The sequence below is a fragment of the Ptychodera flava genome, chromosome 9, assembly GCF_041260155.1.
Source record: "Ptychodera flava strain L36383 chromosome 9, AS_Pfla_20210202, whole genome shotgun sequence".
NCBI classification, from domain to species: Eukaryota; Metazoa; Hemichordata; class Enteropneusta; family Ptychoderidae; genus Ptychodera; species Ptychodera flava.
In genome coordinates, this window is record NC_091936.1 from 45414284 (window position 1) to 45558462 (window position 144179).

The 144179-nt window shown below is 37.2% G+C and overlaps 1 protein-coding gene across 1 annotated transcript; it reads left to right on the top strand.

The window, feature by feature from the left end:
• The first annotated feature begins 19937 nt into the window (after positions 1–19937).
• Positions 19938–84712, top strand: LOC139141335 (uncharacterized). Its single transcript, XM_070710967.1, has 5 exons — positions 19938–19975; positions 21338–21449; positions 24655–24727; positions 25364–25466; positions 84501–84712. Exons 2-5 carry the CDS (start codon positions 21379–21381, stop codon positions 84710–84712), a joined length of 459 nt encoding a protein of 152 aa, XP_070567068.1. The 5' UTR covers positions 19938–19975; positions 21338–21378.
• Positions 84713–144179: the final 59467 nt, after the last annotated feature.

The window sequence follows — 144179 nt, forward strand, 5'->3', positions numbered from 1 at the left end:
CACAGCTATCAGATGAGTAGTTTTGGAAATACACATTTTTTGACCGAAATTGGCAAAAATTGCCCCAAAAATACAAAATTACAGATTACAGATTTCATCAGAAATTCAATACATATTACTTAGCTCATCTGTAGAAACCTATATACCACATTTCAAAGCCATCAGACCAGTAATTTTTGAGAACACATTTTTTGACCAAAAATGGCAAAAATTGCCCCAAAATTACAAAATTGCAGATTTCATCATAATTTCAATAAATATTATTAAGGTGATCTGTAGCAACCTGTCTACCAAATTGCAAAGCTATCAGATGAGCAGTTTTGGAAATACACATTTTTTGACCAAAAGTGACAAAAATAGCCCCAAAAATACAAAATCGCAGATTTCATCATCATTTCAATAAATATCATTTAGTTCATCTGTAGGAACCTGTACACCAAGTTTCAAAGCTATCAGATGAGTACTTTTGGAAGTACACATTTTTTGACCAAAAATGGCAAAAATTGCCCCAAAAATACAAAACTACAGAAATTCAATATACAATATATATTAGCTCGTTTCTGTTCCATGGACTCCAATTTAGTTACCAACACAACCCCTGGATTCTTACCGTATGATTTCTTACGAGTAACATTAAGGCAGTTGGTATCAGTTTCCTGTAGTTTCAATCCGTCTCGAAATAAGGCTTTCACTTTCTCAGCGATATTTTCGTCGACACGTTGTTCTAAGCCACGGACTACAATCACGCACCTGTTGGTATTCTCACCACTGCCTGTATGATTTTCAAGGCTGTCAACTCGTTTCACAAGTCGTTCGAAGTCACCTCTCAGCTTTGATACTTCCATCGTAATTTCATCTCGGATCTCTCTTATAGCAGTATCGATAGACTTCGTAATCTTTGCTTCAGAAGATTTCATTTTTTGTGTCAGGTTTGTTTGTACACGTTGAATCTGGGCACTCAGGTCAGCCAGAGTAATGTCTTGCTCATGACCGGTGTCATGGCGGGTGTCATTTCTTCCATTAGCGGTGTCTTGACTGTTTGACCAAGCGCGAGTCTGTCTTTTCTCAGTATTTCTGCTGGCCATACTTGGCAATTGTGTAATACAGGTATGGTAGTTCCGTTCAGTGGAAAATTTTGTTATACGTCTAGGGTTTAGAGTTTGTACATGAGTGCTGTAACTTGCAGAGAATTGTAACCACGATTGAACGCCGGTTGCATAAGATTCAATTGTCCGGGTGCCCAGTGCAGCTTGCTTGAAGGTGGCGGCCGCCCTATTCAGTTGAACATGATGTTGGAGGGTAGTTGGCACCCGGTGTCGTGTTGGCCGCGGGAGCTGCCAAGCGGAAGGGTGTGATCTGGAAATGAGAAAGAGAATCAGCATAATGTTATGTTTTCCTGGTATGTGGTCAGCATGGAACATGACTTGGAGCGGCCTTTATTGAGAACATAGACCGTGGTCATGTTGTTGCAGTTGAACACCAAGTGTCTGCGGGTCCCAATCATATACTGAGTGTAATGTATGCCAGATAAAACGAACAGCATTTGCCTGGGTGAGCAATACCTGTCGTCTAGGCAGGTCGTTATTTTCCACATAGTACCCACCACTCTGATCATTCTCCTGTGATCCTATATTCCCTATAGTGACGGTTCATTCATGTGGATCTAGGCAAATGTCCCCTATGATCCTATATTCCTTGTAGTGACGGTTCATTCATGTGGACCTAGGCAAATGTCCCCTATGATCCTATATTCCTTGTAGTGACGGTTCATTCATATGGACCTGAGGCAAATGTCCACTATGTTTCTATTTTCCCTGTAGTGACGGTTCTGTGTTGACCAAGGCAAATGTGGGCATTGAAGGACTCAAGAAAGATGTACTATATATATCTGTACGGATGATGATCAGTAAATGCTCAATTGTAATTGAAATATTGAAGACAATCAAGACAAATATTACTTTTCTGTATGATATTTGAAATGCTTAATCTCTCACAAGTTATTATGGAAGGGAGGGACAGTAGAGAGTAAAACCATGATAAGGTTTTCAAGTTTTAAGTTTTATCTTTTTAAAATTTCATCATTTCATGCTACTTTATCTACACTTTAATGTGTTTACAGTATATTTTGTACCAAATGATTGAGTTTGATAACAAGGGCATTACCATAACATGCAGGTGATAGCTTGTAAGAGAATGCAGCATTGAGATGGAATGCATTTCAGGGACAAATATTCAGACTGAATTTTTTAATTTAAAATTCTTTTTCTAATATACCCCTGCAGGTGGGTGCTTATTTTAAAGCCCTTGGAGTAAGAAAAATTTTGTCTGTCTTAGATATTTGAAAATCAAAAATTTTGTATTTCCCTGTAGAGTTAACACAGCAATGGTGACCATTTTGAATTTCTGCAATTATTGGTGAATGTTAGATAATTTGTTTCTCTAGTTCTGAACTTTGGGGAGTTTCAAGTCTTTCAATTTCACGGCGCATACTACCTTAAAGGTACTTATTGCATGTTTGGATCTCCCAACTCAACTTACAGACAATCAATGTTCAACAAATCTGAAATTTTGGCAAACCATAAGTCATTCATGGATAATTTTAATATTACAACAAAGGATGACCATAATAAGTTGCCTAGCTTATACTGGATACCAAAGCTCCAAAAAACACCTTACAAAGCTAGGTTTATCGCAGGATCTTCAAAATGTTCAACAACAGAGTTATCGAAGATGCTGACTTCTGTTCTTTGAACTGTTAAACGAGGACTTCAGGCATACTGTGATGTTGTCTTTTCTCGAAGTGGTATAAATCAAATGTGGATATTAAAAAATTCAAAGGAATCTTGGAAAATTTGAAATCAAGATCGATTTTTCCACATTTTATAATACAATACCACATGATAAATTGAAAGAACGCTTGAAAAACATCATCAACCAAGCATTTTTTTTACAAAAACGAATCACGCCATTACAAATGTGTAGTATTAGGGTACAATTCTACATATTTTGTTAAAAATGTTACTAATGCTAAAGTGTTTTATATACGGCTAGTTTTCAATCGGGTTCGAACCCACAACATACGGCATCAGTCGCCTAAGCGGAGAGGCCACAGAGAGAACCGCTCGGCTAAATCTCCACTCCCAAAAAAGAGTGGTTCAATAGCCAGCTGAGTTGTTACATTTTTCTGACTGAGACCCCTCCACACATTGTAGAGTTCGTGAAGCACTCACGCACGCATGCCCACTATCACATATCGCACATACAAACTTTATCGACGCGAAGAAACGAATTCATCGCTTTAACTGGGCGAACGATAACCAATTCTATCCACCAGCAGAGTTACCAACCCAGGGTAGAAAATACGGCTAGTTTTCAATTGGGTTTGAACCCCCAACATATGGCATCAATCTCCTAGTGGACTGAGGCCACAGAGAGAACCGCTAGGCTAAATCTCCACTCCCAAAAAAGAGTGGTTCAATAGCCGGCTAAGTTGTTACATTTTTCTGACGGAGACTGCTCCACACGTTGTAGAGTTCGTGAAGCACTCACGCACGCATGCTCACTATCACACATCGCACATACAAACTTTATCGAGGCGAAGAAACGAATTCATCGCTTTAACTGGGTGAACGATATCCTCTGGGACAATTCTATCCACCAGCAGAGTTACCAACCCAGGGTAGAAAATACGGCTAGTTTTCAATCGGGTTCGAACCCACAACATACGGCGGGCGGGAGCAAACAGGTAGGTAATTATATGACAGAAATTAAAGTTTAAACATCAATTGTGTCACAAATTACCAACCTGTAAGGCCAAGAGAATATAAACCCTCTAATTCCGAGGCCATGTCACGTAAATAAAAACTGATGAAGGAATTAGCTGACCTCCAAGTTGCTGCACGAATGACTTCGTCTGCAGGCACTCCAGCTGATAAAGCCCATGATGTTGACAGGGCTCTATAATCTCATGAGCGGTCACATTCGAAAGTCATAAATTAGTAGAACTTTCCGAATATGCCCAGCGTACAGCTGCAGCTATCCACTTTGATATGTCAGCAGCTGAGCAATCTGTTTGAGGAGTCAGGGGAATAGGTAGAAACAGTCTAGTTCTGCTCGAAAATGCTCAGTCCGTTTTAAGTACCAGCAGAGGGCACGGACTGGGCACAAAACTCTCTCCTGTGGTTCAGGGCCTGTGAGTGTGTCAAGTGCTTTGATGATAGCAGGCTGTGCTACTGAATCCAGTGCTTGGTTCTTGCCCAAGAAACCTGGTCTAGTGCACAAAACAGCTTCCGTTTTGCTAATAGCCAGCAAGCCCTCATCCACATCAAAAGTATGAATTTCACTTCAGCGTCTGCCAGACGCCAGGGCTATAAGAAACACAGTCTTATACGTGAGAGCCTTATATAAGGCTAGTAGTATGTAGCAGTTCAAACAGGGGCTCCTACAGAGCCCGCAACACAAGTGACAAACTCCACTGAGGGACCAATTTTCTTCTCGCTGGTCTCTCAATCATGAAGTTTCTGATCATAGCGGAGAGAGAACTATTATGACCAAAGTCCTCACCTCCTAAGCCTTTAATGGTAGCTGAAATGGCAGTACGATAAACAGCAATCGTACAGGGAGAAAATTCTTTGTCTCTAAAGAGGAAAAGAAAAAACTCCGCTAACTGTTCTACAGAGGCTTTGATTGGAGTAATCTTCTGTTCACCACACCAACCACAGAACTTCCGCCATTTGTCTTCATAGGTTGCCAGAGTACTGGCTCGCTGTGGTCTGGTGATAATGGTGGCAGTTGCCTTAGAAAAGCCTCTCTCAATGAGGGCTTGCTCGACAACTTGAACGCGTGAAGGTGAAACACGCTTGGTTCCGGGTGAGTTAGAAGTGTCCCCTGGGATAACAGATCTTCTCTTTGAGGCAGTTTCAAAGGGAAATCTATTATCAGATCATATAGTATCGGAAACAAAGGCCTTTGCGGCCACAATGGGGCTATTAGAGTTATAACTGTCCTCTCCTCTGCTAACTTCTTGAGTACTAGTGGTAGAAGTGGTAGAGGGGGAAACGCGTATTATTATTATTATTATTATTATTATCTTTATTAATCTCGTTGGGAAATTGGATTGCTCGCCACAAAAATAAAACAGAAGCAAGTCACCACAAATGAAAACTACTTAAAAAACATAGCACTAAAAATACATACAGTAAGAAAGACAGGTAGACATAAAAGCATGCACATATATACATCTCTGTATGTTAAGAAGATGTGCGAATGGTCATGTGCGCGGTCCTTAGTTTCTATGAAAAAATTCTGAATTATAGACCGAAATTGCTCTCGGAACAAAAGACATTTTGTAACGCTTTGTATTTGTTCATGGTATTCTCAGTCGTCCACTCCTGTCGATACGTTCATTGTCAAAGTCATTGTACAAGGGATGAGTCGTGTCAGATAATATATATATGTCTCACTTTATCAGTAAGTCGTCTGCTATACAGGTCTTGAATGGATGCCTGGTTTTCCCCTATAATTCTACTGGCTTTCTTAACGATTTTCTCCAACCTGCCCTTGTCATGAACAGAAATCACATCACCCCAGCAGACAATGCCAAAGGAGAGAATACTCAAAACTGAAGCATTGTAAAACATGGAAAGGAGTTTTCGATTATCAAATAATCTTAATTTACGAAGGCAGTACATGCGACTATTAGTTTTCTTTATGATAAAATCAACGTTATCACAAAACTTCAGTTTGTCATCTAGTTTTGTACCAAGATATGTATATGTACTAGTTCTCTCAACCTCGGCCCTGTCTTAAAAATGGGGTCAGGTTTTTTCGCATTTCTCCTAAAGTCAATGTGCATTTCCTTGGTCTTCTTTACATTAAGATGCAGGTAATTTTCTTTACAATACTGTACAAAGCGATCAATTTCATCAATATACTGAGAATGATTGTCCTGGCTAATTTTGCCTACCAAACTTGTGTCATCTGCAAACTTGACAAGTGGACAGGTCTCAGTGCAACTACGACAGTCTGCCGTGTACAAGGTAAAAAGAAATGGGGCTAGGACAGTACCTTGGGGTGCACCTGTGTTAGAACTAATGATGTTTGATTTGATGTCTCCTAATCGAACATATTGTGACCTGTTTGTTAGATAATTAAAGATCCAGGCTATCATGTTTGTGGGGACCTTCATTCTCAGTAATTTTTGAACTAACAGATGTGGCTGAATGGTATTGAATGCACTTGAGAAATCAAAGAACATAACACAAACAGATTTACCGGCATGATCAAGGTGTGAAAAAATATTGTGAAGAACCAATAAAATTGCATCATCAGTACTCCTGTTCTGCCTGTACGCAAATTGATATGGATCAATAAAATCTTTAACAAAAGTATTAAGTTGGCTAAGTACAATGTGCTCGCAAACTTTCATAAGCGCTGACGTCAGAGCAACAGGACGAAGGTCATTCATAGTTGAAACAACCGATTTCTTAGGCACTGGAATTATACATGACCGTTTCCATATTTCAGGAAGAGAATTACTTTTGAAACAAATATTGAAAATGATGGAAAATATGTTGGCAAGTTGATTTGCACATATTTTAAGTACTCGTGGAGATATTCTATCGGGACCGGATGCTTTTGTGGGGTTTACATTATTGAATAATTTGTTCACCTCCTCCTCATTCGTCGAGAAGAACTGACCATCATCATTGCACCCAAGGTGGTTTCGTATTTCTATGTGTTCACTGGAAAAATCATGACAGTCGAACCTATTATAGAATAAATTGAGTTTGCTTGCATAAGTATTGTTATTCTGTGGACATAGATTGGTACTGTTGTTCGCTTTGTTATTTCCACGTGTATGCTGTTATGTTCTCCCAAGACATTGATAGGGCGTCCGTCTAACATTGGAGTTCCCCAAATTGCAAATATCTGGTTCACGATGGTCTGAGGTAGTGCCCACTCTGTCGGTTGCACTAAGTGGTTCCGCGATAGGGCATTCGCTATGTGGTTTCGTTTGCCCGGCAGATGCCGGGCTTGGAGAAGAACATTGTGGTCTTTGCACCACATCAATAGATTCCACACCAGGAAACAAAGAGTGGGAGATCTCGCCCCCCCCCCCCATTTTGTTTATATACGCAACTACCGTGGAATTGTCTGTATTGACATCGAAAACCATGTCATGCGACGGTGTCAGAGACGATTTCTCCACACTTGGTATGAAACTGAGGCGGAGAAGAGTGTTCCAGGTCAACAAGAGATGCTCCAAGAGAATTTCTTTGGCCTTGTTGCGAAGAAGCCAGTCGTCTAAGTAAGGGTGTATTTTGACTGACTGCCTGTGTTCTAAGGAAAGCAACCACCGCAAGTACTACTCTGGTGAAAACGCGTGGTGCCGTTGCCAACCCGAAGGGTAGAGCCGTGTACTTGTAAACTAGTCCGTTTACTATGAAACGGAAGTTCGGGCGAAACTCCTCGTGGATTGCAATATGAAAATATGCATCCTTCAGATCGATCGAAATTAGCCAATCGTCTGGTTCTATAGCAGCTAGGATCGACCAATTTGTCTCCATCCGAAAGGAATCTACCTTTAAGAAACGATTGAGGTATGTAAGGTTTAGGATTGGCCTCCACCCTCCTGTCTTTTTTGGCACAAGAAACAGGTGGTTGTAAAACCCTGGTCCCTCCAGAGATGGGTTTACATGTCTTACTACATTTTTGGACACCAACCCTTGAACTGCTTCGGTGAGTTGAGGGGTCTGTGTTGTGTTGACGGGGCGAAACTGTACTGGCGTACAAGCCAGGGGAGGCGGATGAGTGAACTCTGGCTTGTAACCCTCCTTTACTATATTCAATACCCAAAGGTCGTCTGTTATGGCATCCAACTTTGGGCCAAATTGACAGAGCCGCCCTCCCACTGGAATGTCCGGTGATGGTAAGGACGGGAGGGGATGGAGCCCGTCAGGACTGCTGGCTTGGGTGACCCATTCCCCCAGGGGTAGAAGAGGGGAAAGGTTTCTTAGCCTTACCCCGATTTGATTTGTTAAAAGGCCGAGCACGCGATTTCTGTGACTGAGGAAGTGCTTTGGCCCCTGTGGCTCCACCCTTAAATTTGTTAGTGGGTTTCGACACGTTAGTAGCTTTTGACCCATTCACTCGCTTTTTATTCCTTTCAAATAACCAAGCAAACAAGTCCTTTGGGGAAAAAAGTGCCCATCGAGCCTTCCCTTATAACTCATCAGAGAGCTGAACGGATTGGCGACTCAAAAATGCATCGCGTTCAATAAGATGTAAGGCCACATGATTTCAGACAGCAAACTCAGAGAGATGATTCACTGAATTAGCCAGTGCCCCAAGAGACTACTTAGCTTTATCAGGGAGTTGCAAAGCTTGCAATTCACGCACCATTAACCTCCAAAGCCAGTCAATATATGATGCTGCACGGATGGTCATATTAACTGTGTCACCCAGCTGGCGAAACATAGGCATATCAATCGGAATGGTCTTAAAAGACGATGACTGATTATCCATAGTAGAGGCGTCTTTATCCAAATGCGGGAGTCCCCCGGAAAAAAGAGAGACATGAGTCTTATAATATTTATTTTTTAAACTAGACCTTGCCCATGGATACTTGCCAATTGGCAAAGGGTTAGAATCTTGCACTTCTCCTGTTACTTCTCTCCTAACTTTTTTGAGGTTTGAAGTGATAACTCGAGAAATGGGTAACGACCTGTGAGCAACCTGCTTCTCTGGGCCATTAGACAGTTCCGAAGCAGTGACTGACTCAATCTGGGCAGGTGCCTTAGGCTTAGGACAGTCACTACCAAAAGCTTCATATACCCAGGAAATGCACTGTGCAAAATTTGATTCCCTAGGTTTAGCTTGTGAGCTGCCACGCTTACCTGGTCCTCTGGCAAATCAGAATCATGCTCCAGTGCCTTAGCTATAGTCTCGCTAATGACTGATTGCGTGGTAATATTATCCGACTGATAACCCTCCAACTCACTCAACAATTGTCCCCGAGGTTATCGTTCGCCTGGTTAAAGCGATGTATTCGTTGCTTCGCTTCGATAAAGTTTGTATGTGCGATGTGTGAAAATGAGCATGCGTGAGTGAGTGCTTCACGAACTCTACAATGTGTGGAGCGGTCTCAGTCAGAAAAATGTAACAACTTAGCCGGCTATTGAACCACTCTTTTTGAAAGTGGGGATTTAGCTGAGCGGTTCTCTCTGTGGCCTCTCGCTAGGCGACTGATGCTGTATGTTGTGGGTTCGAACCAGATTGAAAACTAGCCGTATCCACTGAAGGGGCATGTAGCTGGATTATCTGGATTGTGATCTCCCTCTCCCTTTGAAAGTGAATGGACTGGCCCTGAAGACTCACCCTCACTTTCTACCGGGGAAACATATCTGAGGGTCCCTTGAGAGCGAACTCTCAGAATTAGCATGGGGACGAGACAAGGAAGGGCCCGGCTGTAATTCGATTGACGCGTTCTTACTGCCGGAGGCCACGAAGTGCTGAGTCATCGTCTGGGCGCCATCTTGTTTTTTCCCTTTCCTTATGTCGCGCGACAGGGAAAAATCACTAGTGCTACAATGAAGTCTCTTGCCCCCGATGCAGAGTGGTACGTGCATCACACGATGCTCCCACTCGGCCAGAATCCCGGGGGCTATGCCGAGAAGCAGCGAGAAGGCATTCTCTCAGCAAAATGAGGCTGCGTAGCAGTACCGCCCATTATCCAGCATTAATCAGCATTTGCTGACGAACAGATAGTGACTCCGCTATGGCGTGCAACACCCTGCTCAAGTCGTGGTCCAGTTCAAAACGCCTAGACGTTGAATATCGACGTCTGGACCCCGGGAAATCATCATCGGAATCAGAATAATCAGAATGATATAACCCTGATCGATGATAGTAACCGGCCTCTCTCTCTCTGGTGAACGGAAATCATGTCTAAAACGCTTAGGTTCGCGTCTTAACTTTGATCTCCGGTGCTCAACCTTTGGGTCGAAGGTCGGACGGTCTGGAGAGCTCAATCGAGCCCCATAATCGTCATACCGATAAGGCGATTGATCACGCTCCCTGTAAGTTCTACAAGGGGAGCGAGGACGTCTACCCTCAAGTCGCTGAGGCGAAAATCATTACGATGTAAGCCTCGGCGTGGGTGAGAGATATAATTCGGACTAGAACGTCGCTTCGGCGATCTTTCGTGGCCTAAGTCCTGCCTAACTTCAATGTTAGGTTTGCCTACACTTGTTACCATGACCTCTCGGGTTTCCTTGGTACTAATGTCGGACATATCAATCGTTCTCCCCAAACCTGAACCACTTTCCTTATCCGCCTGACCAATCGTCGAGTTTTTCCAATTCCGGGAAGCCGACTGCCGGTCGGAGGGATCAATATTTTCGTTGGTCAGAGTCATAGGAACTTCTCTGTCATCTGAACCAACGATTCTGCGTTCCGAACTTGCTAGCGTAGATGGAGAATTAACCGATCATTGGCTAGCGAACGCTGTGGGAGAAGAAATATTGTCCCGATCAAAATCAGACCAATTATGACATATGTCACAAGTATTGGACCGATTACAAGCGCGGCAAAGATGGCACTTGTCGTGCAGATCTAGGTTCGACATTTCATGTCCGCAAACACCCTCGCGTCGGACTTGCAAACTCATGACATAAATAACGAGAAAGCTCGCCGACGAAACGAAAAGAAAAAAACGAGAATGGCGATTGGGAAAAAATGAAACGCCTGTAAAACCAAAAAGGCGGGAAAGGCACCAATCGCCGGAAATACAATCAAGAACAAAGTCTTCAAAGAAGAACAAAGGCGATGTAAAGAACACAAAAAACGGCACAACAATACTGAAGATACACTTAGATATCTAGTGAGTTCCCGAAAAAAACATTGAAAAGCGATCAAGGGTGGATAAAATCCAAGCAGTGACGAAAGCTTCTTCAATACACGTCCAAGTGTAATGAGGGCAGAGAAAAAAACTGGTGTATCGTGGGTAATTATTCATAGACCAAGGGGGGGTTGAGGCGAGATTTAAAGATTTTATCTGCGGTTAGAGAGCAGTTAGGGAAGAAGTCCTATAAGTACAAACAGGTAGGTAATTGGTGACAGAAAGACATTATCAGTATGCTTGATTTCCTCATTCACAACATATTTGATGTTTAAACTTAAACTAATTTCTGTCTTATAATTACCTACCTGTTTGTACTTATAGGACTTCTTCCCTAACTGCTTTCTAACCGCAGATAAGGTCTTTAAATCTCACCTCAAACCCCCCTTGGTCTATGAATAATTACCCACGATACACCAGTTTTAATCTGCAGCATATTGTGAACTCACTAGCACACTGCATGTATCAACCTTTCCTGAAGGTGAAAGCCACCCAGAAAATAGGGGTAATAAATCAAAAATTACCATGAGAAGATAATAACCAATGAAGATTACACCCACGGCAAATAAATATACACAAAACTGTGGGGAGGAAGGGCGGGAGCAAACAGGTAGGTAATTATATGACAGAAATTAGTTAAAGTTTAAACATCAATTCTGTCACCAATTACCTACCTGTTTGTACTTATAGGACAAACAACAGAATACCACAGACCTCAGGAGGCTGGGACAATTTATTTGCCTGAAACTACCTGCTGACTGACCGACAGCAGGCCAAGAGAATATAAACCCTCTAATTCAGAGGCCATGTCATGAGAATAACAAGCGACCTAGCGGCCGATATAGCTCTGCTGTGTTTATGTAGAGAATAACTATTTTTGACACATGTTGATGAGGAAGGTGGAAATCTTTGATAACTCAATGCAGTGGCCAGAAAGAAGTGGCTAAATAGCTGCAAAAATACACAATAGAAGATTTCATTGTACTTTGAATATATCACATTGGTTCATCCCTAAGAACATGTCAACCAAAGCTATCTGATGAGTAGTTTTTTGGAGAATAAAATATTCTGACCAAAAATGGCAACAATTGCCCCAAAAAATAAAACTTGCAGATTTCATCATAATTTCAAAAGATCACATTTAGTTCATCTATAGAAACCTGTATACCAAATTTCAAAGCTGTTGAACAGTACTTTTTGAGAAACACATTTTTTAACCAAAAAAGGAAAAAATTGACCCAAAAATTCAAAATTGCAGATTTCATCATAATTTCAATAAATATTATTTAGTTCATCTATAGAAACCTCTATACCAAATTTCACAGCTATCAGATGAGTAGTTTTGGAAATACACATTTTTTGACCGAAATTGGCAAAAATTGCCCCAAAAATACAAAATTACAGATTTCATCAGAAATTCAATACATATTACTTAGCTCATCTGTAGAAACCTATATACCACATTTCAAAGCCATCAGACCAGTAATTTTTGAGAAACACATTTTTTGACCAAAAATGGCAAAAATTGCCCCAAAATTACAAAATTGCAGATTTCATCATAATTTCAATAAATATTATTAAGGTGATCTGTAGCAACCTGTCTACCAAATTGCAAAGCTATCAGATGAGCAGTTTTGGAAATACACATTTTTTGACCAAAAGTGACAAAAATTGCCCCAAAAATACAAAATCGCAGATTTCATCATCATTTCAATAAATATCATTTAGTTCATCTGTAGGAACCTGTACACCAAGTTTCAAAGCTATCAGATGAGTACTTTTGGAAGTACACATTTTTTGACCAAAAATGGCAAAAATTGCCCCAAAAATACAAAACTACAGAAATTCAATATATATTACTTAGTTCATCTATAGAAACCTGTATGCCAAATTTCAAAACTATCAGACCAGTACTTTTTGAGAAATACATTTTTTGACCAAAAATTGCAAAAATTGCCTTAAAAATGCAAATTTGCATATTTCTGCACAATTTGAACAAATGTGAAATAGATCATCCCTAGGGACATATGTACCAAATATCAAAGCTATCTGACTGGTAGTTTTGAAGAAGATTTTTAAAGATTTTTTTTACCAAAAATGACAAAAATTGCCTTAAAAATACAAATATGCAAATTTCACCACAATTTGAACAAATCTGTCTGAAGTCACCCTAAGTAAACTGCATATCAAATTTCAAAGCAATCAGACAAGCGGTTTCAGAGAAGAAGATTTTTTTACCAAAAACACCAAAAAATGCCCCAAAAATACAAATATGCAAATTTCACTACGATTTGAACAAACTTAAGTGAGGTCACCCTAAGTGAGCTGCATATAAAATTTCAAAGCAATTGGACTTGCGGTTTCAGAGGAGAAGACAATTGTTGACGGACAACAACGGACGACGACAGACGACGACAACGACTGACAACGACAGAAAATCAACCAATTTGATAAGCTCTGCGTCGCTGACAGCATAGCTAAAAACTGCAGTTCATATGGTGATTTTGTAGAGAGGCATGGCAATCTCTCTTACAAACTGTCAAATCAAGGTTACACCAGAGCAAGACTTGTCTCTACATTCAAACGCTTTTTTGGCAGGTACGTATCGCAAGCTGGTAGATAAATACAATATCTCTCTTCGACAAATGATTGCTGATGGCATCGGTGACAAGGGGCCTTAGATAGTGACCACTACCTATCTGACTTACAGATTGATATATGGCCGGTGCCACATGTCGGGCATTATGCGCTTACTATTTTCGAAACACCTGACATCACTTCTTGGTCTTCTGGCCAGAGGTCCATATCGTTCTTTCATGAATTTGACTTTGTTTGTGTACCGTCTATTTACTGTCTGTTTTGTGCTGTTTTTTGTCTATGTTTACAACTACTGTCTTACGAATTCTGACGTAATGTCTTCGGAGTATGGATTGGTATGATTGCGATTATTTCATTGACATCTGATAAACACAGTAATTAATTTTAACTCTGCTATGTAAGGGAAGGCAATTACATATTGTGAATTTGACAATGTACTGAATATATCAGTGTGGGAGTCTTTGTAGCCAGGGTCTCTAAGTTATCAGTGCAGTACTAGTCCCCATGGACACCGTCCGGGGGGACTTATAGGTTTGGTCATGTCTGTGCGTCTGTCTGTTCACGCAGATATCTCAGAGATGCCTGGAGCGATTCAAACTTAGTACAAGGATTACATCATATGTCATACATCATATGCAATATGGCTGCCGTACGGTCATTTTGTTGCAATTTTTTGATGTACAGAGCCATAACTCAGGCACATCTTAACTGATTTTCTTGAAAGTTGGTACAAGGGCATTGATCTATGTCATGCAAATCCACATTGATTTGTTTTGTGATACGATCCAATATGGCCGCATGGCGACCATTTTGTTACGATTTTTTCATGTATGGAGCCTTAACTCAGGCACATCTCAACCGATTATATTCAAAGTTGGTACAAGGACATTGACCTATATCATACATATGCACACCAATTTGTTTCATGATATGATCCAATATGGCCGCATGGCAGCCATATTGTTATAATGTTTTCATGTACAGAACCATAACTCAGGCGTGGCTCAACCAATTTTATTCAAAGTTGGTACAAGGACATTGACCTATGTCATGCATATCCACTTTGATTTGTTTTGTGATACGATCCAATATCGCTGCCATGCGGCCAATTTGTTACGGTTTTTTCATGTACAGAGCCATAACTCGGGCACATCTCAACCAATTTTATCCAAAGTTGGTACAAGGACATTAACCTATATTATACACATGCATGTCAATTTGTTTCACATGATCCAATATGGCCACATGGTCGCCATTTTGTTACAATTTTTTCATGTACTGAGCCATAACTCAGGCACGTCTCAACCGATTTTATTAAAAGCAAGGACATTAACCTATGTCATGCATATCCACATTGATTTGTTTTGTGATACAATCCAATATGGCCACCGTGCTTCCAGGCCATTTTGTTTTGATTTTTAATGTACGGAGCCATAACTCAGTTGGTTTCACAATCCGATGCAATATTGCTGCCTTTAATATGGCCATTTTGTTATGATTTTGTCATGTCCTGAGCCATAATTTGGATATGTATCAACTGATTTTTTTCAAAGTTGGTACAAGGACATTGACCTATCATGTCATAAATATGCATGTCTGTTGGTTTCACAGTCCAATGCAATATAATGGCTGTCTCATTTACGATTTTTTCATGTGCAGAGCTATAACTCAGACATATTTCCACTATTATCATTCAAAGTTGGCACAAGGACATTGACCTATGTCATATATATGCACATCAATTTGTTTAACGGCATGTAGCAGTATCATGTCAATTATTGAATTTTCATAATTAGTCTGATTTCTCAAGAAATACTGCATCAAATTTTTGAAACTTGGTACAGATGTTAAGCTCACATTACTTTAACAATGAAAAAGACATTTATCAGTGTCGAGTTAATTGATTTGTAATTGCATATGTAATGAACTTTCCTAATTAGAGTGATATATCCACAAATACTGCATTAAATTTGAAGAAACTTGGTACAGATGGTGATCTCATAGTGTTGTAAATACAAATCAATGACACTTAGTGGTATCATTAATATATATAAATTAATTGTTAGTTTCCATTTACATAATGGATTTTTGTTTTTAGGGTGAATGTCCAAAATACTGCATCAAACTTTATGAAATATGGTACCCAGGGGTTTCACTAAGTTTTGAAACAGGGGGCCAAATGAAAATTACAGGCGGCCAAGCCGTACCAACATCCAAGCATGAGGATGTTTGGATATGGCAGCCCCCCCCCCCCCGACACGGTTCCAAATTAGCTATAATAACTCGACAAAGCGGTACATCAATCACTTATGATAACTTTATTTAAAAAAAGTATTTGCATTTTTCAAACTATCAGAGACAACAGTATAGATAGCCTGAATCAAGGTGCCGCTACTTTCAAATCATGAATGACTGTTGTAAAAAAGTGTTCGTTTTACGTTGAAAGCATGGGTCCCTTCGGAAACCACACTCAAAAATGCATAGGAGATCATCTTTGACGCAAAGAGCATAGAAAATATGAATTCAGAGATGTATTTGGAGCCATCGATGTTAGTTTTTTGAAAGAATTATTGTGGCTTTTGGTGCGCGAAATCCGTCTCGAACTTGGCGATACATGTGTACAGTGGCTGGTTATTCAATTTCCCTACTTCCTGCATTGCCGTGTACGCGTGTACGGTGTATGAAACCACAAACAACTGTGCTACAGCACGGTCTCTCCGGACCGTGGCTACAGCCTACCGCTCAACGTCACAGTCTGCTAAAGTTTACACCTTGAATTTATTCTGTTTTGAAGCAAGTCAAACGTTTGGCTCTCAGTCATTAAAATCCAAGAACGAACGCGAACGTTGACTACATCGACAAGCAAGCGGTTGTTTAACACAATCCACGGCCACGGATAGCTGTGGGCGATTGCTGATGCATTCAGAAGAAACCTTTCCTGAGAGATATTCATAAAATGCCGCATAAGTATCAAAATGATCTGAGAAATTGCCATCGACTGTACCCTTCTTAATCAACCAACCCGTCTAACTGTTTCCATTTCGACCGAACTGAGTAACTTCAACTACGTACGGCCGACATTATGTTGCGTTACTGCACATGCTCAATGACCCCTAACCTCCAACCACCCTGTGTACGTTGTACAGATGGGTTCCGTGCTGTATAACTGTACCAGTATCGCACGATACACGAATGCGAACCAACGACCACAAAATTTTCACTGAAAACCTCGCAAAAGCGTTGAAAACAAGTAATTCAGCATGAACGATATAGATCGTTGTAAACTTTTACCGATATGCTGTTTGTTACCAGCTATTCATTCCTGTAAGCGGCACAACAATTACATGATTTTCAGTTAAATTACAGGCGGCCGTGATCGCCTTACAGCCGGCCATATGGCCGGTGGCCGGCTTTTAACGAAACCCCTGGGTACCGGTGATAATCTGTCAGTGTTAGGATAGGATGCAAAAATGTTTGGCAGCATCCTGTCGATTAAGTATTAATTGATTCATTTTAATGACCTTTTGTAATTAGTATGGCGGCTCACATTGGTTTTATGTTTTCACCACCATGGAACTCATTTTTGGCCATTAAGCCCCATCTGTATCACAGTATTTTTAATCACAGACCTAATTGATGAACAGGACTCTTTCCCCTTAGGTGACTTGTAATTAAAGTACCCTTTAACAAGTGGGGACTGTGTCATTGTCAATGATTTGTTTTGCTTTCTTTTAGCAATATGATTTGTGAATATTCCTTATTTATAGGAGACAATGAGACTCCACATGCAGTTGTATTGTTTAATGTCTAGTACAGTAAGTTATTATCATTACGGTAACAGTGGACAGGTGCAGCCAACGAACAATGCACTTTTAAAGGGGTCTTTATTTCGACACGATCTATTGTGCATGACAAGTAATGTGAACTGACTAATCTTAAGTCATGAGGGTATTATTAATTAGCTGTTCATAATTTGCCCTCCCACTGAAAATTTTTAACTTACCCTCCCGCACTCAAACTTCATTTTTACCCACTCCCCACTTATTTTTGCCTGTTTCCCCTTACCAGTGTCAATTTTTGAAGCTCCCCTGCTCTGTGGCGAAAAAACGTGCAAATTTCCCTGCCCTAGAAAAATTCCCCTCAATATTTGTTATTCCATTTCCCCTGCAGACATGAAGCTACCCTACCCTGAGATGAAAAAACCTGTCGATTTTCCCCTGCCCTGTGAAAAAATTTCCCCTGAAAATTAACATTCCCATGCAGACACATACTGCAATGGCCTTCTACCGGAAACACCATGGCTCAACTTCCCCTGTCCCTGTTTTAAAAGTACATGTAGCTTCCCCTCTCTCCTCGTATTTCGCCAAGCCCTGTCACCGGGACAATCAACCAATATCTGCCCTGCCCGACAAAAAAACTAAAATTTGCTCCCCTGCCACCTAAAAATATGTCCCCTGCCCAACCAAAGTTTAACTTTCCCCTGCCCTCAAAAATTGCTCCTGGAATAGCTTTTTCAATGAATAGCTCCGTTGGCTGCACCTGAGTGGAATCTTCTTTTGTGGCACTTTGCTGCACCAAACAGTGATATGCTGACATTTGCATTGCAAATACACTGCATATCATTTCCATAATGTAAGCTTTTGTGAAATTAAATGATATGCTGTACAAGCATGTGAAAATATTTCATTGGCCTCGGATGTTAAAGATGTCCCACAAACTGAAATTATTACCTATGCCTGTAAATGTTTTTGTATTTTGCCATGTATTTCCATCACCATGAAATATTTATCATGACACTGAATGCAGTAAAAGGATGCAAATTTCTTGGAAAGTGACAGAGAATCAATCTTTACATTAAATTCAAAAATTTTGAATATGGCAAGCATGTGCTTATAGTTAAAATTGTGTTACAGCGGAGGTGACTGGAAACTGGAGACCCAATTTGCAAATTACCCAGCGGTATTGCTAGCCATATAGTGAATTCACTTATCAGCGAGTGACTTTGTTAACTTGCCAGCGATATTGTTTTTCATTTCAGTCAAGTGCAGACACTTTGTGCAAGCAGGGGGTATGTTGCCATAAAGCTTATGTGGGTTTGTATAATTCAATGCAGGGGTGGCTGTTGTTGCTTCATGGGATTCAAAATGTTTAATAAAGATAATAATAATATCTGGAATAATATCATACAGTGGAGCCAAAGTAAACCACTCAATAAGGATATTTCATCAAGCCACATTTGGTCTCATTGACTGCTCTCTGAATTTCAACAAAATCTCCATCATGTTCATGAACTGCAAGTGTTGAGTTATGAATGAGTGGTTTCTTCCAAACAGAACAGCCAATGATTGGATATGACTTTTTGGCGGCAAAACTTTAGAGGCCGATGATCAGTCAAAACAATGTGTCCTGCGCAGACAGTGTGTCTTGGGAAATTGAAAACAACTGCACTGTAGACAGTCTGTCTGGGGAAATTAAAAACAGCTGCACTGATCTTCATATAACTAACAAGACACAAGTGATAAGGTCAAAATATGTACAAGAAAATTTGTTTGGTCTGCAGAGGATAAATTACAGTGACACCATTTTTTTCCTTTGATTATGGTATAGGTAGGACAAATAAGTTGTCTGAATAAGACTAGTGCATGGACCAGTGCGTGGTAATGTTATCTCAATCTTCACCACAGAGTGCCAATCATAAACTCTCATTTATAACCCTTGGAAGAGCTGGTTTTTCATTTGTACAAACAGAATATCTGACTGCATCAAGTTGGCTTAATCAACAGTAAAGTGGCCTCCAAAGTTGCAGTGTCTCTACAGTTCAAAGTTACATGTATTAGTCGAAATGATCACTTCTCCTGGACCTCATTTTAATAACTCGTTTTGGTTGTTTGGGTGTAAACTGAAACCACGAATGAGGCCAGACAAAGAGTCTCCACATGACTACACCCCACTCAGAAGGGAACCAGCTGCACTTTTTGGATGAAACCACTCATTTACAACACGTGAAATCGACACAAACAAAAAGAATTTTATTGAAATTCAGAGAGTAGTAAATGAGACCACAAGTGTAGATTGAAAAATTCTCTTATTTTAGTAGTGTAGTGTATTATATCCCCATTATATCAACACAAATGTCATAATTATCTTTATTCATTTTGAATCCCATGAAGCAACAAGCAGCTTAGTAACCCCTATACTGAATTATACAAACCCAGATAAGTTTTGTGGCAACATACCCCCTGCTTGCACAAAGTGTCTGCAGCTGACTGAAATGAAAAACGATATCGCTGACAAGTTACCAAAGTCGCTCGCTCATTACCAAGTGAATTCACTATATGGCCAGCAATACAGCTGGGTAATTTGCAAATTAGGTGTCCCATTTCCAGTCGCCTCCGGTGTAAAATGATACAATTATCACCCTTCCTTTTTCATAGCAGGAAAACCAAGGACTGGCCAGTAAACATGTTGAGGAGATTGGTATGTATTCTAGTGGGGTTGGATTTCTCTTAAAGCCGCACATTTCAATCCCAGGTTCTCGCATTAGTGGAGTTCTCCTCCCAGTCAAACACATGGCCAGTATGATGTTTGATTTCTATTACATTAATTACACAAACTGATTTCAATCTTTTGTCACCTTTTGCTAATCCTACAAATAGAGCTTATATAACCGTTTGATTGACGGTCGGTTCAAATTGCCAACGGTCATTTATTCCCCAGCACCACACTCGAATTTCCTTAAAAAACGTCTTCCAGTCACGTTAGAATTTGAATATAACCACAGGGTTCGATCGGCAGCAGCTTCGTGCTGACCGCTTGGCAGTCTGTCAGCGTTTTTGCGGTCCGAAAAAACTAAAAAGTGGCATTTTCTGGAGCGTGTGCCCTCATGTTGCCTGTTTGGTGTCCACTTACACAATGAACACCGCCATAGGTTGGCACCCTTTTAAAGGGAGGCTCCGCCTTTAAACAAATGAGTATGCCCTTTACAACAGAGAAGAGTGACAATTGTTAGAGGGCATAGGTTATCAGTAGTTGGTTTACGTACCATTGATATTTTTGTACATCCATGGTAGTACTTACCCAGTGGGGTTATTTTGCATATAAATATTATATCTTCTAAGAGTTGGGTAATGCCAAGGTGTGATTATGTTGAAATACAAGTTCCCTTCCAGCTTTATATGAAAATGTCAAAACATCCAGGTCTTCTAATGATAGGGCATTTGTGTCATACCCAACCAAAATACCTAAATGATTAGAAAGTAATGTGAGGAATGAATTATTGAATTACTGATGTTTAACGTTGAATGTACATCAAAATATGCACCCCTAAAAGCATGGCTTATGTCAAAGTCATCAATATGCATAGAATAGTCATCAATATGCATAGAATACAGGTAGCACCCAGGGAACGTTACAAGTATATTGATGATTGGAAATCCATTTATTTGTTATTCCATTCATAGTGACATTACTATCCCATCAGAGTACATTTAGTAAAATTTTAGTGATCTGAAAATTTACGAGAAACAGGATAGTTGTCCAGTGATCATGTGCAACCCTGACCATGCCCTGATTTATCTTTACTGATTTTTACATGCCTTTTCTGAAATTTCCCTTCTGTGAAAGCTGTACTGTGTGAATACAGCAAACTTGTGATATTCAATCAATGTGGTTCTGGATACATGCAATACTTACAGTCATTTTTCCCAGAAAATATAGTTAGAATGGAAGGACACAGATAAATTTCTCAGTTCTGTGACAAAGTTTTATTTTTGTGTGAATTTATATAATTTTTGCAGACATTTTTATGAAAAATAATTAAAAATATTTCTTCTCTGTTAGTACAAAAAGGAAAATCAGTCACTGTTTCCAAGGTCATTCGCATGAGAGAAAATATATTGGATCATCTGCAGAAGTACTGGTTTCAAGCAATTTTGAGTAATTTTAGCATGCTGTAAGTAACATATAGGCCTACTCTGACTTTACAGAATGAAGTGCATGCATAAAAAAGTAAATAAAGCAATTGGTATTTTCATCACTTTTCCCCCTTTTTTATCTTAAGACGATGTAATTTGTAGCATTAACTGTGAATTGGGATTGTAAACTATGTAAACTTAGAATCTAGCTGCTTGACACACAATACACAGTCAAGAGCACAATCAGAGATTACTTAAAAAACAAGATTTATCAGTAGTATCTGCTCGTGTACTACCTAGAAATAAGACACTGCTATTGGACCCACAATTCACATGCTGGTTTTACGTATGTATTCAGAAGGTGCTCAGGTGTTGTACTTTAATGCAGATAACAGATGCCCGTTGCTAATTTTTTGCATTAACGATGCGACTCGGATTCAAAGATCAATTTTAGCAATTTTTTTTTATTGCAAATTTTGAACCACTGACACTTGGCCTTTCTTTTGGGGAAAAGTGTTTGGTCACATCGTACCGGGAAATGCCTGAAATATTACTAAAATGGCAAACTATCAGCTACACCGCGTGCCATTATTTCGCTTTTGTCTTAACGGTCGCGGATTACCAACCACGATATCTTTGATAAACATGCAGAGATTATGAAAAGGCTTGGCGGTTTAGTGCGCATGCGCTATCTTCAACGTTATGCTCAGCGTTTTGAACTCCGCATGTATCGGTACGGCAAACACGTCGAGCAGACCAAAGCCGGCGCTTGCGCTCAGTACCGTCGAAAAAGCAAGCGAGGTCCACAAAAGCGGACTTGAAAAAGACGGCTCATGCTCCCTGCAATAACCGATCAAGAATGCAGTGAAGAGTCAGATTTGGTCGAGGACGCAGACGTTAACGGAGACGTGCTCAGTTCAACAACTATGAAAGTATTTGACACACTGCTTTTCGAACATATTAGGCTACGCTGATTACACACCCGAGTCCAAAAATTAGCCTGAGCGAGATGAAACTTCTGTTAGTTGCAATAATTTTATCACTCTTGCTGTACATGCTTGGTGTTAGTACCGTGTTCTTTTATATTTTTAAACTCTAAGTTTCATCTTTCTATCGTGCAGCCTTTTCGTGTCTGCTGAGAAACCTTAATTGAACAACACCGTATCCGACAACACGCGACATTTATGTCAAGGAGTTTCCCAAGCGAGTGCAGGAGTTCATACACACATGATGCAGATTCACAAGAGCAAGTTCACCGATCTGCTAATTTTTCGAAACGAAATGCAAATATTGTTTTATTTCATGCCTTTTCTTTCTTTAAATATAACCCAAAAATTAAATTACGTCAAACGTGGATTGCGAGGTTCTCAAATGATTCTTGTGTCCGTGTTGTCTAAACTTATTACCAACAGACTCCACAGCTGCTAGCTGGACCTCAACACTGAACGTAAAACAAACCCGGCTCAACTTCTAGAAGTGCTGAAACTAGCAATTTTTGCTATATGAGGTCAGTCATCAAAAGTTTGATTAAAAGTAAAAATCTCCGAAATAATTATTTGTGCGCTGGTATTGCGCAAGTCGAGTGACTCCACTGTAGACTAGTCGACACTCTCGGAACACGCTGTCGATGACAGCCTGCACTGTTCTACGCTACGGCGTGATTATTATTAGTTTGATAAAATCTGTACAATAACACATATAAATAAAGTTTGAAAAAATTAACACGAGTCAATCTCTCCCGTCGTAACGAAGGGCGACAAGTTTGCATTGCGGTGCAAAAGCTAAGAAAATACAACAGACATTTTATGTTGTCAAGAGTCACATGTGTTCGTCTCATCTTGAGGTAGGAAAACTAGCAACTGACGTCCCGTTCGCACAGTGTCGGCGCTAACATGAACTTGACAATCATTTTTCACAAAGAACATGCATAAATTGCCGATCGCGAGACAGGAAGTAGACAACTTGAGTCAAGAACAAGTGAATGCCCGACACGATCGCGAGACAACAGCACACAGGTCTCGATCGGATAGACTTTTTTACACAAGTTTTGACGTCTCAGTTCGTCTTGACTGTGAACACTAGTAACCAGATTGAAACCGTTGAGACAACAGTATACAGTTAATCTACTAGTTAAACGTTCCAAAAATGGATTAAATCGCTAATTACCCCTCTGTGTTTGTTGTGTAAATACCACCCACTGCTGGCACTAAGCATTTGCCAGTTCAGTGTATAATTTCTTTCTATTTTCACACGATCTGCAATCCTAAACATATTCTAAATTCCCAAAACTTACTCTAAATATTTCAACTTAGTCCTGGTGTAAGAAAATTCGCAGAAAATAGTGCGCGAGCGACTTCTTGGCACATGTTGACGCTAGGTCGCTCACGATGTGTGACGCATAGGTCGTTTACACAAATCGTCGATTTTCTCAGTTATGTTTTTGGCAGTGCGTACATTATTCAAATAAGTATAAGTCGGCGGCGCCTGGACAGATTAGCCTGAATTTTCACCTGTGGATAGTGAATGAATATATCTGAAAGACTGTGTCTCAGATTTCCGATAAAAGGCCTGGAAGTGAAGATATCCTGACAAACGTGAACAAAGGCCGATAATTTATGCAAAAATCGTCAAGTTGACACTTTGAAGGCGCATTGTGCGAAAACAAAAGAGAATTTCAAAAATCCGGGACACGGTTTTTTGCCCAGTATACCCAGCCGTCGATTGCCGTAAACAGATCACCAAGGCCGATTGGAGATTTGTACTTACACTTTTTTGAGTAAAAAAACTAAAAAAACACGTGTTTTTGAGTAAAACAGCCGTATGCACACTGTTTTTGAAAAACTAACAAATTTTCTGAACTCTTCGGTGACCGAGCAGATAAAAAAGGTACCACATGTCGGGTGTGTGACCACTTCTTCTTTGTGAAAATGAGGATTGAAAATAAGTGACAATGAACCTGAGTCGCTACCTTAAAAACGGTCATGTGCAGTATCTGGTACTAACATAGTATTCAGCCGTCTGATAGTTGTATCAAATTATATTCATAAAAATGTAACGTGCAGAAACTTTACAAAATGTTAACAAATAATGAAGAAGTTACAAGTTCAGAAATTTGAATTTGACAGCAATCGGAAACAGTGAATGCTGAAACAACAATGTGTCTGACAATGCAAGATAATCCACTTCAGGAATCATCATGGCGACATCCAAATTAAATTTATATAATTTCTGTTTGTCTTTCAGGGTTGCATTGGAGGTCGATATCCTTGCCTATAATTTGTTGGGTATGATAGATCCAGAGAATCAACATCCTCAGGTGAGATTAACTGTTGATATTTGTTCAATTTTTCAAAATTATTGTAATTTCATGAAGTTAAGTTAGGGTTTGCTGTGGTTTGGTTAGAATAATGGATCCAAGCAAATGGGGAGAAAAGGCAGTGACTTAATCTATGTTGTTGTATATGACAATTTCTTGTCATGACACACAGCATGTAAAAGAGCTGTATAATCCTATTTTGTGAAGTATTCTGTTCCTTCCAGATTCTGTAAGAAACTATCAGTGAGTATATCAACTGGTAATAAATTTGGCAGGTTACATTTCATTTCTAAGAAACTGTTAACACTTAGCTGCCACAGCATAGTCAAATGGATAACGATTTTGTCTGTAAGTGTTACCGATAAAGTTCAATCAACATGAAGAAGCATATTCTTCAATATCAATCACATGATCTTGACATGTGTTCCACGACACTGGTGATATGCAAACCAACATCATCATCTGCACATGCAGTGCATGTAGTATGTACACATTATCCGTCAGCTTGAAATTTGAATACGCACATGACTGGATATGACATCATTTTAAGAAAAGAATTGATAAAATACTATCATTAATCATTAACACCTCTGTTATATTCTCACTCTCATCAATTGTGTCTTGCTTTCAACACAGATGTTGGTATTGGCACCGAATACACACTCTGCCAAGGAGATTGCAGCAGTCTTCCGATCTCATGGACGTATGGTCGCTCTGACTATACAGGAGGAATCGAAATGTACGTCAAGTTTTGTTATTGTAATTTCTCAATTTATGAAATTGATGTTTAAACTTTTAAAACTAATTTTCGTCATATAATTACCTACCTGTTTGTACTTATAGGACTTCTTCCCTAACTGCTCTCTAACTGCAGATAAGATCTTTAAATCTCGCCTCAAACCCCCTTGGTCTATGAATAATCGCAATCATACCAATCCATAATCCAATAACACTAGGTCAAAATTTGTAAGACAATAGTTGTAAACATAGACACAAAACAGCACAGAACAGACAGTAAATAGACGGTACAAACAAAGTCAAATTCATGAAAGAAAGATATATGGACCTCTGGCCAAAAGACCAAGAAGTGATGTCAGGTGTTTCGAAAATAGTAAGCGCATCCTGCCCCACATGTGGCACCCGCCATATATCAATCTGTAAGTCAGATAGGTAGTGGTCACTAACTAAGGCCAATGTCACCGATGCCATCAGTGATCATTTGTCGAAGAGAGATATTGTATTTATCTACCAGCTTGCGATACCTGCCAAAAAAGCGTTTGAATGTAGAGACAAGTCTTGCTCTGGTGTAACCTTGATTTAACAGTTTGAAAGAGAGATGGCCATGTCTCTCTACAAAATCACCATATGAACTGCATGCTCTTGCATATCGTATAAGCTGGGAAATGTATACCCCATAAGCAGGTGAGAGTGGAATATTACTGATGAGGTGTGGAAAATTAATTATACTAAAGTTGAAATCATCTCTCTTGTCATATAGCCTAGTAGAAAGGTGACCATTGGAGTCAAATTCAAGTAAAATGTCCAGATATGAAGCAGAAGAGGCCGTTTCTGTAGTTTCTTTAATCTCCAATTCTGGAGATTAAAGAAACTGAGATTGAATTCCAATTCAATTACCCACGATACACCAGTTTTAATCTGCAGGATATTGTGAACTCACTAGCAGACAGCATGTATCAACCTTTCCTGAGGGTGAAAGCCACCCAGAAAATAGGGGTAATAAATCAAAAATTACCATGAGAAAATAATAACCAATGGAAATTACACCCACGGCAAATAAATACACACAAAACTGTGGGGAGGAAGGGCAGGAGCAAACAGGTAGGTAATTATATGACAGAAATTAGTTTAAGTTTAAACATCAATTCTGTCACCAATTACCTACCTGTTTGTACTTATAGGACAAAAAACAGAATACCACAGGCCTTAGGAGGCTGGGACAAATTATTTGCCTGAAACTACCTGTTGACTGACCGACAGCGGGCCCAGAGAATATAAACCCTCTAATTCCGAGGCCATGTCATGTAAATAACAAGTCATTGACAATGACATAGTCCCCACTTGTAATAGGAGTATTAGTCTTGATGGGGCAGGGAAATGTGGTCATTAAGAAGTATCACTGGAGTGTATATGTTCAGATCTATGGACACATAGGTCTATGTCATTGCTCCCAATTTGAAACAAGAGGCATGTCTAAGTTATGGTTCTAAATCGGGAAAAAAGATCAGACCTCTAGCAGTATTGGCCAGCCAAGAAATACATATGTGCATAATAAATGAGGTACAAGATGTGACATCTTAAGGTCTAACATCCTATCAAAATTGAAGCGCATAGAACTTGTGGTTACTGAGTTATGCATATATATGTATAATCAAGGTCAAAGGTCATCAAGGTAACGTGACATTTTGAAAAAAAATTGTATTGCTAATTAATCCCTATATGCCGAAATTCAGACCTCCAGCTCTATTGGCTTGCCCAGAATTAGATATGGGCATAATTGACAAGGTAAACAATGTGTTGTCATAAGGTCTCCAATCCTACTAAATATAAAGGACATAGCACTTGTGGTTACTTATTTATTGACATAATCGTGTATTTTAGGTAAAAGATTATCGAGGTCACATGACATTTTATCATTTCTATCCTACAGTCTATCCCTATATACCAAAAATCATACATTTAGCTCAAAATTAGATATGCACATAATTTATGAGGTACAATATGTGGCATCATAAGGTGTCCATTCATACAAAATATGAGGGTTGTATCACTTGTGGTTCCTGAGTTATTGACAAATATGTAAATTTGAGGGCAAAGGTCATCGAGGTTACGTGACATTTTGTCAAAAAAATTGTCTTGATAAGTTATCCCTATATACCAAAACTCAGACCTCTTGCTCTATTGGCTCACTCAAAATAAGATATGCGCATAATTAATAAGGTACAATATGTGGCGTCATAAGGTGTCCTATCATACCAAATATGAAGGGTGTAGCACTTGTGGTTACTGAGCTATGGACAAATATGTATATTTAATGTCAAAGGACATTGAGGTCACATGACATTTTGTCAAAAAAATTGTATTGCTAAGTTAGCCCTATATACCAAAAATCAGACCTCTAGGTCTATTGGCTCGCTCAAAATTAGATATGCGCATAATTAATGAGGTACAATATGTGGCATCATAAGGTGTCCCCTCATACCAAATTAGAAGGGTGTAGCACTTGTGGTTACTGAGTTATGGACAAATATGTATATTTGAGGTCAAAGGTCATTGAGGTCACGTCACATTTCGTCAAAAAAATTGTATCGCTAAGTTATCCATATGTACAAAAAATCAGACCTCTAGCTCTATTGGCTCGCTCAAAATTAGATATGTGCATAATTAATGAGGAACAATATGTGGCGTCATAGGGTGTGCTATCATACCATATGTGAAAGGTTTAGCACTTGTGGTTACTGAGTTATGGAAAATATGTATATTTGAGGTCAAAGGTCACCAAGGTCACGTGACATTTTGCCAAAGTGTCTGAGATATCTGCGTGAACGGATGGACTCATGGATAGACTCTCGGACGGACATGACCCAATCTATAATCCTATTTATCTGTGGGGACTAAAAACTATGTCACTGTATCCTTTTTGCAATATGAATAAGGGCAGGACCATTTGATATCCTGGGGGGGCTTGGAAGATTGGTGGAGAGCCATTATTTTTTTTCCCACCTGCTTCACCATGAATTATTTTTTTCTACAGGGCATATGCTGGCAACTTTTTTTTTCACTTTCCTTCTTCGAGATATATTTTTTTTTTACCAAATTTCGGTGCAATGTTTGTTTGCTAGGTTTTTCACACCCAGTAACAAGATGCTGTTCTATCGCACACAGACTATATTCAAGAAACTAAATAAAGATATGTTAATACATGTACATTTTTGATTCAGTTTACAAAAATATCAGGTTATAGATCTTATTTATACCATGGGTAACACACTGAAAATACAAATCAAACAACCTGATTACTGAGTTCTACATTAAGCATTAACAAACTTACAGTGAAAACTTCTCTGAGAACATCACTGGTGTCATCAGAAGAGATGATGGTATCCTACATATATAACACTGTTCTCCCCAGGATATTTTGATAAGAGAGTGAAAATGTGGTGCGAAGCACCACAAGCGACCGCATAAGCGGTCGCGGGGGGAGGTCAGGAGGGGAGTGCCCCCCCTGCTGCCGTTGTAGCTTTTGAAAAACAGAGATTAAAATGGTGTTATTTGATGGCACTTGAGTATTTTTTCCGATTTTTTTTTCGTATAAAAAACTCAAAGGAAAAGTGATCTGAGACAATGTTCGATAACTTTTATTCCAGTTCACTGATTTCAATGAAGATTACATTTTTTGAAAACGAAACATTTATTCATCGATGTCAAAATTATCACCATAACACTCACGTATTCTCATCCTGATACATGTCCGGCCAAGCCTAAAAATAGGTCGTTTTGCTTTGGAAAGGAATAAACAAGCGAAATTCTAACCTCCTCAAAAACTTCAGTGTACTCTGCTGTCCTAAGGTTACCCTCAAGCTCCTTGGCATGTTTACTCAGCTAAGTCGGTTACCTAATGCACGGTCCCTATGGAGGGACCGTGGATAACGTAAGGCCTGAGCCATGCAAATATGGCTGCCATCGATATGAGTTGCAAATGGGCCTTAGTATATAATGATCTCGGATGACAGCGAGATTTGCTAGATCGATGAGAATTACGTTTGCAGCCTGCAGGATTGACGCTCATGCTTGCATTTTGCTTGTAAATCACCGTCAACTTTTTATCTCGTACATTTTATTGTTTTATTTTTCAAAAAAATAAATCTTTTTCTTTTCTGGCAAGGGGGCGCTCGGAATTTACAAGAGGGTGCCACGCCCCTGTTACCTTATTCAGGGAGAACACTGCATATATTCGTAAAATCATGTACATTTATGGCATTTACTTGTGCTTGAAAAAAATATGTCATTGTCTGACAAGTGTCCTGGTTTGGTATATATTCGTAAAATCATGTAGATTTATGGCATTTACTTGTGCTTGAAAAAAATATGTCATTGTCTGACAAGTGTCCTGGTTTGAGTGATATTTAATAGCAAGTTGAACAGTCCACTTGACTGACTGAGTCCACTTGACCCAGTTCATGGCAGGCTGTCTTTCTTCTTGTGGTATTTTGACAAAATCCATACATTCAGATTTACACATTTCTGGAAAACACTGGTAAGCAATTTCAATTTTAGCATACTTCCTCTAATCAGAAGGTCATGTATACTGTACAATTGTTCATATTCAGTGATTTAGAATATAAAGGAGATGACTGAGAGAAAAGCCGTCTGAAATAGTGTGAAAATCTTCCTCAATGAGACCACTGCAGACGAGTTCTTGTTTTCAGTTGCTGAAAGCTACAGTGATAGTAGCTGTAACTTTTGACAATTTTTCAGTGTTTTTGTTTGTGTATTTATTTCAGTTTCTCGTTTAATAAATTCTAAGTTATTGTTCCTCAAGCTTGAAATGGTTTGTGCTTTATAAAACTCCAGAGCTACTGCTTGATTTTTATTGATGCTGCAGTGTGCATCAAACAATTGCCAAGATTTCTTTTTCCCGAGTCGCAATGGTCCATAATTGTTTTTCCATCAGCCACTTAAGGCCAGATTTTTTTTTTCGAGCAACTCCACCTGGCATCTTTTTTTTCCCCAAATCTTCCAAGCCCCCCCCCCCCAGGATATCAAATGGTCCACCCCCAAGATGAGAAACTAAATGTTTATTAGTCCCAAAGGACACCGTACACGGACATTTATAGGTTTGGTCATGTCCGTGCGTGTGTGCGTCCGTGCATCCGTCCGTCTGTTCACGCAGATATCTCAGACATGCCCAGGTCAATTTCTTTCAAACTTTGCACAAGGATAGTACCCTACCCCATACAGATGCACGTCGATTTGTTTCACAATGCGATCAAATTTGGCCGTGTTAAAGGACTTTTTAGTTTTCACCTCCTTAGACTCCCATGTATAAGGCAGTCTCCATAGACTCCCATGTATAAGGCAGTCCATAGACTCCCATTTATAAGGCCAAGAAAAATAAAAATTTAGTTTCTCATCGTATTCATATTGCAAAAAGGATGTAGTGACACAGTTTTTAGTCCCTACAGATGAAGTACAGGGGGCTTATAGATTGGGTCATGTCCATTCGTGAGTCCATCCGTGAGTCCAACCGTTCACGCAGATATCTCAGATATTTTGACAAATGTCACATGACCTTTGAGACCTTTGACCTCAAATATATATATTTGTCCATAATTCAGTAACCACAAGTGCTACACCCTTCATATACGGTATGATGGGACAGCTTATGACGCCACATATTGTATCTCATTAATTATGCACATATCTAATTTTGAGCGAGCCAATAGAGCTAGAGGTCTGATTTTTGGTATATAGGGATAACTTAGCAACGCTATTTTTTTTTCAAAATGTCACGTGACCTCGGTGACCTTTGACCTCAAAAATACATATTTGTCCATAACTCAGTAACCACAAGTGCTACACCCTTCATGTATGGTATGATGGGACAGCTTATGACGCCACATATTGAACCTCATTAATTATGCGCATATCTAATTTTGAGCGAGCCAATAGAGCTAGAGGTTTGATTTTTGTTATGTAGGGATAACTTAGCAATACAATTTTTTTGACAAAATGTCATGTGACCTCGGTGATGATGGGAGACCTTATGATGCTTCATACTGTACCTCATTAATTATGTGTATATCTAATTCTGAGCAAACTCATAGAGCTGGATGTCTAATTTTTGGTATATACCGGTAGGGATAACTATAGGATATAAATTTTTTGACCAAATGTCATGTGACCGCTATGACCTTTGACCTGAAATATACCTTTATGTCGATAAATACGTTACCGCAAGTGCTATGTCCTTTATATTTAGTAGGGTGGGAGACCTTATGACAACACACGCTTTAATTCATTAATTATGCACACATCTAATTCTGGGCAAGGGAATAGAGCTAGAGGTCTGATTTTTGGCATATAGGGATTAATTAGCAATACAATTTTTTTTCAAAATGTCACGTGACCTTATGACCATTTGACCTTGATTATACATATATATGCATAACTCAGTAACCACAAGTTCTATACCCTCCAATTCTGATAGGATATTAGACCTTAAGATTTCACATCTTGTACCTCATTATTATGTGCATATGTATTTCTTGGCTGGCCAATACAGTTAGAGGTCTGATCTTTTTTCCCGATTTAGAACCATAACTTAGACATGCCTCATGTGTTTCAAATTGGGAACAACGACATAGACCTATGTGCCCATAGATCTGAACATATACACTCCAGTGATACTTCCTAATGACCACATTTCCCTGCCCCATCAAGACTAATACTCCTATTACAAGTGGGGACTATGTCATTGTCAATGACTTGTTTTTCTTGGCCTTATACATGGGAGTCTATGGACTGCCTTATACATGGGAGTCTATGGACTGCCTTATACATGGGAGTCTATGGAGGTGAAAACTAAAAAGTCCTCTAACATGGCCAAATTTGATTGCATTGTGAAACAAATCGACGTGCATCATGACGTAGGGTACTATCCTTGTACCAAGTTTGAACAAAATCGCTCCAGGCGTCTCTGAGATATCTGCGTGAACGGATGGACTCACAGACGGACGCACGCACGCACGGACATGACCAAACCTATTAGTCCCCCCGGACGGTGTCCATGGGGACTAAAAACTGATGAAGGAATTAGCTGACCGCCAAGTTCCTGCACGAATGACTTCGTCTGCAGGCACTCCAGCTGATAAAACCCATGATGTTGACAGGGCTCTAACCTCATGAGCGGTCACATTTGAAAGTCGTAAATTAGTAGAAGAACTTTCTGAATATGCCCAGTGTACAGCCGCAACTATCCACTTCGATATGTCGGCAGCTGAGCAATCTGTTCAGGAGACAGAGGAATAGGTAGAAACAGTCCAGTTCTACCTGCTCGAAAATGCTCAGTCGGTTTTTAGTACCAGCGGAGGGCACGGACTGGTCATAAAACTCTCTCCTTTGGTTCAGGGCCTGTGAGTGTGTCAAGTGCTTTGATGATAGCAGGCTGTGCTACTGAATCCAGTGCTTGGTTCTTGGCCAAGAAACCTGGTCTAGTGCGCAAAACAGCTTCCATTTTGCTAATAGCCAGCAAGCCCTCGTCCACACCAAAAGCATGAATTTCACTTCTGCATCTACCAGACGCCAGGGCTATGAGAAACACAGTCTTATACATAAGAGCCTTAAGGCTAGTAGTATGTAGCGGTTCAAACGGGGGCTCCTGCAGAGCCCGCAACACCAGTGACAAACTCCACTGAGGGACCAATATTCTTCTTGCTGGTCTCTCAATCATGAAGTTTCAGATCATAGCGGAGAGAGAACTATTATGACCAAAGTCCTCACCTCCTAAGCCTTTAATGGTAGCTGAAATGGCAGTACGATAAACAGCAATTGTAAGGGGAGAAAATTCTTTGTCTCTATTAAGATGAAAAGTAAAACTCCGCTAACTGTTCTACAGAGGCTTTGATTGGAGTAATCTTCTGTTCACCACACCAATCACAGAACTTCTGCCATTTGTCTTCATAGGTAATTGCCAGAGTACTGGCTCGCTGTGGTCTGGCGATAATGGTGGCAGTTGCCTTAGAAAAGCCTCTCTCAATGAGGGCTTGCTCGACAACTTGAACACGTGAAGGTGGAACACGCTTGGTTCCGGGTGAGTTAGAAGTGTCCCTGGGGATGACAGATCCTCTCTTTGAGGCAGTTTAAAAGGGAAATCTATTATCAGATCTAAAAGTATCGGAAACTAAGGCCTTTGCCAGGTATGTAAGGGTCCCAAATTCGACAAAGTGAGCGTCGAACTGAGCGTGGCAAAAGACAAAGTGAGCGTCAAACTGAGCATGGAAAATGACAAAGTGAGCGTCAAACTGAGCGTGGAAAATGACAAAGTGAGCGTCGAACTGAGCGTTGGAAATGGCAAAGTGAGCGTCGAACTGAGCGTCGAACTGAGCGTTGGAAACTGACAAAGTGAGTGTCAAACAGCGTTTGATACAAAGTAAGCGTCAAACTGGGCGAAAAAAAGAAGGACTGAGTGCTAAAATGTAGCGAATATGCCAAATATAGCTTGCATGGGTGCTCAGTTAGCGCGTACGGGATAGTACACGATTTGCCAGTTGGCTAATAAAAACGTGTTTACAATGATGCGCGCAATATTGGTGTCATAATTACAGTTAATTGCAGTTTACTCTTCGTAGTCAAAAAGAATAAGAGATAGGAGTCAAGGTCCTGCAGTCGACGGACCTCGATGGAGCAATGTCAATCACTATAGTGTGCATGTATGTGAGTTGACAAATGGCAGGCAGAGCGAGGTCAAATATACGTCATTCCCTATGGGTTGACCGAGACTGAAAAGTTTTGAGCCAATCATAAGCTTACACCTGAAGCCGAAAAAATTACTGTAACTTTCACTTAATGGGTGAAAGATGTTCTTTCACATTGCTTTAATTCTGAAACATTTGTCATGATAAGACATTGTTCGAATTCGGCAATCGTGATGTCAAATGGATAGAAAATCACGGTCATCACATGCACAGAATCCCACGTCCAAAAAACGATCATCGCATAGAGTGTCACGTTCAGCAAACGATTTCTAGACAATGTGTTTATTCAGGCAACGTCTAAATTGACCTTTCAACATCAAGAGTCTTTGGATAACAAGTCTGATTTATGTAGAATCATTATTGAACGTACGCGAACTGTATGTCAGTCAAGTTTAGCCACGCTGACAGGACTTCAAACAAATCAAGTTCATGGAATTTTCAGTGCTGCAGCGGGCTCAACCCTCTGAGCATAGGGAACCCAGAAGTCTGGTTGTTGTTGTTGTTGTTTGTATTGTTGTTTATGTTTATTAGTCGTGTTGTTGTTGTTGACCAATAAAATTCAATGAACATAACTGTTGTGTTGTTGTTAATGTTTCAAGCGTAACGTAGATGTCATAAGAAACGCTACAAGGATACTTGGCCCGATACAACTACCGGCCATCTGCTAACGCGTACACTCTCTTCATACACTTAAACAGTGTATAATTCTAAAAAATGACAGGAAAATTCATGAAAATTGGTAAAATTTGTTGGGAAAAATCGCCGTCATGGATATACAAAAATGGTACCGGTGAGCGGCGTCGCTTGACAAAACGTCGGCATTTTATGGCGATCAGCGCAGAAATGATCTGAGAAATTTTACTGTGCAGCTACAGTAGTCCACAGACACATTCATTCAAAATCATCAAAATGCAGAGTGATTTTTATCTGGAGAAGCGTGGTCCGTAGCGGCACATATCCCGGGCCCCGTCGCGACTATGGTAATATCGATGCGTGCAGAGCCGTAAACTACGTCGATATGTCGGTCAATTTATATTTTCCTTGATTATTTCATAGTGATCGCGCCAACTACATTTGCAATATCTCTATCACTCTGTAAAAAACTACAATGCTATCAACACAAGACATAACATTGGTGTCGTGTGATAAACACATAAATATTTCTAGTTTATTCCTTGCTTACATTCATCGTTCTGTTTGCTCAAAGATCAAAGAATACCTACCATACTGTAATCTTGAATGCAGAGCTTCGGACTTCAAAACATTATACCAGCAGCGTAATTTATTGACACGAACTTTATAGCAGAATGCTTTCTTTATTGAACGTGTTTATGAAGTGATGATAAACTTGATCGTAAACTTGCTCCAAGTCTGTAGGCGTATAAATATCAAAATGGCATAAATTTAAGGAATAAACTTCGCCTACCCGTTTGTTCGCATGTCGGGTTGGTGATAGGCTGTTACGTAGTTGTGGGTGAACGATGTGGCTAAAACGTCGCAACCCATCGTAGCAGTTATCCAATTCTAACTTGTAATTTCAGGGCCTTCTTTATTCAGTACAAGGGACATTCATGCTGCTATCAAATATAGATAAAAATAGACACGACAAATTGTCCCCAGACGCGATGTCGATATTTGCTATCATGGAATGTCTCTACCGATGTATGACCAGAGTTTTACTTCCCGATCTCGCACAAATTGAACAAAATTTGGATGTCGTAATTAACTTGAACTTTACATCTGATAAATTGTCAACTATTTTTTTGACATCGATTACACCTAAGACATGTTAGGGGGTGTTCGTGAAATGCACCTTTTGTTCGGTATTTAGTTTGCAATATTTTACAGACGGAAGAGAACTGAACATACGCAACAGTGACAACGTACTAGTTTATTTCACCAAGACGTAGATGTACACGCTCTCTCTCTCTCTCTCTCTCTCCTCTCTCTCTCTCTCTTTCTCTCTCCTCTCAAAAAAATACTGCAAACTGAAGCCGTTCATGCCATTTACCGCTGTGCCTGCGGTATTTCCGCGATCGTTAGGAGTAGAAGAGGTGTGAATGATTCACTTCCAGTCTGTGGTAAATGACTTTTCATGAATATTCAGTCTCTGAGCAGCGGTAATCCTGGCGGTAAGCGAGGCAGAGGTATAAAAATGATAATTGTCATGGCCTTGAAGCGAAATCTGTTCGGAAAGATTATCTACCTGAAACAGGGCAACAGTAACAGGGAATGTCAACTCATACCAAATCATCAGGCGGGATTGACGACTCATTGGGTAACGCCATAGTGAATGTAAACATCGACCTGGCGGGACGCGAACTCACAGCTGATGGCAAAATTAATTATACCACATCCTATCGTTGGAGGCGCCATCATGTTCACTTTGACGCTCACTTTGACGCTCAGTTTGACATTTTCCACAAAGTGCTCGATCGCTCAGTTTGACGCTCAGTTTGACGCTCAGTTTGCCATTTTCCACAAAGTGCTCGATCGAGCACTTCGACGCTCACTTTGTCAATTTTTGGGGTCTTACATACCTCCCTTTGCAGCCACAATGGAGCTATTAGAGTTATAATTGTCCTCTCCTCTGCTAACTTCTTGAGTTCTAGTGGTAGAAGTGGTAGAGGGGCAACGCGTATGCTGTTATGTTCTCCCAAGACATTGATAGGGCGTCCACTCCTACTGCTCTGTGATCCTGTATCGGTGACACAAAGAGCGGGAGCTTGCGATTTCTGAATGTCGCAAATAGGTCTAACTTTGGAGTTCCCCAAATTGCAAATATAAGACTGGTTCACAATGGTCTGAGGTAGTGCCCACTCTGTCGGTTGCACTAAGCGGTTCCGCGATAGGGCATCCGCTATGTGGTTTCATTTGCCCGGTAGATGCCGGGCTTGGAGACGGACATTTTGGTCTTTGCACCACATCAATAGATTCCACACCAGGAAACAAAGAGTGGGAGATCTCGTCCCCCCCCCCCATTTTGTTTATATACACAACTACCGTGGAATTGTCTGTATTGACGAGGACACTCTGGTTGGCCACTGAAACTTCGAAGCGCTGAAGAGCTAAGAAATTGGCTTGCAGCTCCAACCAGTTTATGTGCCTCCTGCCCTCGGCCACTGTCCACTGACCTGCTGCATACAGATCGTCCAGATGCGCACCCCATCCTGTGGTAGACGCATCTGTAAAAAGGAACTTGTCGGGTCTGACAGTTTTCATCGAAACACACCGCTGTAAATTTTCCGTGTCCTCCCACCATAATAGGTGGTAACGCAGGGCAGGTCTGATAGGAATCGGATATGTTATGGCATGCCGATTTGGCCGCCACATTGACAGGAGGTACAGCTGAATTAGGCGTAAACGAAGTCAAGCCCATGGGACAATGTCTATCATGGACACGATCGTCCCGATTATGCCTAATATATATACTCTGGCAGGGACTGACGGCTGTGGATGAATACCGCGTATTAGAGACAGGAGTCTGTCTATGCGATCTCGAGTTGGTGATACTAATTATGCCTCTGTCTGAGTGCAGTCTCATTCCCATGAAAACCATGTCCTGCGATGGTGTCAGAGACGATTTCTCCACATTTGGTATGAAACTGAGGCGGAGAAGAGTGTTCCAGGTCAACAAGAGATGCTCCAAGAGAATTTCTTTGGCCTTGTTGCGAAGAAGCCAGTCGTCTAAGTAAGGGTGTATTTTGACTGACTGCCTGTGTAGGGAAGCAACCAACGCAAGTACTACTCTGGTGAAAACGTGTGGTGCCGTTGCCAACCAGAAGGGTAGAGCCGTGTACTCGTAACTTAGTCCATTTACTATAAAACGGAAGTGCCGGCGAGCACGCGATTTCTGTGTCTGAGGGCGTGCTTTGGCCCCTGTGGCTCCACCCTTAAATTTGTTTGTGGGTTACGACACGTTAGTAGCTTTTGAACCACTCTCTGTTTATTCCTTTCAAATAACCAAGCATTATTTTGGCACTCTTGGGTAGCCTGCTTGGCTATGCAGGTCTGGTAAAGTGCCAGCAAACAAGTTCTTTGGGGAAAAAGGTGCTAATCGAGCCTTCCCTTTTAACTCATCATACAACTGAACGGAGTGGCGACTCAAAAATGCATCGCGTTCAATAAGATGTTAAGGCCACATGATTTCGGACAGCAAACTCAGAGAGATGATTCACTGAATTAGCGAGTGCCCTAGAGACTGCTTAACTTTATCAGGGAGTTGCAAAGCTTGCAATTCACGCACAGCCAAAAGCCAGTCAATATATGATGCTGCACGGATGGTCATATTAACTGTGTCACCCAGCTGGTGAAACATAGGCATATCAATCGAAATGGTCTTAAAAGACGATGACTGATTATCCACAGTAGAGACATCTTTATCCAAATGCGGGGGTTCCCAGGAAAAAAGAGAGGCATGAGTCTTATAATATTTTTTTTTAAACTAGACCTTGCCCATGGATACTTGCCAATTGCCAAAGGGTTAGAATCTTGCACTTCTCCTGTTACTTCTCTCCTCACTTTTTCAAGGTTTGAAGTGATAACTCGAGAAAAGGGTAATGACCTGTGAGCAACCTGCTTCTCTGGGCCATTAGACAGTTCCGAAGCAGTGACTGACTCAATGTGGGCAGGTGCCTGAGGCTTAGGACTGAGTCACTACCAAAAGCTTCATATACCCAGGAAATGCACTGTGCAAAATTTGATTCCCTAGGTTTAGCTTGTGATTCTGCCACGCTAATCTGGTCCTCTGGCAAATCGGAATCATGTTCCGGTGCCTTAGCTATAGTCTCGCTATTGAAGGGGCATGTAGCTGGATTATCTCTGGATTGTGATCTCCCTCCCCCTTTGAAAGAGAATGGACTGGCCCTGAAGACTCACCCTCACTTTCTACCGGGGAAACATATCTCTTATGAGGGTCCCTTGAGAGCAAATTCTCAGAATTAGCATTGGGACGAGACAAGGAAGGGCGCGGCTGTAATTCGATCGACGCGTTCTTACTGCCGGATGCCATGAAGTGCTGAGTCATCATCTTGGCGCCATCTTGTTTTTTACCCTTCCTTATGTCGCGCGACAGGGAAAAATCACTAGCGCTACATGTCTCTTGCCCCCGATGCAGAGTGGTACGTGCATCACACGACGCTCCCACTCGGCCAGAATCCTGGGGGCTATGCCGAGAAGGCATTCTCTCAGCAAAATGAGGCTGCGTAGCGGTACCGCCCAATCCAGCATTAATCAGCATTTGCTGCTGAACTGATAGTGACCCCGCTATGGCGTGAAATGCCCCACTCAAGTCGTGGTCCCGTTCAAAACGCCTAGACATTGAATATCGACGTCTGGACCTCGGGAAATCATCATCGGAATCAGAATAATCAGAATGATATAACCCTGATCGATGATAGTAACCGTCCTCTCTCTCTGGTGAATGGAAATCGTGTCTAAAACGCTTAGGTTTGCGTCTTAACTTTGATCTCCGGTGCTCAACCTTTGGGTCGAAGGTCGGACGGTCTTGAGAGCTCAATCGAGCTCCATAATAGTCATACCGATAGGGCGATTGATCACGCTCCCTGTAAGTTCTGCAAGGTGAGCAAGGCCGTCTACCCTCAAGACGCTGAGGTGGTAACTCATTACGACGTAAGCCTTGGCTGGAGCGAGAGATATTATTCGGACTAGAATGTCAGTTCGGCGATCTTTCGCGGCGTAAGTCCTGCCTAACTTCAACGTTAGGTTGGCCTACACTAGTTATCGTGACCTCTCAGGTTTCGTTGGTACTAATGTCGGACATATCAATCGTTCTCCCCAAACCTGAACCACTTACCTTATCCGCCTGACCAATCGTACGAGCCTTACCAATTCCGGGAAGCCGACTGCCGGTCGGAGGGATCAATATTTTCGTTGGTCAGAGTTATAGGAACTTCACCGTCATCTGAACCAACGATTTTGCGTTCCGAACCTGCTAGCGTAGATGGAGAATTAACCGATCATTGGCTAGCGAACGCAGTGGGAGAAGAAATATTGTCCCAATCAAAATCAGACCAATTATGACAATTATATCACACGTATTGGACCGATTACAAGCGCGGCAAAGATGGCACTTGTCGTGTAGATCAAGGTTCGACATTTCATGTACGTAAACACCCTCGCGTCGGACTTGCAAACTCATGACGTAAATAACGAGAAAGCTGGCCGACGAAATGAAAAGAAAAAAACGAGAATGGCGATTGGGAAAAACGAAACGCCTAATAAACCTAAAAGGCGGGAAAGGCACCAATCGCCGGAAATACAATCAAGAACAAAGTCTTCAAAGAAGAACAAAGGCAATGTAAAGAACACAAAAAATGGCACAACAATAGTGAAGATACACTTAGCTGTCTAGTGAGTTCCCGAAAAAAACATCGAAAAGTGATCAAGAGTGGATAAAATCCAAGCGGTGACTAAAGCTTCTTCAATACGGTACACGTCCAAGTTTAATGAGCGCAGAGAAAAAACTGGTGCATCGTGGGTAATTATTCATAGACCAAGGGGGGTTTGATGCAAGATTTAAAGATCTTTTCTGCGGTTAGAGAGCAGTTAGAGAAGAAGTCCTTTAAGTACAAACAGGTAGGTAATTGGTGACAGAAAGACATTATCAGTATGCTTGATTTCCTCATTGACAACATATTTGTAGAATTTGGAGGACACATTTTCCAACAGTGTATAGGAATTCCTATGGGCACTAACTGTGCTCCCTTGCTTGCCGACTTATTTCTGTTCTCATACGAGGCAGAATTTATGTGGAACCTAATCAAACGGAAAAAGGTCTCTGTAGCTAGAACTTTTAACCTAATACATAGACGATGTTATTTCAATGAATAACTCTGAATTCAGTAAATATCTCGCTATGATTTATCCTCCAGAATTGGAGGTTAAAGAAACTACAGAAACGGCCTCTTCTGTTTCATATCGGGGCATTTTACTTGAATTTGACTCTAATGGTCACTTTTCTACTAGGCTATATGACAAGAGAGATGATTTCAACTTTAGTATAATCAATATTCAACACCTCATAAGTAATATTCCACTCTCAACAGCTTAGTTATCTGACATTAACTCAGCCACTAGACCAAGGGGGGTTTGAGGCGAGATTTAAAGATCTTTTCTGCGGTTAGAGAGCAGTTAGGGAAGAAGTTCTATAAGTACAAACAGGTGGGTAATTGGTGACAGAAAGAGTGTTGATAAGAATTGTTGTTGAAATACTGGTAGTATAAATTCTTGAAAATGTATCAACTTTGATCTTCAAAGATGCCTGGCTAATAGTTAGCGCTTTGATACCAAAAAAGTTCAAATACCTTCCCTTACCAAATTTTGTGTCCAGAAAGTGCCCAGAAAGCGCCCAGTAATTGCCCAGAAAGCGCCTGGTTCAGTGTCCAGAAAGCGCCCGGTGCAATCTATCATGATATGTAACTCAATAGTCGGGAAAGCGCTTGTTTATGGCACAAACCGGGCGCCCGGTTTCTGCCTGGTTTCTAGAAGTGTCCGGAAAGCGCCCATTTTTATAATACAAACCAAGCAAAATCGGGATGCCCAGTTTCTCCCCGGTTTGCGTCCGGAAAGTACCCGTTTATGGCACAAACCGGGCGCCCGGTTGTGCCCGGTTTCTAGAAGTGTCCGGAAAGCGCCCGTTGATGGTACACAAACCAGGCAAAAAACTGGCGCCCGGTTTCTGCCCGGTTTCTAAAAGTGTCTGGAAAGCGCACGTTGATGGTACTGTTATGTAGGTCATTTCCCCCCCACACTCATCATGACCTGAGTTCAATTAGTCTAGAACATTCTCAAGGTCACTGCCCTTAATGACCTCACAACCTTGAATTCAATTAGTCATGTTTGGAATGTTCTAGAAATTTAGTTAGTTGTGTAAGAGAGATAATTTTAGAACAGTAATTAGCATGTCAATAAAAGTTCTAGATTGTTCTTATATGCTAAGTTATGTAAGCACATGTGTATAAATACTGGGACAGCAGGCTTGCAGTCAGACTTTTGGGATCGTGTCTCTTGTGTGTTACTAAACTCCAGCAGTAGTCATTCTCAAGACTTTTCAAGACCTTCACTGCCAACGCTGGATTTATACTGCCGGCTTTATGCAGCTTCACGCCTGCAAGCCGAAGGACTGTTCATTCATCCAACTGACTGTTACAACTCTGAGACTGGAGCTCTGCCGTCCCAGCTGAGATAAGTAGTCTGTACACTCTTAAAGCTTGTACTCTATCCCTGACTTAGCAATTAGTTTTATTTTCGTAATAAATCTTGTTTAAACGTTAACTGCTGAGTTCACCCTTTTGTTCGTTTTCTCTGCATGTAACAAAATTGGGGGCTTGTCCGGGATACGAATATTTTGAGCCGTTTGACAACATTTTGACAGCCTTTTCAAAACTACTGTATACTGTGAACTCAGCGAAATTCAATCATGACGGAATTGAAGCCAGACGAATTTATGGATGACCTTGTTCAGGACACATTTAATTCCCTCAGAAAAGACAACCTCATAGCACTGGCAAATTTCCATAAAGTAGATGTCAAAAGTTCTCTGCGCAAGCATGAAATACAGTTCAAGATTGCAAAACATTTAGTTAATTCTGGCCATTTTGAGGAGTCTGCCTTAAAAGATTATGAGCCTTCCTTCGAACTCAAAAAATTAGAATTAGAAATACAGGCAGATTTGGAACTTAAGAAATTGGAATTAGAAAAGGAAAAATTGCAAATGGAAGAAAGGGAAAGGCAGGAAAAATTACAAATGAAAGACAAAGAATTACAAATGGAAGAAAGACAGAGAGAAGAGGAGAGAGAATTGGAAGAACATCGACTACAGTTAGAAATGAGACGTTTAGAGCTTGGACAGTCAGGAAAATTCTTCCCTTCAGACAAGTTTGACATCACTAAGCATTTCAGGTTAGTTCCCCCTTTCCAAGAAAAGGATGTTCAGGGCTTGACAATTCCTATCGCCCGACGCCCGGGACAAGTGAAATTTACGTTCGGGCAAGTCAAAAATAAAATCTGGTTGCCCGCCGGACAAGTTGTTTCAAGTTGTTTATACAACTTCTGGGGCAATTAACGCGAATCTAAGTTGCCGTTTGTGCACGTGTCGTCCGATTTGCGTTGTCGTTCTCACAAAATAAATGTCAATCACTGACTTTTTTTAGATACAATTGTGACGTTCTTCTGAGATTCACTGCCGACTCACACAGTTTTGCAATTTTTCGATGATCGACATGAAATTGTTTCATCGTCCAATTAAAAAAGTCGCTTAAAATTTGGTGTAAACAGCATTTGTTTGTTGTATGCTGACTGCTCCGCCCCAACAAATTAGGTAAAAAATTGCAAAACCCAATCATATTGCTTATCGGCGATCGACCGTGCAGTACTTCAAAATCATTTATGCAGCCTCGCGAGGTAGACGAACATTGTTGGCAGATAGTTTGAGGAGTGATCGCTGTAAATATGAGTATTTTACGGTAATATTTCCACTAACGCAAACAAGGCATTGTGCATTTTCGCGAGCCAGAGCGTAATTTCCGCTCAGCAGACCTACGCAAAAATCAAGCAAAGCTGTTGCCGTAAAGAGGCGCGGACTTTACGACGATGGGCATTGTGTAACTCTAAGAAACGACGTTGTGATTTACGACGGTGCCACGAGGGCCAGCATGAGTGGGATCGTCTGAGAATTGACGACGCGACTCGATGTGATGGGTAGAACGATGTTTCTGACAAAAGATCTAAACATAAGCGTTATGATGAGGAAAAACGCCGTAGATGTTATCTCCTGAAATGGAAAGCACAGTGGCCTTGGCTGAAATATGACGGTTCCGAACTGTTCTGTACGTCGTGTCTCAAATACCCCACCATTGCCAAACCAGGCGAAATGCTTTTCTTGACGGATGCGACATGTTTCGCGTTGAATCGATAAGGTCTCATGAGTTATGAGATCGTGACGGGGAAAATGATTGTGGAAATTTTGTGGGTCCCACTTAGCCCAATACGGTTTCACTTGCCAACACTCTGATCGCATGCACTCGCAACGCGTAAACCGAATGACGACGACCAGTGACAGAAACTGACCAATCTTTTTACGACGGCATTTATGCTTGCCAAACACGGGAAGCCGATGTATTATGTACCTTCAATGTTAGCTCTGCGTACAAGTCTGTGTGTTCCTGGCGTTATACAGCCTCTTGTGGTGGAGGCTATATAACGCCGGGAACACACAGACCGTACGCAGGGCTACTTCAATGACTCAATGTGAACTTTTGAGAAAAATCGGCGTCAATATCGGCGAAAATTACCAAAATAAGAAAGCCCTGAAAGCCGCTACGGAATTCGTCGCAAGTATTTTGGTCCTGATTATTACAAATGGAGGACAAGTAAAATTTTTGTGAGGACAAGTGAAATTGAAAATCGACTTGTCCGACGGACAAGTGAACTGGAAAAAAAATTGTCAAGCCCTGATGTTGATAAATATTTCCTTCATTTTGAGAAAATTGCTCAGAGTCTGAATTGGCCTAAGGAGTCCTGGTCTATGCTTTTGCAGAGTGCTTTGGTGGGTAAAGCCAGAGAAATTTACATTCAGTTGTCAGTAGAGCAGGCTTCAGATTATGATTCTGTGAAGGAATTAATTCTCAAGGGCTATGAGTTGGTGCCTGAAGCTTACCGTCAGAAATTTAGGGATTGTGAGAAGGTGAAGGATCAAACTTATGTTGAATTTGCTCGAACAAAAGAACAACTGTTTGATCGTTGGTGTTCTTCGGAAAAGGTCAGTCAGAATTATGACAAATTACGACAGCTTGTTTTGATTGAGGAATTTAAGAGGTGCATTCGGTGTGACATCAAGACGTTTATCAATGAACAAAAGGCAGATACATTGGAGGTTGCTGCATGTTTGGCCGATGATTATGACCCACAAATCTTCATTTCTCAGCAAACCATCCCAGTCCTTTTCATATCGTAACACCTCCTTTCCATCCAAGAATTTTTCAAAGGACAGTAGAAAATCAAATGACAACAGTTCACAAAATTCAAGTAACACTCCCACATCATCAGATCCCAAGTCTCAATCTCCTTCTGACAAACAGTTTGGTACACTTTCTTGTAATTATTGTAAGAAAGACGGCCATATAATGTCAGATTGTTTCAAATTGAAAAGAAAACGTGAAGGTCAAAGTGGTCAAAGTGGATCTAAGCCCACCGGCTTTATTTCTTCATTAACTCAATTAGAGTCTAATAATGTGTGCAACACATTTTCTGAGGTTAAACCCCTCTCATCCCCAATTAATGAGGTCAAGGTCAATTCTTCTCAAGATAGCATTATGGGTATTTTCGAACCATTTATTCATGATGGTTTTATATCACTTTCTAGTGATTTTTCTTCTGCTACCCCTGTCAAAATTTTAAGAGATACCAGGGCTTCCCAGTCTCTTTTGTTGGCAGATACCCTGCTGTTTTCTGAAAAGTCATTTTCAGGTTCTAAAGTTCTTATTAAGGGGGTAGATTGTAATGACTACATTGCTGTTCCCCTCCATAATGTCTATTTGTCTTCGGACTTTGTTTCTGGACCTGTGACTTTAGGTATTAGGCCCTTTTTGCCTTTCGAAGGGATTCACCTTCTTCTTTGAAACGACCTTGCTGGGGACAAGGTCATTACTAATCCACTTGTGACTGATAATCCTAGTTTAGATCAGGATCCAGAGCCAATTGAACAAGAGATACCTGATTATTTCCTTCATGTGCTATTACTCGAGCCATGTCAAAGAAAACTTCTGAGAATCAAAATACTCTCAAAAATAATGTCACAGATGTTGACTTAAATGACACCTTTCTCAGTCAGGTGTTTGACACGGATCATTCCGTTATCCCTCGTGGATTTGAAACTTCCAGTAAAACTTCTGCTGACCAAAGTCAGACATTTTCTAGATCAAATCTCATTGCAGAACAACACAAAGACCCAGATATTTTGTCTTTGTTTGACAGGGTAGATGATGAAGGTAAAAAAGATAACTCTGTTTCTTATTATACAAAATCTGGTATTCTCATGCGTAAATGGAGACCTCCAGATGTTTTTGTTGATGACGATTGGGCTATAAAACATCAAATTGTGGTTCCAAAGCCCTATCGTGCTGAAATATTGCGCCTGGCCCATGAAACGCCCTGGGCTGGTCATTTGGGAGTAAGGAAAACTTATCATAAAATTCTCAGTCACTTTTATTGGCCTAATCTCAGGCAGGATGTAACACATTTCTGTAAAACTTGTCACACATGTTAAATGGTAGGAAAGCCGAATCAGACCATTCCAAAGGCCCCTTTATACAGCCAATTCCTGCATTTCAAGAACCATTTAGTAGGATACTAATTGACTGTGTTGGGCCCCTACCAAAAACAAGATCAGGAAATGAGTACATGTTGACAATTATGTGTACATCAACTCGGTTCCCCGAAGCCATACCACTGAGAAATATAAAGACAAAGACTATAGTGAGAGCTTTAGTCAAATTTTTCACTTTATTTGGCCTCCCCAAATGTGTCCAGTCCGATCAAGGCTCCAACTTTATGTCTGGTATTTTCAACAAGTAATGGATCAGCTAGGAATTAAACAGTATAGGTCATCCGCCTATCATCCAGAAAGTCAGGGTGCTCTTGAGCGATTTCATCAAACTTTGAAAAACATGGTTAGGACCTACTGTTTTCACACAGAGAAGCAGTGGGATGAAGGAATTCATTGTCTGCTCTTTGCTGTTAGAGAGTCAATTCAAGAGTCCTTTGGTTTTAGCCCATTTGAGCTTGTATTTGGACATACAGTCCATGGCCCACTTAAGCTCGTTAAAGAGAAATTCCTATCAGACGATGATGATTGTCTGAATATTTTGCAATATGTGTCAGATTTTCGTACAAAACTCTCTAAAGCATGTGAATTAGCCAGAGAAAATCTTGAGTCATCCCAGCAGTCAATGAAAACCAAATATGATAAAAACACCTCAAAACGGAAGTTTGAACCAGGTCAAAAAGTTCTTGTTCTACTTCCAATTTCTGGCAAACCACTCCATGCTCATTACTTTGGGCCATACCTAATTGATAAGAAATTGAGTGATTTAAATTACATCATAATAACACCTGACAGGCGAAAACAAAAACAGCTATTACTATGTTCAGACAGGGAAAAATTGAAACGCTTCTGCAACACTATTTGTGATTTGTCAACACAGGGGATTAATAGATTGAGTCCGCTTGCGTCCACATGCACAAAATTAAGCCATTGTTTTGATGTTTAAGACGTCTTAATGTGCCCTCTCGAGTTCAAAAGGTGTGTATGGCCAAGCATTGCTTGTAACAAGATGGCTGAAATGGACGACATCGTACTGGCTGTAAAGAATGTGAAAGAGGCTCCCCACCTAACTATCCAAAATGTTTTTGTGTCGAGTTTGTGTTTTATTCCTTTCTAAAATGTGTTCCTACATTCTTATCCGATTGTTTGTGTTAATAAAAATGTTTGTTTCGCCTCGCCATAAGCTTTCCCCACACAAACAAAACATTACCGTACACACTAATCCAAACTTCCCAACAAATATCCGAGGCGAAACAAACAGTTTTATTAACACAAACAATCGGATAAGAATGTAGGAACACATTTTTGAAACGAATCAAACACAAACTTAATGACTCAATCGAATATTTTTGTTCCCAATGAATAAATAATAGACAATCTCAATTTTCGGTTTATGGCATTTTTTGTCGACCGATAAAAGTCTTTTCATCTTCAAATATTCCATTCTAATTTCACCTACGGTATATAATATCCTAACCTCCTGTGACTTTCCTTCTAAACGTTGATTTGCCTTGTGCACCAAAAGAGATGCTGTATTTTATGCCAAACGATGAAAAAATATGTGAAGAAATAACCATGTATCAGTCAGTACGGCATGCGAAACCCGGACGGCCATACCGATTGGGGACAGAGCAGAGTAGATCGAAACGCAAAAGGGGTGTTATTATAGGAAAGGCGGTGACTTATTTTAAAGCTGAATAAAATGCTGTCTCTGGTTGTGTAAGTCTGTTGATCGAAATATATATTTTGTTCCCAGTTGATTAATCATCATGGGGGATGGCAGTCTCGATCTCCCCTTTATGGTTCGATATTTACTGACTCGTTCCCTCTCATTTTTGTCAATCGATGAAAGCATTTTCGTCTTCCATATTCAATATTACTTTGACCGATGTTACATCCTGACCTATACTGTCATTAGTTTTGACCAACATACAAAGACGTTGCCCATGCGTCCGGTTGATGAGATATTTTGCAAAACGGTGAAGAAATTGGGGCCCGGGAGACATCGATGTCAGTCTTTCCGGACTGTTTACATGTAGCTTAGGGGATATCAAAGGAGATGAATCAGTTAGTTGAATAAAACATAACTTTTCGGACTTATTTTATGTCAATTTTGTCAATGTCGGACTTTTGATTCGATTGAGAAACCAGAATCACCTACAGAGATGTCTATATTAAACACGGACGCACAATTGGGAATAGTTTGTTGTGCTACTGTCGGTGTCAGTCGTGGTGTCTCTCCCATAAAATTTCGAAGCCATAGGTCTACACTTGTTGTTTCGATTCACAGGTAGCGGTACACCGATGGCCAGATATTGTACCGTTCTTAAAACTAGTCCAAGCAATTTTACGACACTGCACTTTTTGCCATCGTGTCTCCCCATGAACGTCCTTGAACCTATGGACGTGACCATTGTTTTACTGCGCCCATTAGAGTGTAAACCCCTGCTCGTTCCCAGCAGAATTCTTTTTAAAGTTCTGTACATCAGTGTACACTGTGTGTATAAGCCCTAAACTTATTGAAAGGTATTAAAGAATAAAGGGTCGTTACAGTTGCTAAAATTGCGAGAAAAACGGCACTTTTTACTCAAATAGAATAGTCCTATCCACAAGCGCTATTGTTTTAAATCACGTCCAGGCTGTGCTGTTGATTTTCATTCTTTCGTGCAATTTCATTCGTTTGGAGCACATATCCTTTCATTTGACCGCTCTGTGGGACTCTTCTGGATATGTGTTTTGGATGAAAAGAACTCTACAGTGAAAGACATAAACTTCGACGGTCATAGGTATAAAATATCGGTTCGATGTGCGAAGATATGCAGATTACAAGTTATTTTAGAAGTTCTCAAAACCAGTAAAAATAATTCTGCGCGCCACTTATTGATAGTTTCTTCTTGTGAACATCCTTGAATCCGTGACCACGACCATTGTTTTCGAAGTGTTCGACGGTCGATGATCGGTAGATTAATGAAGATATATGTTACTGAACTATCGTGTGATTGTTTAATAGCATGGTTAGGTAATAGACTGTGTAGTCTGTAGAGGCGATACGGCGAAATTCCACGGCCCAAGGGAGCGTACATCGCATGGTTTCTTACAACGAAAGAGCCGTCGGTTTCCATAGCTACTACGTGAAATCCGGCCTCACCGATGTCCCGGGCCGATGTCCCTGTCCTGATTCGGAGAACAACTTTCAAGCTGCGTGTTGAGGTTCAGATGTCCGATTTTTTCATATCTAAAAGGCTTATTGATTTACATAGAACGCCCGTCTTGTTTTTAGCTTTAACTTAGCACATGATGGCAATTGAAAACCAAATAGCCAGTGGGAAAAAATTAGACGACTCGCTCTCACCAGCGGTCGAGGTCGCAATGAAAAAAAATCGAAGTCTCTGAAATCGGTATCATTGCTCCGCCATGTTTATTGTTGGTTGTACGGCCAGTTTAAAGTCACAGACTTTCTTCAAGGTAAAATTCATATAATTGCCATACCGCGAAGTTCCCTGTGCATTTCAATATGTCTATTTGGAAGCAAAAGCGCCACGGACATTCGATCGATGGTGATGAACTTTCTCCAGGCCGTGACATGTCACCAGTTACGAACTTTACCGGTTTTCGATACGAAAGATGCAACATACAGCGTTGTTCACGTTGTTTTGAGTTTGATATAGAATATAACAGGAAAACACTAACGATTAGAGTGACGATAGAGACCATGCCCGATACGGAAAAATTGACATCAACTACTTGCATTGAGCAGTGACCTGAAACTTCAGACTGATATATAAATGTCGACAATATTAAACATTGAAATGCCGGAGAAGAGAGGGAGAGAGAAAGAGGTTTACGCTGTCGCGAACTGATTATACTCTTTCGGATTTGACTTCGGTTTAGACGATACACGGACATCGAAAATGTACACCTACTTTCCAGAAATTCGACTAATCTTATAATAAAGAGTAGAACAAATCCAAAAGTGTTGGTTGAAGTAAATCTTCAGATGTTGGTTTTCTAAAGTTAGATAATACTTACAGAAATATGGTCGTCATAGTCTTCTCTCAAAAACTATTATCTTCAACACCACGTTTCTTATGATGGGCGATGTCATTTTTTATTATTTTTACAAACTTTCAATGCATCAAACGCCATAAGACTATCTCATCTGCCTGTCAAGGAGTTACAATATATTTCCTAGGGCTGGCACACGATGTCAACTTACGTGTCGTCCGTCAAGAGGCCGGTGGCAGTGTCACAGATTGTTCCGTCTGTAATCGCGGCCACTTTGATTTTGATGTGACACCAACATGCGTTTGAGGTTTTTTTGTTACCTAATTTGTCGACCTCACAAAATTTCACAGTCCATGCTTTGAAGCACGTCTTGCGTAAATTTCATCCTCGTCGTTCCAAATTAAATTCGACCACTAAATTATTTTGGGCAGTTTTAATTTCCTGTTAATTCAACGTTTTTCAAATCGTAATTATTTTTTCTGGTCGAATTGATAGGGTTTTTGGTAGCAAGCTTATCTCTTCGTCGGACCAGTATACCGCGAGATGTAGTACTGTGTTCGGCAGCCATGGCGAAAGTGAATATTGTATGTTGGTTGTTGTTTGTTTTATGTTACAAATACCTGTCGCGTGAGGGCGTTTGAAACGCTTCTGAAGCGGCTCAGTCTGTCCACACAGCGATTTGCGGATAGAGTTAATCCCTACAACGGCTCTGGTCGGGCCGACTAAACCGTCTCAAATCTGAAACGCTTCAGAAACACTTCGGAGTGTCCACACATAACTTTCTGTGTCAGTATTGGCCCAGAACTGTTTCAGAGGCGTTTCAATGGCCTGTGTATGAACGGCATGTATGTCACATAAATATGCTTAAGCCATATTTGGATAGGGATAATCCTACTAAAACAAAGCCTGTCAGTGCAGTCAGTTCAAACCATTATGAAGATATACTGAAACTGACTTGAGTGAAAATACTCTAAACTCAAAGCTGGGCTCGGTCAAGCTTCAGAACTCAGAAATCCTGGAGAAGCTGGAGTCTACAAAGTTGGCACACCTCCAGCCAGAACAACAACAACAGGTGAAAGAACTGCTCCACGAATATAAACACCTGTTTCAAGATGTTCCAACGAGGACAAACGTCATCTTTCATGACGTTGATGTTGGGGACAGTAAGCCTGTAAAACAACATCCATACAGACTGAATCCAACAAAAGCGAAATATCTCCAGGAAGAAGTCAAATACCTGCTGGACAATGACTTTATTGAACCCAGTAAAAGTAACTGGAGTTCGCCGTGCATACTTGTTCCCAAATCAGATCACAGTTATCGTATGTGCACGGACTTTAGGAAAGTCAACACTTTAAAAAAGACAGACACTTTCCCAATCCCGAGGATTGATGACTGCATCGACCGAGTGGGAAAAGCCAAGTATGTGACAAAATTTGACCTACTGAAGGGATTTTGGCAAGTCCCTCTGACGGATCGTGCTCGTGAAATATCCGCCTTTGTTACACCAGACGGATTGTTCCAGTACAAGGTGATGCCATTCGGAATGAAGAACTCTCCGGCAACGTTCCAATGGATGATCAACGACGTCATATCCGGGCTAGACGGATGTGCAGCTTACGTTGACGACGTCGTCCTGTATAGTGACACCTGGGAGGAACACATCAAGCTCATGCGGAAGTTCTTTGAGAGACTGAGCAAAGCAATGTTGACTGTCAACCTTGCCAAATCTGAGTTTGGTTGGGTGAGGGTGACTTACCTCGGACATACTTTAGGACAGGGTGAGGTAAAACCTGTTGATGCCAAAATCAGTGCCATTTCAAGTTTTCCCATACCAAACTGCAAACGACAACTGATGCGCTTTCTCGGTATGGCTGGTTACTGCAGAAAATTCTGTCCAACTTTCTCCACAATTACTGAGCCTTTGACTAACTTACAGAAAGTAAAGTTTGTTTGGTCAGAGCAATTCCAACAGGCATTTGATACACTTAAAGCCATACTGCAAAGTGCTCCAGTGTTGTCTGCACCAGATTTCACTTTGCCATTCAAATTAGCTGTGGATGCTAGTGATACGGCTGCTGGTGCTGTTTTATTGCAAGAGGATAGTCATGGTATAGATCATCCTGTTTGCTATTTTTCACGCAAATTTAACAAATCCCAGAGAAACTACTCTACAATTGAAAAAGAGTGTTTATCTTCGATATTAGCTTTACAGCATTTTGAAGTTTATGTTACTTCTTCAAACCAGCCAATAGTGGTTTATATTGATCACAACCTTCTTGTTTTTCTGCAGAAATTTAAAGGCAAAAATCAGAGATTGCTAAGATGGAGTTTAATGTTACAGGAGTTTAATCTTGACATTAGACATATCAAAGGCAGAGACAATTTAATTGCAGACTGTCTCTCTCGTATTTAGAGCTTATTGTTGTTCACACTTTTAAGATTACATTTGTAAAAGAAAGATTTTCCTTTGAAAAAGTTCCTTTTTTTTTTAAGAGGGGGTGTGTTATGTAGGTCATTTCCCCCCACACTCATCATGACCTGAGTTCAATTAGTCTAGAACATTCTCAAGGTCACTGCCCTTAATGACCTCACAACCTTGAATTCAATTAGTCATGTTTGGAATGTTCTAGAAATTTAGTTAGTTGTGTAAGAGAGATAATTTTAGAACAGTAATTAGCATGTCAATAAAAGTTCTAGATTGTTCTTATATGCTAAGTTATGTAAGCACATGTGTATAAATACTGGGACAGCAGGCTTGCAGTCAGACTTTTGGGATCGTGTCTCTTGTGTGTTACTAAACTCCAGCAGTAGTCATTCTCAAGACTTTTCAAGACCTTCACTGCCAACGCTGGATTTATACTGTGGACTTTATGCAGCTTCACGCCTGCAAGCCGAAGGACTGTTCATTCATCCAACTGACTGTTACAACTCTGAGACTGGAGCTCTGCCGTCCCAGCTGAGATAAGTAGTCTGTACACTTTTAAAGCTTGTACTCTATCCCTGACTTAGCAATTAGTTTTATTTTCGTAAAGTAGTAAAGAAAAGGTGGTCAACTGGGACGAATAAGAATTTTTTACACCATTTTATTCATTTATCTACATGAAGCGAAGGAAAATTTAACCATCCATGTAACTAAAGTATGACCCTGACCTATATATGAACTCATGCGCAACAGCTTGCGCAGCAGTGCATTGTCCTGAACTAAGCGGGGAAATTCCCTGCTGAGTCAGGTCCTGGACTTGCGCAATACGCTATGACTCACCCCCACTATCAAAACGGAACGACATTCTATTCTCTCTCTCATTTGTTAGATAGATTCTGACTGAGCCGTATCGGAGCCGGTCTGCTCTTCAACCCGTACCGGAACAGTTCCGAAGGTGCGGGTCTGTGAATTTTATCTGCTGGCTGCCCCCTTTTCACTATGTTTGGAGTCGTCGGAACGAGCGGAACCATAGGGATGTTGCCTTAATACCCCTACCGGAACACTGTTGCGCAATACCCCTATCGGTACGTTTTCAGGCAGGAACTTTCCAGTAGGGAATTTCGCAATACCGCTTTCGCAATACCGGGCTTCGAATGTTGCTTAGTAACTTGTGATGTCATGTTCAATGTCTGTCATTCTACAGTTTTCAGAAAATCGTTCCGATAGGTTTCTACAGAATTTTTTCTGAATCTAACTTTCATATCCATTCAATCCATAATGTCTTAGGTATCTTTCCAGAGGTGGGCTAAATCCTTCTTGTTTTTGAATTTCTAGCGCCTGATGAAATATGTCCTGAATAAGTTCTGACCCCGGGACCTCTGTTGTTGCACCTTTTTCTTGTATTTGTGTAAGCAGCTGTTTATATTGGACGTAATAATGTTTATATTTCTCTCGTCTCTTTGCTACACCCGTTTTTCCTTGTATCACATCAATAATAACACCTGGTATAGGAGTTAAAGCTAAAAGAACTGGAACTGTCGGAATTGCCGCTATGACAGCAGAACTTACAAGAATTCCCTTAGTAATATTAAGAGCCATATCAATTCGACCCATTAATTTATAACTTCGTCGATATGCAGCGCTAGTTCTTTCGATATAGTCGGCCAATTGTTCAACGCTTTCAACAACTGAGATGTGCATTGTTTTACTGTATATGTAAGGGATGATAAAAAATAATTGTAGTAATATAGAAATACAATATGGCAGAAGGAGGAGAAGATATACCACTTCAGGATTTCGATGATGCAAATTTAAATGATGATGATGACGCTACTGCTGAAACATTCTTTATAGACGATGATAATGCTCTTGCAGAAGCTGATCCTTTCCTTGCTAGCCCGCAGGTTGACCGTTTGATTGGACAGAGAAGAGAACTTACACAAGATATGGTTGAACAAATCTTAGACAAATATAATATTACTAATCAGTATGCACGAAACGAATTGATTATAAATGCTAAGATTATTGGTAATGATCTGTATTATAAAAACATCAGAGTTACAACAGATAAAGGAAGTAGATTTTTAGAGAAATCCACATTAAAAAAGAAGGCAGGAGGTTCCGAATTTGTAAACAAAGTATATAAATATAGTGAGCCTGACTATGTGAGTCGTACATTGTATTCTGTAGATGTGGAAAATGATAAAATACCAGCTGAGAAGATGACGCCAGAAGACATGGGTGTATACAAAGATAAACTGACAGAGTTACGGCAAGATGCTTCTGGTAATGCAGATAAAATACAAGCTTTTGAAAATAAAATCGAACAATGGAACGATCTAAACCCAGAATATAGAGCTATTAATGATAAATTAAGGATTGCGAATATGCATCTTGGCGAGCTTAACAACGAAAAAGTTAAAATAAGGCTAGAGAAAAGAGACGTTGAAAAACAGTTAAAGGATCCTGAAACGAGCACCCAAGGAAAAGAAAAAGCCGAGAAACTACTAGCTGAACTCATAACAAGAGAAGCTAAAATTGTTGATCGAATTGAATACGAACATGGTAAGATTAGCGGGGCACGTGAAAGTCTAGCTACTACTAGGTCTCTTCGTGATGTAATTTCCGATCCAGAATTGTCACTCAGGCTGAAGCTGACAGAGTTATTTAAACGAAATGGTATTACAATCGCTGCAATACTGACTGCCCTTGGAATGACAATATCAACAATTGCCCTGGCTGTGACTAAAGGAGGAGGAGGAGGAGGAGCGGGAGCAGGAACTGGCGGGTCTGGTTCAGGTCCGCCCAAAGTATATACAAAAGCGAAAGAAATTGTAAAGCAATTTGGCGAATGGTTAAAAACATTGGCCGCAAAAAGTGCTGCTGCAATACCAGGTTTAATCGGCTCCCTTGTCAGTTTTCTATTAAAAACAGCAGGATCGGTTGTCGGATTTGTTGGAGAACAGCTATGGATATTTTTAACTGGTTTAACATTAGTCATTATAAATAAAATTATGTACTAATATATGGGCCCTACGGAATCGGCATGTTTGGTGAAAAGAATATTGCAAAGTTTCTTTCTAAAAATAAAGACCTGTTTGGTTTCTCTGTCGAATTGGAATGGTGCAAACTTCGGCGGGTAAATCGCCATATCCTTCGAGCAAATCCAGGTGTCCGACTCAAAGATGATAATCTGTATCATAACATATTAGCTTTCGTGAAGGAATGTCAAAAGACTAACTTCTTTAAGAGACTAGAATTCATAGCTGTATTCCAGGATACTGAGGATGACCAAGAGGCTCATCATCTCCAAGAATATTGGGTTCTTCGATTGATTCGCGACACAGGCAATCGATTTATCTTTCAGGCAGACGGAAATATTTATGTAAAGATGTGATTTTTTCTTCTAAGTCATTATATACACGAAGTGAAACTTAATTTTCTTTTTTTCTTCTACTATATACATTACACGAAAATGGGGTACGATAGAACATTATTACCGAATTTCACCAACCGAATACCGAAGGGAACGAAGTCAGAAAGAACTCATCATGTGATTGCTCATAATCCAACTGTGGCAGATCCAGGCCAGACACTTATCATACGATGTCCGAAGTTAGAAAGCGGAGTAGTACTAGTTCCAGATACTTTCAACCTGGTTTTTGATCTCGAAGTAACAGGACATGAAGATAACCGAGTAGTACAAAATGTTGCAAAAAATTTGGTGGAGCGTATGAAACTCACATTTGAGGGTCAGACACTTTTCGATTTGAATAAATATAACCTTATTGAATGTTATCGCGATCTCTTCAAACATAAAAAGGAGAGAACTAACATGACACTGTACGGAATTCAGAACGAAAATCTAAGAAAATTGAGAAGTGGCGCGGCCGATGCAAATGCCGACAGGCTTTCAAAATGGGACGATATTTTACTTTTCGACACATATAAAACAAAATATGCTATTCGTCTCACTCACCCCCTCATAACAGGCCATGGAGTTGCATATCCAAAAGAGTTAGGGAGTCATATCGAATGGGAAATTACGCTTGCACCTGCCTCCCAATTACTTGTCAGTAATAATGTTGTTACAGCCAATTATAAATTAAAAAACATTCAAATGGAATACGAAACAATTTCTGATTCCGTACTCGCGAGAGATACTGCTGGTTATTACAACAGTGGGAAAAGTTTTCTCTACGAGCATATACATTATTTTAGAATAATACCATTCAAAGAATCGAACACGGTTATCAATGAAAATGTGAATGTACCACGACGTAGCATTAGAGGTATCTTATTACTCTTCACTAAAAATCAGAATCAGACAGAACTGAACAGTGAACTTTTCTTTAACCCATCCATTGAATCTGTGTCTGTATCAATCGAAGGCATTGCAAATAAAGTGTACGCTCAGAAGATGATACCAAGACAATTTTGGAAAGAAACACGACGGTATTTTGCTGAAGATAAAGATTGGTGTGAAATTGATATAGATGAGGTCGATTATTTGAAGAATAAATTTTGTCTGTTTATCGATCTGCGTAGCTTTAAAGATATTGAGTTTCATGGAAATGGTCTTAGAGTAATGAACACAAAGGACGGAATTCAACTTGAAATTCTGAAGAAAGACACCTCAGTTAAGGGTGCCGACGACGCTCGCGATGACAATATATTTGCCCACGTTTATGTTATTAGCGATGCCCAGGTCACTGTTGAAAATAGTAGATTAAAGTCTTTACAATATTAAACCGTAACGTAGGTCATTCCTATCGGCCATGTTTCTGCCAGCCATTCGCCCGTGTCCAGATCGCATAACTGTACACGTTTGATATCATTTGGAGCCATCATGATTTTACTACGCTTTTCACTACGGATTTCTCCAGCCTTTTTCCGTACAAACTGTACAAATTGTGCCTGCTCGGGCTCCTTCCTAGTTTTAAACAGATCCTTATAGTCTTCAAAGTTCAAATGTTTTCTAACACAAACATCTTTTATCCCTTTATTTTTTTTCGTCTCGGAAGTTGGAGTTCGAAAAGCATACACTTTCGAGCGTATGCCGACAAAATCAAGAATAGGTACACCATTCAACTCATCTTTAAATTTACCTATCACTTTTTTATTAATCTTCGGAACTCCCATCTCATCTTTCATCCCACTAGTATCGTAGATCGACTCCTTACCATTCTTTTCAACATCTTCTCGGACTATATCATTGAAAGTTACGTCCGGGTCCGGGAGGGGCACACTGTAAACAAAACTGTCAGTATCCATGTAGGCTAATCGTATTCCAGGGAACTGGGTCCGAAAGTAATTGTAATGCGTCTCATACATAAGCAGCTTAGAAAGTTCCAGTACTGCGGCGCCGATGAAAACTGGTTTTACATATCTATGCTCATCCGTTTTCAGTTCCAGTAGGACACTGTCGCAGGAATCTCCATCCTTTTTGGAAGTTATGAAAGTTGTATGTTTCGTCTTTGGATTATACTTCTCAATCTTTTTACGACCACTATCCGTACCGTTCCGGTCCGAAACAAATTTAAAGTCTCTGTACTTTCGAACATCCTCTATCGTCTTACCGAACATCGCGTTATTCATCAGCTTATAGAAATTCTTTTCAAAATCTGTCGTCCCCTTTGTCCTCATTTCAGTGTTAAAGTCAATATATTGTTTGAGACATGGAGCTTCATCGAAAGCAAGCACCCGATAAATCTTTTTTAATCTCATTCCCATCCGAAGATAGAATTCCAGCAACTTGTAGTGTAAGATGTATCTCTCTCTGTCCATCACACTTGTAATCAGTCGACCGCCCTGCCTATCGGAAATTCATAGTGATGCGGTGCTAATGGCAAATCGCTGTGTTCTTTATGTAATTCGGGGGGATATTCTAAGTCTACTTCTAGAAAACTTGGTGGAAAGGTGGCGCCAGGTCCCCACGCTCCGCCGGCTCCGCCTCGGCCCCCTTCTTCCCATTCGTCCCACTCTTCCATCGTCATCCAATGAAGTCCGCCCGTAGGCATTGCCTGACTCATTGCCCATCCGTAGAGATTGTTTGCATCGAGATATTTTATTTCGGTCACCGGCTTCTCTGGATCCCAGTTCCCGCCAGCATAAGCTGGATGATTTGTCTGTAAATAATGAATATTACACTGGCTGATACCGCCTCTAATTCCCCTTTGAATGAAAGTCATCTGCTCAGCATCTTGAATGAGTTTAAACTTATTACCTGTGTAAAGTAACATAGCATCCCATGTCAAGCCGGGCGCTGACATGTAATGGGCCGGATCTAACTTATATGCCCTTAAACATGTGTCACGGAAATTTTCGAATATATTTGCAAGAAGTAGAACGTCAGTCTCACAATAGAATTCCATATAATCACGAATCGTCTTACATCCAACTTCGCCCCATACTCGCAATGCATGTTCGTAATCAGACTCAGAAATCCCCTCTTCCGTCAATTCGCTATAAAATTCCCCCCTCTCCGGGAGCTCCTCCTCTCCCAGTCTGTCAACAGAGTCTAAATATTCGTAGGGGAAGAAACCTTTTGCCCTTTGAATGTCCGGGTACGTAAGTGGTACTGCCGTCCATCCGTGGTCCGGCACAGTTTTTGCCAACTTCGCCAATGACCCCATCATCAACTGAGCACTATCCATAAACTTTATAGAAAAGAAACGTTTCTTTATCTCCCTCTCCCCATCAACAACAATTGAGGCACTAAAAATAAATGTTTTCGAGAGGCCCATAATTCCACCATTGCTCGTCTTAGCTATGATTTTAGGCTCTGGTCCGGTACCATCTCATCTATTTCATGTAATTCTTTCAAAATAAAAGAACCATCGTATCCCTTGAGGTTGTGAAAGTAGATAGGAATGGTTCTCGACGGCCGGCATCCCTCGCAATAGAAGGTCGCCTCCTCCTTCACTACTCGATATCCGGCGGGCGCCGCACACGCAACACAGACTGGATTACACCCGTCACGCTGGTAATTAGAAGGATCTTTCATCGGTATTATTTTCCAATAATACGATTTCGAATAATACTCGGCCCGTTCTTTCATATCTTTTAGAAATTCTGTAACACAGGAGAGACCTGTGAATGTTCTTTTACCATAAACTTTTGGCCTCGTTCCGAAGGCGCCCCACCGTTCCACCATAACATACGAAAGACAAATTGGAATATGTCGACCGGTCCCCTTCTCAATAATTGCCTCAGTATCTGCATAGACGACGTAGGGGGCGGGGACCTTCTTCCGATGTCCTTCGAATTGACACACTTCCTTAGGAAAAACTGGCTGGGCGTCGTCTGTTCCACAGTACACCTGATGTATTTCTAATTCTTCTGTTGACTTAAAACCTCTTTTACAAACCATACAAATACACTTCTGTCTGCGCTCATTCTTTCGATTAGTACGAGAATTACGAAGGCGATTTAACGCAGTAATTGGTATGAAGTGGCACCTTCGGGCTTCGCCAACTATCAGTAAGATATTTGCTATTTGATTCCTATCAGCTCCGCTACAGCTACTATATAACACAGTTATGTCGGACGGGGGAGTGGGATCATTTTCGTAGATCTGAAATACTTGAAGTTTGACCCCTGGATTTTGCTGCTCGAAGCGCCTGAATACAGTCAGATCGGCGGGCGTAGGAAAGGGAATACCTTCCCAACAGTAGTCAGCCATAAATGGGGCGTACGTATTCCATTTTCTCCTTACCTGACCACCCCTCTTTTCACGAAACTCGGGATCGCTCAACTTTATACTTGCTACGACAGCATACTGAAAACAATTCTCAGCCCCCACCGGTAGAATAAGATCGCTAACACAATGCTTATTTTTTAACCATCCGGGAAGTTGGACTGCCCGCCAGCCCCGAGTAAAACTTCTACTAGAATTACTTCAAAATTAAGTATCTCCTCGAGAACGAGACCAGAACCCTCAACATTTTCAATTGTATCAAGCATACGATCGTAGCGATCTATTAATTGTTGCCCCACATCCGATCCCGATCCTCTTACATCTTTTGTGTATGTATCTTTTAATTTAACATGCAATGTACGATTTTGTGTATTACCAGTTTTCGGATCCGATAATTTGACTTCCATTTCAGTATAAACAGAGTACATCTTTCGTTCCGAATGGCTTTCTTTGACCATACCTTCAATATCCACCAGCTCCCCGATATCCTCGACTCGCTTGACTTCAGGAAATTCTTTTTGTAAAACTGCTTCCTTGAATGCTGTATGTAAACTGGCCATCTTTATGATATATACTATCCTAAAAATTTTTTTAAAATGAAAAAATAATTATTCTATGATAGGTCATCAAAATCCACTATAATATTTTTGGCAGCATTTATTTGTTTATATATCTCACCTAATCTTTCTAAGTCGACTAGTTCTTCCGCATCTTGAATTTCTGGTTTATTAGGCGCAGCACAAAATAACCTCTCAACAGTGAAAGAAAGGCCACGCTTACTTAAGCGCGGTTTAAATGCTAAGAATTCTATCTTACTACCTTTCCTGATATTACGAGGTACAATAGCAGGATTTTCTCGGACTGGCAATGGGCTCACTGTTTTAAAAGCACAGTCAATTTCTTGAACCATATCAATACATGTAGCGAAATCGGAAGCCCCTCTTTTAAACTGAAATTTAAAATACGCAACTGGCTGTGCCTCGCTCCCTCGCTTCTGATACACTTTAGATGGATAGTAAAATCTGGTAGTATTCTTGGAGTGAGCGGCCAGGCTTGCAGCATAACTTTTAGCAGTAGATGCATCGAAACTTTCACCTAGGGTACGGAATATTATTAAATCAGTAAACTTTTGAAGACTCGGTTGCCAACGGACACACATTTCATCGCATGTAGCAGGATCTCTAGAACCGTACTTAGGTCCGATGGGGAAAACCACTTCTAGCTCACTGTCTACGTATATGAAAGGATCTACCAAAGATTCTTCAAATATGAGTTTGCCGTCACTGATTCGGACGCTCTTCTCCGGTTTCAAGTATTTTTATTGCATCTGAAATAGAAAGGATTGTCATTGTCTTATCGTATATATCTTAATAAAAAAAATTTTTAAAAAAAATTTCTATGATATAGTATCCCCAAAATGTCATACATATTCATAAATGGACCAACTGGAAGTGGTAAGAGTTACGATGCATTAAATTTGTCTGCGTCTCACGTACCAGAATTTGACACTAGTTTTTCTAGCAACATTGCCGACTTTTATAATGAGCGCCACGTTTCGATTGCCGATTTTCAGAATCAGTTTATAGAACATACTCTTAGTTTACAATGTCGGGCTGGGGAGGGGGAGGGCCTCCCTTCAGAACGCTACATTATTTGTGACTCTTCCATAATTCAACATCTAACTTTTTCTAGAATCCGGGGCGTGGCAGCGGAAGAAAAAAAGATTGTTTCTAGAGCATTTGACCATTTGCATAGTTTCATTATCATATTCAAAGATATGCCTTGGGATTATTGCAGGCGGAATGTGTTGACTCGAGCCAGGTCGTACGAAATAACCGCCTTAAAAGAACTAGAAGAGATTCACAACAAGTTCAAACAGACTTTCTTAGAAATTTGCCACGACTACAGGCTTCCATGTTTGGTAATTCATCAATCTCTTACGCCCCTCGTTCTCAAGAATATACTTAATCCAACAATTGATACCGAGACAGTCGGACCAGTAGATTTTCCACGAGCTTTTGACTTTGGAATTGCATGGACCGGCGGCAGCCAGGGATTTTTAATAGACGGTTTCGAGGAGGAGGAACTTGAAAAAGCTTACTTTCCACCTGGTCAAGAACAACTAGAACAACGTCGAGTCTCACTCAAGAACCTACACAAACTTCTTAATGCTTGTGAAACAGTGTGTGCTTATAATGCTCCGTTTGACTTACGAGCACTTGATATGATGAAAAGGGTGGACTTTGGAGTTACTTGTCTATGGTTCATGTCAGTTGTGTACATTATACTTCAGCCAGAACTTATCGATAAAGCTGAACAAGGAGGATTGGAAAGAACGGACCGTGGCAACATGAGAAGTCGCTTTGAAGATCTTGCAAACTTAATATGTTCAGGAACTGAGGTACCACCTCATCCACATACTGCCGAAAAAGATGCAATAAGTGAACATTACTTACGACAGTACATGATAAATACTTGGCCAGGTGGGTGGAAGCGAGGTGGTAAACTGACACTTTCTTCTTTCAAGAAATTAAGACTTTTTCCATGGTACTTATTGAATAACTTTCGTAAATACTTACGTTAGTACTTACGTTAGTACTTGACAAGAACCAGCACAGGAACTTACGAAGTACTCCTTCGGAACGTTACGTAGTACTAATAACATTTTCCTCTGGCTCCCAACTATTGAAACTTTCCGGATAACCGCGCCATTTTATCAGATAATATTTCTTTCCCCTAATTTTTTTCGTCTTCAAAATTCGTTCTACTCTGTACAGCTCGTCGGCACCTTCCGAAAGGGCGCTCTGAAGTTCATCAGAATAGAAAGTGCCGAGTATTTCCTCTCCATTCAGATCTTTTATTTTGTAAACTGGCGGCGTTCCCAGTCCAGCCGCATACACAACTTTTGAAACCACGAAAATCTCCTCTGTCCAATTTGGTAAATATCCTTTCTTGAAAGTGGTCTTGTATTTTGTAATTCGGACCCGTTCTCCCGGCTTGAATTCAGGGACAACTCCCATGGCTGCCAACTCAGGACCGAATAGTGTATAAAATGCCTGCCAATCGTTCTCCTCTGTTACGTCCCTGGGTTTCATTTTGATACTTCCATGAACGGTGTTGTTGTAATTCTCGAGAAGTTGTGGTAGAATGGGGAGCCATTCTCGTGTCTGTTTATATGTAAAGTATTTCCACATCATCGTCTTAAGAGTCCGATTAAAACGTTCAACGACGCTAGCTTTTTTGTCACTGTAGGTGTGAAACCAGTGAATTCCCGACTCCTCCAACCACCCCTGCATTTTTCGGTTCGTAAATTCCCGCCCCTCATCTGTCTGAAGTTTGTCGGGCCTTCTCCCGGATTTCTTAATCACGTCTTGTAGCGCCTGTAACGTATCATCAGCCGTTTTTGACTGTATCGGCCTGGTCCATGCGTATTTACTGAGCACATCGATTACTGTTAGCATGTATCGAATGTTTTTATTCTCTTTTGCGAATGATGAAGGGAATTCCACGAGATCCGCTTCCCACTGGGCGTCTATCGATGTTACGAAAACGCGCCGGCCCCTTCGGAACGCGCCACGAGTACGAGGTACCGGTTTATGTAGATTATAGGTTAGCTGAGTTTTTAACCAGTCCTGCACCTCTTTCTTAGTAACGTGGAGTCCGCTGGCCCGTGCTGCGTCATACAATTTTTGTACACCTCCAAAACCAGTTTTCGGGTTGTAATATAATTCTCTAAGAGTACCTTCGGGATTCCTATCGGTAGAGCCTTCAGCTTCCATAATTGCTATATTATACGAAAAATTTTATGCCGTACGGATGCCGTAAACGAAATACTAGTTTACTGAATTGTGTATTTTGCAATCGACTGATTAGTGAATCTGCCTTCTGTTTTGACATCCTCATTCCATATTGTTTTATAATAGAGTTGATGTCTATATCGCTCGGTGTGAAAAATAGTACTAACATCTGTATGTTTTCCCTGAATGGTTTACTAATACTAGTAAATTGTTGAGTCAGAACCCAGACAGATAATCCTTCGTGTCTTGCGCTGAAAGCAATTTTGACTAAATTGTCACTGCGCTTCTTCATATCTTTAGACGAGGCGCAGTCGTCGAGTACTATTAAAGTATTCGTACCGGTCCATTCGTTCCGTACGTAGGCTAGTGTATCATCCACAGCATCGATGTCGACCGGAAACACAAACACTTGGTCATCGGTGAAAATGAATCTTTTATTATACGCTTTATTGATCATGAATGTCGGACAAATGAAAACTATATATTCGAATTTCCTTAAGTACGGACCAGTGAGGAGATCCATTACAAATTCTGTTTTGCCAGAACCTATCGGTCCAGTTATAATCATGTTGAATGGTGGGGTAGCGTATATTGACATTTCCTCTGGATCTATATATTGTACACAATAGTAATAAATATTGCTAAAGATAACAAACCAATTTTGCCGAATTCGTGAATAGGGTCTCTAGATGCTGCTCGTTCCGGGGGGAGGGGAGGAGGATCTCCCCGACTCGTATCAGTCGCTCCTCCGACCCCTCCGAGGCTCGTCCTGCCACTTCACAGGATCCACCTCCCCCCCACCTTCCATCTCATGTATAGCACTTTCTCGAACTTCCGTGTTTATATCACCGTTCACCCCGAACACCATAGATTCTGTTGCGTATTGCAATTCATTATTATAACCTGAGATCGCCGGGCCCGAAAGAATGACCATCTCAGACGGTAAGAGAAGTAAATTTGGTAAGATGGCGAGACTGCCATATCAAGTTTGACACCAGTATTCATTATTGTGTCTTGATATCGCCGATAACTGATTACTTTGTCGGTATTACGAATTTCATCTTCGAGGAGAACGCCGAATTCTTTTCGGACTTGCTCTGCACTGCCAGTATCGCCGACTATGGTACTACGAATATTAGCTTGTGCGCCGAGTATACAATATACGTAGGCTTCAAGACTTTCATTGAGGCGAGCGAGACCGGCCTTTGTTAGACCCGAGTCTCCCTTCAGAGGAATGAAACTATTGTATTGTCCCTCCGATCCATCATTTCGGAAGAAATAGTAGTGCGGTCGTTCTTTGTCGGACAGTACATGTTTTTTCTTTCCAAAAATTGTATGTGTATAGAAAACGCCTCCGTCGGCGGAGAGGAAAAAGTCATGACCGTTGTATATCGCTTTTGGCTGTCTAACGGGTCCACGATTAGTATAATATTCATATCCATAACCAAGACCTTTATTTTGACCTTTTCGATAACGAAAGTCGGACTTCGTTGGGCTTATATTTCCAAATTCTGTACAGAGAAGTTCATATTGGACGAGATTGTACGGATTGTCGCCCGCTTTGAAGGTGGGGGTATCGTCTGGAAGTGCAACGCCCATTTCGTGAAGGATCCGACGTATTGTAAAGTATACATGGAAACGGCAGAATGATCGTATTTGTGGCGGAAATTTCCTTCGGAACCAAGAGATGGGCGAATGATATACCACAACCAGTAGTGCTGCACCATACGGCGAAATTCAGTTGCTGTCCCAATATTTCATATGCGGGCTCCCAGCCAGACATTACTTTCTTTCGCTGATCGATGAGTGATTACGTTATCTTTGAACACATCCCGAGGATGAAAAGTAAATTTATCTGTCGGCGTTACATATATTTCTAAGTCCATGAGAATAGGTTTTATTCCCCCATTCGGTTTGGAAGGAATATCAGCATGCTGTACTGTTGGTATGCTCGTCTTATTCAATTGAAAAGCAACTGGGAATAGGTCTGTACTCATTATTTGTGTTTCTATATACATATAGATTTAAATGGAGGAGAATTTTCCCGGAATCCCTGTCGGTACGTTAGGGGTACTAACATTCCAGACTATGTTAATACTTTATTTCGGATTCAGGTTTAAACGAATTTTTTATTTTTTACTAAGAATAGATAACATACTGCAAACAATGGAGAATTTAATAAAGACAACGGCAGCGGCAAATACAACAGTGGCACTACCAACCGCAGCGTCGGACGCTCGATCCATAATAGAAACAAAGCGTGAAAAAATACTCTGGGCCATCGCAAGTGGTCAAAGTAAGTTATTTTTTGGTAAGGAGATTTCAATTGCTGACGTAGAAAAATGGGGAGATGAAACGGTGAATAAAGCCTTTAAAGTCTATGAAGCGAAATACAGTTCTCTTATAAGTGATAATATCACTCAAAGTTTCATAGATCTAGGAGCCCGCGCAATAAGTCAGGTAGTTCCAATCGATGATCGAGATAACTATGCCACTGATCTTAAAAAGGATTTTATTCTAAACAGTGAAATAAAACGATTATCAGGACGGATAGCGTACACGTGGGGGCCCGTGATTGCTCTAATTTCCACCGGTTTAATTACGGGTAAACATTTAAATTTTAAAAAAATTGGGTTTAATATAGTACCCGAAATAAATGGATTCAACTTCGCAAACGGTTCCGACTCAGCAAACGACTCCGTCAGAAGCCCCGCCGACGGAGCCCACACCGCAAACGACTCCGTCAGGGACGACCTTACCTACGCCACAGCGCAACATAGAGAAAGTGACGTTACCGCCGAAGCATCCAGGGAGAGTTGCTGCGGGCAAGAAATTAGCGGAATGGAACAGGCAAAACAAGGAGAAGAAACTAAAAGCAATGAAGGGGGAGGGAGGGGATAGCGATGCGGTAGCAGACCTACCGCCTACAATGAAAGAACAGTGTGATAGCTCACGCTGGTATAATAAATGTTATCTTGTTTTAGGAATTGTGGGAGTTTCATTGACTGCATTAGGGCTATATTGGGGGCGTGCTCGGCATATTTGTCCCGTTAATCGATCGAGTCCAGATCGGAAAGATCCTCCCCAAAATAAGAAAGCGGAAAAAACAGAGCCAGTAGCGGCTCCGGGGGCCAGCTCCTCTACATTGTATGAGATGGATTAACTCCCCATATTTTTTTATTTTTTATTTTATATACTAGTCAGCAATCATGGATACTAAAACAGTTGTAAACACAATGTACGATGGAATTGTAATCGCAGGACTTGCGATGGGATATCTTATGATCTCCAGCAAATTTCTGAAAATAGAGGTTGGCGATCCAAGTCGACCAAATTTGACTCGATTGGCAAAATTAGGCGGTGCGACTGCTGCCGCGGTTGCGACCAAAGATCTCCTTGAACAGAAAAATATTATTCCTGCAGAACCTTATACTTTGTAATGGGCACCTTCGGAATATTATACATCAAAAAATTATACTTAGTAATATATACATACGACGTACAACAATGATCATTTGGATTGAAAGCCAAACAGGTGAACCGGTTACTGTTAATTTTTACCCTTGCATTGACACGTCACAGTTTACGAAGATAAGACTGCTAGAGTGTGGACTATATAATTCATGGCATAACATAACATCGACAAATAATGTACTAAAATATCAAGAAGGTGACCAACCAAAGAAGACTAAATCAATACGTCCAGGTAACTACAATATCGATACGTTAAACAAAGCAATCGGGTTGAAGCAAAAAATTAATTTTGAAAAACATCTGCCGACAAACCACGTTCTTCTAACTTTGGCTAAAGATGTTAAAGTTTATTTCAATGCTACAGGTAGCTTTGCCAACGTAGTTGGTTTTTCAGATAAACCTGAGGACAACCCAGTTATAAAAAGTACTATGAGTCCGAAGAAAGTGGATTTCTTAACAGTCACTAAATATATAGTTCATTCAGATGTAGTCGATGTTACTGGAAATTATGTTTCATTTGGTTCGGGTGCCGGAGGATACATACAGGGGAAAGTATCGAACTGTTTACAAATACTTCCCATCCGGGATACGAGAGAAATAAGTGAAAAGGTTACTTACGATTTTAAAAACGGAGCAATTTCTATGCCATTGAGAAAAGGGGGAGATTACATGAATTCAATGCGTATCTGGATAACAGATCAGGATGGGAACATGATCGATTTCAATAACTGGCCAATTAGCTTTTGTATTGAATTGCTGTAATCGTTCCGCCTACCGGAAGATAAACCATCCCACGACCAATCCTCCAGCAATATAGATCATCTCATATTTCTTTTGCTCAGGACTGGGCTGATAATAATCTGAGAATTGAACTGCCCCTTCGGAACGGCTTTGCACCGCTTCTGCTTCTTCCAGGATTTCTGCATCTGTATCTCTTAATTCTGCCGCAGCATGTGCATCCTTTGCCTGATTTTCTCTTTCCCAGTCAGCCTGTAGTAATCTTTTTTCTGACCAGACGTTGCGATCATGTTCAAATTTTTCTAATGCTTTATCATGTCGGACTTTCTCTTCAATAAGAGCATCACCATTACCAGAAAGCTTTTGTCCGATAATATTTCCTCCTGTGAATGCCGTTGCATTTAATACAGCACCGAGAACTGTCATTCCTATAGCTGAAGCCATGATTGTGTATATTACAAGGTATTATTTTAATTTTCACTGTATATAGCATAATTATGTCTGATCCAAGTGGCTTCGGTCTAGGTACAATTCGTATGCAAAATCTTGAGCTTGAAGATCTGAGTGATGTTAAAGTTAACAATAATACTAAGATGGCTGCTAATCATAATAAGGATTACGTCCTTCGTTATAAAGACCGCGAAAAATATTTCGTTTTAGCCAATGCTGCGGCGCCACCCCACGAACATGCTGTAGAATTTTCCGAACTTAAAGACATTGATGAAACTGTAATTGACGCCACAAAGGCTTCGAATGATCCAACTCCTTTTGCTCTGACGTGGGATGGGGATAGTAAGAAATTCATGCCTTATAATGTACCACGTAACATCTTAGATATATTGGATAGTGAAATTAGTGGTGGAGTTGCTGAACTGCCAGGAACTCCAAATGTTATTTATTTCGATAGCAATGTTAACAAGTACAAGTTGTTAGATTTTCGTAGTTGGCTTACTCCTACGAATCCATACATTGCACTTCTTGGTATACCGATTCACCTTAAAATTAGTCCTCTTAATACAATAATGAAGGCAGATAATACACTAAGAAGGTGGATAAACGAGGGGGAGAATTATTGCTCGTATACAGCTAGCGGGGTTCCAGTTAGATTATTTTGGGACACAACTTTAAAGAAACTGGGTCTTAAAAGTGTCGGTGATGAGGCAGCTGTTCTCACTTTACAGACAGTAAATCAACAGATGACTGATAATATGAAAATACTTCAACATGGTACAGTTCTCATTAGATGTGTAAAGTTAGCTACGGGAGATGAATTTGACGATTTGGTTGGATATTATGCTATGAAAACAGATAACAGAACAACTTGTGATATTATCATAAGTATTGATAAAGATCGGGGAGGGGAAATGAGTATTGAATGTTTTGTTGGTGGGAATAGAATAGAGAACGACTTAGGAACTACATTTGTACGTAGAAGATAAAAGAGTGACACTTTAGATATCAGTACCATTCATCTGAAACGACTCATTTTGTTTGAAGTAATGGTCTTTCGTCATATTTTAAGTTCAGAGGAAATTACTAAAATTTTATCTATCGGGTGAACAAGTTAACTAGAGTCGCTCAGAAAATGTTTCTGAAAACTGTAGAATGACAGACATTGAACATGACATCACAAGTTACTAAGCAACATTCGAAGCCCGGTATTGCGAAAGCGGTATTGCGAAATTCCCTACTGGAAAGTTCCTGCCTGAAAACGTACCGATAGGGGTATTGCGCAACAGTGTTCCGGTAGGGGTATTAAGGCAACATCCCTATGGTTCCGCTCGTTCCGACGACTCCAAACATAGTGAAAAGGGGGCAGCCAGCAGATAAAATTCACAGACCCGCACCTTCGGAACTGTTCCGGTACGGGTTGAAGAGCAGACCGGCTCCGGTACGGCTCAGTCAGAATCTATCTAACAAATGAGAGAGAGAATAGAATGTCGTTCCGTTTTGATAGTGGGGGTGAGTCATAGCGTATTGCGCAAGTCCAGGACCTGACTCAGCAGGGAATTTCCCCGCTTAGTTCAGGACAATGCACTGCTGCGCAAGCTGTTGCGCATGAGTTCATATATAGGTCAGGGTCATACTTTAGTTACATGGATGGTTAAATTTTCCTTCGCTTCATGTAGATAAATGAATAAAATGGTGTAAAAAATTCTTATTCGTCCCAGTTGACCACCTTTTCTTTACTACTTCGTAATAAATCTTGTTTAAACGTTAACTGCTGAGTTCACCCTTTTGTTCGTTTTCTCTGCACGTAACAGTACACAAACCAGGCAAAAAATGGGCACCCGGTTTCTGCCCTGTTTCTAGAAGTGTCCGGAAAGCGCCCATTGATGGTACACAAACCAGGCAAAAAAACGGGCGCCCGGTTTCTGCCCAGTTTACAGAAGTGCTCTCCAGAAAGTGTTCCTTTATGGCACAAACTGACCAGTGCCAGTCTCCTACCGTTTTGGCGTAATTTTCAAAAACTCATGTCTTTAGCACATAAACTTGGCAAACTTGCTGCAAACTCTTTGCAGCAAATTTGCAGCACACTCCTTGCAGCAAACTTGCGGCAAATTAATTTAACTGTTACTGAAAAATAATCGCAATCATACAAATCCATAATCCAATGACAGTAGGTCAGAATTCGCAAGACAATAGTTGTAAACATAGACACAAGACAGCACAGAACAGACAGTAAATAGACGGTACACAAACAAAGTCATATTCATGAAAGAAAGATATATGGACCTCTGGCCAGAAGACCAAGAAGTGATGTCAGGTGTTTCGGAAAGTTGCCCCAACTCCATGCAGCAAATTATTTTGCAAGTTACTGCACATTTGTTGCAAATTACACATGCAGAATTTCCTTCAAAAGTTGGTATAATTTCACAACAGTCAGCTCTGGAATAAACTTTTACCAATTTCAGTAACAGTAAGAAAACTACATACATTACAATAGACAAGAGATACTGAAAACCAAAGAAGCAACACAATTAAGTGACAGCAAAATTTTTTGTATTGTACCACAAGTTTCAAACTTTTTATCTTCTCAAAAAATATAATAAGTTCAGATCAGATATGTACACAGAAGTTGTAAAATCACTTGTGTAGACATGGCCAATGTCACAGGGGTTTCACTAAGTTTTGAAACAGGGGGCCAAATGAAAATTATAGGTGGCCAAGCCGTACCAACGTCCAAGCATGAGGATGTTTGGATATGGCAGCCCCCCCCCCCCCCGACACGGTTCCAAATTAGCTATAATAACTCAACAAAACGGTACATCAATCACACATGATAACTTTATTAAAAAAAGTATTTGCATTTTTCAAACGATCAGAGACAACAGTATAGATAGCCTGAATCAAGGTGCCGCTACTTTCAAATCATGAATGGCTGTTGTAAAAGTGTTCGTATTATGTTGAAAGCATGGGTCCCCTCGGAAACCACACTCAAAATGCATAGGAGATCATCTTTGACGCAAAGAGCATAGAAAATATGAATTCAGAGATGTATTTGAAGCCATAAATGTTAGTTTTTTGAAAGAATTATTGTGGCTTTTGGTGCGCGAAATCCGTCTCGAACTTGGTGATGCATGTGTACAGTGGCTGGTAATTCCATTTCCCGACTTCCTGCATTGCCGTGTACGGTGTATGAAACCACAAACGACTGTGCTACAGCACGGTCTCTCCGGACCGTGGCTACAGCCTACCACTCAACGTCACAGTCTGCTAAAGTTTACACCTTCAATTTATTCTGTTTTGATATTTATATGCCCACAGAGTTGAAGCAAGTCAGACGTTTGGCTCCCATGCAGTCATTAAAATCCAAGAACGAACGCGAACGTTGACTAAATCGACAAGCAAGCCGTTGTTTAATACAATCCGTGGCCACGGATAGCTGTGGGCGATTGCTGATGCATTCAAAAGAAACCTTCCCGAGAGATATTCATAAAACGCCGCATAAGTATCAAAATGATCTGAGAATTTGCAATCGACTGTACCCTTAATCAACCAACCCGTCTATCTGTTTCCATTTCGACCAAACTGAGTAACTTCAACTACGTATGGATGACATTATGTTGCGTTACTGCACACGCTCAATGACCCCTAACCTCCAACCACCCTGTGTACGTTGTATAGACGGGTTCCGTGCTGTACCAGTATCGCACGATACACGAATGCGAACCAACGAACACAAAAGTTTCACTGAAAACCTCGCAAAAGTGTTGAAAACAAGTAATTCAGCATGAAGGATTCAGATCATTGTAAACTTTTACCGATATGCTGTATTTATTACCAGCTATTCATTACTGTAAGTGGCACAACAATTACATGATTTTCAGGTAATTACAGGCGGCCGTGATCGCCTTACAGCCGGCCACATGGCCGGTGGCCGGCTTTTAACGAAACCCCTGTGTCAGTGACATGGTTGAGAAAAAACCTGACAACGTAAGGCAGACAGCAGACTGTGGACAGCACAAGATGTGTTTTATCCAACTAAGCAGTGAAATACAAGTTTCACAAGAAACAATGGTCAGCGCAAATAAAGTTATTATTTAATAAAAAGACAACTGAGAAAAAAGGTTAAATTCAAATTGTAGTACAATTTTATTTTATATGCCATGTTCATTTCATGCCACATAAGTGTCTTCCAGAGATTTTCTTTTAGCTCGAGAAGTTTCATATAACATTTACATTACTGTCAAAGGCTGCGATTTGGCTTTCTGGTCTCTGAATTTCTTGTCCCTTTAGAGTACCAGCAATGCATTCTGAAAAATACAAATCGTTCAGGGAAGAGTGTAAGTCTTTACCGTGTGACCAAACATTGTAAATTTCATGAAAGAGATCAATAATTATTTAAAAACGAGACAAAAATCAGGTTGAAAAATTGAAGCAAACAAATGCATAAATATTTATGATCGAATTAATAATAATTAAAATGTCCGACAGCGGACAACTTGAACTCGCCGTATGTTGTTTACATACAGGGCGGCGACAATCTGCAAAAATCTCAGCACTTTTGTGAAACGAAAGTGAGTTCAGTATGAATCAGTACTCAAAGAAAATTTAACTGTAGGTAAAAATAGCAATACAACGATTACAGAACATAATAGCGATGTACAGACGAACAGTACATTGACTTACATTTGTGAACGGCTCACAGACAGATGCTGGACGATTCCCGGTAGCAGGTCTCTCCGTGCAGTGTGCACAAACTCAGAAAATATAGTCAGCATCTTCACTGCTTTTCGCGTTCACAAATTTAGAACTGCGTCTGTCCCTGGTACTGTATACACGTTTTTGCAACACTGTGATATCATTTGAATGGTGATTCCATAGAAAGATCACAAAATTGTCCACCAGATAACTCCCTGATCACAAGTACGCAGCCGATGGTACCAACATCTAACTTCGCGCCAATCAAGCCTCATGACCTTAACGGAAGTGCGATCTATAAATCATTACGCAACTGATAATGTAGTTCCGTTTTTAAACGCTTGAATTGACTCTACATCTGCATCAATCCGTTATATATCATACTTAACATAGCATTTAATTTATTAGTTTAATGAAAACAGTTATTGTTATCATAGAAAGACTAAAAAGAGAGTAAAACTTCTTTCAGCACGAAGAATTAATATCGATGCGCGAACTGAACTTGATGAACCGTGACCTGAGATCGAGAGTGTAAACATGTCGACTGCTCAATGCAGGACGCGTTAGACGCTGGCGAAGTAGCGTGTTGGATTTTCGTACAGCTGCTCGGGACGGAAGGTAATCCTAAACCTCAAACTTGTGCTCGGCAATATAACTCTAAAGCTAAAAACATGGACAAAACCTTTTACTACAATTCATGTCATCAAAAGGCGAGATTTTGTTAGCGATATCGATGGGACACAGACTCTAAGCTTACACTGTGCATTGTACGCACCGTGTATAATACTATGATGGGATACATAGCTTGGAGCACCTGTACCACTACTCTGCTTGGAGGTAGTAGCGGGTCCTTGCTTATACCAAACATTGAATGCATAATTGACATTTACTTGTCTGTTTCTACAATGAAAAGTTTTATCAGTCGATATTTTTAAGGAACAGATTTGCAGTAAACAAAAGTCTACGACGTGTCCTTACAGACCATCAGACGCACATTTCGTTCGAAATTGCTTGCATCGTGGTATCATTTGTAGAAAATACAGGGTTTAACTTGCAAGACAGACACTTCTCTGTTTTAAAAATTTGTTTTCCAAAAAATTCAGTTGTCGATCCAACCATAATTTACCCCCGGTGATTTACCTAACCAGATTGGAAAGGGTACTCTTATTACATAATAATGTCACTGCGGTATACTATGGATGCACTCAATAGATGCAATGTTGCTGAGTTATGTCACTTTCACCAGCATAACTGAAGCTGTCCATTATCTGCCAGTTATTATAATTTTAAAAAGTCGATTGTCTGTTATAAAAATAAATGAATATAAAATATACATGAAAGATCAATTTTGTGTTGCTTATATATGACCGGTCACAAAGTGCAATGGTACACAGTGTGTACTCCCTGGTAATGAAATAGTGGGCAATATGTCAATCATGTTGCTGCATATTTGCAGCAATAACCTTGTTTGCCGCAAATTTGCAGCAACTGAGTTGTTTACCGCAAATTTGCTGCAAACTGATTTAACGATTTGCAGGAAGGGTCACAGCTACAGTGTTTCCACTGCCCGCTCGCCAAATCGCAAATGCGAGAAAAAAGTAGCGTTTGGCGAGAAGATTTTGGCAAAAGTTAGCCAAACTTGCGAATCAAAAATTGCACTATGACGTAATTACTTTGTCTGTCCGCGCGCACATGTCCTGCATTCAACTTGAGAAGTAATGCTTTATCTCTGTGCATCCCCGACCTTATGCGTCAGGAGATCCTATTTGTAACGCATAGATTATGGATAAAATTGTAACGAAATAACTCACAAATCAATAGTACCGCATGTATATCATATGACGAGTTGACTAAAATGTTGCAAAGTTTTGGGTTTGACTACGCGCAATGTGTGCCTACAGATAACTCCGTGCAGTGACAGCCACCTGTCATCGTCAACACTGAATTGAAGGATCGTAGAGACGATGAAACTAAGCAAAAACGGCAAACTTTCCTTTTTGACTTTGGCTGCTCCACCAATATGGGGGGAACCACCCCTACAACACACATTCTAAGCGCAAGTAAAGCTATGAAATGGAAAGAAATATGAACAATGTAGGAAAGTCGACTGTGAATTTGGAAAGGAAGGTAACAAGCGGCATGCATGGTCAAAAGCACGCACATGGCATTTTTTAGAACGTAAAGCGAGTAAGGCACTCCTGAATAGCGAAAATGTTCATGGTGTATTGCTGCCAACAGGAAAATACCTTTACTGGCGTTTGGATTTATGATCCGTGATTTCCGCGATCCATGGCATGATTCAAGCTGGCTGTTTACACACTGACGTCTTTGATGATGACCCCTGACCCAAGCGCCATTGATACGCTGTGCGCTGTCCGACGTCCGAGCTTTGCTTGTTAAACTTCAAGCGTAAAGCAAATGTATTGGAAGTCTAAAAAAATGCACATATTTTTCAAGTCTGAGAGTATTTTGCTTTCGAACTGCTACGAGAATGGATATCTGATTCGTTTGAAAAAACTAGTATGCTGAACCAGGTTTCGTGCCGTTGTCTGTAGCGATACATGTACAGTATCGCACGATAGCGATTTCAGGTTTGTTCCTGAATATAGTTGCATACGCCTAACTTTGGACAAGTGTCGCTTGTAATTCAGACAAATTTTATGTTGTATGCGTGGCTGATGTTGGCACCTTGTAATCTGACCCATAAATTGGTGTCACTTTTAGTATCCATAGTAGCACTAACAGGGTTTATTTCCGTCATTCTAATACGGAAAATGCAGACAAATATTTATTTTTGCATATTAATGAGAAAGAAATGACGACATTTGTGATCAGTGGTATCGGCTTGGCTAATTGAATATCTGGTTTGGCGAATAATTTTTTTAGGGCTTCTAGCCAAATTTGCTACAAGCTTTTGGAACCCAGGGGAAACACTGAGCTAGCTGCAAACTTCTGCAACACCTTCCTGCAAGGTATATGCTTGCTGCATAACTTTGCAGCAAACTTACTGTATGGCAAATTTGCAGTAGAAATAATCTTCGGTAAGGGAAGTTTAGGTTGTGTAAGCATCTATTTAAATTGATGGGTTCCCAATTCATGTAATTATACAGAAAGGTATAGCTTCCAAATGAAAAAAATAGCATCAACGACACTGTAGCTCCCATCCTGGACTATTCAGTGTTTGTTCTCTGGTCAGATATTTGAACATGTGTGAAAGGGATAAAGTGCATGAAGTGAAAATACTTAAATGTAATGTACTGGAGACAGTGAAATATGTTTAATGTATTTATTCAGAATATAAAATGGAAAAAATACAGAATTAGATATATCGAATACTGTGATACAACCATTAACTCAACAAGTCATTGACAATGACATAGTCCCCACTTGTAATAGGAGTATTAGTCTCGATGGGGCAGGAAAATGTGGTCATTAAGAAGTATCACTGGAGTGTATATGTTGAGATCTATGGGCACATAGGTCTATGTCGTTCCCAATTTGAAACACATGAGGCATGTCTAAGTTTATGGTTCTAAATCGGGAAAAAAGATCAGACCTCTAGCAGTATTGGCCAGCCAAGAAATACATATGTGCATTATAAATGAGGTACAAGATGTGACACCTTAAGGTCTAATATCCTATCAAAATTGGAGGGTATAGAACTTGTGGTTACTGAGATATGCATATATATGTATAATCAAGGTCAAACGTCATCGAGGTCACATGACATTTTGAAAAAAAAAAATTATATTGCTAATTAATCCCTATATGCCAAAAAATCAGATCTCTAGCTCTATTGGCTTGCCCAGAATTAGATGTGTACATAATTAATGAGGTAAAGCGTGTGGTGTCATAAGGTGTCCAATCATACCAAATATGAAGGATGTAGCACTTGTGGTTACTGAGTTATGGACAAATATGTATATGTGAGGTCAAAGGTCACCGAGGTCACGTGACATTTTGTCAAAAAAATTGTATTGCTACGTTATCCCTATATACCAAAAATCAGACCTCTAGCTCTATTGGCTCGCTCAAAATTAGATATGCGATTAATAAATGAAGTACAATATGAGGCGTCATAAGGTGTCCCATCATACCATACATGAAGGGTGTAGCACTTGTGGTTACTGAGTTATGGACAAATATGTATATTTGAGGTCAAAGGTCACCGAGGTCACGTGACATTTTGTCAAAAAAATTGTATTGCTAAGTTTTCCCTATATACCAAAAGTCAGACCTCTAGCTCTATTGGCTCGCTCAAAATTAGATATGCCCATAATTAATGAGGTACAATATGTGGCGTCATAAGGTGTCCCATCATACCATACATGAAGGCTGTAGCACTTGTGGTTACTGAGTTATGGACAAATATGTATATTTGAGGTCAAAGGTCACCGAGGTCACGTGACAATTTGTTAAAAAAAATTGTTTTGCTAAGTTATCCCTATATACCAAAATCAGACCTCTAGCTCTATTGGCTCGCTCAAAATTAGATATGTGCATAATTAATGAGGTACAATATGTGGCGTCATAAGGTGTCCCATCATACCATACATGAAGGCTGTAGCACTTGTGGTTACTGAGTTATGGACAAATATGTATATTTGAGGTCAAAGGTCACCGAGGTCACGTGACAATTTGTTAAAAAAAATTGTTTTGCTAAGTTATCCCTATATACCAAAATCAGACCTCTAGCTCTATTGGCTCGCTCAAAATTAGATATGTGCATAATTAATGAGGTACAATATGTGGCGTCATAAGGTGTCCCATGATACCATATATGAAGGGTGGTAGCACTTGTGGTTACTGAGTTATGGACAAATATGTATATTTGAGATCAAAGGTCATCAAGGTCACATGACATTTTGTCAAAATATCCGAGATATCTGCGTGAACGGATGGACTCACGGATGGACGAACAGACGGACATGACCCAATCTATAAGCCCACTGGACTTCATCCTTGGGGACTAAAAATTGTGTCACTGCATCCTTTTTGCAATATGAATACGATGAGAAACTAAATTTTTATTTTTCGTGGCCTTATACATGGGAGTCTATGGAGATCTGCCTTATACATGGAAGTCTATGGACGTGTAAACTAAAAATATGCAAATTTCACCACGATTTGCCCAAATTTGGGAAAGGTCACTCCTATGCACTTCCATACCAAGTTTCAAATCAATCGGACTTGTGGTTTCAGAGAAGAAGATTTTTTGACCAAAAATGGGAGAAAATTTACAAAAAAATTCATGAAAAATAGCAAGTCCAAGATACTGACCCAAGATGTGCACAATCATTTCATGTCAGCCCAAAGTACTTACATGCTAATTTTTCATGTAATCTGCTCAGTGGTTATTGAGTTTTTTCAATTTTGACTGTTTTTACATTTTTTCACTTAATTTGCATATTTTTGGCAATGACAACTTCATTTGAACAAAATCTCATCTACAGCCCATCATCCATGTGCACACCAAATATCAAGATGAAATGTACAGCGGTTTTGGAGTTTTTGATGTTGACAGACAGACATACAGACATACAGACATACCGGTACATACATACAGACATTTCCCTAGCCTATAAGAATAGCTTCCATTGCCATATATACATATGGCTATGGGAGCTAAAAAATGCAATATCACAATTTGAAAATACCTCTAGTAGAAAGAAATGACATGAAAAATATTATGTGCCATGGTTAACGTAGTTTTGAGTCAAAGGACTTTTCATGCGATAGTTTGTGTGCAAAGGAAAGAAGGCAGTTTGTTGTGGTAAAAATCATTTCAGACATTTTTCCTTAGTCTGTTATGCTTCATTGATTTCTGCCAGAGTGAAGTGTGTGAGAAATTCTGATTTTTTGTTACACAAAAACGACTTGGAATAAAGTAGTCTGAATTGATTTTCCCATGATACTTTACTCGTCAATCATCTGGTACAGACCAGAAAATAAAGTTGATTTTTACATACGTACAGAGTGTGCGCACATACCACAGGTATTTATATAGTAGTGCAAAGTACCAAAAACATTATTCCATACCTGTATGCAAATGAGTTGTTCAATTAGTGTCGCACAAGTTATTTGTGTTTTAGTTCTTTTGTTTTCTAGACAAAATAAAGAGGACGAAATACATGTAATAATAACGGGACCAAATTGCGAGCGAACAAGCTCACTGTACCAGGGGTATTTTCACTCGTGTTTGCTTTGTATCCTGTTGTCCTTTCACTCACTGCCACTCCTTAAAGCACGTCCCCCAAGATTCCGCAAACACTCGTACAAATACCCCTGGTACAGCGCACTTGCACTCTCGCCATGGGGTTCAAGCTGTCATATTCCTCCACTGTCTCTCACTGTGCACGACATTATATGAATGTAGGTAAATATGATAAAGTATTATTCACTGGGTGCACTTACAAGACACCCTAAATAGAGTAAAGTCCCACATTCACCAGGCGCTTTTGGACACTGTGAATGCAGCAGAATTAGTTAAAGGCCGAGTCTATTGACACCCGGGTGTCAATAGCCATATAGAGCTTCTCCTGGCTATTGACACCCGGGTGTCAATAGCCAACCGGCCCTCTATTTGGCTATTGACACCCCTCCCGTTTTTTCGCCAGTCAGCCTCCAAATTCAACCAAACTCAGCTTAGTTATTCTGAACAACATATATTCTCAATAGAAATCCAAAAAAAATCCTTCGAAAAAGCTTCTTTGGTCGTCATTTTGCGGTCCCATAGTGCTACTGCAGGCGGCCTCTACCAATGGGTGTCAATAGCCAACCGGCCCTCTATGTGGCTATTGACACGCCTCCCGTTTTTTCGCCAGTCGGCCTCCAAATTCAGCCAAACTTAGCCTAGTTATTCTGAACAACATATATTCTTGATAGAAATCCAAAAAAATCCTTCGAAAAAGCTTCTTTGGTCAGCATTTTGCGGTCCGATAGTGCTACTGCAGGCGGCCTCTACCAATGGGTGTCAATAGCCAACCGGCCCTCTATTTGGCTATTGACACCCCTCCCGTTTTTTCGCCAGTCGGCCTCCAAATTCAACCAAACTCAGCTCAGTTATTCTGATCAACATATATCCTCAATAGAAATCCAAAAAAATCCTTCGAAAAAGCTTCTTTGGTCAGCATTTTGAGGTCCGATAGTGCTACTGCAGGCGGGTACCAATGGGTGTCAATAGCCAACTGGCCCTCTATTTGGCTATTGACACCCCTCCCGTTTTTTCGCCAGTCGGCCTCCAAATTCAGTCAAACTTGGCTTAGTTATTCTGAACAACATATAGGTCTACACCAATGGGCCATGTACAATAATCTTCACTATTTAAGTTTCATGATATCAAGTCTACTTCTTATAGTACTGCAAACCAAGCTCACCAAGAATTGCTTCATTTGATGTATAGCTGCATGCTTTTAGGATGAATTTACCCACTAATCGTTGCATTCTTTGAAGACTTTCTAAGTATCAACATTTTTCCCCGCATATTTTTGCTCTGACGTATAATATGATTCCATAATGTCAAATCATAATCAGTTCCTTTAATGTTTGCAAGATTTCCAAAGATTGCTTTCATGGGAGGAAACAAACTGTCAAATTTTGATCTTATTTCCATAAAATGAGTATGGTGAGAGAGATTACGTAACGTCCATTAGCCTAGATACTTATCACTGATGATTATTTATTTTCAACTTCACCGATCAATCACAACACACTCCTATAACGATAGACTTCCTATCTATCTACCATAAACTGAGTCTTAATTTGCCTCCTCCGACATACATTCGCTAGAATGTAACTGAATCAACTAGATAGACTAAACCAATCCTCGGACGACGGAGACCCGACATCGTCTATATAATGGACGCATTTAGTTCACTTTCAACTTTAGAGATGAAGTCAAGAAAGGACCGACAAGTGACCAAAAACTCATCGACAAGTTAAAATAAAAAACGATTTTTCGAACTTTCGCCATTCAAACACTACTTTCTACTTTCTACTATCTTTGTAAATATATACAGTTTCGAAATAAAAGAACAGTTTCAAATCAAAATACAGCGACAAAGAGATCTGAAGCTACGACAACTTAAAGTATAAAGAAAGAAACCGACAGGTGACCGAAGTCATTGACAAGTTTTTTGGTTTTTTTTGGTTTCCGGCATATGTGACACCTTGCTTCAAGATACGATTTCATTGTCGGCCAATATTTCGTACAGTTTCTTCGTTCTGTTCAGTCGATTGTGTTAATATTCACCAAAATAGTAGAAAATGACATTTTGAAGCCCAAACATCGAAAAAGAATGATAATTATCCACCTTATCGATCACTTGTCGGTCCTTGTTAGTATGGCCAATAGACCTGCTTCAATACGCGATTTACTTGTCGGCCAATATTTCGTTTAGTTTCGTTAATTCAGTTCGGTCACTTGAGTAAATATTCACAAAAACAGTAGAAAATGACATTTTAAAACCAAAACATCGAAAAAGAATGGTTTAAATTCAACTTTTCGGCAACTTGTCGGTCCAATAAGGCCAATACAGCTGCTTCAATACGCGATTTCCTTGTCGGCCAATCGTTCTCTTTCTTCAATGCCGTTGTCAATTGCGTTTATATTCACCAAAATAGTAGAGAATGACATTTTAAAACCAAAACATCGAAAAAGAATGGTTTTAATTCAACTTGTCGGTCACTTGTCGGTCCTTGTCGGTCTATTGTCGGTGCTTGTCGGTGCTTGTCGGTGTTTAGTATGTCCGCATGTTTTTTAAAAGGTTCCGCAACTCGGGTCAAATGTTGTTCGACAAGCTTCGCCCGCGGATAAAAATTATTGACCCCGAGCTGTCGATATGATTCTACAACATTACACAGTTACTTTACCCCATTAAAGCTGTACCAACGACAGCAAAAAAGTGGGCATTAACTTGTCTGAAACAAGAAATGGACAACGTAACTTAGCTCCGTTTTGAAGTTATTCGACTAGGGTCGCGGGCCGAGGGGTGTCAATAGCCATATAGGGCAGCTCCTGGCTATTGACACCCGGGTGTCAATAGACACTCCGTTAGTTAAATAATAACACATGAGAGCGAGGGCAAGATCACGATTTATTGCCTGCCCAAGGGATGGTGGTCATGATCGAAATATTGATGATGCCCGAGCCGTAGGCGAGGGCATCATCAGTATTTCGATCATGACCACCAGCCCGAGGGCAGGCAAAAATCGTGATATTGCCCAAGCTCTCATGTGTTATTATTTTTATTACACCGAACAAGCAAACATGCAAAGAAACAAAAACACAAAGACTTCTTCGAGTACAGTTCGCCTTCCGAGTCCGGACCTCAGCGTAAAATGTTGTCAGTGCCGAGTCTAGGGTTGCTGCTAAAGTTTGCCGATCTCCTCGGTGGCGTATCCAAATTTGTTGCTTGCATAGTCGCTGAACAAAAAAAATTGCATTCCTTGTTGCCATTTTCGTTCGTTTGCTGTTTACTTACACCAAATACCGTCAAACTGTGCCGGTGACAGCTCTGCATGACGTTTCGCAGCCATAAGTTGCCAACTGCAAAGTACAACAAGCGAACGACAATTTGTTTTGCGCAGAAAGGATGCGCAGTAAGTAAAATGACGTCATCCATGTAATATCAAATGCAGAGGGCATCATCAAGTTCGCAGAGGGCATCATCACATTCGCAGAGGGCATCATCACGTTCTTTTACATGTCACGTGAGTCGTGTTTAACCAATGGCAGTGCACGCTGAATGAGTGAGGTGTAATAAAGTCCCATATTCACTGGGTGCTTTCCGGACACTTTGAATACAGTCAGATTTAAAGTCCTGTATACACCTGGCGCTTTCCGGACACTTTGAATGCAGCAGAATTAAAGTCCCATATTTACCGGGTACTTTCCTGACACTTTGAATGCAGCAGAATTAAAGTCCCATATTCACCGGGCGCTTTCCAGACACTTTGAATGCAACCGAGTTAAAGTCCCATATTCACTAGGCGCTTTCCGGACACTTTGAATGCAGCAGAGTTTAGTCCCATATTAAACGGGCGCTTTCCGGACACTTTGAATGTGATAGAGTTAAAGTCCCATACTTACCGGGCACTTTCCGGACACTTTAAAAGTCTGTTATTCAACGGGCACTTTCCTGACACCCTTGTTAGAGCAGAAATTAAGTCAAATCTAAAACAGCTGCTTTCCGGACACCCAAAATTATAAAGAGACTAAGTGAGCTTCTACCGGTGTGAGAAATTCTATTTCATGAGCAAACCGGGCAAAAACCAGACAGTAAATTGTAGTGAAAAAAACTAAGTCAGTAAACTGGGCACTTTCCGGACGAAAACGGGCAGTTACCGGATGCATGTATTCACTGAAAAATCTAAGTCAACATCAAAACGGGCAGTTTCCTGACAGTGAAAACAGCAACCGGGTGCTGTCTGGGCGCTTACCGGGCACTTTCGGGGCGCTTTCCGGCACTTTCAGGAACACAAAATTTGGTAAGGGTTGTTATTTACTTTATTCTACAAAGCAACTTTACACAACACTGCAGTTCAAATGCTTGTAAGTTTCAGCAGATATGATTTTCATGAAGCATTTCTTTTTAATCACATCTTCAAAGCTTTCCTTCAGAATTAATTCTGAATGACTTTTCTTTCTTTAAGGGCCTAAAAGACAACAGATCACAGTTCCTGTCATTGTAGGCACGCCAGGAATTACCCTGGATTATGCACAGAAGAACAGGTGCTTTGACCTGTCTGCAATCAATGTGGTCATCATTTGTAAAGTTGATACATTGATCACTGTACAAGGATATCATGATCAGACCATCAGAATCGCCAGGTTTGTCCTCGTGGATTCCTTCATTTCTACTTAGCAGAGTTGTGTTTTTCTACACTCTGAAATGTCCCAGGTTTTATGTCAATTAAAGATATTTCATCATGTTAGCAGATCTGGCATTCATAACAGATTACTCAACAGTTTCAAAAAACTGCAATCTCTTGAGATCCAATATCGCCTTCATCAATATAGAATGCTCCAGACAATACAATAATTATTTATGCTGAAGGTGTGAGCAGTTCAATTTTTATATGCAGTATTTTTAATGCTTTGAAATATTTACGTGGTAAATATCAATCAATCAATCAATCAATCTTTTATTACTCAACACACACTGACAGAGAGTGTGGTATGGTACATTTTAGATGAAAGAACAACATGTCCAAAACTGAACACCTTCAAATGGATATTAAAATCCAAGTAAATTGAATAACTCTAACTGTTAAACCAGCTAACTGGAGGGGGTCAGCAAACACCAGAATCCCTTATAAATATAGCAAGGTAGAAAATTCTGTTCCATAATCTTTTTCATCTCTTCTACTTTTTCTTCAACACTCATGTTAATAACTAGATCACAAAGCTTCAGCTGGCGATCAACTTACTGATTGTTTCATTTGTCATTTCTTTCTGTTTAAAAACATTATTTTTACAGGGAACTCCCTGATGGCTGCAACATGAACCTATATTATGGAAATGATCAAGTGGCTGTACAAAACTTTGCTGACCGACTGCGGCAATGCCACACTCAAGTAAATCTGACCCTGGGAGAATTTGTGGTGTGAAGTAAGTGGTTTACTCTTAGACAGATACAAGCATTGTATATCAATGTTCTCCACAGCTTAGAATAACAAGGGGTGGCAATTTACTTTATAATGTATAATTTGCATATTCTTGTATTGTGAAAATGCATTCTTCTATATTGTTATAACACGTGAATAGAATGCTCCAAATACAGAACCAAGTGGCACATATCTCAAAATCCCTTAAATTAAGAATGCTGTATACTCAACTGTGAGCAATGAGTTCAGAAATGCACCATATAACTGTGCTAAAGACTACTACAGTTTTAAAGGGAAACCTAAGTCCAGCGACTTTGACCGTTTATCCCTTCCAAAATCACCCTTGAGTAAAATGCAGCTCAAATTTGCAACATATGTTGCATGCGCTGACGACTACGGCGCGACGAAAAGAGAAGTTGAAGTAGACGACATTTATGGAAATGAGCCCGGAATTCCATGTGTGCGAAAGGGCTCATGAGAGAAGGGTGGGGGACGTCATCGGCGATACAGTTGATTGTAGCTTGCAGCTGGAGGAGTACTGTGTACAGTTCAGCGTGTTCGTAAGACGACTATGGAGAGTTCGGATTGCGATATTTCTGACATTGAGTATTACTTCTCCCTGACTGAAATCAAACCATACTAATTTGAACCAATTAAGATAATTGGAATCTCAAAGCATCATTCACATCTTGGTTGTTTGCGTTTTGTGTATGATTCAGCGGAGGGAGTCACTGTGCTTGTACAGACCCCAAACTGGATTGGACTAATTTACAATTGAACTCACACTCCTTTGGCCACCAAATATTAATACAAAGCTTTACTACTGCAACTGCACATGTCAACGTTAGTGCATGACAGTGGCGTTGAAGGGATTACAAGTGGAGAGTTACATCCCATTGTCGTGTCAGGAAATGTAAAACCATGGTAATTTAATGTACTAACACACCGTTCTTTATGTTTGTGTTTAATTTGAAAAAGTTACAAGGAGTGAAAGATGATTCCAAATATACTCTATCAGGGTTACAGTGAGATGATCAGTATTGTCTGTTACTTGATATTCAATTTCTGAATTCTCATTTTGAATTATCTTTCAGCCACAGTGCCTGAGATAGATATTGAAGGCAACAAGAAACAGACCATCAAGACACCCCGCAGCAGTGGCCTACACAAGTGTGACATGATGACCCAACATAAAATCTGAAAGTACCCATTTGCTTTGTTTCATTGATGTATTACTTTTATACTTGAGATTAGGTATTTTGTTTGTGCTGAAAATACTCATCAAATTGCTTTCAATTTTGAAAAGCGTTAGAGACAAACCATAGAAAATTACTCTCGATATCAATTGACGGAAAATTTTTCCTCGTTATGTATTATTGGATTATTGAGTCATGTTTTGTTTGGGGTATTTGTCAGTGAAGATATATTTCGAAAAATATTCCAGCTTAAAGTAGTATGCACCTCGAAAGTGGAAGACTTAAACTTTTGCTCAAACTTTTCTCAAGGAATATTACAACTATTCTCTCTCAAAACTAAGAATAACCAGATATGAACTGAAAATGCTCACGTGTTTAATTACATGTTGCAGTTATGTGTAAATTTGAACCTGTGCTACACGTTTGCAACTTCATTTAAAGTGTTATGATCAACATAATGAATAATATTCACCACAGATTAATTTTAAATCCATGTATATATCCCCAATCAGGAAAGTTCATTAAATATGCAAATTAGGAATTGACTGAAATGTTCTCTGTAAATATGCAAATTATGAATAGGCTGAAGTAAAAATGTTAAATGACTTTCAATAATGTCGTATCATAACTTATCTTTAATGTACAAAGTAGTTCATCAACTTTGGTCTAGTCAAGACAGATAAGGGACTGGTCAGTTTCTTCGGCCTGGGGGGGGGCCGGTGGATTCATTCATGTTTTTGAAATGTCCAATAGGGGGGTCAGTGTGTTTTTGAATTTCGACACAGGCTCATCATCGCCTAAATGCATCGTGTCAGCCACGAATTTCATCATTCAGTTGCATTTTTCGGCGCGCCCTTCGGTCGCGTAACTTTAATAATTAGACATATTTTCAGCAAGTCCAACTTTAACATATCAGGCATACATATATCAGAGATATCTGTATTTTCAATATTTTTCGGTGTGCTCTTCAAGCACGTTACTTTAATATATCAGACATCTTTCAGCACGCCCTTCCTGTGCATGACTTTAATAAACAAGAAATATATATCAGAGGTATCAGGATGTTTCATATTTTTCTCCGCGCCCTTTGGGCGCCATACTTTAATAAATCAGAGATATATGCCAGAGATATCTTGATGTTTGCTAAGTGCAAGTATACCGTTATGAAATCTGCATTTCATATGAAAAGCATGACAAATTCCTGATACTTTTCTGTTCTCTGTATTAGAATTGAGTATGAGAAAGCAACATGCACAAATATTTCACAATATATATTTGATAAAGTGACTTATTTTAGAGATAGAAAAATGACAAGATATCTTTCATTGTCATTGATGCAACTGTTTTCCTTTGTGTCTCAGGTTTTCTGTAGAATGCTTTTTTATGACCAAAATAACAGTTAAAAAGGCAGTTTTTGTCATTAGCTGTGCTTTTATGGTTTCAATGTTACAAGAAAAGGTCATCTCAGACACTGCACACATCAGATTTAGCTAAAATGCCTCTCTAAGGCTCCTTAGGAGATTTAATTGGATGGCTGGCAAGTCTTAACACCCATCAAAATTTTTGATTTACTGCTTTTTCCTCTTTGATATTAATGATTAACATCAATTTCAGTTCAGGACATCTGGTTAAGCATAGAAAATGTGAAATACATTCACAACTCATTCAAAATGTACTGTATTCAAACTTCAAGATTGACACTTTGAAATTCCTATCTTACAACTGACTTGTCAAACAATTTCATTAAAACACAGAATGACTGTTAAAATATAAATGTATGTAAAATATAAAATATATTAATATTAAATATATATATATATATATATATATATATATATATATATATATATATATATATATATATATATATATATATATATATATATATATATGTGTGTGTTTTATGTCCATCATTTGTTTTAGAGTTGTCGCGTGCGGGGGGGGGGGGGGGGGGGGGTTCACCCTGTTTTTGAAATTTAGGATAGGGGGGGTCACCTTGTTTTCAAAATTTGGAATAGGGGGGTCAGCCACTTTTTGACGTCGGCAAAAAATAATCCACTGCCCCCCCCCCCCCAGGCCGAAGAAACTGACCAGTCCCTAAATATCCTTAATTAGGAAAAATCGTTAAATTTGCAAATACTGAATCAGCTAAAGTGCTGTATCAAAGTATCTTTAATTTACATAGCAAGTTTTGTCAAATTTGGTCCAGTCAATACAGATCATTATCCCTAATTAGGAAAGTTCATTATATATGCAAATTAGGAATTGGCTGAAGTTAAAAGTTTCATGACTTTTAATAATGTTGTTTTATAGTATCTTCAATATATGTTGCAAGATTCATCAACTTCGGTTGAATCAATTCAGATACCGGTATATATCCCTAATTAGTGAAGTTCATTAAATATGTAAATAAGGAATTGGCTGAAGTAAAACTGCTTAATGACTTTCAACAATGTTATATCACAGTATCTTCAATGTACATCGCAAGTTTCATCAATTTTGGTAAAGTCCATTCAGATTTATATATCTAATAAGGAAAGTTTATTAAATATGCAAATAAGTATTTGGCTGAAGTGAAAATGCTTAATGACTTTCAACAATGTTATATCATAGTATCTTCAATGTACATAGCAAGTTTCATCAATTTTGATCAAGTCAATTCAAATAAATATCCCTAATTTCAAAAGTTCATTAAATATGCAAATAAGAGATTGATGAAGTAAAAATGCTTAACGACTTTCAATAATGTTAAATCATAGTATCTTCAATATACATACCAAGTTTTGTCAATTTTGATCAAGTCAAATCAGATATATATCCCTAATTAGGAAAGTTCATTAAATATGCAAATTATCCATTATCTTTTATGTCACCCCTTAATATCTTCACAGCTGATATATCTTGGTAAGATCAACATTTGTAGCAAATCTCATCAAAGTGTGTGCAGTCGTCAATATATATCCGTTTTTTCTAAAATCATTAATTATGCAAATGAGCTAAAAGTAAGCAAGCCACACCTACCAAAAACTAATCAGTTCTTGCCATTTGCAAACTGAATATATGTACCAGATTTGATTCTGATCTGATGAGCCGTTTTTGAGATATTGAGCACACAGACAGACAGACAGACAGACAGACAGACAGACAGACACACAGACAGACACACAGACAGACAGACAGACATCGCTGCGACATATGCTCACGTGTGTCAACACGTGAGCAAAAAACCAGAGATCACCATGTAAAATTTGGTAAAAGAGAGACAAACCACCTTAGATTTTCCGATATTTGAAAAATCAAATTGCCTGCTGCCGATGTGTTGACTCTATGGAGAAAAATAAAATTTTCAACTTACAAAAAACTAAGACTGTGAAATTCGAAAAGTTTTCGTACACCAAGAGCTTTAAAATTAACCTCTACAAGTGGTATATCAGAAAAGAATTGTAAAAGTTAGAGAGTCCGAACGTTTCCCAAAGGCGCATTCTATCTTAATCATCCCATTATTTTAAGGTTTTCAAGACCAGAAACATTATTGTGAGTGCAGTATATATAACCAGGTCTTTCAACTCATTTACAAAATGTAGTCTTCATTTACAATGTACATGTGAAATTCAAGGGACAGTATCTTTTATCATAGCACTTATGACATTCATGTTACATGTAAGCGTTAGATAGGTTAGCAATACAACATGATGTTGTCAGAATGAATTGAAATCAGGTGATATGCCCATCATTGATCAGTGTACATTACCGTACTCGTCTGAGTATAAGCCCCATATAAGGCAACACAAAACAGCGGTAAAACTAGGGAAGGGGCTTATACTCGAGCAACCCCATGTTATCTGCCATGGACGCTTACTTTATGCTAATTGTATGCACGATTTTTTCCAACACCACTCAATCTTTCTATCGTTTTCAAAATCGACTTACACATCCAAAGAAATTTATTATATAATCTCTGAATACAGAAGTGACATTTTGGTGAAATTTCAGCATCAAAAAAAACTCAAACTTGTAACAAAGACGTCATGCATGCTGCTGATCAACAGTCATATGAACTGGCATGCATTGCCTACACGGAAAGGCAATTCAACACTCCAGGATTAAACTGTCTACATCTTGTGGAAACAACAACATAGCAGTAAAAATAGTAATAGTCATCAGGAAAGTCTTCACAAATGAAAGGATAATTGCTTCAAACAAAAGAAACTGCATATTTAGAGGATGAAAACATCGTGGTCTTGAATAAAAATAAACGTTTAGTGTACATTCCCATTCAATATATCTCCCAACAGAAAACACACAATACACAATGCTAATCACTTTGTTCATGAGGAGTGGCTCACGTGCTGTATTCTGGACTGGCCACGGCACTTGAAAACGATTACCAGCAAAGTGTGCCGTTAAAGACTGCTTCGGCAATCTGCACAGAAAATTTACCCCGCGCTAAAAACCAGAGGTATACAACCCTTTGTCCTAAAATGTTTTCAAAGGGAAAAAAAAGCTCTCTGGAAAAGCGTAGGTAATTCACAATGAAAACATTAGTTGTCTGGAAAAGCGTAAGTGATTTACAATTGAAGTACAAAAATTGCAAATAGGATTCATAAGGGTGGGGGGGGAGACTCGGTGTCTGGCAGTGCCCTGGCCAGTTGAAGCGAGAGTCTGGACTGGTGCTACCTCGTGTGGCACCCTCACTTCATCCACGACTTCCACAGTCACAGCCAATCAACGGCCTCTCGATGTTTCCTTTGAAACTTCCAACCAATCACCGATCAAGGCAATCCCATCAAGATTACAACAGCATTGCAGCTGGTGTCATTTCCTTTGCTACATAGCTACATATATCTCTGCCGACAAAACAATATTTTAATGCTTTACTTCGAACCGCCATAAAATATTAAATGGCAGACTTGAGTGAGACTATTCTATTTAGGGGACAGGTTGAGCAGGGTCAAAGAATCAAGAAAGCACTGGAAAAACGTGTCATTTTCCTTACGATGCTGTCAAGGGAGCTGCAGTTTCCCATTTTTTAAACATCTTTTAATAGTTTCTTTATTATCTAAAAGTAATTTTACCAGGTTTAATGACCACATATATTCTCCTAACCTTTCTGTATTTGAGTTACACTAGGGTAGGGGTTTCTACACAGATGTAATGCATTGTCAAAAATCCTCTGAAATCAGTAGGGGCTTATACACGAGCAGGGGCTTATACTCAGACGAGTACGGTACAGGTAAACACTGACTTGTTTTAGCAGCTATCTACTGTAAGTTCAGTCATCAAAAGGACAAGAAAAACTGAGAACAAGATGCTGTCCCTGGATTATCATTTATGTAGAATGCATTCTGTACATGATGTCATGAGTGTATGTATAACGATGGAATTTCCATATAGCATTTACAAATAAAGTAATTTTATCAGGAATTGATTTAAGACATTTTATATTTGATAACAGAATTTACTGCAAAGCAGCTAAATGGTGCAATATGGCAACTGGGGGATTGTGTGTTTCTTGTCACCTGGCTTAAAGTTCTCAGGTATAAACAACTACAAGTAGGTGTAATTCAGAAAGAGGTAAACTGTTTTCAACATTGTTGGTGTAAACCAATTAATGAAAGGGTAACTCTGCAAAAGAAATAACCAGCTAATCCTGAAATTTATTTTCAATATTTTGTGAATATAGGAAGTGAACCAACCGAACACTTGCATTTTCATTGAGTCCAGTTTTTGACAAAGCTGGAGGTATGATATAAGAAAACACACAATTTTATTTCGGACAATATTGCTTGCTATTCTAAATTTGTGTAGTCTCAGTTCTTGTTCAGTGGCTTTTGTCTTATAAAATTGTGTCTGCCACTTTAAATATAATAATAATATAATAATACTTTATTGACGTTATTCCCTCAAAGGTGAACATAGTCAAGAACTAATACTACAAAAATAAGAAAAGGATACTTATCAAAAAATAATAAATATATATATACCGGTATATAAATATATATATATATATATATATATATATATATATATATATATATATATATATATATATATATATATATATATATATATATATATATATATATCTTCTTAACATGCAGAGATGTACATATGTGCATGCTTTTATGTCTACCTGTCTTTCTTACTGTATGTATTTTTAGTGCTATGTTTTTTGAGTAGTTTTCATTTGTGGTGACTTGCTTCTGTTTTATTTTTGTGGCGAGCAATCCAATTTCCCAACGAGGATTAATAAAGATAATAATAATATATATATATATATATATATATATATATATATATATATATATATATATATATATATATATATATATATATATATATATATATATATACCGGTATATATAAATATAAGATATAACTTTATGCAGAATATGGAATGTGGGGTAATCTTAAAAAATATTTGTTTCTTGGATAAATGTTGTGAGGTATATCATGCTATCTGTATTGCTCATTATGTAGCAAAATTTGGCTTGCAAATCCCAGTTGTTGAAGTTTTCATTGTTGACTGCTATCGAGTCTAACAATTTTTGTCGTGATTGTGTGTGACATGGACAACACATGATATAATGAAATTCGTCCTCAACTGAGTTGGTATCACACCTATTACAAATTCTGTCCTCAGCTTTTAGTTTTGGTCTCATGTGTCTACCTTTCTCAATCATCAGATTATGGTCACTTATTCTCAGCTTAGTAATGTATTTTCTGTCATTTTTATCCTTGGTACAGCTTAAATACTTTTCCATTTTAAAATCCGTTTTAATGATGATGTCTTTTCTGCATTAACTTCATTTTTCCATTTTAAAATGTAGTCATTACTTATCTTATCTGCTAAGTTTTTCACACTATGTTTATCATTTTGCCAAAAATTACCAACACTCTCCAATCCTGTAATTTCTTGCATTGCAGTTGCCCAGGCCATGTTATTGTTAGTACGAAATACCATCACCTCATGGATCAAAGTATATTCTTTCTTAGTGTATGTTCTATACCAATATTTAACCATCATTTTCTTGATAAAAGTTAAAAGAGGATGCCTGCCCATCTCACCTCTCACTGCTAAATTTATTGCTGACTGATTAACTTGGAGAAGTATTTTACACAACTTAAGATTCAATTTTTCAATTGGTGTCCTATCTGAATATTTCCCAGTTCCCCAAATTTCACATCCGTAAGTTAGTATAGGCCTAATAACATGGTCAAAAATATGAATCCATGCATGAATATTTATGTTAGCTGATGAACTGACAACTTTTCTAATATAAAAGAACGCTTTCAGTGCCTTCTTGTATAGAGTCTCCTTTGCAATGTCAAACTTCCCATGACATTTGAAGTCTATGCCTAAGTATTTGAAGCTTTGAACAATTTCTAATTTCATACTATTATAATAAAAGTTATATGTATGACGAAGGACCCTAGCATTCTTGTTGAAAACAGTGACTTTGGTTTTGTTAGTGTTGACTTCTAAATTCCAGTCATTACAATATGAATGAAGTTTATCAAAGCAACGTTGTAATCCAGCCTCTGATTCTGAAATTAATACAAGATCATCAGCATATAATAGGAAATTGATCAGAGACTGTCCTAAATTAACTGGTTCACACCTATCATCAAAGTAACCTGATAAATCGTTAACAAACAGATTAAAAAGAATGGGACTAATATTGCAACCTTGCCTAACTCCCGCATTGATTTGAACTGTCGTGTGATTCCACCATTAAGTTTTATACTGTATTTGACTTCGTCATACATACTTTTAATTATTTGATAAATAGTGCCGTTAATATTGTGTGTTAGTAACGTATAATAGAGCCCTTGACGCCAAATACTATCAAATGCCTTTCTAAAATCAACAAATCCTACAAACAACCTATTTATATTTTTCCTTTTATCTTTCGCATTTTCAATGTTTGATTTATTAATATACTTATCAATAACCGATTTTAAGATGAACATGTTGTCTGTTGTTCGCAATCCAGGCCTAAACCCAGCCTGATATTGACTTAGAATATCATGACTCTCAACATATTTATGTAATCTGTTATTCAAAACTGAAGTGAAAAGTTTTGAGTGACAACTTGATAGAGCTATCCCTCTGTAGTTATTTGGGTTATTTTTATCCCCTGATTTGAAAAGTGGTTTTATAATGCTAGTGCGCAAATGTCTGGAAACTTTTTTAAATTTAAAATACTATTAAAGAGTTTTGTAATTGGTTTCAGAAGGACAGACTGACCGCTTATTAACATTTCATTGATTATTTTATCATCACCTGGCGACTTTTTCTTTTTTAACTGTTTAATTGCCTTCACGATATCAGTGGAAGTAATGTCCCCATTCAATTCTTCATTAATTTCCTTACTTTCTAGCTCCTTTATAATTTTGTCTAATTTTGAACTATGGTTATATTTCTTATTTTGATTTTAGAAATGCTTGATGCATTCCTCAACACTTATACTATTACTGATATCATCATTTGTTAGTAAGGAATTGTTGGTTTTTAATTCTTTCAATATACTTTCAAGTCTTGCAGAGTGACCTTTGACTGAAAAGATGTGTCTCTGTAGTTTGTATTTCATTCCGTCGATCTCTGTAATATTTGCAGGCTTTGTCTTGTGCTCTTTATGAAAGACAGTGTGTACTGGTGTGACCAATTACACACAAAACTCAGTGTTTCTCTGAAAAACATTTTAACCAAGAAGTGCCTTCAAGAAGACTTCAGTGAAATCACCTCGCTATTTGACTTTTAACTTTGGATCTGATGGAAAATGTGCCAAAGTATCTATAGTCATGTCAAGATATTCTTCTCAAGACTCTATGTACTGTTTGAGTGACAATCTTGTACACAGATTCAATAACGTTACTACAATTTTTTGTACATGGACATGAAAATGCAATCGTTTAGAATACCAGTTCTGTACCGTTTTCGGTATTGTTTGATTTTTGTGAAACTATATGAATAACATTTTGCCTTTACAATGTCAATCCATGAGGTTTACAAGGAAATAATACTTAAAAGCATAATTTTTTTTACGAACTTTTTTACCATCTGTGTCAACAATGTGTGTAACATCTTAAGGGGGCACTGCACCCAACACAGCATATTTTGCTCAAAAATCACGTTTTTGCAAATATTCATTCAATTTGACTTAATTTGTTGATCCAAGATTAAAATATTGGTTGGGTTCACCTTTTAGCTTGTCAAGCAGTCATAAGTTGCGTGATACAGAAGTGTTAGTTTATGCAAATGTATGCAAATCATCTGATTTCCTGGCTTCTTTTTGCTCCCAATTTCAAAATTTGCAAAGAATTTAACTCCATTCTGGCTAGGTCACATTTTCTGAAATTTTCACATTATGCTCTATAAAAAACTACTATTTTGTTTGGCAATGAAGTTCTTGCATTTTAAATAAGAGGCATTTGAATTTTGCTAATCATGATCTTGATCACTTTTTTTGAATGTAGGTCTTTTAAACCTTGCCATTTTTGAATGAGGATAGATAATGCAAAATAAAATAGGTGTTTTTTTCTACATATTCTGTTTATTCAAGTAAAATATTACATTTTAGAAAATCTTGTAAAGTTTTTTACTAAAATTAATTTTTATCATTAATACAAAATTGAGGTTTTTTACCGCAAATATACACCTACTTCATCTTTTGAATAAACTACTGCTACCATACTAAACTTTAGAGTCTCTGCTTTTTGAAAATATATAGTTTGAGGGGGTTTCCTTGTCATCTTTGAAGAGAAATATTGCTTTGAAAAAAATTGTGTTGGCAACATGCCGCTCCACCTTAAGGATGTAGTTTGGGAAATGCAAAAAAAACCAGCCTGTGTCAAGTTTAATTATATGCAATGTAATTGCAACATAATGTGTGTTTTTTCAAAAGCAGCTAAATATTACAATAAAAAAGCCAATTCCACCATTCTGTCTTTGGTTCTTTGTCTGGCCAGTTTGATAGAGAAGATGCATGATCCTGCATAGTTCTATCACTCCTATTTTGGAATAAAATATCATGGTTTGACCACAGCAGCATTGAATTGAACACTAGATGCGGTGCTGTAACGAAACAGGGAACTCTGAAATATTTACTCTCTCAGGCCTAAACCCGTATATATGTGTATAACAGTAGTTCTACTGGTTACCAGAAAGCCAGGTCTGAAAGGGTGAAACCAAGAATTTAAGTGGACCACAGTACAAACAAAACAAAATGTAAAAGATGCACGCGTTTATCTGAGTTCAATTGATTGCTGCTGAAGTCAAACCATGGTATGCATGTTATCCTCTTTTCAACTTTGTTAAAACTTACTTTCTTCTCTTCACAATAATTGTATAGGTTTGAACAGACTGGAAAATAAAACTCAAGTTCTGTGCACCTTGTCAATCACATAGAAGGCTAACATTTGATATTTCAGAAAAGAACTTTCTACTTTTGACTATCAATATAAAATAAATATTAAAGAAAAGCTTTTGGTCCAAAAATTGGAATCATGTAGCTATTTCACGTTTTTGACTTGCTACACCTATATTTGTATATTTTGTACACGTAGAGATATTTGGCTGCTTTGAATGAATGCAATATTGCCATTTTTTCCATTGATATCAATCCTCATTAGGAATTTTTTAAAGATTCCTTGTTGAAAGGTCTAAAACCATAATGTAATTCATTTCCATTGAATTTCACAAACCAATTTTAGTACATTTTATTTATTACCATTATTTTCACATAGCTTTCAATACTTTATGCTTTTTAGTCCACAAGGACACTATCCAGGGGGACTTATAGGTTTTGTCGTGTCCGTGCGTGCGTGCGTCCGTCCATTCACGCACATATCTCAGAGATGCCTGGAGTGATTTCATTCAAACTTGGTGATTACTTCTTATGACATACATATGCACATCAATTTATTTTGTGATACGATCCAATATGACCGCCATGCGGCCATTTTGTTACAATTTTTTCATGTAAGGAGCCTCAGGGGTGTCTGTAAATGTGGTAACTACCCATAATGACCAGTAACGACCAGAAACAAGCAGTAATGAGCAATAACGACCTAGAACTAGACAGAACAAGCCAATAACGAGCCAAAATAATATGATCTGTCCATACACTAATCTACAAGCGCAGTTCCCGCCCATCCTGGAAATCTCGCCCTCTATGACATGTTTGGACATGGTGCTGCCCGTTACCAGTAGCGAGCTGAAGCGTAGCAATTACGGTCAATAACGACCAGAAACATGCAGTAACGAGCAATAACGAGCAATAGGGGGCCAGAACAAGATAGAACAAGCCAATAAGGGGCAATAAAGAGCCCCAAAAATATGATCTTTTCCCCAATGGAATACTCATGCTAAGGGACAGAAAAGAAATTATAAGACGGGAGGGCTGATGTTTTTCAACGTGACGCTGAGGAAAAAATAGTGAATTGTGAACTTCAAACGTGTTTCCATGAAAAATAGTGACGTACATCAATTTACGTGCTCAAAAAAACAAACGGTGAACCTTTTAAAGAAAAGCTTTATTCTTTGAAAATAATCAAAATAAAATCAAATAAAGTAAACAGTTGCACAAAAAAACCCTCCCTCCCCACCCCAGGGGACTGATTTCTTTACCCTGTGGTTTTGTAAGGGAAAAATTGTTTATAGTTTATCCCTGGATTACCATGTGAAGTGGGGTTGTAGTTTTGGCCTGAAATTCACATATCAATTTTTAAATCTCACATCTTCACTTCCAAACACCACATTGTAATTAACAAACATTTACAAATGCAAAAATGTAGTCAGTTTTGTATCGCAAAAAAAGTCATTGCTTTTCTCATAGATTGCCATATAGTAGCTCAACAGCTTGAGTAAATTAGAGAAAAATCATATTTCATGCACACACATGCACTTCTTACCTCCAAATTTCTATAAAATACATATATCAGTTATCAAACATATATAAATGTAGGGATGTCGCTTGTTTTGTCGGGGAATTTATCAATGGTTTGCCCATTAGACTCCAGATTTAGTTTTTAAAATGGGGCCCTCCCCTCATAATCTCTCTCCTGGTCCCTTACCATGATTGCCGGCAAGGGTCAGAGTTCAGGCAAATGTGGTTTCATGAATGCAAAACGGATACCATGTACGCTCAAGTTTATGAGCTCTCTGGGAATTGACTCTTCTGTCTTTTTTATATCAACAACACATAAATAAATGTGAATTTTTCTTTTTATTCCAAAAATGTTTATCAGGCTTCACTCGTACGCCACGTGTTTACTGAGCACTGCCGCAGAGGTTTTGAGATTGTACAAAGCATGTCGTAGAGGGCGGGATTTCAAGGACAGACGGGAAGTGCGGTTGTAGTTCAATTTATGGACAGATCATTTTTATTTTGCTCTTTATTGCTCGTTTTTGGCTCGTACTTTCTATTTCTAGCTCATTATTGCTTACTCTATGAGCACTGTTGCAGAAGTTCTTGGCAATACCAAACGTCATGAGGTGTGATTTGCTTGGCGGGAACTGCGCTTGTAGTTTAACTTAGGGACAGATTTTTTTGGCTCGTTACGGATCGTATTGGCACGTTCTGTCTAGTTCTAGGTCGTTATTGCTTGTTACTGCTCGTCTCTGGTCGTTACTGATCGTTATGGCTAGTTACCACATTTGCAGACACCCTTAAAGTGCAGTGGTTGTCGCGCTGCGCATGCTCCTGGGGGGTCCCCCCCTTGTTGACATATCCGAGAATGTCGCAGGAGGTTACAGGTTGATAACTGTATTATGTTTGCGATATTGCTGCTGATATGGCGGCTGATTTGTCACAAGCATACCAACTTACCAAATCTAATACGCAATAAAAGGTCATTTAATCTAAGTTAAATATCTGCCGAATATTGAACAGTAATTACACGCTGGATTGAGATCACATTTGATCATGATTTTCTTGAATCAGTTGAATTGGGCTCGCTCGAGCCATGCATGGAGCTAAACACTTACCCGTACGCGTGTATATTCCAACAGACTATCAATGACCGGGCTCTGGTCTACGACATCGCGTAGGACGAGAACTTTCATTTAAGAGGCCCAACAGGAGTACAATTGACAAAAACGCAAGCTACAGACAGAAATCTACAGCTTGCAGAGCAATGCCCGCTGCAGCAAGAAACATTTGTTCCATGGTCTGCATAAACGTCGGTGTTAAGAATCATCTGTCGAGAATCCAACTCCACTACGAAGTTTACCCCGTTGGGGATGCAAACGAGAATTCATAGTACAGGTATCAAGTCAAGCGAAAGACCTTTCATAGGTCTTCTTGTTCTATGGGGGTTAATTTGAAAGATGATTCAGACCTACCCGGCAATCAGGAGGTACAACCATAGGGAACCCAGAAGTCTGGTTGTTGTTGTTATTTGTGTTGTTGTTGTTTATGTGTTAATGTTGTTGTTGACCAATAAAATTTGACGAACATAACTGTTGTGTTAACGTAACGTAGATGTCATAAGAAACGCTACAAGAACACTACCATTACTTGGCCCGACATCTGGTTGTTGTTGTTGTTGGTATTGTTATTTATGTTTATTAGTCGTGTTGTTGTTGTTGTTGTTGTTGTTGACCAATAAAATTCGACGAACATAACTGTTGTGTTGTTGTAAATGTTTCAAACGTAACGTAGATGTCATAAGAAACGCTACAAGGACATGCACTATCATTACTTGGCCCGATACAACTCTCTGCTAATGTACACTTATCCAGACACCAAACTTGCTAATTATAATACCCAGCAACTTCGCTGATGATATTGAGACTTTGATCAGTAATTACCAAAGCACTTTGGTAATTCACCACAAACTTGATACTTGATCTGGCTGCAGTAACTCCATGGGTGGCAAAGTGTAAACACAGACGCTGACAGCCACAGTGCATACATAAACCAATTTGAGACATGAGTTTGCACTCAAAGTATTCAACAGTGTACCCATACAAAAATTGCCGAACAAATTGATGAAAATGGCACAGGACAAATACAACTTGCAATGCAGTAAACCTGCCCACTGCACCAAAATATTTCTGTAACTTCAATCAATGGACATCATATCTGATTGAACAGTCCTACTTAAATACTTTTTCCACTCAATTCGTGCTGATTTAGGCACAGTTATTGGACACCACTCAAACTTTCAATCACTTTCCTAAATCGACTTACACCTGAAGAAATTGTAAAAGAAGCTAGAATACAGAAAAGATTTTCAATCTCTCTATCTCTATGAACTGGCATTCCTCGATCACATTTATGCTGATAGACATTGCAACTATTGCCAAAAGGCAGCAAAACTCCACAACGATTTCGAGCTAAACTGACACAGTATTTCATATCCCTGCATCAAATGAAATTGAAAACACAATCCCATCAGTGACATTTGGTAAAATTTTCACATGAATCAGATCTTAAAATTAAAAAATAGTGAAACAAAGACGCCTTGTAACTTTGCCGATCAACAGCACAGTGTGAACTGTGAAGTGGCATCTGCATGCATTGCCTGCACATAAAAGCAACTCAGTGTACCTCAGTATCAAATGGTCTGCATCTTATGAAAACAACAACTGGCAGTGAAAGTTGTAATAGTCACCGGTAAAAACTCTTCATAGATGAAAGGACAATTGCTTCAAACGAATGAAACGGCAGGTTTTAGAGGAGGAAAACCAATGGCGGATGCGCGGAGTAGGACTATTCTATTTAGGTGACGGAGACGGAGGGTCATAAGATTATAAATAAACTGGATAACGTAGGATTTTCCTCACAATACTTTATAGGAATTCCAATGTCCCCTTGTTTTAACGTTAGTAATAGTTTTACTGCTCTGAAAAGTAATTTAACAAACTATAACGATCCATTACACTCTCCTAACCTCTCCGTAGTTGAGTTTTACATGTAACACGGATGAACAGCATACATATACATATGTTGGTTTTACTTAGGAATGCTGTTCAGTGGAATGCCAACCCTGGTCACAAATTAGTTTATGGCACTAGTAAGATACTTATCAGTGACTTTGTATACACATTATGTACCCCATGAAGCACTCATGCAACCAGATCAAGTATCAAGTTTGAGGTGAATTACCGAAGTGCTTTGGTAATTACCGATTAAAATCTCAATATCATAAGTGAAGTTGCTGGGTAATTAGCAAGTTTGGTGTCCGGATAAGTCATAAAACCACAGTAAACAAGGGGTGCAAGCTCAGCCCCCTTCCAGCTCATGCATCCCAATTTCTGAGCCCTATTAAAAATTACTCTCTATTCAGGAGCGATCGAGTTATGACGAGACCTCAAATAGACATAACAAAGCTAATGTGGGGTTTACTTTACCTCACATCTCAAAAATCGCTCGAAAAACCGCGATTTTCACGTCGTTGTATGATGATTTTACTTAAATGCTTTCCAAGGAGGACAGGTACTTAATAAGCATTTGAAATTAGCCAATCGCATGGTCTGTAAAGCCAACCATGGCCAGCTATGACGTATTCATATTAGAAAGTCTTGACAAGGCTCGTCCCTACAACCATTCGTGTTGGTATGCATTTCTTCAATACATTCCCGTTCAACTTCATTCATCATTTCAATGTAGAAGCTTGGCATTTAAAGGGTAATTGGCGCATATCATGTCGTTTTTCCCAACAATACGTCACGTGAAGTAAACACTTCAGTCGACAATATAAACCCTCTCTGCAAACGGCGCACGAGCCTGCCTCCTGGGGAAAATACAGCGTACTAGCCCTGCGTACGATGCTGTGTGTTCCGCTACAGCTAATAGCCCCGCTCACCACAGCCCTGCAAAGACCCGTACGTAGAGTTGGTGACTTCAAATCCATTTTTGGACTTGACGTAAAAAGCCAAATTACTGCCGAAATTCAGCGTTCTTGGGCCCAAGTCGTATCCCTGCCTACCTCAGCTACTCGATCGCTTCCAAAAATGCCAGTCTTTCATTCTTTTTTCGTAAATAACCGTCGATGTCGGCAACTCTCTCGCCAGCCCTGCGTACGTACCACAGGCGTGATGTTTTCTGGGTAGTTTCTATAAGTGTAGTTTGTTCTACGTTTCGACGTTCTCTTCCGTAGCCTAATCACAAGGTAAGAAACAGAATTACCCGGCCTGCCTAGAAAACTGCACGTTCTAGTCGAAAAATAAACACAAATCCTTCATTGAGTTACCTAGTTAGATGCGGAAGGATCTCGGCTGTCCAAAAAACATACTCATGTCACGATAAAATGACAACTTTAGGAGAAATCTGCCGTGTTTTGACAAACTAGGCATTTCTGGCGTCCACCGTTGTAATAACGCAACTCATTATCATAATTGTACGCCGACCGCATCGCTGATTGGTCCGTGAGCAACGCCATCAACGGCATCAGATTGAGATTCACCAATTTCTATGTGCAGACACCGGAAGTGGCTCCATGTAACTTGTAATAAGATGGCGTATTCATTAATATTAATAAGTAGTATAAATATTCATAAGCTCATTAATATTAATCATCTGTTTATTACTGTTATTATCAGTGATAATATGTTATACCAGTGAATTACTGTTCATAGCTGTAAATACTGTTAATTACTGTTATTATGAGTGATAATACGTATATACCCGTGAATTACTGTTACCTACTGTATCTACTGTTCATAGCTGTTAATACTGTTAATTACTGACATTATGAGTGATAATATGTATATACCCGTGAATTACTGTTACCTACTGTATCTACTGTTCATAGCTGTTAATACTATTAATTACTGTTATTATGAGTGATAATATGTATATACCCGTGAATTACTGTTACCTACTGTATCTACTGTTCATACCTGTTAATACTGTTAATTACTGTTATTATTGGTGATAATATGTATATACCCGTGAATTACTGTTACCTACTGTATCTACTGTTCATAGCTGTTAATACTGTTAATTACTGTTATTATCAGTGATAATATGTATATACCCGTCAATTACTGTTACCTAGTGTATCTATTGTTCATAGCTGTTAATACTGTTAATTACTGTTATTATCAGTGATAGTAGGTATATACCCGTGAATTATTGTTACCCACTGTATCTACTGTGAATACCTGTTAATACTGTTAATTACTGTTATTATCAGTGATAATATGTATATACCCGTGAATTACTGTTACCTACTGTATCTACTGTTCATAGCTGTTAATACTGTTAATTACTGTTATTATGAGTGATAATATGTATATACCCGTGAATTACTGTTACCTACTGTATCTACTGTTCATAGCTGTTAATACTGTTAATTACTGTTATTATGAGTGATAATATGTATATACCTGTGAATTACTGTTACCTACTGTATCTACTGTTCATAGCTGTAATACTGTTAATTACTGTTATTATGAGTGATAATAGGTATATACCCGTGAATTACTGGTACCTACTGTATCTACTGTTCATAGCTGTTAATACTGTTAATTACTGTTATTATGAGTGATAATATGTATATACCCGTGAATTACTGTTACCTACTGTATCTACTGTTCATAGCTGTTAATACTGTTAATTACTGTTATTATGAGTGATAATATGTATATACCCGTGAATTACTGTTACCTACTGTATCTACTGTTCATAGCTGTTAATACTGTTAATTACTGTTATTATCAGTGATAATATGTATATACCCGTCAATTACTGTTACCTAGTGTATCTATTGTTCATAGCTGTTAATACTGTTAATTACTGTTATTATCAGTGATAGTAGGTATATACCCGTGAATTATTGTTACCCACTGTATCTACTGTGAATACCTGTTAATACTGTAATTACTGTTATTATCAGTGATAATATGTATATACCTGTGAATTACTGTTACCTACTGTATCTACTGTTCATAGCTGTTAATACTGTTAATTACTGTTATTATGAGTGATAATATGTATATACCCGTGAATTACTGTTACCTACTGTATCTACTGTTCATAGCTGTTAATACTGTTAATTACTGTTATTATGAGTGATAATATGTATATACCTGTGAATTACTGTTACCTACTGTATCTACTGTTCATAGCTGTTAATACTGTTAATTACTGTTATTATGAGTGATAATAGGTATATACCCGTGAATTACTGGTACCTACGGTATCTACTGTTCATAGCTGTTAATACTGTTAATTACTGTTATTATGAGTGATAATATGTATATACCCGTGAATTGCTGTTACTCACTGTATTTACTGTTCAAAGCTGTTAATACTGTTAATTACTGTTATTATGAGTGATAATATGTATATACCCGTGAATTACTGTTACCTACTGTATCTACTGTTCATAGCTGTTAATACTGTTGATTACTGTTATTATTGGTGATAATATGTATATACCCGTGAATTACTGTTACCTACTCTATCTACTGTTCATAGCTGTTAATACTGTTAATTACTGTTATTATCAGTGATAATATGTATATACCCGTCAATTACTGTTACCTAGTGTATCTATTGTTCATAGCTGTTAATACTGTTAATTACTGTTATTATCAGTGATAGTAGGTATATACCCGTGAATTATTGTTACCCACTGTATCTACTGTTAATACCTGTTAATACTGTTAATTACTGTTATTATCAGTGATAATATGTATATACCCGTGAATTACTGTTACCTACTGTATCTACTGTTCATAGCTGTTAATACTGTTAATTACTGTTATTATGAGTGATAATATGTATATACCCGTGAATTACTGTTACCTACTGTATCTACTGTTCATAGCTGTTAATACTGTTAATTACTGTTATTATGAGTGATAATATGTATATACCTGTGAATTACTGTTACCTACTGTATCTACTGTTCATAACTGTTAATACTGTTAATTACTGTTATTATGAGTGATAATAGGTATATACCCGTGAATTACTGTTACCTACTGTATCTACTGTTCATAGCTGTTAATACTGTTAATTACTGTTATTATAAGTGATAATATGTATATACCCGTGAATTGCTGTTACTCACTGTATTTACTGTTCAAAGCTGTTAATACTGTTAATTACTGACATTATGAGTGATAATATGTATATACCCGTGAATTACTGTTACCTACTGTATCTACTGTTCATAGCTGTTAATACTATTAATTACTGTTATTATTGGTGATAATATGTATATACCCGTGAATTACTGTTACCTACTGTATCTACTGTTCATAGCTGTTAATACTGTTAATTACTGTTATTATCAGTGATAATATGTATATACCCGTCAATTACTGTTACCTAGTGTATCTATTGTTCATAGCTGTTAATACTGTTAATTACTGTATTATCAGTGATAGTAGGTATATACCCGTGAATTATTGTTACCCACTGTATCTACTGTGAATACCTGTTAATACTGTTAATTACTGTTATTATCAGTGATAATATGTATATACCCGTGAATTACTGTTACCTACTGTATCTACTGTTCATAGCTGTTAATACTGTTAATTACTGTTATTATGAGTGATAATATGTATATACCCGTGAATTACTGTTACCTACTGTATCTACTGTTCATAGCTGTTAATACTGTTAATTACTGTTATTATGAGTGATAATATGTATATACCTGTGAATTACTGTTACCTACTGTATCTACTGTTCATAGCTGTTAATACTGTTAATTACTGTTATTATGAGTGATAATAGGTATATACCCGTGAATTACTGGTACCTACTGTATCTACTGTTCATAGCTGTTAATACTATTAATTACTGTTATTATGAGTGATAATATGTATATACCCGTGAATTACTGTTACCTACTGTATCTACTGTTCATACCTGTTAATACTGTTAATTACTGTTATTATTGGTGATAATATGTATATACCCGTGAATTACTGTTACCTACTGTATCTACTGTTCATAGCTGTTAATACTGTTAATTACTGTTATTATCAGTGATAATATGTATATACCCGTCAATTACTGTTACCTAGTGTATCTATTGTTCATAGCTGTTAATACTGTTAATTACTGTTATTATCAGTGATAGTAGGTATATACCCGTGAATTATTGTTACCCACTGTATCTACTGTGAATACCTGTTAATACTGTTAATTACTGTTATTATCAGTGATAATATGTATATACCCGTGAATTACTGTTACCTACTGTATCTACTGTTCATAGCTGTTAATACTGTTAATTACTGTTATTATGAGTGATAATATGTATATACCCGTGAATTACTGTTACCTACTGTATCTACTGTTCATAGCTGTTAATACTGTTAATTACTGTTATTATGAGTGATAATATGTATATACCGTGAATTACTGTTACTACTGTATCTACTGTTCATAGCTGTTAATACTGTTAATTACTGTTATTATGAGTGATAATAGGTATATACCCGTGAATTACTGGTACCTACGGTATCTACTGTTCATAGCTGTTAATACTGTTAATTACTGTTATTATGAGTGATAATATGTATATACCCGTGAATTGCTGTTACTCACTGTATTTACTGTTCAAAGCTGTTAATACTGTTAATTACTGTTATTATGAGTGATAATATGTATATACCCGTGAATTACTGTTACCTACTGTATCTACTGTTCATAGCTGTTAATACTGTTGATTACTGTTATTATTGGTGATAATATGTATATACCCGTGAATTACTGTTACCTACTGTATCTACTGTTCATAGCTGTTAATACTGTTAATTACTGTTATTATCAGTGATAATATGTATATACCCGTCAATTACTGTTACCTAGTGTATCTATGTTCATAGCTGTTAATACTGTTAATTACTGTTATTATCAGTGATAGTATGTATATACCGTGAATTACTGTTACCCACTGTATCTACTGTTAATACCTGTTAATACTGTTAATTACTGTTGTTATCAGTGATAATATGTATATACCCATGAATTACTGTTACCTACTGTATCTATGTTCATAGCTGTTAATACTGTTAATTAGTGTTATTATGAGTGATAATATGTATATACCCGTGAATTACTATTACCTACTGTATCTACTGTTCATAGCTGTTAACTACTGTTAATTACTGTTATTATGAGTGATAATATGTATATACCGTGAATTACTGTTACCTACTGTATCTACTGTTCATAGCTGTTAATACTGTTAATTACTGTTATTATGAGTGATAATATGTATATACCCGTGAATTACTGTTACCTACTGTATCTACTGTTCATAGCTGTTAATACTGTTAATTACTGTTATTATGAGTGATAATATGTATATACCTGTGAATTACTGTTACCTACTGTATCTACTGTTCATAACTGTTAATACTGTTAATTACTGTTATTATGAGTGATAATAGGTATATACCCGTGAATTACTGTTACCTACTGTATCTACTGTTCATAGCTGTTAATACTGTTAATTACTGTTATTATAAGTGATAATATGTATATACCCGTGAATTGCTGTTACTCACTCTATTACTGTTCAAAGCTGTTAATACTGTTAATTACTGACATTATGAGTGATAATATGTATATACCCGTGAATTACTGTTACCTACTGTATCTACTGTTCATAGCTGTTAATACTATTAATTACTGTTATTATTGGTGATAATATGTATATACCCGTGAATTACTGTTACCTACTGTATCTACTGTTCATAGCTGTTAATACTGTTAATTACTGTTATTATCAGTGATAATATGTATATACCCGTCAATTACTGTTACCTAGTGTATCTATTGTTCATAGCTGTTAATACTGTTAATTACTGTTATTATCAGTGATAGTAGGTATATACCCGTGAATTATTGTTACCCACTGTATCTACTGTGAATACCTGTTAATACTGTTAATTACTGTTATTATCAGTGATAATATGTATATACCCGTGAATTACTGTTACCTACTGTATCTACTGTTCATAGCTGTTAATACTGTTAATTACTGTTATTATGAGTGATAATATGTATATACCCGTGAATTACTGTTACCTACTGTATCTACTGTTCATAGCTGTTAATACTGTTAATTACTGTTATTATGAGTGATAATATGTATATACCTGTGAATTACTGTTACCTACTGTATCTACTGTTCATAGCTGTTAATACTGTTAATTACTGTTATTATGAGTGATAATAGGTATATACCCGTGAATTACTGGTTACCTACTGTATCTACTGTTCATAGCTGTTAATACTATTAATTACTGTTATTATGAGTGATAATATGTATATACCCGTGAATTACTGTTACCTACTGTATCTACTGTTCATACCTGTTAATACTGTTAATTACTGTTATTATAGGTGATAATATGTATATACCCGTGAATTACTGTTACCTACTGTATCTACTGTTCATAGCTGTTAATATCTGTTAATTACTGTTATTATCAGTGATAATATGTATATACCCGTCAATTACTGTTACCTAGTGTATCTATTGTTCATAGCTGTTAATACTGTTAATTACTGTTATTATCAGTGATAGTAGGTATATACCCGTGAATTATTGTTACCCACTGTATCTACTGTGAATACCTGTTAATACTGTTAATTACTGTTTTATCAGTGATAATATGTATATACCCGTGAATTACTGTTACCTACTGTATCTACTGTTCATAGCTGTTAATACTGTTAATTACTGTTATTATGAGTGATAATATGTATATACCCGTGAATTACTGTTACCTACTGTATCTACTGTTCATAGCTGTTAATACTGTTAATTACTGTTATTATGAGTGATAATATGTATATACCTGTGAATTACTGTTACCTACTGTATCTACTGTTCATAGCTGTTAATACTGTTAATTACTGTTATTATGAGTGATAATAGGTATTACCCGTGAATTACTGGTACCTACTGTATCTACTGTTCATAGCTGTTAATACTGTTAATTACTGTTATTATGAGTGATAATATGTATATACCCGTGAATTGTGTTACTCACTGTATTTACTGTTCATAGCTGTTAATACTGTTAATTACTGTTATTATGAGTGATAATATGTATATACCCGTGAATTACTGTTACCTACTGTATCTACTGTTCATAGCTGTTAATACTGTTGATTACTGTTATTATTGGTGATAATATGTATATACCCGTGAATTACTGTTACCTACTGTATCTACTGTTCATAGCTGTTAATACTGTTAATTACTGTTATTATCAGTGATAATATGTATATACCCGTCAATTACTGTTACCTAGTGTATCTATTGTTCATAGCTGTTAATACTGTTAATTACTGTTATTATCAGTGATAGTAGGATATACCGTGAATTATTGTTACCACTGTATCTACTGTTAATACCTGTTAATACTGTTAATTACTGTTATTATCAGTGATAATATGTATATACCCGTGAATTACTGTTACCTACTGTATCTACTGTTCATAGCTGTTAATACTGTTAATTAGTGTTATTATGAGTGATAATATGTATATACCCGTGAATTACTATTACCTACTGTATCTACTGTTCATAGCTGTTACTACTGTTAATTACTGTTATTATGAGTGATAATATGTATATACCTGTGAATTACTGTTACCTACTGTATCTACTGTTCATAACTGTTAATACTGTTAATTACTGTTATTATGAGTGATAATAGGTATATACCCGTGAATTACTGTTACCTACTGTATCTACTGTTCATAGCTGTTAATACTGTTAATTACTGTTATTATAAGTGATAATATGTATATACCCGTGAATTGCTGTTACTCACTGTATTTACTGTTCAAAGCTGTTAATACTGTTAATTACTGTTATTATGAGTGATAATATGTATATACCCGTGAATTACTGTTACCTACTGTATCTACTGTTCATAGCTGTTAATGCTGTTAATTACTGTTATTATGAGTGATAATATGTATATACCCGTGAATTACTGTTACCTACTGTATCTACTGTTCATAGCTGTTAATACTGTTATTACTGTTATTATGAGTGATAATATGTATATACCCGTGAATTACTGTTACCTACTGTATCTACTGTTCATAGCTGTTAATACTGTTAATTACTGTTATTATCAGTGATAATATGTTTATACCCGTGAATTACTGTTACTCACTGTATCTACTGTTCATAGCTGTTAATACTGTTAATTACCGTTATTATCAGTGATAATATGTATATACCCGTGAATTACTGTTACTCACTGTATCTACTGTTCATAGCTGTTAATACTGTTAATTACTGTTATTGTCAGTGATAATATGTATATTCCGTGAATTACTGTACATATTGTATCTACTGTTCATAGCTGTTAATACTGTTAATTACTGTTATTATGAGTGATAATATGTATATACCCGTGAATTACTGTTACCTACTGTATCTACTGTTCTAGCTGTTATTACTGTTAATTACTGTTATTATGAGTGATAATATGTATATACCCGTGAATTACTGTTACCTACTGTATCTACTGTTCATAGCTGTTAATACTGTTAATTACTGTTATTATGAGTGATAATATGTATATACCCGTGAATTACTGTTACTCACTGTATTTACTGTTCATAGCTGTTAATACTGTTAATTACTGTTATTATGAGTGATAATATGTATATACCCGTAAATTACTGTTACCGACTGTATCTACTGTTCATAGCTGTTAATACTGTAAATTACTGTTATTATGAGTGATAATATGTATATACCCGTAAATTACTGTTACCTACTGTATCTACTGTTCATAGCTGTTAATACTGTTAATTACTGTTATTATGAGTGATAATAGGTATATACCCGTGAATTACTGTTACCTACTGTATCTACTGTTCATAGCTGTTAATACTGTTAATTACTGTTATTATCAGTGATAATATGTATATACCCGTCAATTACTGTTACCTAGTGTATCTATTGTTCATAGCTGTTAATACTGTTAATTACTGTTATTATCAGTGACAGTAGGTATATACCCGTGAATTATTGTTACCCACTGTATCTACTGTGAATACCTGTTAATACTGTTAATTACTGTTATTATCAGTGATAATATGTATATACCCGTGAATTACTGTTACCTACTGTATCTACTGTTCATAGCTGTTAATACTGTTAATTACTGTTATTATAAGTGATAATATGTATATACCCGTGAATTACTGTTACCTACTGTATCTACTGTTCATAGCTGTTAATACTGTTAATTACTGTTATTATGAGTGATAATATGTATATACCTGTGAATTACTGTTACCTACTGTATCTACTGTTCATACCTGTTAATACTGTTAATTACTGTTATTATGAGTGATAATAGGTATATACCCGTGAATTACTGGTACCTACTGTATCTACTGTTCATAGCTGTTAATACTATTAATTACTGTTATTATGAGTGATAATATGTATATACCCGTGAATTACTGTTACCTACTGTATCTACTGTTCATACCTGTTAATACTGTTAATTACTGTTATTATTGGTGATAATATGTATATACCCGTGAATTACTGTTACTACTGTATCTACTGTTCATAGCTGTTATACTGTTAATTACTGTTATTATCAGTGATAATATGTATATACCCGTCAATTACTGTTACCTAGTGTATCTATTGTTCATAGCTGTTAATACTGTTAATTACTGTTATTATCAGTGATAGTAGGTATATACCCGTGAATTATTGTTACCACTGTATCTACTGTGAATACCTGTTAATACTGTTAATTACTGTTATTATCAGTGATAATATGTATATACCCGTGAATTACTGTTACCTACTGTATCTACTGTTCATAGCTGTTAATACTGTTAATTACTGTTATTATGAGTGATAATATGTATATACCCGTGAATTACTGTTACCTACTGTATCTACTGTTCATAGCTGTTAATACTGTTAATTACTGTTATTATGAGTGATAATATGTATATACCTGTGAATTACTGTTACCTACTGTATCTACTGTTCATAGCTGTTAATACTGTTAATTACTGTTATTATGAGTGATAATAGGTATATACCCGTGAATTACTGTTACCTACTGTATCTACTGTTCATAGCTGTTAATACTGTTAATTACTGTTATTATGAGTGATAATATGTATATACCCGGAATTGCTGTTACTCACTGTATTTACTGTTCAAAGCTGTTAATACTGTTAATTACTGTTATTATGAGTGATAATATGTATATACCCGTGAATTACTGTTACCTACTGTATCTACTGTTCATAGCTGTTAATACTGTTATTACTGTTATTATAGTGATAATATGTATATACCCGTGAATTACTGTTACCTACTGTATCTACTGTTCATAGCTGTTAATACTGTTAATTACTGTTATTATCAGTGATAATATGTATATACCCGTCAATTACTGTTACCTAGTGTATCTATTGTTCATAGCTGTTAATACTGTTAATTACTGTTATTATCAGTGATAGTAGGTATATACCCGTGAATTATTGTTACCCACTGTATCTACTGTTAATACCTGTTAATACTGTTAATTACTGTTATTATCAGTGATAATATGTATATACCCGTGAATTACTGTTACCTACTGTATCTACTGTTCATAGCTGTTAATACTGTTAATTAGTGTTATTATGAGTGATAATATGTATATACCCGTGAATTACTATTACCTACTGTATCTACTGTTCATAGCTGTTACTACTGTTAATTACTGTTATTATGAGTGATAATATGTATATACCTGTGAATTACTGTTACCTACTGTATCTACTGTTCATAACTGTTAATACTGTTAATTACTGTTATTATGAGTGATAATAGGTATATACCCGTGAATTACTGTTACCTACTGTATCTACTGTTCATAGCTGTTAATACTGTTAATTACTGTTATTATGAGTGATAATATGTATATACCCGTGAATTGCTGTTACTCACTGTATTTACTGTTCAAAGCTGTTAATACTGTTAATTCTTGTTATTATGAGTGATAATATGTATATACCCGTGAATTACTGTTACCTACTGTATCTACTGTTCATAGCTGTTAATGCTGTTAATTACTGTTATTATGAGTGATAATATGTATATACCCGTGAATTACTGTTACCTACTGTATCTACTGTTCATAGCTGTTAATACTGTTAATTACTGTTATTATGAGTGATAATATGTATATACCCGTGAATTACTGTTACCTACTGTATCTACTGTTCATAGCTGTTAATACTGTTAATTACTGTTATTATCAGTGATAATATGTTTATACCCGTGAATTACTGTTACTCACTGTATCTACTGTTCATAGCTGTTAATACTGTTAATTACCGTTATTATCAGTGATAATATGTATATACCCGTGAATTACTGTTACTCACTGTATCTACTGTTCATAGCTGTTAATACTGTTAATTACTGTTATTGTCAGTGATAATATGTATATTCCCGTGAATTACTGTTACATATTGTATCTACTGTTCATAGCTGTTAATACTGTAAATTACTGTTATTATGAGTGATAATATGTATATACCCGTGAATTACTGTTACCTACTGTATCTACTGTTCTAGCTGTTATTACTGTTAATTACTGTTATTATGAGTGATAATATGTATATACCCGTGAATTACTGTTACCTACTGTATCTACTGTTCATAGCTGTTAATACTGTTAATTACTGTTATTATGAGTGATAATATGTATATACCCGTGAATTACTGTTACTCACTGTATTTACTGTTCATAGCTGTTAATACTGTTAATTACTGTTATTATGAGTGATAATATGTATATACCCGTAAATTACTGTTACCGACTGTATCTACTGTTCATAGCTGTTAATACTGTAAATTACTGTTATTATGAGTGATAATATGTATATACCCGTAAATTACTGTTACCTACTGTATCTACTGTTCATAGCTGTTAATACTGTTAATTACTGTTATTATGAGTGATAATAGATATATACCCGTGAATTACTGTTACCTACTGTATCTACTGTTCATAGCTGTTAATACTGTTAATTACTGTTATTATGAGTGATAATATATGTATATACCCGTGAATTACTGTTACCTACTGTATCTACTGTTCATAGCTGTTAATACTGTTAATTACTGTTATTATGAGTGATAATATGTATATACCCGTGAATTACTGTTACTCACTGTATTTACTGTTCATAGCTGTTAATACTGTTAATTACTGTTATTATGAGTGATAATATGTATATACCCGTGAATTACTGTTACCTACTGTATCTACTGTTCACAGCTGTTAATACTGTTAATTACTGTTATTATCAGTGATAATAGGTATATACCCGTGAATTACTGTTACCCACTGTATTTACTGTTCATAGCTGTTAATACTGTTAATTACTGTTATTATGAGTGATAATATGTATATACCCGTGAATTACTGTTACTCACTGTATTTACTGTTCAAAGCTGTTAATACTGTTAATTACTGTTATTATGAGTGATAATATGTATATACCCGTGAATTACTGTTACCTACTGTATCTACTGTTCATAGCTGTTAATACTGGTAATTACTGTGACTATCACTGATAATAGGTATATACCCGTGAATTACTTTTACCCACAGTATCTACTGTTCATACCTGTTAATACTGTTAATTACTGTTATTATCAGTGATAATATGTATATACCCGTGAATTACTGTTACCTACTGTATCTACTGTTCACAGCTGTTAATACTGTTAATTACTGTTATTATGAGTGATAATATGTATATACCCGTGAATTACTGTTACCTACTGTATCTACTGTTCATACCTGTTAGTACTATTAATACTGTTATTATCAGTGATAATATGTATATACCCGTGAATTGCTGTTACCTACTGTATTTACTGTTCATAGTTGTTAATACTGTTAATTACTGTTATTATGAGTGATAATACATGTATATACCCGTGAATTACTGTTACTCACTGTATTTACTGTTCATAGCTGTTAATACTGTTAATAACTGTTATTATGAGTGATAATATGTATATACCCGTAAATTACTGTTACCTACTGTATCTAGTGTTCATAGCTGTTAATACTGTTAATTACTGTTATTATGAGTGATAATATGTATATCCCCGTGAATTACTGTTACTCACTGTATCTACTGTTCATAGCTGTCAATACTGTTAATTACTGTTATTATCAGTGATAATATGTATATACCCGTGAATTACTGTTACTCACTGTATTTATTGTTCATAGCTGTTAATACTGTTAATTACTGTTATTATCAGTGATAATATGTATATACCCGTGAATTACTGTTACTCACTGTATGTACTGTTCATAGCTGTTAATACTATGAATTACTGTTATTATCAGTGATAATATGTATATTCCCGTGAATTACTGTTACCTAATGTATCTACTGTTCATAGCTGTTAATACTGTTATTTACTGTTATTATGAGTGATAGTATGTATATACCCGTGAATTACTGTTACCTACTGCATCTTCTGTTCATAGCTGTTAATACTGTTAATTACTGTTATTATGAGTGATAATATGTATATACCCGTGAATTACTGTTACTCACTGTATTTACTGTTCATAGCTGTTAATACTGTTAATTACTGTTATTATGAGTGATAATATGTTTATACCCGTAAATTACTGTTACTCACTGTATCTACTGTTCATAGCTGTTAATTCTGTTAATTACCGTTATTATCAGTGATAATATGTATATACCCTTGAATTACTGTTACTCACTGTATCTACTGTTCATAGCTGTTATACTGTTAATTACTGTTATTATGAGTGATAATATGTATATACCCGTGAATTACTGTTACTCACTGTATCTACTGTTCATAGCTGTTTATACTGTTAATTACTGTTATTATGAGTGATAATATGTATATACCCGTGAATTACTGTTACCTACTGTACTTACTGTTCATAGCTGTTATTACTGTTAATTACTATTATTATGAGTGATAATATGTATATACCCGTGAATTACTGTTACCTACTGTATCTACTGTTCATAGCTGTTAATACTGTAAATTACTGTTATTATGAGTGATAATATGTATATACCCGTGAATTCCTGTTACTCACTGTATTTACTGTTCATAGCTGTTAATACTGTTAATTACTGTTATTATGAGTGATAATATGTATATACCCGTAAATTACTGTTACCGACTGTATCTACTGTTCATAGGTGTTAATAATGTTGATTACTGTTATTATGAGTGATAATATGTATATACCCGTGAATTACTTTTACCTACTGTATCTACTGTTCATAGCTGTTAATACTGTTAATTACTGTTATTATGAGTGATAATAGGTATATACCCGTGAATTACTGTTACCTACTTTATCTACTGTTCATAGCTGTTAACACTATTTATTACTGTTATTATGAGTGATAATATGTATATATACCCGTGAATTACTGTTACCTACTGTATCTACTGTTCATAGCTGTTAATACTGTTAATTACTGTTATTATGAGTGATAATATGTATATACCCGTGAATTACTGTTACCTACTGTATCTACTGTTCATAGCTGTTATTACTGTTAATTACTGTTATTATGAGTGATAATATATATATACCCGTGAATTATTGTTACTCACTGTATCTACTGTTCATAGCTGTTAATACTGTTAATTACTGTTATTATGAGTGATAATATGTATATACCCGTGAATTCCTGTTACTCACTGTATCTACTGTTCATAGCTGTTATTACTGTTAAATACTGTTATTATGAGTGATAATATATATATACCCGTGAATTACTGTTACCTACTGTATCTACTGTTCATAGCTGTTAATATTGTAAATTACTGTTATTATGAGTGATAATATGTATATACCCGTGAATTACTGTTACTCACTGTATTTACTGTTCATAGCTGTTAATACTGTTAATAACTGTTATTATGAGTGATAATATGTATATAGCCGTGAATTACTGTTACCTACTGTATCTACTGTTCATAGCTATTAATACTGTTAATTACTGTTATTATGAGTGATAATATGTATATACCCGTGAATTACTGTTACCTAATGTATCTACTGTTCATAGGTGTTAACACTGTTAATTACTGTTATTATCAGTGATAATATGTAGATACCCGTGAATTACTGTTACCTACTGTATCTACTGTTCATAGCTGTTCATACTGTTAATTACTGTTATTATGAGTGATAATATGTATATACCCGTGAATTACTGTTACTCACTGTATTTACTGTTCATAGCTGTTAATACTGTTAATTACTGTTATTATGAGTGATAATATGTATATACCCGTGAATTACTGTTACCTACTGTATCTACTGTTCATAGCTGTTAATACTGTTAATTACTGTTATTATCAGTGATAATATGTATATACCCGTGAATTACTGTTACTCACTGTATCTACTGTTCATAGCTGTTAATACTGTTAATTACTGTTATTATCAGTGATAATATGTATATACCCGTCAATTACTGTTACATACTGTATTTACTGTTCATAGCTGTTAATACTGTTAATTACTGTTATTATCAGCTGAGAATATTAAAGTCGGAAAGCGTGTGTTCCTGCAATTACTCAGAAAAGGAAAAGTACATAGTTTGGAAACCATGTTACTGACCATTACCGGTATGTCGTATGTATAGCATAGTGCGCGACACCCAGCTTACAAGCATAAGTAGAACTAGTATTACATTAGAAAAATTATTGTTATTATTATTATTAGTAGTAGTAGTAGCAGAAGTAGTATTTACCGAGGGTCGTCTGAGCAACAAAGTAAAATATGCCAAATATTATGCATATATAAAGATATTGTACATCAATGACAGATCGTTTTCTGTTGCTGCGATTTTTGGAAGGTGGCCATTGCTAAAAAAGGTGTTAAAATTTAAATTGTCCTGTCTGCACAAAATAAAAAATGTAACTTATGACTACTCTAGTATCTATCCGTATTGAGCAGTGGGGCGAGTACTCATGGATACAAGACGACCGTTTGACTCCCTCCCCTTTCATAAACTTACTAAGAACTTAGCCACGTTTTAATAATAAGCCATGTGACGACTGACTGGAGCTTCCGAACATGACCAACTTTGTGTTTGGCAATATAGTTGTCCTGTGATACCATCCTGTTCTTCAGATTATCGATTATCATCACTAGACATACGGCCGTTGCAAAGCGATAGTGCAGACCAACTGGTTGATAAATTTTCAAAGGCAAACTGCAAAGGAAAAAGTAAGGGACTGGACAGAAATTACAGGGATTGTGGGCCGGTGTTTTCGGGGGCGGGTCATCATTTTTAACGCAAGCATTTTGGAAGGGTCATAAAATTTCACCTAAGCATTGGGGGGAGGGTCGCCTTTTTCGTTGCAGTAAGAAAAATGAAGAAAATCTCTCTGCCGCAAATTGCTTGAATATACAGCTGTATGCACAAGCACCTCTGGAGAGGGGCCGATAGCATCCGAAAATGTTTTTGTAAATTCAGAAATGCCGGCCCCAACAAAGTCACGGTGCATTGAAAGCCCCCTTCCGACTTGCTATAAATTTGAACCCCCCCCCCCCCCCCTCAGAGGAGTTGAAAGAACGTTTTTAGTGTGTATACGAAATTTGACTTTGGATTTTCACCGAAAATGTTAATCGACTATACATGATAGTCTATGGAGAAGCAATGAATAATTTGTTTCTAATGTAAAACTTGCTAAACTTTGGCATATATAGACATGGGAATATTTGGAATAATTCAATAATATCAAGTGCATGAATGTAAAAGAAATTGGATTGTGGAATTTAACAGAAACTGTTCTTCGACTATACATGGTATTCTTATGAGAAAGTATGGATAATTTGTTTCCAACGTAAAACTAGCTATACTTTGGCATATGTAGACATGGGAATATTAACATTGATCAGAACAGGGTGGCTACAAATGCATATATGTTCAAGAAAGTTGATTTGTGAATTTTACTGAAAATTTTCATCATACATTGTAGTTATTGGAATGGATTGAATCTATTGTGATATGATATTGTATCCCATAAAATTGATGGGGAAGGGTTACTTTGTTAATGCAAGACTAAGGCGGAGGGTAACTATTTTTAAAGCAGTATTTTTTAAATGGTCGCTTTTTTTTCTGCGGCCCTCCTCCCCGTAATTTCTTTCCAGTCCCTAAGTAAGTCTTCTGACAAATAATCCTACAGAAGTTTGAAACTTGTGGTAGTCAGCGCATTGTTTTAAAATGTGAGCATAAAGAGATTGATGTATATGTCAAAACATTCTATTAAGAGTGAATCCCATCAAAGCAAACCACTGAACACTCACAGAAGCTAAGTAACTTTATACGGATTTTATTTGAAAGGGACTGTATAAGTCAGCACGATAAGGATAAGTAAAACGAGAAGACAGGGCAGGATCAGCGACCCATAATTCATTTGTTTACTTCAAGTTGATTCAACGATACGGTCGTTTGAATTTGGAAGTGTTACCGACTTGCATGTGTGGAGAGACATCAATGGACACCAATGCCTTGGCTGCTAGGCATTAACTTTCCGCGGATGCAATTTATAGAATTCCGACAAGAACCATAACCATGGCCTGTGTAATGTTATGGTTAATTATTACGCTGGACTGTATGATTCCAGCCGTAATTGGGCATTTTAAGATAACCGAACGATGCCGGAATCATATATTGTCAGTCGTGGAAGCTTTCGAAATTGACTGTGAAAAAGGCCTAATTCCATCGGCGGACACTATATATCCTCCGAAACTGTCATCGCCTAATGAAATGGTGTCCCCCGAAGAAGCACTGCAGGTAATGTGTGTTATGCTATGGGAACCGATACGTCAATATGGAGTAACACTATATTGCCCGATTTGCAAAGATGATATCCAACAAACTAGTAGTTTTAATAAGTTAAGATGGACAACAGCCACAAATGGGCCAAGGCAACCAAGGACAATCTTTCACACAAAGGAACCCATCCTTCTTGTCAGTGGAATTTACAAGTGTCGAGGTCAACATGAAGTATACGCATCCCATCCCAGTATTATCGCTACAGTACAAGCGGAAAAGGTCACCGTGCCGTTCGCGCTCTCTCATCGAAGTGGCATGACAAGGGAACTGTTGCTGTATTCTTTCGGGATGATCGACAGTGGAATTAGCTTGCGACGCTTGACAAATATAATAAAAGCAATCTATGTCAATGCTTACATCCAAAGGATGGATGCTTATCGCTCCCTTGTAAAATATTCCGGTACAAAGAGACCGGATGTAGTCAGTCAAGAGAAAAATGTACAATATTTTACAGACGCTACTTTTGGTTGGCCAAAGAAGAAATTAATACGAGACTTGTACATAGGTTACTTTCTCGCGCATGAGCTAAAGTACAATGCGGACATGAGCAAACTGAAGGCAACCTACGTCACATGTGACCACACTTTCAAGTGCCCCTCAAATGTAGGGTATATCCATCCTACGTCAGGAAAATGGATACAGCAATTTGACTCACTCTTTATCATTCTAAACGAAAATGGTGAGGTTATCGCATGGCAGCTTACAAAACAGACGTCATTTGGGAAAGTAAAGAAACTGTTGTCAGATGTATACAAACGACTTGGCGAATCATTGAAGTATATTGTCATTGACAACTGCTGTACCTGGAGAAATAAATTGAGATCCGTTTTATGTGACGTAGAAGTAAAGCTGGACATCTTCCATGCAATACAAAGGGTTTCATCGAAAATGAAGAGAAATCATCCATTTCGTGTGTTATTTGTTCGTGATTTGAGCATGGTGTTTAGGGACAGCGCCGACATTGGCAAGAAAAGACGTCTACCTACGCCTTCGCCGACCATATTGGTACGCAACTTGAGTAATCCAATAAAAAAATGGAAACGCATAAGTAGACGCGATAAAAAGGTTATAGATAATTCTGTACACAAAGAATTAATAAAATTGAGGAGGCACATGGAGCGTGGATGTCTCAGCAACCTTCCGCCTAACTGCGGAACAAACAGGAATGAAAGATTTCATCGAAAACTGAACAAAAATGGAATATTGCGAATGAAGAAAATAAGTTGTCAAATTGCATGCGCAGCGTTAAGCAGGACATTCTATTCACACAACAGAAGACTCCAAACCAGATGTGATGAAGTGTATATCACACCTCCGCATGAAAATTCAATTCAGAATGAAACACCAGAATATGGCTTTGGTATAATTGGTAAGTTAAATTAAACAATATTAAATGTTGCGAAGTTTACCGCCATTCGCTCTTACTGACTTATGTTTAGTTGCTTAGTACATAATAAGGAAAGTGCTTAATAATTGAAGTCCGTACATGACTTACTTGATTCGAATTCCAAGTAAATCTAATTCTGTCACATACATAATCTCTCAAAAAACAAAATAAAATGTATTACTCAATTAAAACATATAATTTATCGGTTAAGGCCCCAGTATCTGCAACTTTCTGTTTTTTTTGGTCACCATGCATGTTTGTTCCATGTATGAACAGCAGTCTCTCGTTCAAATACCTTGATTGCAATGATATGTTCTATTTCTTCCATGACATAGCATTTGTGTGTACAACAACAAATGTTATTATCGTTGAAATTCGATTTGCATTAAGGATTATGAACGACGACAGTAGTTAAATGTCTGAATAAAAACTGAATTGCTTATGTTGTGCTCCAAACCCAATCCCCCTCCCCCCGTAATTGATGTGTTGAATATCGATCAGCGCTTCCTAGTATTTCCTTACTGTGAACACTCCATCCATACTTAAAACATATCATGTTAGAAAAATACAATTTTATATATATATATATATATATATATATATATATATATATATATATATATATTACAATGTTCTTGGGTGTTGAGAATATACGTTGACCTTGCACATTGTGATGCCTATTACCTTTTTGTACTCTAGATTGTAAAGAATTTACGTCCAGTGGCCAAAGTAGTGACCGTATTGCGCATGTTCTTGATGCATGGGGCTTTCATGAAATTCAAGTTCCGGGGGACGGAAACTGTGTTTTCCACTCAGTTTCGACTCTATTGCGAAGATTTCTCTTTCAGGATTCGCATGTAGGTAACGAGAATGTTGTCGAACACTTATTTTCCATTGGATTTAAACAGGGACAGCCACTTACTGAAATGTCGACACACTTAAGGCAGTTGGTTTCAAGGGAGTTATTTGACAACTGGAATACATATTATGGTTCAGTAACAGACGAAGTTCATTACTTTAGGGAGGCAGAAACTCTTAGAAAAGATGGTGAATTCAACATAGCACTGGGTGATGCCGTGTTATTAGATATATCAAACGTCTTAAGACTGCCAATAACCGTCTTCAGTTCGATTGAAGGCATGCCCATTGTGCCGATCATACCAACAAGTGCACAGATTAATTCTGATTTTAGACTTTGTCTGACTTTCAATCAAGATGGTTTAGGTCATTACAATGCCGCTCTACCGAAAGATAATTGTACGCTAAACAAACGTGTCAAATGTAATTGTGGGTTAAATGACATGAAACGTGGTCAAGATAAGGCACGTTGTACAGCCGGCCGGTGTCCTTGCGTAAAGGGAAACCAAAAATGCTCATTGTTATGTCGTTGCAAAAACTGCTGTAATGGTTACCCACGTGTGAATAAACATGTTTCACCACGGAAAAAGCAAAGACACCAATTGCAACAAGAGAAGTTATCATCCATTCAGTTCTTAAAATGGAGAGGTATGAAATGTGCAAAAGGCAAAATGTCATTATTGCAACAAACTATTCTTGAAAGCATTCTATTCAAATATATGGATGCAACGTCGTTGTCTAAACAATATGCCTCAAAACTGTTGAAAATCTACCATTCACTAGTGGAAGAAGTCCAGCAAATAGTACCAAGTTTGTCTTTAACTACATTAAGCAAAAAAGAGGTGTCGATGTATATATCGAAAATGGCAATGTTAGCAGGTCTCGTAGTGCAGTTGAAAGGAGACCGAGTAGACAGTGGTTAAATACTAGGATAACACGGTGGAAAGGAGAGAAGTATGCCAAGTAGACAAATCGAGTTTCATACGTTCTATGAAGTATTAAAATTATCGATAGAGAATTTCCTTTCTTTACAATGATACAGTTTGTTTTCAAACCTAAAACATCAACAATCTGTAAATAAAATGTGGCTTACAATGTAAGATGTCTCTTTGTTTTCTTCAGTTACACTGGTATGCGGATAAGAATGGACAGTGAAATTGATCTAAATGTTGCCACACTTCTTATCTGCATACGACAGTAAGTGTGTAGAGATTATAACTCAAACTGTGATCGATATTGCGTTCTATTGGAGTATGGGACCATGTTTAGACGAGTTCCGAAGCAATAACTGTTATTTGTTTCAAAAGAATGGGTAGAAAATCAAACTCGAGGTTTACTATTTCATTCGATATCAAAAGTTCACGATGCCCCGCGGCCGCCACGTCGCGTGAATCAGCACCATACTCAACCCCAGATTCATGTATAAAGGGTAACGAAAAAACGGGGCTGATGCTGGTGTATTGGCAGCATCATTTTCAGCACCATAGCCGATGGCTTCCGATTACTAGATAACATAAAATTGATGTACATAAAATTGATGTCTTTTAACCTGGCGGTAATTTTGCCAATAACCGTGAAAACGAATAATCATGTGGAGATGTACATCATAATACATTGGCTCAACAGTGCCAAGTTTGAACAAAATTGGCGGAAGCATGTGAGAGTTAGGACTCAAAATCAATCTGATAAAAATCAGATATCAAAATCCACTGTCAATCAGGAGTTATGTAATTCGTAAGTGACACCATGAAGTTAAAGTACAGGTTAAAGTCCAATACCTATTGTTCTTTATCAGGGGTCTCCTGATAAACATCCATCCTTTGGATTTAGCCATTGATACGTATTGTATTAACAGTAATACACAGTATTAACAGCTATGAACAGTAGATACAGTAGGTAACAGTAATTCACGGGTCTATACATATTAGGGGAGAACCATTTGATTTCTGGGGGGGAGGTATGGAGGAAGAGGGTATGGGAGCAAATTTTTTTTTCCTGTCAGAGTGACAGCAATTTTTTTTTCTACTGTCAGACCTGCATCAATTTTTTTTTTCCAAATGGAGTAGCAGTGCAAATTTTTTTTTTTATTGGTCATCAAGTTTGTAATGCGTTGTATATAAGGGACCCGTCATTATTTACGGCCTGAAACTCCGAAATTTCGAGTGACCCCCCGCCCTTCGCCAACCATGATGAATTTGAGTAACCTCCCTCTCTAACTCTGAAATTTTGACCGATCCCCCACTTAGAAAAGTTAAATACCAATACATGTAATTGTAAAATTCACAAAATACAGCAACAGTAAAGACCTATCAAATCCTGATGTACCCTGCTAGACTATCATCAGTTATCTCATGATGGTTCAACAAAGGTGAACACATCAAAATGAAATTCAAAGTCACAATAAAATAAAGATATAAAAGATCACGCAGTATCTAATCATATAGTATATTGTTTAATTTGGATGGATATTATGACAGGGTTTTCACTAGGATATCTGACCGGGCAGAATTTGAAAGTACAGGGGGAGAACATGAGAGAGGCTTAGGGGGAAAGTGTCACAGGGGCATTCCCCTATCTTGCATGGAAATTTTTAAGATATTGATGTGTGCAATGGTGCAGTCTGGTGCAATCTGAGAGTTTTTTAATTTGTTTACTAAGTGAAACTGTTAGAATACCCCAAGGGGGAGAGCACGAGAGGGGGGTTCCCCCTCTCGTATTGGAAATTTTGAGAAATTGATGTGTTTAATGGTGCAATCTGAGAGGAGTTTCAGTTTATTTTGCACTCGGTAAAACTGTTTGAAAATGACATTGAACTCTGATATTTTTTACATTTTTTGCATGATCAGTTTTTGAGTCACAATATTCAACAACCAAACAATGACAATACAATTTGTGAAAAACAGTTCTGTTTGCCAGAGACTGAAGACAAATGAATATACAGGAACGTAAAATCTGTGACCTTCTGGTGTCATTTCTCCAGCTGCCAGCTTCTAATGAAAAGCCTGAATATGGTATGTTTGCGATCCGGTGTTTGTGGTCAGAAAAACAAGGCTCACACATTGTATTTCATTATATTTGTTGTTCCTCACTTTTTCATTGTCAAGGTACATCTTTCTAACAAATTTATATCAAGAAAATAATATATTGGTTTTAATACTAGTTTATTGACTCCTGTCTTGTGTTTTAAATTTTCACAATTTACAGAAGTCAAATAGTCCCCTTTAGATAGTGCCTATGCCATTGAGATATTGCAACAGAAATCCTGCAATATGATTTCTTGGGTCAGAAAAGGGAAGGAAACCACTGAGTGTACTGAGGTGTAAAGTAGACCTATGTAGTGCATGTTTATATCATAAGTGCTGGGGAAAGAAACATAAGAATTGCTTGTGGTAAAAACATTTGCGCCGCCTAATACATGAGAATAAGTCTCCAAATTTTGCTTATTTCTGGTGCATTGTGACAATTTTTTTTTCTCTTCTGTCTGTTATGACAATTTTTTTTTCTCAGGCCATGACAGGATCAATTTTTTTTTCTTCTCTCTCACCTGGTGACAATTTTTTTTTCTCAAAATCCTCCATATCCCCCCAGAAATCAAATGGTTCTCCCCTTATCACCGATGATAAAAGTAATAAACAGTATTAACAGCTATGAACAGTAGATACAGTAGGTAACAGTAATTGACGGGTATATACGTATTATCACTCATAATAACAGTAATTAACAGTGATAACAGCTATGAACAGTAAATACAGTGAGTAACAGTAATTCACAGATATATACGTATTATCACTGATAATAACAGTAATTAACAGTATTAACAGCTATGAACAGTAGATACAGTAGGTAACAGTAATTCACGGGTCTATACATATTATCACCTATAATAGAAGTAATAAACAGTATTAACAGCTATGAACAGTAGATACAGTAGGTAACAGTAATTCACGGGTATGCACATATTATCACTGATAATAACACTAATTAACAGTATTAACAGCTATGAACAGTAGATACAGTAGGTAACAGTAATTCACGGGTATATACATATTATCACTCATAATAGCAGTAATGAACAGTATTAACAGCTATGAACAATAGATACAGTAGGTATGAGTAATTCACGGGTATATACATATTATCGACTGGCCGTGGGAAGTGGGGAGACAGAATTCTTAATGTGATCCATGTAACCAGCTGTTGTCTATGCAATAGTAATCCAGCCACACATGGAAAATATAGTGATTCTCCTATTTATTCTAATTAAATATAAAAGAAATATTAAGTTACAATAACAAGAAATACTTATATGACTCCTGTGCGTAAGAGAGTAGGGAAGGGGAGTAACGCGTAGTACAGTCTATGAGCTCTACAGTTGCCCGGGTTAAGTAAGCGTCCGTCTTCCGTGTTCACTGTCCAGTCGACCACACAATTCCTTTATCCGGTAACTTCAACACAGATCCCATTCAAATCCTTTCCCGTGGCACATGTGCAAAGTTGTTTGTCCTAACATCAGAGGTCCTGATAATAACAGTAATACACGGTATCAAAAGCTATGAACAGTAGATACAGTAGGTAACAGTAAGTCACGGGTATATACATATTATGACAGATAATAACAGTAATTAACAGTATTAACAGCTATGAACAGTTGATACAGTAGGTAACAGTAATTCACAGGTATATACATATTATCACTGATAATAACTGTAATTAACAGTATTAACAGCTATGAACAGTAGATACAGTAGGTAACAGTAATTCACGGGTATATACATATTATCACTCATAATAACAGTAATTAACAGTATTAACAGCTATGAACAGTAAATACAGTGAGTAACAGTAATTCACGGGTATATACATATTATCACTCATAATAACAGTAATTAACAGTATTAACAGCTATGAACAGTAAATACAGTAGGTAACAGTAATTTACGGTTATATACATATTATCACTAATAATAACAGTAATAACAGTATTAACAGCTATGAACAGTAGATACAGTGAGTAACTGTAATTCACGGGTATATACATATTATCACTCATAATAACAGTAATTAACAGTATTAACAGCTATGAACACTAGATACAGTAGGTAACAGTAATTTACGGGTATATACATATTATCACTGATAATAACAGTAATTAACAGTATTAACAGCTATGAACAGTAGATACAGTGGGTAACAGTAATTGACGGGTATATACATATTATCACTGATAATAACAGTAATTAACAGTATTAACAGCTATGAACAGTAAATACAGTGAGTAACAGTAATTCACGGGTATATACATATTATCACTCATAATAACAGTAATTAACAGTATTAACAGCTATGAACAGTAGATACAGTAGGTAACAGTAATTCACGGGTATATACATATTATCACTCATAATAACAGTAATTAACAGTATTAACAGCTATGAACAGTAGATACAGTGAGTAACAGTAATTCACGGGTATATACATATTATCACTCATAATAACAGTAATTAACAGTATTAACAGCTATGAACAGTAGATACAGTAGGCAACAGTAATTCACGGATATATACATATTATCACTCATAATAACAGTAATTAACAGTATTAACAGCTATGAACAGTAAATACAGTGAGTAACAGTGATTCACGGGTATATACATATTATCACTCATAATAACAGTAATTAACAGTATAAACAGCTATGAACAGTAAATACAGTAGGTAACAGTAATTCACGGGTATATACATATTATCACTGATAATAACAGTAATTAACAGTATTAACAGCTATGAACAGTAGATACAGTGAATAACAGTAATTCACGGGTATATACATATTATCACTGATAATAACAGTAATTAACAGTATTAACAGCTATGAACACTAGATACAGTAGGTAACAGTAATTGACGGGTATATACATATTATCACTCATAATAACAGTAATTAACAGTATTAACAGCTATGAACAGTAGATACAGTAGGTAACAGTAATTCACGGGTATATACATATTATCACTCATAATAACAGTAATTAACAGTATTAACAGCTATGAACAGTAGATACAGTAGGTAACAGTAATTCACGGGTATATACATATTATCACTCATAATAACAGTAATTAACAGTATTAACAGCTATGAACAGTAGATACAGTGGTACAGTAATTCACGGGTATATACATATTATCACTCATAATAACAGTAATTAACAGTATTAACAGCTATGAACAGTAGATACAGTGAGTAACAGTAATTCACGGGTATATACATATTATCACTCATAATAACAGTAATTAACAGTATTAACAGCTATGAACAGTAAATACAGTAGGTAACAGTAATTTACGGTATATACATATTATCACTCATAATAACAGTAATTAACAGTATTAACAGCTATGAACAGTAGATACAGTGAGTAACTGTAATTCACGGGTATATACATATTATCACTGATAATACAGTAATTAACAGTATTAACAGCTATGAACAGTAGATACAGTAGGTAACAGTAATTCACGGGTATATACATATTATCACTGATAATAACAGTAATTAACAGTATTAACAGCTATGAACAGTAGATACAGTGGGTAACAGTAATTGACGGGTATATACATATTATCACTGATAATAACAGTAATTAACAGTATTAACAGCTATGAACAGTAAATACAGTGAGTAACAGTTATTCACGGGTATATACATATTATCACTGATAATAACAGTAATTAACAGTATTAACAGCTATGAACAGTAGATACATTATGTAACAGTAATTCACGGGTATATACATATTATCACTCATAATGACAGTAATTAACAGTATTAACAGCTATGAACAGTAAATACAGTGAGTAACAGTAATTCACGAGTATATACATATTATCACTGATAATAACAGTAATTAACAGTATTAACAGCTATGAACAGTAGATACAGTAGGCAACAGTAATTCACGGATATATACATATTATCACTCATAATAACTGTAATTAACAGTATTAACAGCTATGAACAGTAAATACAGTGAGTAACAGTGATTCACGGGTATATACATATTATCACTCATAATAACAGTAATTAACAGTATTAACAGCTATGAACAGTAAATACAGTAGGTAACAGTAATTCACGGGTATATACATATTATCACTGATAATAACAGTAATTAACAGTATTAACAGCTATGAACAGTAGATACAGTGAATAACAGTAATTCACGGGTATATACATATTATCACTGATAATAACAGTAATTAACAGTATTAACAGCTATGAACACTAGATACAGTAGGTAACAGTAATTTACGGGTATATACATATTATCACTGATAATAACAGTAATTAACAGTATTAACAGCTATGAACACTAGATACAGTAGGTAACAGTAATTCATGGGTATATACATATTATCACTCATAATAACAGTAATTAACAGTATTAACAGCTATGAACAGTAAATACAGTGAGTAACAGTAATTCACGGGTATATACATATTATCACTGATAATAACAGTAATTAACAGTATTAACAGCTATGAACAGTAGATACAGTAGGTAACAGTAATTCACGGGTATATACATATTATCAATAATAATGACAGTAATTAACAGTATTAACAGCTATGAACAGTAAATACAGTGAGTAACAGTAATTCACGGGTATATACATATTATCACTGATAATAACAGTAATTAACAGTATTAACAGCTATGAACAGTAGATACAGTGGGTAACAGTAATTGACGGGTATATACATATTATCACTCATAATAACAGTAATTAACAGCTATGAACAGCTATGAACAGTAAATACAGTGAGTAACAGTAATTCATGGGTATATACATATTATCACTGATAATAACAGTAATTAACAGTATTAACAGCTATGAACAGTAAATACAGTAGGTAACAGTAATTCACAGGTATATACATATTATCACTCATAATGACAGTAATTAACAGTATTAACAGCTATGAACAGTAAATACAGTGGGTAACAGTAATTCACGGTATATACATATTATCACTCATAATAACAGTAATTAACAGTATTAACAGCTATGAACAGTAGATACAGTAGGTAACAGTAATTCACTGGTATATACATATTATCACTCATAATAACAGTAATTAACAGTATTAACAGCTATGAACAGTAAATACAGTGAGTAACAGTAATTCACGGGTATATACATATTATCACTCATAATAACAGTAATTAACAGTATTAACGGCTATGAACAGTAAATACAGTAGGTAACAGTAATTGACGGGTATATACATATTATCACTGATAATAACAGTAATTAACAGTATTAACAGCTATGAACAGTAGATACAGTGAGTAACAGTAATTCACGGGTATATACATATTATCACTGATAATAACAGTAATTAACAGTATTAACAGCTATGAACAGTAGATACAATAGTAACAGTAATTCACGGGTATATACATATTATCACTCATAATAACAGTAATTAACAGTATTAACAGCTATGAACAGTAGATACAGTGGGTAACAGTAATTCACGGGTATATACATATTATCACTCATAATAACAGTAATTAACAGTATTAACAGCTATGAACAGTAGATACAGTGAGTAACAGTAATTCACGGGTATATACATATTATCACTGATAATAACAGTAATTAACAGTATTAACAGCTATGAACAGTAGATACAGTAGGTAACAGTAATTCACGGGTATATACATATTATCACTCATAATAACAGTAATTAACAGTATTAACAGCTATGAACAGTAAATACAGTGAGTAACAGTAATTCACGGGTATATACATATTATCACTGATAATAACAGTAATTAACAGTATTAACAGCTATGAACAGTAAATACAGTCAGGTAACAGTAATTCACGGTATATACATATTATCACTCATAATACAGTAATTAACAGTATTAACAGCTATGAACAGTAGATACAGTGGGTAACAGTAATTCACGGTATATACATATTATCACTCATAATAACAGTAATTAACAGTATTAACAGCTATGAACAGTAGATACAGTGAGTAACAGTAATTCACGGGTATATACATATTATCACTGATAATAACAGTAATTAACAGTATTAACAGCTATGAACAGTAGATACAGTAGGTAACAGTAATTCACGGGTATATACATATTATCACTGATAATAACAGTAATTAACAGTATTAACAGCTATGAACAGTAGATACAGTAGGTAACAGTAATTCACGGGTATATACATATTATCACTGATAATAACAGTAATTAACAGTATTAACAGCTATGAACAGTAGATACAGTGAGTAACAGTATTCACGGGTTTATACATATTATCACTGATAATAACAGTAATTAACAGTATTAACAGCTATGAACAGTAGATACAGTAGGTAACAGTAATTCACGGGTATATACATATTATCACTCATAATAACAGTAATTACAGTATTAACAGCTATGAACAGTAGATACAGTGAGTAACAGTAATTCACGGTATAACAGTAATTCACGGGTATATACATATTATCACTGATAATAACAGTAATTAACAGTATTAACAGCTATGAACAGTAGATACAGTGGGTAACAGTAATTCACGGGTATATACATATTATCACTCATAATAACAGTAATTAACAGTATTAACAGCTATGAACAGTAGATACAGTAGTAACAGTAATTCACGGTATATACATATTATCACTCATAATAACAGTAATTAACAGTATTAACAGCTATGAACAGTAAATACAGTGAGTAACAGTAATTCACGGGTATATACATATTATCACTCATAATAACAGTAATTAACAGTATTAACAGCTATGAACAGTAGATACAGTGGGTAACAGTAATTCACGGGTATATACATATTATCACTCATAATAACAGTAATTAACAGTATTAACAGCTATGAACAGTAGATACAGTGAGTAACAGTAATTCACGGGTATATACATATTATCACTGATAATAACAGTAATTAACAGTATTAACAGCTATGAACAGTAGATACAGTGGGTAACAGTAATTCACGGGTATATACATATTATCACTCATAATAACAGTAATTAACAGTATTAACAGCTATGAACAGTAAATACAGTGAGTAACAGTAATTCACGGGTATATACATATATCACTCATAATAACAGTAATTAACAGTATTAACAGCTATGAACAGTAGATACAGTAGTAACAGTAATTCACGGGTATATACATATTATCACTCATAATAACAGTAATTAACAGTATTAACAGCTATGAACAGTAGATACAGTGAGTAACAGTAATTCACGGGTATATACATATTATCACTGATAATAACAGTAATTAACAGTATTAACAGCTATGAACAGTAGATACAGTAGGTAACAGTAATTCACGGGTATATACATATTATCACTCATAATAACAGTAATTAACAGTATTAACAGCTATGAACAGTAGATACAGTGGGTAACAGTAATTCACGGGTATATACATATTATCACTCATAATAACAGTAATTAACAGTATTAACAGCTATGAACAGTAGATACAGTGAGTAACAGTAATTCACGGGTATATACATATTATCACTGATAATAACAGTAATTAACAGTATTAACAGCTATGAACAGTAGATACAGTGGGTAACAGTAATTCACGGGTATATACATATTATCACTCATAATAACAGTAATTAACAGTATTAACAGCTATGAACAGTAGATACAGTGAGTAACAGTAATTCACGGGTATATACATATTATCACTCATAATAACAGTAATAAACAGTATTAACAGCTATGAACAGTAAATACAGTAGGTAACAGTAATTCACGGTTATATACATATTATCACTCATAATAACAGTAATTAACAGTATTAACAGCTATGAACAGTAGATACAGTGAGTAACAGTAATTCACGGATATTACATATTATCACTCATAATAACAGTAATTAACAGTATTAACAGCTATGAACAGTAGATACAGTAGGTAACAGTAATTCACGGGTATATACATATTATCACTGATAATAACAGTAATTAACAGTATTAACAGCTATGAACAGTAGATACAGTGGGTAACAGTAATTCACGGGTATATACATATTATCACTCATAATAACAGTAATTAACAGTATTAACAGCTATGAACAGTAAATACAGTGAGTAACAGTAATTCACGGGTATATACATATTATCACTGATAATAACAGTAATTAACAGTATTAACAGCTATGAACAGTAGATACAGTAGGTAACAGTAATTCACGGGTATATACATATTATCACTCATAATAACAGTAATTAACAGTATTAACAGCTATGAACAGTAAATACAGTGAGTAACAGTAATTCACGGGTATATACATATTATCACTGATAATAACAGTAATTAACAGTATTAACAGCTATGAACAGTAGATACAGTAGGCAACAGTAATTCACGGATATATACATATTATCACTCATAATAACAGTAATTAACAGTATTAACAGCTATGAACAGTAGATACAGTGAGTAACAGTAATTCACGGGTATATACATATTATCACTCATAATAACAGTAATTAACAGTATTAACAGCTATGAACAGTAAATACAGTAGGTAACAGTAATTCACGGGTATATACATATTATCACTGATAATAACAGTAATTAACAGTATTAACAGCTATGAACAGTAGATACAGTGAGTAACAGTAATTCACGGGTATATACATATTATCACTGATAATAACAGTAATTAACAGTATTAACAGCTATGAACAGTAGATACAGTAGGTAACAGTAATTCACGGGTATATACATATTATCACTGATAATAACAGTAATTAACAGTATTAACAGCTATGAACAGTAGATACAGTAGTAACAGTAATTCACTGGGTATATACATATTATCACTCATAATAACAGTAATTAACAGTATTAACAGCTATGAACAGTAAATACAGTGAGTAACAGTAATTCACGGGTATATACATATTATCACTCATAATAACAGTAATTAACAGTATTAACAGCTATGAACAGTAAGATACAGTAGTAACAGTAATTCACAGGGTATATACATATTATCACTCATAATAACAGTAATTAACAGTATTAACAGCTATGAACAGTAGATACAGTGAGTAACAGTATATTCACGGGTATATACATATTATCACTGATAATAACAGTAATTAACAGTATTAACAGCTATGAACAGTAGATACAGTGGGTAACAGTAATTCACGGGTATATACATTTATCACTCATAATAACAGTAATTAACAGTATAACAGCTATGAACAGTAAATACAGTAGAGTAACAGTAATTCACGGGTATATACATATTATCACTGATAATAACAGTAATTAACAGTATTAACAGCTATGAACAGTAGATACAGTAGGTAACAGTAATTCACGGGTATATACATATTATCACTCATAATAACAGTAATTAACAGTATTAACAGCTATGAACAGTAAATACAGTGGGTAACAGTAATTCACGGTATATACATATTATCACTCGATAATAACAGTAATTAACAGTATTAACAGCTATGAACAGTAGATACAGTAGGTAACAGTAATTCACGGGTATATACATATTATCACTCATAATAACAGTAATTAACAGTATTAACAGCTATGAACAGTAAATACAGTGAGTAACAGTAATTCACGGGTATATACATATTATCACTCATAATAACAGTAATTAACAGTATTAACAGCTATGAACAGTAAATACAGTAGGTAACAGTAATTCACGGGTATATACATATTATCACTCATAATAACAGTAATTAACAGTATTAACAGCTATGAACAGTAGATACAGTGAGTAACAGTAATTCACGGGTATATACATATTATCACTGATAATAACAGTAATTAACAGTATTAACAGCTATGAACAGTAGATACAGTAGTAACAGTAATTCACGGGTATATACATATATCACTGATAATAACAGTAATTAACAGTATTAACAGCTATGAACAGTAGATACAGTGGTAACAGTAATTCACGGGTATATACATATTATCATCATAATAACAGTAATTAACAGTATTAACAGCTATGAACAGTAGATACAGTGAGTAACAGTAATTCACGGGTATATACATATTATCACTCATAATAACAGTAATTAACAGTATTAACAGCTATGAACAGTAGATACAGTAGGTAACAGTAATTCACGGGTATATACATATTATCACTCATAATAACAGTAATTAACAGTATTAACAGCTATGAACAGTAAATACAGTGAGTAACAGTAATTCACGGGTATATACATATTATCACTGATAATAACAGTAATTAACAGTATTAACAGCTATGAACAGTAGATACAGTAGGTAACAGTAATTTACGGCCGGTTATATACATATTATCACTCATAATAACAGTAATTAACAGTATTAACAGCTATAGACAGTAGATACAGTAGGTAACAGTAATTTACGGTATATACATATTATCACTCATAATAACAGTAATTAACAGTATTAACAGCTATGAACAGTAGATACAGTGAGTAACAGTAATTCACGGGTATATACATATTATCACTCATAATAACAGTAATTAACAGTATTAACAGCTATGAACACTAGATACAGTAGGTAACAGTAATTTACGGGTATATACATATTATCACTGATAATAACAGTAATTAACAGTATTAACAGCTATGAACAGTAGATACAGTGGGTAACAGTAATTCATGGGTATATATATTATCACTCATAATAACAGTAATTAACAGTATTAACAGCTATGAACAGTAGATACAGTAGGTAACAGTAATTCACGGGTATATACATATTATCACTCATAATAACAGTAATTAACAGTATTAACAGCTATGAACAGTAGATACAGTAGGTAACAGTAATTTACGGCCGGTTATATACATATTATCACTCATAATAACAGTAATTAACAGTATTAACAGCTATGAACAGTAGATACAGTGAGTAACAGTAATTCACGGGTATATACATATTATCACTCATAATAACAGTAATTAACAGTATTAACAGCTATGAACAGTAGATACAGTGAGTAACAGTAATTCACGGGTATATACATATTATCACTCATAATAACAGTAATTAACAGTATTAACAGCTATGAACAGTAGATACAGTAGGTAACAGTAATTCACGGGTATATACATATTATCACTCATAATAACAGTAATTAACAGTATTAACAGCTATGAACAGTAGATACAGTGAGTAACAGTAATTCACGGGTATATACATATTATCACTCATAATAACAGTAATTAACAGTATTAACAGCTATGAACAGTAGATACAGTGAGTAACAGTAATTCACGGGTATATACATATTATCACTGATAATAACAGTAATTACCAGTATTAACAGCTATGAACAGTAGATACAGTGGGTAACAGTAATTCACGGGTATATACATATTATCACTGATAATAACAGTAATTAACAGTATTAACAGCTATGAACAGTAAATACAGTGGGTAACAGTAATTCACGGGTATATACATATTATCACTCATAATAACAGTAATTAACAGTATTAACAGCTATGAACAGTAGATACAGTGAGTAACAGTAATTACGGGTATATACATATTATCACTCATAATAACAGTAATTAACAGTATTAACAGCTATGAACAGTAGATACAGTGGTAACAGTAATTCACGGGTATATACATATTATCACTCATAATAACAGTAATTAACAGTATTAACAGCTATGAACAGTAGATACAGTAGTAACAGTAATTCACGGGTATATACATATTATCACTCATAATAACAGTAATTAACAGTATTAACAGCTATGAACAGTAGATACAGTGAGTAACAGTAATTCACGGGTATATACATATTATCCACTCATAATAACAGTAATTAACAGTATTAACAGCTATGACAGTAGATACAGTAGGTAACAGTAATTCACGGGTATATACATATTATCACTCATAATAACAGTAATTAACAGTATTAACAGCTATGAACAGTAGATACAGTAGGTAACAGTAATTCACGGGTATATACATATTATCACTGATAATAACAGTAATTAACAGTATTAACAGCTATGAACAGTAGATACAGTGAGGTAACAGTAATTCACGGGTATATACATATTATCACTGATAATAACAGTAATTAACAGTATTAACAGCTATGAACCAGTAGATACAGTGAGTAACAGTAATTCACGGGTATATACATATTATCACTCATAATAACAGTAATTAACAGTATTAACAGCTATGAACAGTAAATACAGTAGGTAACAGTAATTCACGGTATATACATATTATCACTCATAATAACAGTAATTAACAGTATTAACAGCTATGAACAGTAGATACAGTGAGTAACCAGTAATTCACGGGTATATACATATTATCACTCATAATAACAGTAATTAACAGTATTAACAGCTATGAACAGTAGATACAGTGAGTAACAGTAATTCACGGGTATATACATATTATCACTCATAATAACAGTAATTAACAGTATTAACAGCTATGAACAGTAGATACAGTAGGTAACAGTAATTCACGGGTATATACATATTATCACTCATAATAACAGTAATTAACAGTATTAACAGCTATGAACAGTAGATACAGTGAGTAACAGTAATTCACGGGTATATACATATTATCACTCATAATAACAGTAATTAACAGTATTAACAGCTATGAACAGTAGATACAGTGAGTAACAGTAATTCACGGGTATATACATATTATCACTCATAATAACAGTAATTAACAGTATTAACAGCTATGAACAGTAGATACAGTAGGTAACAGTAATTCACGGGATATACATATTATCACTGATAATAACAGTAATTAACAGTATTAACAGCTATGAACAGTAAATACAGTAGGTAACAGTAATTCACGGGTATATACATATTATCACTCATAATAACAGTAATTAACAGTATTAACAGCTATGAACAGTAGATACAGTGGTAACAGTAATTCACGGGTATATACATATTATCACTCATAATAACAGTAATTAACAGTATTAACAGCTATGAACAGTAGATACAGTAGGTAACAGTAATTCACGGGTATATACATATTATCACTCATAATAACAGTAATTAACAGTATTAACAGCTATGAACAGTAGATACAGTGAGTAACAGTAATTCACGGGTATATACATATTATCACTCATAATAACAGTAATTAACAGTATTAACAGCTATGAACAGTAAATACAGTGAGTAACAGTAATTCACGGGTATATACATATTATCACTGATAATAACAGTAATTAACAGTATTAACAGCTATGAACAGTAAATACAGTGAGTAACAGTAATTCACGGGTATATACATATTATCACTCATAATAACAGTAATTAACAGTATTAACAGCTATGAACAGTAGATACAGTGAGTAACAGTAATTCACGGGTATATACAATATTATCACTCATAATAACAGTAATTAACAGTATTAACAGCTATGAACAGTAGATACAGTGAGTAACAGTAATTCACGGGTATATACATATTATCACTCATAATAACAGTAATTAACAGTATTAACAGCTATGAACAGTAGATACAGTGAGTAACAGTAATTCACGGGTATATACATATTATCACTCATAATAACAGTAATTAACAGTATTAACAGCTATGAACAGTAGATACAGTAGGTAACAGTAATTCACGGGTATATACATATTATCACTCATAATAACAGTAATTAACAGTATTAACAGCTATGAACAGTAGATACAGTGAGTAACAGTAATTCACGGGTATATACATATTATCACTCATAATAACAGTAATAACAGTATTAACAGCTATGAACAGTAATACAGTGAGTAACAGTAATTCACGGGTATATACATATTATCACTGATAATAACAGTAATAACAGTATTAACAGCTATGAACAGTAGATACAGTAGGTAACAGTAATTCACGGGTATATACATATTATCACTCATAATAACAGTAATTAACAGTATTAACAGCTATGAACAGTAGATACAGTGAGTAACAGTAATTCACGGGTATATACATATTATCACTCATAATAACAGTAATTAACAGTATTAACAGCTATGAACAGTAGATACAGTAGGTAACAGTAATTCACGGGTATATACATATTATCACTCATAATAACAGTAATTAACAGTATTAACAGCTATGAACAGTAGATACAGTGAGTAACAGTAATTCACGGGTATATACATATTATCACTCATAATAACAGTAATTAACAGTATTAACAGCTATGAACAGTAGATACAGTGGTAACAGTAATTCACGGGTATATACATATTATCACTCATAATAACAGTAATTAACAGTATTAACAGCTATGAACAGTAGATACAGTGAGTAACAGTAATTCACGGGTATATACATATTATCACTGATAATAACAGTAATTAACAGTATTAACAGCTATGAACAGTAGATACAGTAGGTAACAGTAATTCACGGGTATATACATATTATCACTCATAATAACAGTAATTAACAGTATTAACAGCTATGAACAGTAGATACAGTGAGTAACAGTAATTCACGGGTATATACATATTATCACTCATAATAACAGTATTAACAGTATTAACAGCTATGAACAGTAGATACAGTAGGTAACAGTAATTCACGGGTATATACATATTATCACTCATAATAACAGTAATTAACAGTATTAACAGCTATGAACAGTAGATACAGTGAGTAACAGTAATTCACGGGTATATACATATTATCACTCATAATAACAGTAATTAACAGTATTAACAGCTATGAACAGTAGATACAGTAGGTAACAGTAATTCACGGGTATATACATATTATCACTGATAATAACAGTAATTAACAGTATTAACAGCTATGAACAGTAGATACAGTGAGGTAACAGTAATTCACGGGTATATACATATTATCACTCATAATAACAGTAATTAACAGTATTAACAGCTATGAACAGTAGATACAGTGAGTAACAGTAATTCACGGGTATATACATATTATCACTCATAATAACAGTAATTAACAGTATTAACAGCTATGAACAGTAGATACAGTAGGTAACAGTAATTCACGGGTATATACATATTATCACATAATAACAGTAATTAACAGTATTAACAGCTATGAACAGTAGATACAGTGAGTAACAGTAATTCACGGGTATATACATATTATCACTCATAATAACAGTAATTAACAGTATTAACAGCTATGAACAGTAGATACAGTAGGTAACAGTAATTCACGGGTATATACATATTATCACTCATAATAACAGTAATTAACAGTATTAACAGCTATGAACAGTAGATACAGTGAGTAACAGTAATTCACGGGTATATACATATTATCACTCATAATAACAGTAATTAACAGTATTAACAGCTATGAACAGTAGATACAGTGGTAACAGTAATTCACGGGTATATACATATTATCACTCATAATAACAGTAATTAACAGTATTAACAGCTATGAACAGTAGATACAGTAGGTAACAGTAATTCACGGGTATATACATATTATCACTGATAATAACAGTAATTAACAGTATTAACAGCTATGAACAGTAGATACAGTGGGTAACAGTAATTCACGGGTATATACATATTATCACTGATAATAACAGTAATTAACAGTATTAACAGCTATGAACAGTAGGTAACAGTAATTCACGGGTATATACATATTATCACTCATAATAACAGTAATTAACAGTATTAACAGCTATGAACAGTAGATACAGTAGGTAACAGTAATTCACGGGTATATACATATTATCACTCATAATAACAGTAATTAACAGTATTAACAGCTATGAACAGTAGATACAGTGGAGTAACAGTAATTCACGGGTATATACATATTATCACTCATAATAACAGTAATTAACAGTATTAACAGCTATGAACAGTAGATACAGTGAGTAACAGTAATTCACGGGTATATACATATTATCACTCATAATAACAGTAATTAACAGTATTAACAGCTATGAACAGTAGATACAGTAGTAACAGTAATTCACGGGTATATACATATTATCACTCATAATAACAGTAATTAACAGTATTAACAGCTATGAACAGTAAATACAGTGAGTAACAGTAATTCACGGGTATATACATATTATCACTCATAATAACAGTAATTAACAGTATTAACAGCTATGAACAGTAGATACAGTGAGTAACAGTAATTCACGGGTATATACATATTATCACTGATAATAACAGTAATTAACAGTATTAACAGCTATGAACAGTAGATACAGTGAGTAACAGTAATTCACGGGTATATACATATTATCACTCATAATAACAGTATTAAACAGTATTAACAGCTATGAACAGTAGATACAGTGGGTAACAGTAATTCACGGGTATATACATATTATCACTCATAATAACAGTAATTAACAGTATTAACAGCTATGAACAGTAGAAATACAGTGAGTAACAGTAATTCACGGGTATATACATATTATCACTCATAATAACAGTAATTAACAGTATTAACAGCTATGAACAGTAAATACAGTAGGTAATTCACGGGTATATACATATTATCACTCATAATAACAGTAATTAACAGTATTAACAGCTATGAACAGTAGATACAGTGAGTAACAGTAATTCACGGGTATATACATATTATCACTCATAATAACAGTAATTAACAGTATTAACAGCTATGAACAGTAGATACAGTAGGTAACAGTAATTCACGGGTATATACATATTATCACTCATAATAACAGTAATTAACAGTATTAACAGCTATGAACAGTAGATACAGTGAGTAACAGTAATTCACGGGTATATACATATTATCACTGATAATAACAGTAATTAACAGTATTAACAGCTATGAACAGTAGATACAGTGAGTAACAGTAATTCACGGGTATATACATATTATCACTCATAATAACAGTAATTAACAGTATTAACAGCTATGAACAGTAGATACAGTGGGTAACAGTAATTCACGGGTATATACATATTATCACTCATAATAACAGTAATTAACAGTATTAACAGCTATGAACAGTAGATACAGTGAGTAACAGTAATTCACGGGTATATACATATTATCACTCATAATAACAGTAATTAACAGTATTAACAGCTATGAACAGTAGATACAGTAGGTAACAGTAATTCACGGGTATATACATATTATCACTCATAATAACAGTAATTAACAGTATTAACAGCTATGAACAGTAGATACAGTGAGTAACAGTAATTCACGGGTATATACATATTATCACTATAATAACAGTAATTAACAGTATTAACAGCTATGAACAGTAGATACAGTAGGTAACAGTAATTCACGGGTATATACATATTATCACTATAATAACAGTAATTAACAGTATTAACAGCTATGAACAGTAGATACAGTGGGTAACAGTAATTCACGGGTATATACATATTATCACTCATAATAACAGTAATTAACAGTATTAACAGCTATGAACAGTAGATACAGTGAGTAACAGTAATTCACGGGTATATACATATTATCACTCATAATAACAGTAATTAACAGTATTAACAGCTATGAACAGTAGATACAGTAGGTAACAGTAATTCACGGGTATATACATATTATCACTCATAATAACAGTAATTAACAGTATTAACAGCTATGAACAGTAGATACAGTGAGTAACAGTAATTCACGGGTATATACATATTATCACTCATAATAACAGTAATTAACAGTATTAACAGCTATGAACAGTAGATACAGTGAGTAACAGTAATTCACGGGTATATACATATTATCACTCATAAAACAGTAATTAACAGTATTAACAGCTATGAACAGTAGATACAGTAGGTAACAGTAATTCACGGGTATATACATATTATCACTCATAATAACAGTAATTAACAGTATTAACAGCTATGAACAGTAGATACAGTGAGTAACAGTAATTCACGGGTATATACATATTATCACTGATAATAACAGTAATTAACAGTATTAACAGCTATGAACAGTAGATACAGTAGGTAACAGTAATTCACGGGTATATACATATTATCACTCATAATAACAGTAATTAACAGTATTAACAGCTATGAACAGTAGATACAGTGAGTAACAGTAATTCACGGGTATATACATATTATCACTCATAATAACAGTAATTAACAGTATTAACAGCTATGAACAGTAGATACAGTGAGTAACAGTAATTCACGGGTATATACATATTATCACTGATAATAACAGTAATTAACAGTATTAACAGCTATGAACAGTAGATACAGTAGGTAACAGTAATTCACGGGTATATACATATTATCACTCATAATAACAGTAATT

Bases quoted from the DNA above. Each gene is read 5' to 3' on its own strand.
- LOC139141335 (XM_070710967.1), top strand. From the start codon at position 21,379: ATGAGAGAAAATATATTGGATCATCTGCAGAAGTACTGGTTTCAAGCA. The intron at 24,728-25,363 runs GTGAGATTAACT...CTTTCAACACAG, and splicing joins CAGAGAATCAACATCCTCAG to ATGTTGGTATTGGCACCGAA. The intron at 25,467-84,500 runs GTACGTCAAGTT...TCTTTCTTTAAG, and splicing joins TATACAGGAGGAATCGAAAT to GGCCTAAAAGACAACAGATC.